General features: G+C 42.7%; 2 protein-coding genes and 1 non-coding gene across 5 annotated transcripts in view; 1 reads left to right on the forward strand and 2 right to left on the reverse strand.

Moving 5' to 3' along the window:
• Window positions 1–3910, reverse strand: part of LOC147902898 (uncharacterized) — a 4498-nt gene extending 588 nt beyond the window's left edge. Inside the window, exons 1-8 of the mRNA XM_087373959.1 lie at window positions 3634–3910; window positions 1662–1894; window positions 1333–1470; window positions 1143–1232; window positions 944–1027; window positions 525–587; window positions 312–347; window positions 172–246 (exon numbers count right to left, since the gene is read on the reverse strand). Of these exons, the coding sequence (XP_087230085.1) occupies window positions 172–246; window positions 312–347; window positions 525–587; window positions 944–1027; window positions 1143–1232; window positions 1333–1470; window positions 1662–1894; window positions 3634–3910 (996 nt within the window). The remainder of the gene's footprint in view (window positions 1–171; window positions 247–311; window positions 348–524; window positions 588–943; window positions 1028–1142; window positions 1233–1332; window positions 1471–1661; window positions 1895–3633) is intronic.
• A 27101-nt stretch (window positions 3911–31011) lies between these two features.
• On the forward strand, window positions 31012–77323 carry LOC147902899 (transthyretin-like protein). 3 transcript variants are annotated; one of them, XM_087374011.1, is made up of 6 exons: window positions 31012–31312; window positions 34806–34894; window positions 35112–35169; window positions 69155–69256; window positions 75712–75892; window positions 76293–77321. In XM_087374011.1, exons 1-6 carry the CDS (start codon window positions 31169–31171, stop codon window positions 76799–76801), a joined length of 1083 nt encoding a protein of 360 aa, XP_087230137.1. In that variant the 5' UTR covers window positions 31012–31168; the 3' UTR covers window positions 76802–77321. The 3 variants fall into 3 exon arrangements, with proteins under 3 accessions (XP_087230137.1, XP_087230138.1, XP_087230139.1); XM_087374012.1 differs by having other exon boundaries at window positions 76308–77321; XM_087374013.1 differs by lacking the exon at window positions 69155–69256 and having other exon boundaries at window positions 76293–77323.
• A 59918-nt stretch (window positions 77324–137241) lies between these two features.
• Window positions 137242–137344, reverse strand: LOC147902900 (U6 spliceosomal RNA). Its single transcript, XR_015540932.1, has one exon. It is a non-coding gene; the product is annotated as a U6 spliceosomal RNA (small nuclear RNA).
• Window positions 137345–144179: the final 6835 nt, after the last annotated feature.

A 144179-nucleotide genomic window follows, 5' to 3' on the forward strand; every position in this document is an offset into this window, starting at 1 on the left:
TTGAATGAAAATCAGCACCTACTGCTTTGTGCAGATTTGTAAAGAAATTTCTTAGGATCATATGCAACTTATGACCATTGAATAAAAATCGGCACCTACTGCTTTGTGCAGATTTGTAAAGAAGTTTTAGGCAGGCAAGACAAAAAACATAGAATCCTAGAGGAAAGATACCTTGTTACAGCCATTATCTTTCAATAGCTGAGCTTTGCATGAGGGACACTGTCTTATCAAAGCTTTTGACATGACCTGTCAAAGCAAAGCAAGATTAGAAACTCAAAATTCATAAGCAAGGGCAAACTAACACATTTTACCTCTTCAATTTGCCTGCGAATGCATGTTTCAGAAGGCTGCACATATAAACCAAAAGTCAGACTCAATACATTCGCCACAGTTCCTGTAGCATGTATATATAGAACATTTGTTCCCATTGACAATTTATACAAGACTCCAAAATATTATACGAGATTATATGAGACTCCAAAATATGAATTATGAATACAAAACTGATTTGAGCGCCACAATACCTTTTCCACTTGCTCACAACGCAGAGGGAAGTGGGACAGCTCCTTGCATTTTACACAAGATGCCTGAAAAGAACAAACGTGGGCTGTCAAAATATGATAAAGTTTGATGTCGATACCAAAACATTTTCCTTTTGATGATACACATTCAAAAAAACTATTCTCAAGTAAATTTTCCATCTCTTCTATGAATTTTTGAAAAAAATGAGAAAACCCAAAGTGGGCATTCAGTAAAGATGTGCAGCTTTCCAAAACTTGGGTCCATGAAATGCATCCTACTATCATTTGTTTCACAACGATTATGAGTTGAATCAGGATTCAGATTAATACAAGATTCTGAAGCACATATATTTTACAACAATATAATTCATTCAGACAAGGCTCTAAGAGATAAATATACTTGATTCCCTCCATTCAATTACCTTTTGGCAAGATTTATTTGGACACTTGAAGATACTTAAGCCTGGGTCGAGTTCACAAGCAAAACTGCAAAAAGGGCAATAGACCTACAACGCCAAAGCAATCCAAAGGATCCAAGTTTGTATGCATCAAAACTTAAGAGCATTTCTGCAGTGAGAGCTTATATTTTAAGAGAGATATCTAGATTATGGAACCACTAACCAGTCCATGAAGTTTTGCACGAGCCACACTATCGCTAGCTTGACGTTGTTCGAATTTGAGGAGAAGATCACCTTTGATGGCCCGTTGTATCTATGAAAACAAGAATATACTTATCCATGTCACTTAAACACGAAATATGATAATGGCCACGAAGTTGTCAAACCACACCATGCTAACGGTTCCCACTTACCTCTGACCAAGGAATGCAGGCAGTGCAACCAGTCATTTCCATGCATGAAAGGGGTCCACACGCTGGAAGACCTCCAAAAGTGGACTCTTCTACACGGCGCCGCAAACAGGTGAAGCAAAAAAGATGGCCATCTGCACACTGGTTGTAGAATTTGAAGTTATACCTACCTAGCCCATGATAATGAAAGCCAAACGGTTTACTGCCATATAAGAAGAGACGTCCCTAACCTACCACTGGGATATCACCCAATTCACCTTTGCTGGCATGTGAAGTGTGTAGTTTAGGGGGAAAAGGTATTTGTTGCATATCTAAGAGCGAATGTCCAGTACCTGCACCATTTCTTCAAAGGGCAAGTCCAAGCAGCAGCATCCACACTGAATGTCCTGCACTTCCTGACAATGCTTTGCTTCTGAAATGTTTGAGAATGTGCTTTGCAGTAAAGCCCATTCTCCCTCGAAAATTGGGCATAGAGCAGGCAAATCCTCTGGAAAGCACCTTTCATTTTTCATTAGCTTCAAGCCTGTGGAAGGCAGCCACTTTATTCTCTGTACTTTTTTTATGCCTGTAATACACGAGAAATTTCCATTCTTAGGCACTCAACCAGGTAACGGCATTTTAAAGAAACATTAGTAACCAAGACACAATATTTTCTCAATTTGTAGCTGGGTATATACAAATTCCAGGAAGTGGGATACCATAACAAATTGGATTTACATCCTTCACTTATTTCTAGAGCGAGTGTACAGAATGTTGATAGTCCATACGAAATGTGGAGCCCTTAAGACTGTTGAGGACTCCTCTTTTACCGATAAATTTTTAAGAAGGGATTGTGAGTTTTTCTAATAGGTTACAAGTCACCTTTGGAAGTGGGCATGCACTGGAAGTGGCATCCTATTTGCAGGTATTGTTGGGAAGCTCTGTTTCTACTTCTGTGAGAGCTCTTGTCTTACCGTATCTTGTTGCAGTGAGCCTATCAGTAACGATTGGTGTGGGACTACTACTACACCAGCAACTACGACGGCTTTGTAATGGTCATACCTTTATAGACTCTCTTCAACTCAAAAATGGGGTTTTAAGAGGGTTTCCCTCAGGCAGAGGATGGAGAATTTTTGGATATGAGCATCCCATATTCTGGATTTTCCCCACATTGGTCTTCGATGCAAATGGGAAAAAGTCGATGTGAAACAAAAATTTATTTTGTTCGTACTCATTTCTTTAAACTTGTAAAATCAAGTTTCAGAGGCTATGTATTTCAGAGATATTTACTGGAAAACCTATCTTGTATAGGCTCACTTGAGTCTTGAGTATCGATCTTAGTAAGTACGGGAATGTATCAAAAGTCATCCTTTGGTATGATAACTCGCAAATGTTACTCTTTAGTGGATCAATCTGACATCTGCGAAATGGATGTGATCCGTTACTGAAGCAGAGCATGTCAGTGTATCATAAACTTCACAAGAGCAGCTAGCCTGGTCTCAAAAGGTCCAGCAGGCGTCTCTGTCCTCATGACAGGAACACAGTGATCTATAGCAACATATCTCTCCAATTGTGCAAGCACATGTGCACCTGTTCAAAGAACCATTCACAGAGAACAAGAGCAGCTGGTTTTTACGAGACTACTTGGGAATTACGGGATTATTCCAACGCTGTGCGTAATATTTAGCGTATTCCAAATCAGGGAGCGGCGGTATTTCTTGCAAAAAAAAGCACATCCTTACGAATCTGCTCGTGAAACAGCCAACGATCAACTCTTGATGCCATTCTCGAAATTTGAGAAGGCCTTGACGACTTCCGGACGATCGTGAGACCAGGGGGGTTGGTCATGACTCTTAGTGAGCTTTTTTACGCCGAATCTGACCTGGAATGTTTGGTTGCCTCAGACGTGTCCATAAATCCTTCGGTAGAACTGTACTATTACGAGCTGAAGTAGCATGAGTATCAGTGAAAAAAAATTGAATTCAGTCTACGTGAACTTAATTAGATAAGTTTTTGCCAGTTTTTTGTTGAGGATCTTTTCCAAACTAAGCAACATAGGCTGTCGTATCACAACTTATAAATCTCTCTTAGATGAAAAGCAAGAAACTGCGACTGATGCGTCCTGAGAGCGAGACAATCTCCTTGAAAGTGGAATATGAAATTGTCGGCGTATGCAAGACGAGTGTTTTTATCCACCTTCAGCTCGGACACGACGTGACAGAGCCACCACTAGTCCTAAATACATTTCTCTGAGATAACTAAGAATCGATTAGCAGGCCGGCCGACACAAGTGCGTTGATTTGGAGCGACATAGTAAAAGCATACCTGTGCGAGCTTTGACACCACCAGGCGATGGACAGTTTTCCACAGGAAGCTTTTGCTCCTTCCTCAAAGCGATGTCGTAAGCAGCGGCCACTGCTCTGTAAGCAGGAGCGAGACTTCCCTGATGAGCTTTGAGAGCGTTTCTGAGGTCGAGCATCTTGGCTCGGGGGAAGTCGATACTCAAACGATTGAGGCACCAATGGTGATACAAGGCTGAAGCTCCGGCTGGGGGAGGCTGGACAACGAAAAGCTCATCATCCTCAACGAGATGGGCATCCATTGAAAGCTCGAGAAGAGAAGATGAAGAAGATGATGGCTCAAAAATAAATCAAAGCAAGAAGGAGAATCTGCACGGAATCCACACGGAATCTGAGAAGTCGCTTTCTTTGGCAGATGCCAGGAGCAACGGCTACTTTTCAATTTGAAAAAACACCCCTCCCTGACCCCCTCCCCTCCCCGCCCTCTGTTGTGAACAATCTAAGAGGACTTTCCCGCTCTACGCTTACACAGCAAACGTGAGTCTGGGTGAATGTCTGCTCCCACTTGTCTGTAAGCGTGCTGCGACGTTTGGTGCCAACCTGATGAGGGGTCTCTAGCATGTCGAGAATATGTAAAAAGCTCTCAAAGATAATGAATCACCTGATGCTCACCTACAAATAGTCCTGGAAACTTTGAAAAGGCCCAAACAGCAAAGTTTGCTGTTTACCAATCCCCAAAATGCCACATTTTTCCCGTCTCCAATGAGGCATCACAATGTTGTGTTTCGACTCCTAAACTGCTGAAACGTTGAGTGGGAACCATACGGGCCATGGCAGAAAGAGGCATTTTTGTTGTGCAAGCGCCAAGAAAGAACATCCTCTAATTTATATATTCTTGGAATCACGTCTCATGAGTCATTTCAGCTCCTGTTTTGTACCCAACATTAAAAATTTTATTTTTTTCCACATAAGTTTTGTAAAACTCGCTGGTGGTTGAGGCTCTGTTGGGTGTGCATCCTGTTTCAACTCCCCTAACATTAAAAAAACTATCTATCTACATGTATAAGCATCCTTTCCCATTGGCTTTTGTAAAACATGTGTGGATCTTGCTGGTTGAGGCTTTAGTTCATGTTGTTGGCTGTGTGTGTGTTAGATTCCTAGTATCGCATCTCATGAGTCATTTTGGCTCTTGATTTGTATCCTAACAATTAAAAAACAATCTATTTTGTATAATTTTTTGTGGATGAAACCAAGATGTCTATGTAAAGTTAGAATGGGTGCTCTCTTCAAGGATTGTAAGAAGAAGTGGTTACAAACAATCAACTCTTCAACCAAGTAGCAAACTACTCGATCAAACCCATAAGCAACAATTGCACTAAGTAAGCAAAGGTCAGACTCTTTTATATCCTCGTTAAAACCATTTTCTAGGAAATAAACATTACATCTATGCAAAGGACTATAATAAGCATAACATCCAAGTCATCTAGGGCTATCGGATCCCCATAACAATCAATGGTCGAATTTATGCATAGTGGCTAAAGGAGCTCCAAAAGTTCTCCCTAATGCTACCTAATTTTAAAAAAAGAGAGAAAATAATCAAAGTTCTCGATGCAATTATTCGAGGGTAGTAATTTTTATAATCATTGAAATGAAGGCAACCATTGTGAACTAAAATCTAACAAATGAATAATGCCAGATTGAGCGAATTACTGCATAGAGGTGAAGTTGAAATCTCCTTTTGAACCTCTTTGTCACTTTCAATTTGTGATAACTCTATAATGATGAATTAATTGTATCAAGGATGAGAACAAATGATGTGCATGAAATCTTAATGATAGTGTAAGGATTGAGTAATCCAAATGGGTTTCAACCATATTATATTGAATTGTATATTTATGAATCTATGTATGGGAAAGACACTTCAGCTAAATGCCATCTTTTCTCTACCTTTTGAAGTACTTGTGATTCATCCTTTCTATAGCATTTATTCTCTGAATTTATATTTCAATAGAGAACTTACTTGATTTTTGTTTTCTTTAGCACTTAAATCTTTCACCATTGCAACATTATAGGTGTGTATAGAAAAAACAAAAAAACAACCTAGCATTAAGAAATGAAATCATAACATTATCTTTTAAAAATAAAGCCAATCACACATAGAAGTTAATAATTAAAGTCAGATTGAAGTAAAATAAATTTAATAAGTATATGTATACATTGCACTGTAATATGTATGGAAATGCAAAAGATTATAAAAGAATAATATGTACGCATGTCCATAATACTACATCTATATAAGAATATAAATATACAATATGCATGCACACACACACACACACATATAGAGAGAGAGTTACAGTTATAGTTATAGTTGAAAATTCATTCAACGTTTCATTGTTAAGCATTTTAACTTTCAAAATTTGAGAAAATTTGAGTCATTGACTAAATTACCTTTTGCCTTGGAAAGCATAAATTTTGAATAGAGCGCCCCATCAAGGGCTCTCACACCCAATGTTGTAATAGATTAACCACTGCCAAGCAACCAAAATCTAAGGATGACTTATCTCTATGGACGAGCACACTATCCATGTTGATCAACTTAGACCCATCTATATCTCGTGACCTCACAATTACAAAATTCTCAAGACACTCCAAACTAGAAGGTGCCACTTATATGCAGCAAGATCGTAAAAATATGCCAGGCTTGATGATGTTGATTGATTGTTGCCATTGGTACCTTGTGAGAAGCAGCATCACACTAGAACAATTACCTGAGAACACAAGGATCTTGTGTATTCATTTTTGGAAGCTGAGAAAAATGTGTCCCCCAATGAGAAAAATGTCTATTGAAAGAAAATTAAAAGAAATAGTTTGATGAATCACCTAGAGCATCTACTTGATGAGACATGGGTAGTGCCTTTGATGTACTTCTACTATCTCTAGTACTTACAACTCTATCATAGTACTATCTATTGTTCTTACAACTCTATTATGGGTGAAAAATAGTACTCGCCACTCTATTTTGAGTGCTAAATTATACTTGAGAGGAAACAATGGGTGATAACTAGCACTAGCAACACCATCGATTTTTTTTGGGGTATTGCAGTGAAGCAACACTACTATTAAGGCTGGCTACCAGTTACTTCCATGAATAAGAGTGCTATCTAGCAATTACAAGTTTGTTCTTATTGCTGATAGCACTTTAAGCACCACTGTGAGTGCTAAATAACACTTTAAATCTAATGTGAGGGCCAACTAGCACTTTCATTTCTATTGTGAGTGCTAAGTAGCATTTATGACTTCAAAGTGGATAATAATTAGCAATAGCATTAGTATTGTTGTTGTTGACAACCAATTACTTCCTGTATTGAGGCTCTACACTTACAACGCTATTCTTAGTGCTAAATAGCACTAGAATCTCCAATGTGACTAATAAATAGCACTTGCAACTCCATTGTGAGTGAGTGCAAAGTAGTAGTTTCAATTCTATTTTGAGTACTAAGTAGTACTTTTATTTCTATCATAAGTGCCACTTAGCAATTAGAACTCCACTGTGAGTGCCAACTAGCACTTAGGTTTGTTGTGGGTGCTAAATAGTACTAAACACTCTATTTTGAGTGTACTTACTGTGGGTGGTAACTAGTAGTAAAACACTGCTATTATTGCTGGCTTCCAATTCCATTGTTAGCACTACTAAGTTCCATTGTTAATATCAACAATGTTAAGAGCCATTGTTAATAGTAACAATGCTACTAGTAGCACTTGCAATTTCACTGTTAGCAATAAGTTCCAATGTTAGTAATGACACGGTTAACAACAACGTGTTAGGTAGCAACAAAACTATTAACATGTGCACTAGTAACAAGCGCACTAAGACTAGATTTGTGGTATGCATGCTACAACTACTAGTTAGCACTTACACCTCTATATTATCACTTATAGCTAGCGCTATGTCATCAACTCTACTATGGCTGCTAATTAGCACTTACACCTATGTAAAGTGTCACTTATAGCCAACACTTACAACTACTCTATTGCAACTACTAATTAGCACTTTCACCCTTGTTTAGTTGTCAATAGTAGCACTATTACTAAGAACATGTTAGCAATCAACACTATTAATGTGTCCATTAGTAATAAGCACACTAAAATTAATTGTGTGGTGAACAAATATGCAATCAACAAGTCACTACAATTGCTAATTAGCAATTACACCTCTTTATAGTATCACGTACAAGTAGGAGTAATACAACTCTATGTTGATGTTTGGCTTTGGATGGAAATGTTGATTGGATTTTTCTAGGTTGAGTTGTTCTATGATGTAAAATTTAGCTAAAGCCTTTTGAATCGCTGAAGCCTTATTTTTTCTTCAAATGGAAGGATGCTATTGTATAAACCATGTACAAATGTTCTTTTTAAAGATTACTATAACCAGATGCACAGATTTTGATGCTTGAACCCATGTGCATAGCAAAATGAGGACCAAACTAGATTCAAGATTGCATTGTCATTGGCTATGGCAAAACTTAAGGTCTATATATTATTTGATTCAATGACACAAATGTTGGTTGTCAACTATGGCACAGTCTTCCAAGAGGTCAACTCGCAATGTTGATGACCTAATCATAATAGGGGATCATGACTCATGATGAGAAAATTAAAGTGGTGAAGATATGATTGAGGATGGAGTTCGATATGATAAACCTCAATCTAATGTCACTTTACACTATTTTCTTGACATCAAATTTTGGTAGAGCAATGTAGCACATTGTTCTCATAGGAGAAATACTACGTACAGATACTGAATTGATTCTTGCTAGAGTTTTGCCAAGTCACAATCACTCTAGTACAATTCATGATGAAGCTAAGCAAAAGGGTACTACTTAGTCAATAGACTCACCTTATCATCGACAACTGGTTATGAGCGTATTATATTGTTAACATCCACAAAGTACAACCACCAAATGCAGGGTAATCAATGAGTAAAGGTGACCAAGCCGAATGATCTTCTTCAACAGGACAAGCTCAAGGGAGTTTGATACCCAAATACACCAAGGTCAATGATTACAAGCAATGTGCACATGGAAGGAGTATAGCTCAAACTCAAGGAGTTTGATCCCCAAATACCCACAATCTGCTCCAGGTGCATACCAAGAACAAGGAGATGCACACCTTTGGGTCACAGAGTGCATGCGCCTTGCACTTTTTAGCTCCACATCCAAAGGAAATAGCGACGCCAACCAAAATAGCCATGAAAGGAGTACAGCTCAAACTCAAGGAGTTTGTTCCCCAAATATTCCAAAGAAAAGGCTTCCCAGCAACATTCAGGGTTACCTTTGAGTGTCTCGCAAAAGCCCAGTGCCGTCATTCCAGGTTTTGAGCAGCGTTCATGAGGTTTAAACCCCAAACAGGTGAAGGTGTGAGGGTGCTCAGGGAGTTTGAGTCCCAAATCACCCTAGCCTAGGAGTGGCGAGGGTAACATAAGCACTATTTGGGAACCGGTTAGGACCACCTCCTAAAACTAGGTTTATCCCAAGCACTTTAATATGGTTAACACAAGCACTGTTTTTGCTAGTAGAGAGAATCGGTAAGAATAGCAATATGCCTTGGCGCCCTACGAGCCCAAGAGCCCATGGTTGTAAAGTTAGGGAGAGTGCTAAAAAGAAAAAGGGTTGACCCTCCCTTCAAAAGGTGAATTGTATAAAAGGCCAAATGTTTGACTTTCGTCTTCGTTGTTGTTTGCACAAGTTTGAATACAAGCTCCCTCTTCTCTTCCAAGAGAGTGTTTTGGGTGTTCTCTTGTTTCCATTGTAGTGTCTTTGTGGTTGTCACTTTATCCCCCTTCACTCCCTTCTCCTTCTTCCCTTCCTCCTCCTCCCTTCTCCCCCCTTCTCCCTCTCCCCTCCCCTCTTCCTCTTCCCTCTTCCTCATGTGAAACCACATTGCAACAATCCGAAGGCCGCTTGAGTGACACTTGCAGATGTCTCGTGCTATGCATTGCTCCCACAAGGAGTAGTCAAGAGTGGAAGCTCTGTAGGCATATCTTCGACTACCCCACGACACGTGAGTCACCGTTGAGACCCATGACATTTTTGGTGCCGCTACCGAGGAGAAAAGGTATGCTTTTGCATTTGCACTTGTCTCCCTTCGATATATTCCCATTGTAGTCACACATAGTTTCATCGACTGAGATTTGGTGATTTCTGACAATCTTACAGTTTTTGTTCTTGATTTTTTGTGATGGGGGGGTGCTACACTACCTATTCTACCTACTCCATGAAAAAAAACTAGAAAACAAACACTTTTTGAAAGTCAAAATGCAAAAACTCAGAAAAGGAAAGTTCACATGAAACTACTTCAAAACTTGACAAAAATCCTTAGTTTTGTTGTTTTTTGAGGTGATTAGACCACACATACACCTTAGCAATCAAGACTACTAAGTTCCTATCAACTTGAAACACCAAAAAGCATCCAAAACAAGCTTCCCAAGCTCACAAATGGCATTCCTACATGAAAAAACAGATTTTCGTCCCCTCTCTCTCTCTCTCTCTCTCTCTCTCTCTATCTATCTATCTATCTATCTATCTATCTATCTATCTATTTCTCTCTGTCTCTTTGTCTCTGTCTCTGTCTCTCTCTCTTTCCACCTCTCTTATCTCCTACAACTCCACTAACAAGCTCCAAGGTAAGTTTGAAAGCCGTAGCGTATTGCACTGAGCAATTTTCCCGTCGATCGGTGCATTAGCTGGATCCCGCTGGTCAACTTGCATTGACCCGGTGCTGTAACGCTTCCCCATCGACCTAACTTCTGACTACGATTTACCTTGCCGCTCGAAGTTAATGCGTGTCAAAGTTACTTTCGCACCGATTTGACAAGTCGTTGACCGGTGCTGTAGTGGTTCCCCACCAATTGTTGCTATTTTACTATCCCACCATCGGCATGGTGAACCCACCCCTCTGTCTGTAGTCCTAATTGTTCCCCTCTGCTATTGCGTTACTCCATCGCACCGCCCGTTGCTGTGCAATCCCGTCATCCGGTGTTGTCCGCTTACCCCGCCGTCGTTGCTATACTATCCCACCGATCGGTGTCATACCGTATCCCTATACCCATGGGGATATCCCTTTCGACCGATCACAAGGACCACGTGGCAATTAATTTCCCACCAATCATTGTGATACATCTATCACACCGATCAGTGCTATTTCCTTATTTCGTCGCTCGTCATTGAAAGGTCACGTTGCCGCCGGCCGCCAAAATCGTACTACACCACCCGTTGCTATACCTGTAGCCCACCAACTGGTGCTGTAGAGTTACCCTACCGACTGGTGCGATACCTCTAAGGTAGCTAAGGAATTAACAAAAAATTCCAAAACCTCAGTTTAGCTTGGGTGTCCCTAGCCAGAGGCATCCCACATGCACTTGAGGTTTGGAAGGATTTTGCCAAAGGGTCCAGTGCCAAAAGAAAGCACTTCGAGCTACGCTTAGCCCACCCTCCATCCTAGTTGGGGATCCGAAAGCTCGATTCTGAGCCTCCACTCGTTCGTAGGCCACGTCGTCTAGAAACTCCATCTAGTTCAGATGAAATAGAGAGTCTTGAAGGAGTGATGCAAGACCCAACGGGTCCAAGGGCATCAGAAGCCCCCTTCATGAGTGTAGCCTCTCCCAACTCTCCTACACCTTTTGTTGCATCCAAGCTTAGAGGTACATTCTCTAACATGTTCGGCCGCTTAGGAAGAATAGAGTCAGCGGACATGGAGAACCCCTTTGTCGGCATGTCCGCAGGAAGGGAAGGCCAAAAATATACAGTTCCTGAGCCATAGATCGGGACAAAAACTACTTTCATTGATCGAGGTTCCTCCGCTTATGCCAGACCCCCCCCATGGGAGAAATGGACGAGGAAGATCCATGGATGAGGGAACTCCACTGACAGGGCCCAAGTCTAGGGGATACCAGGAACTTCCAAGGTGGAATGCCTTATGACCCTCTAAAAGCCCCGGCCCCACCAGCCTTCATAAACTTCGGGGCATTGCAGTTTCCACCCTACCACCCGTTGCATGGAACCAATGTCTCCATGCTCTAGGACCCACCACCTCTAGGAATCCGCCCCTTCCCGTCTATACTGGTTGCACCAATGAATGCAAGCATGGGTACTTCTGTCCCAATCCCAACACCAGCAACTACATGGACACCACCACCTGGACCAAGGCCAGCCCTATAACCCATCAGGCCCATGACAACAACACCTCTGCTAGCTACTCAAATGGTGTTCACTGACGAGGCAATGCGTATTTTAGTGAATGCCCTAGGAAGGGGGGCAACACCACCACCACCTGCTCTAATGTTCCCTGTAGGGATGGCAAAATCCTCAAGAAGCCGTCCCATAGCCATTTTCAAGCTGATGACCAAGTTCCTCAGAGAAGGAGACCCAGTCTCTCACCTGGAAAGGTTCGAGCAGATTTGTGAAGCCTTATGCACCAGGTGACCTTGAAATGGCCAATGCATTCAGCCTTAGCCTAGACGGCAAGGCAGGTCAATGGTATAGGGCTCTCACCCCGGAGCAAAAGATCAACTGGGAGACATTGATAAAGGCTTTTATTATGGGATTCGCATGCGACAGTGCCGAGTTGGCTACCTTCCTATCTACAAAAGTGAAAATGCGATCGCATCTCTGCTAAGAGGGAATCCCATCCTATGGCATGATCTGTCTAATTGGATGAGCAGGACGTTCCTACCTTTAGCCCCTACTAGAGCCCTAGGCACAACCAATCAATGCTAGATAAGGGGCAGAACCTACCCAAGATTCCCATCAACAAGCTAGGCTAGTATTTCAAGGGCGATGACACGAACGCCTCAATCCCCATAGTCTACCAAAACCAAAAGGTGGAAGCCATCCTAGATGGGAGAGCAGGAGTGAGTGTCTGCACCAAGCAATGGGGAAAAATGGGGAAAACCCGCACTCGAGCGAACCCATCTGGTGGGAAAGCTAGCCAATGGAGGAACCGTTGAACCTCTGGGAGTACTGACTGGCATAAACATTAAGGTGTTTGGATTCACATACCATGTTAGGTTTGTGGTCATGGACTTTACTCAACAGCTCGGATATAAAGCTATCCTAGGCAGACCCTTCTTGCGAATGTTCGGACTCGTGTATGACTGGCGTAATGATAATATCTACTTGCAGCACGAGGAGCAAACCATGAGAGTGGACTTGCATACCTACAATGCCCACACGTTGTTAGGACACCTCTTTGCCACAAAGTCCGACACCACCACTTGAACCACCGTCGTGAAGCTATTCCAACCCTGTGGACAAAAAAGAGGATGAGAAGGAGTCTAACACTTCTGGTATGCACCTCTCCCCAAGCCAGAATTCTTGCAAAACTGGATGCACATCTTAGCCAACATAGATGTCCCAGAAAGAGTAGGGTTTCAGATCACCACCCCAGAGCTCGTGGGTCTGACCATGGTGGTTCCCCTAAGCATGTTCAATATGCTCAAACCATGAGAGGTAAGCAAGGGAACAATAAGGGTTAAATCAAATCTTCACTGGTTGACCTACGTAGGCGCCACGACCACCCACCATGAGTTCTCCTTTAACTGGGGAAACAGGGTGAATAAGGTAACCACCCACATCGGCTCTATAAGTACAAGGGAAGAGCCCCCTTCAGGTCCCAAATCCCTTGCATCTAAAGGCAAGGCTAAGGCTAAAAAGTCCTCTGCCCCGGCACAGAAGGAGAAGGAGATTGAGGATAAAGAAGACCTACGGCAGGTGCCAACCCACTACAAGGCCTATACTATTCAGGATTGCAAGATCTTATACCAACAAGCCAAAAGATCTCGAGAGGACGGTTGTTCTCAAAGATATTATGGTGGACCAGCCCCAGTCAAGGAAGTAAACTTAGCCTTGGAAATCCAGGACCCACAACTCATATTTGTCACCATCGATGACCTCACTCCCAATGAGGAGAATGCCTTAATAGCTCTCCTACGAGAATATAAGGATTGCATGGCCTGGAAGTACACGGACATGAAAGGAGTACCTGTCGCAGTAGTGCAGCATTAGTCCCCATGATGGATGATGCCAAGCCAGTATGGCAACGCCCCTATCCTATGAATCCTAAATATGCACTCATAGTGAGGGATGAAATTCAGAAACTCATAGATGTAGGATTCATCTATGAGATCGAGCATACAGACTGGGTATCACCCATTGTGATAATCCTGAAGAAGAATGGAAAAATCAGAGTATGCGTGGATCTGAAGAAGGTTAACGTGGCCACAAAACGTGACCACTACCCCTTAACATGTTCTAGAAAGGGTAGCCCCCGGAAAGGAAGCTTATAGCTTCCTAGATGGATTTTCGGGTTACAACCAAGTCTCAATCGCCGCCCAAGATCAACATAAGACCGCCTTCGCAACCGAATGGGGAGTATATGCAGCCAGGGTTATGATATTTGGTTTAACAAATGTCCTAGCTAGTTTCCAACGTATGATGATCACGGTATTCAAGGAATACCTGAGGGACTTTGTGGAAGTCTTCTTGGATGATATCTGCGTGAACTTGAAATGGGATGACCACCTAAAGTATCTCAAGGTCCTCAAGACATGCCGCTTATACCGCATATCCCTCAACCCCCTTAAGTGCCAGTTTTGGGTCAAACATGGTGTCATCCTGGGTCACACAGTGTCCCAAAATGGAATCTCTATGGACCACAACAAAATTAAACTCATTTTGGAGTTACCACCCCCCACCAACGCTAAGGGAGTCCAAATGATTTACTGGCCATATTGGCTATTACCAGAGATTTATTTTATTCTACGCCAACATAGCCCGCCTGCTATACAAACTGCTAGTGTCCTTTGAGTGGACCGAAGAATGCCAAACATTCTTTGAAACCCTTAAGCTAGCTCTAGGCACTGCCCCAGTACTGAGGTCTCCCGATTGGAATTTAATATTCCACATCCACATTGATGCCTCTAACTTTGCCATTGGATGTGTGTTAGCCCATCCCGGGGAGCATAATTTGGATTACCCGATATACTTTGCGAGCCGTCAACTAAATGAGGCCGAAGTTAACTACACCACCTTCGAGAGAGAGAGGATCTTGCCATGGTCTATGCAGTCAAGAAGTTCAAGCACTACTTGTCTTCTTCGTGGACCATCAAGCACTGTTGTACTTGCTCAACAAACCCTGCATGACGGGACGCATCACTAGGTGGATGCTGATCTTGCTAGAATTTAACTTTACAATTGTTGTGCGCAAAGGGAAAACCCATGTTCTAGCCGACCACCTATCGAGGATCCCAAACAAATGAAGCTCTAACAGGAGTAGAAGATTATCTCCCCAACGTTGCCCTCTTCTTCCTCAACGTCATTCTAGAATGGGCTACCAAAATCGGCCACTACTTGGCCAACGGACTACCCGTAGACCAGGAGCTAAAGAAGGATAGAGCCCATAAACTCATTAAGGATGCAACGCCATATTAGCTGCAACTCTACCGCATGGGTAAGGATGGCATAAAGATGCGTATGCGAACATTAATACATCGAGGTGCTTGAAGAAGCCCACTCCGGAATCCACTCCGGAATCACAGGTGGCCATTTTGCTGCTGAGGTTACATCATGTAAAGTGCTGCAAGCTGGTCTCTGGTGGCCAACGCTCTTTGGAGATGCGATCGAATTTGTCAAATGATGTGACGACTGCCAATGCATCCAAATCCCACATAGAGCAAAGATGATGCCCCTGACCAGGATCCTGGCCGACAAACCCTTCGAGAAGTGGGGCATTGATTTCATTGGTCCCATAAGCCCAGTCATCGCTAAGGGGACTGGGCTCGATACATCATCCTAGCCACCGACTACTTCACGGAGTGGGTAGAAGGAAGAGCCACAGTAAAGGATGATGCAAGATCCACCGCCAAGTTCTTATACGAACAAGTCATCATGCAGTTTGGATGCCCATTGGAGTTAGTTAGCGATTGAGGAACTCACTTCCTCAACGAAACCATAGCAATCCTGACAATCGAGTTTATGATCATTCATAGGAAGTCAACACCATATTACCCCAGAGCAAATGGCTCGGCCGAAAGCTCTAACAAAACTTGCTATAAGATTATCACATGTACAGTAGAAGCCAATCATACCGACTGGGTGCATAAGCTCATAGTAGTGTTATGGGCCTATAGGACCTCCTACAAGGTGGCAACACATTGTACCCCCTTCAAGTTAGCCTTTGGGGTAGAGGCAGTAATGCCAATGGAGTATGTAGTGCCTAGCCTCCACCTTGCCACATAAGGGAAAGACTCACAAAAAATGCGCTAGCCGAAAGGATAATCGACCTTAAAAAGCTAGAAGAGACAAGGTTGTGACCTACGCTCTCCGAGTAGAAAAGGCTCGACGTAAAAAGTGGTTTGACTGCAACCTCAAGAACGAGGACCTAGCAGAAGGATACTTGGCACTCCTGTATAGTGTCCACAACACCAAATGTAAGCTTAAGTACCAAGGTATGGGTCCTTACCATGTAGTTGACATCACCCCCCAAGGGGCATGCCGAATAGCCACCCTTGATGGAATAGAAATGCTACTAACCTCTGCCCAAAAAATTCGAGAACACTGCAAGTACAAGCTGCAAGTACAAGATGCTATCCTCTATGCCCAATGTCACTTCGATTGGAACCGATGCCCAAAAAACGGTAACGTAGCAACAACAGCAGCTCTGGTCACCTCAAGATCACCTCCCCCACACACAGTCCTGGAGAAAGCTGCACCCAATGCTCATGCCTCATCCATCGCCACCCATCACCAACCATTCGTGCAACACCACCAGCTCGAGCGACCGAGGCAATAAGGACACTTGGATCTAGAAGAGGACATTGCAAACCCCAAAGGCGATGAAGGCAGCACCACAAGAACTTGTGCCCTCTCAGGATACAACACCACAAGAATCTGCCAATGATCCAGAAACAGCAGGCCAACCTCAAGGCACCAAATACGCACTAGTGCCACGGGTAGTTAGACTCAACACAAGCATCGCAACCACCAATCGAGGACCTCTACAGGAACCAAATTCCACCCCACAAAGAGTTACACAAGAACCTCGCCTTGGGGACAGACACTCAACATCGGATCCTACAATAGCAACAAAGCCCGACACAAAGGTGCCTCTGGCATCCAAGCTAAGGAACAAGCTGGACGCATACTCTACATGGCTTCTCATTCATTATGCAGCAGTACGATGCCACTGCATCATCATAATCATCACATCTAGGTCTAGGTGAGTCAGTATGGTAAGCATCTCACCCGACACACCCACAACCCCCACTGGTCCCTATCGACGAACACACTGCACGAGCACACACGATCAGCACTAGGTGATTAGAGTCCGTTCTTGCATTTTTGACAAGTGCTCATGTTCTTGCACGCTGACCTCACTACTATCACGTGGTACCACACAAGTGCACACCGCTCCGTTCGCATTTCCCTCCCACCCCACTCCTCCTTTCTTCTCTTCTCTTTTTTCCCCCTATCACACACAGTCACTACCCCGCCAACCATCGCTAAAGCGTTCACCGTCGACCGTCACCGAAAGGTTCACCGCCGATTGTCATGATCATGATACCCCATCGAGCCATCGCCATCTAAAACAACACTGCCCCATCACCATTTGAGTACCACGCCAATCGCAATCTAAGACACTCCACGTCGACCGTCGCCATCGAGGTTCGCCACTGACCATCGCCATCAAATTTAGCACTGCCCCATTGTCATACCAGTATCCCGCCGGTTGGGGGATAGAAGTCTATAAAAGTAGGCCTACCTCGCCGGGTCGTCGCCATAGTTGTTGCAACAAAATCTGCCAAAATTTATCCAAAAATCTGACAGTTTCCTGCCCACTTCTTCTCCATCCCCACCAGCAAATTGATGTCCTCCTCTTCTTCCTCATCCACCGATTCCCTTGTCATGCAACTTCCACTTCTGTTTGCCATGGAATCCAAACATGACTTTTTTGAATTCGAGGCTCACCTAGGTCTCCACCCTTGCCCTATTCCAAAGGCCACTGGCCCATCAGATTCTCAGAGCACTCCAGCCACAATTTGAATGCCGACCAAAATACCCACGGAGGACTTACAAGATGAAGAAACTGTGGGAGAGGAGAGCACACACAAAGGGATAAGGAGACACTAGAAGTGGTGGAGCAAAAGCTACTCCAGCTTATTCCTCCATCATATATATATGAGTATATACGGGCCCCTATACAAGTGGGTGGGCACACTGCCCTTTACCCCAACAACCTCCCACTTAAAGGCAGTGTGCCTTTTAAGGGAGTATAGCACACGTACAATACAATCAACCATAGGCTGAATCCCTATGCCCATCGACACTCTACAATGTGAAAAGTGCATAGAGGATAAGCTACTAGCAGACTACTAGCAGACATCAGGTCTGTAGGATAGAAAATGACAAGCTGTAGATGCATGTCAACCAAGATCTCATGCCAGATCTCACTGGGAGAGTGAACTCTCACCACCACGTGCTCCTGTGCTAAGTCCATAGCACCTGCACTGTCCTTGTGCAAAGAAAATGTCTCTATAATACCACCTGTGATCGACCATAAGCACATGCCCTACAATAGACCTCTGCTGATCTACCCAACTTGCATCACCTGCATGTTGCTCCTGGAAGCATAAGGACTTGATGTCCACAACTGTTCCCTACTGCCAAAATCTGCCATAATCATGCTACCAACTCCCACTGCAATGGAAGCAAGAACTGGAAGTGTAGCCCCAATGGCAAACATGTGAGAACCAAGTCTCAACCCAATCATGGATGCATGAAGTACTATGGCTGCCATATCAACCATAACCTGCTGCTTGCTCAACTGATATGTGATCGTCAAACTTGCTATGTTTCAAGTATGGATCCAATACAGGCAATAGAGTACTCAATAACTTCCCCCTCTCCATACTGAAACAGCCAAGTATCGGAAGACAAACATCATCACGACCATGCAGCTCCCACTGCAAAGCATCCCCATCCATAAAGGACCATATGGCAAGTAACCTTAGAAGGATAGCAACCTCCTGAATACTAAGACCATAGCCTGTCTCATTGCGCATCACGTCTTGAGCTCTCATAACAGTATCAAACCTATGAAGCCAAGCTCGAGGGGATTGCTTCTAGCCATGGAGGCACTTACAAAACAAACATATCGATGATTCCTACCCATGCGCAATATGACCTGAGTCAATAACTACAGAAACCACATCTGTCCTGGCATAACCAGCCAATGGATCATACCGAGCATCATTAGCCAAGGTATCCTCCTCACCATACATAGCCTCATCCTCATCTGCAAGAGGCACTCCGCATCCTGGGAGCAAACTATAACTATCCATAGAAGATGCATCAACAATCTCCATAGGAGTATAAACCTATGGAATACTCGAGACATCTGATTGCTGTCTCTGACCAAAATCAGGAAGTAATCGTGGCTATCCCAACTTATAACGTGCTCACCATGGGAAAAACCTCCCATTCCAAGGGCTATGGGCTGCCCCTGCAAAGAATTTGGAGGTATCAGTGCACTTACACCCTCCTGGAACACCACTCTCCTGCTATCCATAGTCCTGGGCTATCTAAACATAGCATCCTCTCTGAAATAGACATTATGGCTACGTATCAACTCTCTACCTGAAGAATCCCATAACATGTACTCCCTACTGGACTCACTGTATCCAAGGAAGATACACCTCCTCGATCGGGAACCATGAGCATAAGCCTTGCAGCCAAACACACTCATAACATGGTGCCCTGCCTGTTAAGAAGTCAAATGGCACTCTACCATCCAGAGATCTCTTGGGTGACCTGTTAAGCAAGTATGCAGCTGTCTTACATGCCTCAGCCCAATAGCATTCGGTAAGACCTGCATATTATAGCATGCTACCAATCCTATCCAATAGAATCCGATTTATGCCTTCAGCCAAGGCATCATGAGCAGAAAGATGAGGAGTGGTCAACACCCTCTTGATACCAAGTGTATCACATAGATGCTAAAATCTAGGAGAGGTAAACTTTGCATCACCATCAGTCATCAAGCTAAATAGCTTCTTTCCTGACTGATTTTCACCATTACCCAAGAAGCGCTGAAATGTATCATATACATAATGCTTCTGACGAATCAAATATACCCATATGTACTTTGTAGCAGCATCAATAAATGTCACAAAGTAAGAGGCGCCACTTAGTGAAAATGTAGGCATAGGCCCACAAATTGCACTATGAACCAACTGCAATGGCTCAGCATATCTCTCACTGACAGTCTTGCTCACAAAAGAGGATCCTGACTGCTAACCATCATGACAATCATGACATAAAATTTGAGAGACATCCATAACAAGAATGTATCTCAATGTTGTAAGGGCTTCCATACCTGTAGCAGACATATGTCCAAGTCTGGCATACCATAAACTAACTAATGGTGGCTACTTACTAATCATAAGCATCTAATCCTGGACACCTAACACATGCAATGCATAAGAGAATCCATGATCCCCTAGCCATAACCAAATTGCCTCTAGCAATCTTCCATGCATGATCACCCAAAGAGACATGATAACCTACCTCAACCAACTGTCCAATACTGATCTTGCTCATAGCAAGTCTTGGTATATGTCTAACCCTCTGCAAAACAAGAATAGAGCAACTAGGCATAAGAAGGTGGATATCCCCATAACCATAGACATCCATAGAATGATCAATGCCCATCAAATTGCTCTCCACAATGCATTCCTGATATGCATTGAACCATGACCTATGAGGGGTCATATGACATGAAGCACAACATCCAATCACTAAGAATGGGTACATCAGTGGCCAAGAAGGAGGTGTCAGACATACACAAAAGAATGCCTTCATCATTGCTACTATCAGTGGAAACCCTGGCATCCACGCCTTGAAGCTCAACATGCTTCTTCTCCTTCTTCCTGTCATTCTTAACCTTGCTCTTCTTCTTGCATTTTCTTAGCCATTTCCACCAGTACTTTTTCATGTGGTCATACTTTCCACAATAGAAACATCTAACACAAGTCTGAGAGCTAGACTTGCTCTTGGAATTCCCCCTTAACATGACCTGTTTCTACCAACAATTGATCTACCTGTGGAGTGCATATCAAGGCTATATTTCAGCCCATTAGGGAATTTCAACCCATCATGCTGTAACATAACACTATCATGGTCATACATCTGGCATATATGAGTACAGAACTCATATGCATGGCAGTCTACAACCTGTACACCATCCTGTACCTGTAAGTAGACTGACTTTGAGAGTGATGACTGAATGATAGAGCGTGCTTGCATGTCATCCCAATCACTTTGTTTAATGCTATTAGGCTTGACACCTTTGCATTGAATGGGCTTATGCTGCCTCTTCTGCACTAACACATCATAAATCTGCTCCTTCCAATACTGAAAGTTCGATCCATCCAACCTCTCAATATCAAAGAGGCAACTACCAGCTATAGATGCCATATTTGTGTTACAATAGCTCACAACCAAAGAGCAAAACAGTCCAATAGGTAACCCAAATGACCAAAAAATATAGTATTGTCTAGACCAATCAGGTTTGCAAATAAACTGGCTGATCCAAGGCTCAAAAGCAGTCAGCCATAGGCATAAACAAGAATATATGTAGCCCAATAACTTGCCAATGCCTGGCAATCCAAGTAAGAAATGCACTGAACCAAATGAGCAATGCCTGCTCAACCAATGGCAATAGGAGCCCAGCTCAACTATCCATAAAAATCAGTGTAGCATCCACCAATGTAAATCCATAATGCATTAAAATGGCATTTATTGCATCACCTCAAGTGTGCAACCCTTTGGCATCAAAATCAAGCATTCACCACTTGCCAAATGTGCCAAAGTGACTTGCCAATAATGCCCTTAGACTGAAGTGAGATCCCAATCACTTTCTGTAATTTACTGTGAGTTCCCAATTCACTGTTGTGTAAGAGAAATTCCTACAACAATACCTCACAGCCACTTTGGGCAAGATAACTCGTTGTCCCTATTTCTGAACAATGATATCTTTTCACCGAAAGACCAGATGCCAAAGCTATAAACAGCAAAGTTGTAGCTTGTAGAAAGATCTACAACTTGTCAGTTGACCTCAAGAGCCAAATCCTTGTGGATTCTCAGATATTCTCACCTGAAAACAGCTTCTTGCACATTAGTCACAGATAGTCAGTAGACTGCAACTTTTTCTGGTTTTGCAGAGGCTGTAACTCCTGCAGTGTATACTGGATCAACTTACTTCCAAAAGCAAAGTTGTAGTCTGTTCTGTGAACTACAACTTTCCAGTGCAATTTTGCACCAGGAAAAGATATTCAGTCCTGAAAATGACTATTTTGTCATAAAAATAGCAACAGCAGCTTCCTTGTATGTTTGCTGCCCTTTACAGCACTCATCTACTCTGGCAAAACAACCCCAAAAATGGTCAAAATACATCCAGCACATCACCCCATATGTCAACTGCAACACCAGCAAAATGGCAAGTACAATGCCCAACCAAATCAGCCCCAAGAATGCTCATAGATCAGTGATAAAATAGCCCAAAAGCACTGGCAAAATAGCCCCAAAATGTGCTCCAAACAACGGCAAATCACTGACAATACATCCTCCTTAGCTGCTCAATGAACTGACATAAACACCATCATACATGTAGGTGTAAAGCCGTCAAAATGTCCATTGAATCACTGTCAAAATGACCTCAAAGCATGTGTCCACAGTCAACAAAAGTATCTGTAATGGCCTCTGACAAGAGAACTCCTAAACCGTGAGTGTCAATGTCAGCTTATTGTCGCTCAGGGTGCCTAACTGTACCCTCAAGCTAAGCCAAACTGTCAAAATCTGACCAACTGTAATGGAATGTCCACAAGTATTAAGATGCACTAGAGTATGTCTGTACAAGGACCCAAATGCACTGAATAAACGAACACACATAGCTCAGTAGTGAGCTGCAACCAACTGCTCAGTGCGCAAGCACAAAAATGCCAAAACTCCACTGTGCAAATCTCGTAAAAACACGTAAAATGTCTTACAAACGCCTCAAGATCAGCGTATCCTCAGCTCCAAGAGCACAAATGCAATCACTGGCAATCCCCCAGGCATCCAACTGCATCAACCGGAAGCTTCACAGGCTCCTAGGCTTGTCCACACATGAACTAGCACCAATGGCCATGGAGAATGCCAAAACTGGTTACAAAGGAAAGCCAAAAATGGCTATGTTGCCATTCTTGTACTCCTCCTAGAATACATAGAAGTGCTCCCTGCTTGTGCAAAGCCTCTTAGCAATGCTGAATGGGCTCCAAAAATGATGTTGGTCTTGGCAATGGGCAAGCCAGCAAGTAATGGCAAGCAAAATTGGCTTAATGAGAGCTCCAATGGCGCCTGCAGCAAGCTTGAACGAGTTGCAAAAATGCACTTGTGGGCTTGAAAAAGCCCAATGCAATGCCTCTTCTTGTGTTAAGTTTCTTGTGTTGCTGCTGCGGATGTAGCCCGTGCCTCTATTGTAGTGTCTCATATCCCCCAAGCTTGCCTCCGCATTTAGCATCACCTCTAAAATGCCACAATATTTCACACTAGCCGAGGTCAATCGTGATTCTCAATCCACATTCGACAACCTTCATAGCTCCTTGGTTGACTCACCATTTTCCAACTGCACCAAGCTACTCACCCCAACATCCAAATCCTTACTTTTGCTGCAATGAAATTGCAGATCTACGATGAGAGGACAGAGACGACAGGTTTAAACACTAGGAGGAGGAGACAGACATGGCATCCGATTTTGGCCTCGCTTCACACTCTCTCCAGCTCAAGTTCCATAACTGCAAGCTCCATGGGCCACATCCATGAACCCTAGCCCGAAGCACACAACTAGCTCGAATGCTCCTCCCATGAATCCTAATTGGAATACTCGTGCTCAGGAAAGGGACCAAGCTTCAGACTCCTTGCTCTCCCTTGGATCGAAGCACCACAACTTTGATACTAGTTGTGGGAGAGGAGAGCACACACAAAGGGATAAGGAGACACCAGAAGTGGTGCAGCAAAAGCTACTCCAGCTTATTCCTCTATCATATATATATGAGTATATACAGGCCTTGTACAAGTGGGTGGGCACACTGCCCTTTACCCCAACAAAAACCTCCACCAGAGGCTACTCAAGAAGAGCCAGCCACAACAGGCACGCCTCCCATGAAAACATGAAAGCGCACCCTGGCACCCACCGTAGGTGAGTACAAGATTGTGCATTCACAAGCACACTCGCCATTGGGAGAAGCATGGCTCCAAGAGCTAGATGCTTACGTGATCCACTCGCGCTTCGCTTTCAAGGGTCGAGACTACACCCTCCACTACTACACTGCAGCAGCATATGCCACTCTTTGGGACCCAACAGTCGTGGAAGCCCTCAACTTCGTAGGCTTGGGAAGAGTAGCAGCCCGTTTCCCATGCCACTCGGACATGACGCTACTGGCAGAATTCCTCAAGACATACGATAGCAACACCCACATAGGTGTCCTGTGTGACGCAACCGACAACCCCCACCACTACTAGATCAATCAGAATGTGGTGCGGGAAGCATTCAACCTGCCAGTGGTGGCAAAGAAATATTCCAAGCAAGGAGATGCGCACTTTCCGGTCACAAAGTGCATGCGCCTTGCACTTTTTAGCTCCACATCCACAAGAAATAGTGATGCCAATGAAAATAGCCATGAAAGGAGTACAGCTCAAACTCAAGGAGTTTGTTCCCCAAATATTCCAAAGAAAAGCTTCCCAGCAACATTCAAGGTTACCTTTGGTCACTCTAGGTTTTGCACTGCGTTCATGAGGTTCGAACCCAAACAAGTGAAGGTGTGAGGGCGCTCAAGGAGTTTGAGCCCCAAATCACCCGAGCATAGGAGTGGCGAGGCTAACACAAGCGTTATTTGGAAACCAGTTAGGACCATCTCCTAATACCAAGTTTATCCCAAGCGCTTTAATATGGTTAACACAAGCACTATTTCCACTAGTAGAGAGAGTCGGTAAGAATAGCAATATGCCTTGGCGCCCTATGAGCCCAAGAGCACATGGTTGTAAAGTGAGGGACAGTGCTAAAAAGGAAAAGGGTTGGCCGTCCCTTCAAAACGTGACTTGTATAAAAGGTCAAATGTTTGACTTTGGTCTTCATTGTTGTTTGCACAAGTTTGAATACAAGCTCCTCTTCACTTCCAAGAGAGTGTTTTGGGTGTTCTCTTGTTTCCATTGTAGTGCCTTTGTGGCTGTCACTATATCCCCCTTCACTCCCTTCTCCTTCTTCCCTTCCTCTTCCTCCCTTCTCCCTCCTTCTCCCTCTCCCCTCCCCTCTTCCTCTTCCCTCTTCCTCGCGTGAAACCACATTGCAACAATCCGGAGGTTGCTTGAGTGACACTTGTGGACGGCTCGTGCTATGCATTGCTCCCATAAGGAGTAGGCGGGAGTGGAAGCTCCATCGGCATATCTTCAACTACCCCATGACATGTGAGTCACTGCTGAGACCCACCACATATATCTAGCAAAAACTTGATCGAATTTGCTATATGATTGCTTTGTCGTCTATGTGCGCTCTAGTATTTGAAGTGTACCACAGTATATGGAACCACCTACTGAAGTGAATTGGACTTCCATGGATATTTTGATTTGGGTAGCAATCCACTTTCATTCTAGGAGTTGGGACCATTCAAGGGTCATTGAGAAGCAACTCAGTGTGGCTCTATATTCGAGTACAGATCAACTTGTATGGCATTGTGTGAGTCTTTATGAATCAACCGAATCCTAAAAGACATAGTTATCTAAAGCAACGAAGCTATTGATATCTACTTAGGTAACTAGAGTTAATAGTGTAAGAATTAATTCAAGAACTATAACCTCAAAATGAGATCTCTAGGAGAAACTTTTAGGGATTCCCTTCTTTTCTCTATTTTTTAAAAATATGGTTGTTTTATGAATGAATGTTCAAAAAAGAGTAACATAAACCATGGTTTTTGGGTTGTCTTTATGCAACTAAAATTTCAAAAACTAGCACCAAAACCTTTTCTTAGAATTGGAAAAATATGTCAAATACAACAAAATTTCAAAACCCTTGTAACATGGCCTTGCACATATTAACACAAAAAAAGTATTTCAAAACCAACAAAGCTAGAAATTATATCATTTCACAAATTAAAAATGTCAATTCCTCTTGAAAGAGCAATCATACTCCTTTAAATGTGTAGAATGCTCTATGACATGATAAAATTACAAGACAGAGGACTGGATAGGTAAGTATGAAGAAGCCTTCATCTCAATTCTCAGCCCTTTGATGAGATCATTGATAGGATGAGAGCTAAGGAGAAAGGCTTATTTGCAAAAAAGAAAAAAAAGAGAGTGAGCAAAAAAGATCCCCAGCCTCTCTGTGTGCAATCTCATCAATGATATCATTGATGAGATTGCACATGGTAGGAACTATTTTTTTGCTTCCTCTTTTCTTTTTTGGTGAATTTGGCCCCTTGAGGAATCCATTTGCGAAAATGGGGGAGAGGGAGGGGAGACATAAAATAATGGATGGTGGGGTAGAAAGGGAGGGGTTCGTTCAAGGGGGGGATTCATTTATGAGAGGAGAGGGCTCTTGGTGGCTTCATGAAAGGGGGAGAGAGGAAGTGGGATTAATTCAATAAGCTTGATAGTCTATGGCATTTTGTTTCCTCTTTTCTTTGTTGGTGAATTTGGCCCCTTGAGGAATCCATCTGTGAAAATGGGGGAGATGGAGGGGAGACATTAATTAATGGATGGTGGGGGAGAAAGGGAGGGCTTCATTCAAGGGGGGGGATTCATTTATGAGAGGAGAGGGCTCTTGGTGGCTTCATGAAAGGGGGATAGGGAGTGGGCTTAATTCAATAAGCTTGATATTCTATGGCATTTTGTGAAAAGGGAGAAGGGGCACATCTATAAAGGAAGTTGAGGGCTTCTTTTCTGAGGGGCACAACGAGCATAATTCAATAATCCCATACTGTGGTAGTTTGGGGCTTATTGAGTTGAGCCCCCTTTCACGTGGTTTCTAAGAGCTCCCCCCTTTTTCATCCTCCCCCACCATTCAAAGCAAACACGAAGCCAATATACGAAGCCAATATATGGATGCATAGTTCAATCTTCAGAGTGCAAATGAATTATGAAGCATGAATAGGGTCTGACCAAACATCAAATTGGGTTCAATCAAAGGTAGTTGCCACATCATCAATTCAATGTATTCGATGATCAAGGTTTGAGCAAACATTGAACTTGGTTTGATTGGCATAGTTGCCATTTCATCAATTTGGCATCTTTGACAAACAGGGTTCGAATGAATGTTGTGACTCGAGGATGTATCGATTAGAGGTTGAGAGGATGCTTTGAATTCCAAAATTCTATTTTGGAAGGCGGGAGTCTCAAATTGGATTTGGATGATACGTTGACCTATACGCATTCATCGAAAACCCTAACCACAAGTCAAGAAGTGGCTGAATTGTTGTACCACATTAAGGTCGATGGGAAACAAATCTCACTCTACATATAGTGGCACATATGGAGTTGTAGATGTGAAAAGAAAGAAAACAATGTCGTGCAAGGCTTGAACACACCCAACTACTATAAAATCTAGTTCGAGACTAAGGTATTGGAGAACCTACTCCAAGATGAAGGTTATGGAGAGAACTTAGGGAGTCTCTCACACATTTGCAATGTAAGTCAAATTTTTGGGAGTTTACATTTGAGCACTCTTCTACACAACAAATTTTGGGACTCTATTTCATGAAGTCAATTAGGGATTGGGTAGCAAAGCAAACTTAGGGAGATGCAAGCTATGAGTGCATCATAACAATCACAACTTATAGGGCAAGACAAACCATCCTTTGAGGCACACAAGATTTGCAGCATTTCTTCATTGTCGCAGCCTAAGGTGTTGTTATAAATTTTGCCAATATTTGAACATGATTGAGCTCCTTTATACCCATGTGTAATCAATAAGCATTTCCAATGTCATCTAAATTTGAGAATTTATATGCATCTTTCATTACATTAGGTAATCAATTGAAGTAGGATTGTAATTCAATAATTTTATTATTATTTGTAGTACTTCAAAGTTAAAAAGGAGTTTATATTGTGATTCGATAGGGGGAGTTGGGTTGCTATCGATGTATATATTGCGTCGATGATTTCCAATACATTGCTCACAATACTGGTTGAGACTCATCACTATGATAGATATTATGATGAGCTATATAAAAAAAGAGGTATAACATCAATTCTAGAAACCCAAAATACTCAATGCTTCATCCTCTACTAGTTCTATGGATTGTAATCACTAGTTCTTTGGCATCTATGCATTAGTGTCACTAGTGGCATTCATCTTCTCTTTGGCTAATTGTTTATGCTTATAAAGGAGTTTATGGCATGATAGTTGGTCTCTCTTCTTAGTTCCCCTTCCTTAATAAACTATGGGCCTCAAAATCAAGAAAGCTTCCAGCTGAATTCATGAACTCCATTAATCAGATTCCATAGATAAGTTTTTCGTGCTCCTCATGAGTCACATTCTATGCTCCTATTCTCTTTAGGTATCCTTGGTGAGTTAAGGTCAACATGAACGTGTTGATTGTGATCCAAATGGACACATACCTGTTGTACATATCCCTAGCTTTATGTTGGAAGGATTTATTTTTAAATATTGGACATTTGCTTTGAAAGTAATGCCTCGCACTCTATAGTAATGCACCACTTCTACCTTCGCTTATTTATAGTTAATTACATGCCAAAACATGTTCATGACCAAGGATGAGATTGAAATATGCATCAAAGACATGGGAAAGTGCTAGAACACCTTTCTTATAAGCACTTTGCTAATGCTTTCCATATCCTTTGTGCACTTTGAACAAGTGGCATGATCTCTATAATGACCTTAATGTGAACCTCTATACGATCTCTATAATGACCTCCAAATAAGAGGCAACGAGCATGGTATCTTTTGTAATCATGGACACATGCATGAGATCTTTAGTAAATCAGGTCCCAATGAAGCAAGCATTAAATTGGCTTTGTGTTGATAAAAATATTACCCCTTGGCATTATGTTACTATGTAATAGCATGCAATTAGAGGGGTATGATTTTTTTTTGCTAAACACAAGCACTCCAAAAAATCACTACATGCATACAATATGAAATTTCAATACATAAGAAAGGAGAGGATTTATTTATTTAGAAGCGATAACACTAATGCGTGGCTTTAGTGATGACAAAAGTTGAGCAACATAATACATTGTAGCTTGATAAATTGATGACACTAAAGTGTGGCTCCATCCATGTTTCGTTTCTAAGGGCAAACTTACTTCAGCCATTGGCTTCTTTACTAGATATGGTGGTCCATCACATTCTCATGCATGCCATCACAAAGGTGATTGCCATTGCAATCCTCCCCATCAATTTCATCAAGATTATATATTTTACATGACAATAATGTGTTAAAAAGCATAAAGCTATCAAAGATAAGTGTACCATAATGTAAAATTGGAATATATAGACTAGATAGTCATGGGAGCAATATACTTTAACTTCTTTTATGTTGCAAGGAGAGAGAAAGAATAAGCACAGGATGTAGGGATGATGACAAGGAAAGGAAAGGCGAGGAGTGTTAGGATGAGTGGCACGTATAACAATAATGGCATTCAATGGAGTAAATAATTCATAAATTTTTCCCAATATGCATCTTCTTAATAGGATGGAAAAAAAATACACCACTTCTATCCACCATGTATATTGTAAATTCATGACCCACAAGTAGGACAATAAACATGATCATTCGTTAGTAAAGCCAAAAAATGTGATTAAAGCATTTGTGTACCGCACTATAACATCCTATATACAAAGTCAAAATCATTATTACAAATTCAAAATCATTCATGCAAATGTAGACAACTTTTTTACTTTCTCATTGTACTAGAAGAAGGATCCCGCTCATTGGTGACATGAGCAACTAGGTTACCACTAGACATTTCCTTGCATTGTCAACCATGCATTTGGTCTAGAGGATTTGATAGCATCAGGATCTATCTCACAATTTGTTCGCTCTATATAACCTTTTGAGCTATTTATCAAGCCTACCATGCTACCATATGCAACATCTACATAATAGGGCTCTTCCACACTCACATCTCACATCTATTTTATCAATCTCACATCTATCCTACCAATAATTCAGGGTTGCCAAATTAATGCAAATTTCATATCTCAAAAGTTTTTGCCACTCATCCCAAGTGTACTGAAGACAGGGAAAAGCAATAAGAGTCACTAATGCCCTACAAAAGCAAATGTATCTTGTAATATAAACAATTGATGACCTAAAACTGCGGTCATGGATGGCACTATCATGTATTGCCATGCCAAATAACTAAATTCTTCTCTCTCCTATCCCCATAGGCCAGAGAAATGCTCAAGTGCACGAGGGTTTAAAACTTTTTACGTGTAAAAATGAGGTTAAGAACATAAAAATGACACTAGTTTGATGGCTAGATGGGAAAAAGTTTTGCATTCTAGCCCTTGAATGATATTTCATTTCAGATATGTTTCTTCCTTTGGTAGGCCTATGCATGATCCACTTTTGCTTTAAGCACTAACCTAATGTTATCATTATTCTCTCCTTAGTATATTCTAAGGTTTTTATCACCTACAGTATGTTAGCAGTGTAGTGTAATACATATGCTCACCATGTAACATGCTATCACACATTGATAGTGTTGAGGGAGAATGGACGCTAAGAGCAAGAGTGCACAAGAACAATAGCAAAGTGAACACACATCCCAGAGTGTGTCAAGTGCTTTGCATTATGGGATACTTATACATGAGCCTTGACACATCGGAAGGCCTTAGTGAAGATGTGTGATAAGAAATGAAAAATAGGTAATTTTAAAGACATTTCTTTCTATTTTAAGGTGATTGGTGTTCGTATGCTCTATAGGCTGTTGTAAGGGGCTTTCAATGCATGCATTTAATGACTCCGTCTTCTTTGGCCTGCCCTCTCCCGCTTCCCCCCCCCTCTCCTCCCTCTTCCCCCGCCCCCCTCCTTTCTCTGTCTCTCTCTCTCTCTTCTTCTTCTTCTTCTCTGTGGGTAGGCCACATGAATGAAATTCATCTTGTTTTTCTTTCTCCAGGTTCTAAGCTCCCAGAGTGAATGCCTTAGACGTCTTGCACCACACTGGAATAAATACAACTCAATTTAGAGTATAGAGAGACCAAAAATCTCCCTATGAAAGACCAAGAGTTTAAGCTCACTCATAAAGTGAAAAGACAAACCAATGGAAATTTGGTGTGACAAAAGGAGAGACCCTCAACTATAGGCACTCAGCTACTTTGCATAAAGTGAAAAGAAAGACAGTGGAGCTGGTACGATTGATTGCTTTGCAAACATATATAAACGGGTAGCTCGCGACAGGACCCAAGTCCAAAATCCAACTACGTTGCCAGCCTTTCTATCCAGCACCATGACTCAGTGCTACAATTTCAATGTGCAAGACTTCTTGGCTTGCTGTGGAAGTTCCAAATTTGCTGTGGAGATGGCTAACTTCAGTCCGTTCTCTAGCCTCTCCCAAGCCGTGGATCTGTCTCGCAGCATTTGGTGGAATAAGGTTCTCTTCTTCCAATGCCTGATTGCTTTGATGGCGGGTTACTTGTCTACATAGCTGAATTGGCCATCGTATTTATTGCATGACGAATTGGTTATCGACCAGAATCATAAAAAGACAAAATTCACCGGGGAGGGGCAACTCATCATCATCTAAAGGTAGAACAAAGCATGGTTATAAGGGTCAAATCGTTGTAGACAATCTAGCGACGATGGATACACCCCACGATAAATGTAGACAGTTTTGGTCTTTGTCAGATCGCTGGAGATTTTACGCCTTCTACGTTGTGCACTATCACACAGATATGTACAGAACGAGAGCTTTTGTACTCAATACAATGGGAGGTCAATATCAACTCTTATAGATCATTCATGGACGTCTTTTCTGTTCATCCCATGCAGCTTCTACCTGGTTGTAGCATCTTGCATTATTATGGAGAGGGGACGGTGCTGAATGATTTCAAACCTATCCATTGTTAATGAAATGATTTTGTCGAGTAGAAGACGTGCATCCCTGCAAACAAGCTATCAACCCACCTACAGGCCGCTGATGCTTATTCAGGTTGATATAATCACACGGAAACCTGCAGAAAGTTAGAAACCCGTTCCTTGATCCACACTCAAGAGTAGAAATCTAAAGCTTTTAAGCCCGTTGTAGAGTCATTGGCTCAGATTGATGACTAACTTTCACAAGAGAGTGCAAAATCATGTATAAATTTTAATAGGCCTTGTGGACACCCTAGAACTTATCGTGCATCAAGAACCTCAACGGGCAATCTTTGGCTACTGATTTATCTAATTCAAATCCAAACTTCTAATTTTAAAGTCAAATCACCATATTTACCTTAGAAGAATTGTGTCAATCGATATCTCAAGCTGGAATCTCACATTGGTTCACTCTTCAAGAACTACGCATTATTAATAAAGGAAGTTATCGCTATGCAACCTAGCACAAAGAGTATCGTAGAGTTTGATGCTTCATAGTCTGCATATTATGTGTCTTTTGAAGAGGCGGATGTTATTATTGGGGTATTCATGTCTCCCATAAGTCAGCTGACCCTGTCCCACATTTTGTGCATAGTTTCCTCCATTTTCTCAGGAGGAGGTCCTACTCATGCCTGTTAGTGGGAACATTAACAAGATGATCGATGTGTTGCCATAAAATAGTAGAATCGGGTGGAAGTGTGAACTTTAGCTCTTGGCTCCTTGACCAATCCTCAATGTTTGACATTCTGACAATATCATCGGGGTCCACATATCTAATCTCAGCAGCATTTGAAGTTGCCACCAGGAAACATTCCTCTGTCACTAGCTGACTCCTCTGACTCTGAGCTGGCTTCTTCTTTTTGCAATCTTTAAATGTCCTGGCTTATCGCAGTAGAAGCACTTCATCTCTTTCTTTCTCTTCTTCTTCTTGTTTTCATCTACAGACTGCTCCATTGTCAGATTTGGGCTTGCCTTTTTCAGTCTTACCCTTGCCCTTGCCTTTGCTCGTGTCCTGAGCTATCAGGTATTCGTACCGTCGTACTTCTTTTCCCGAGCTTTTTGCTCCAGAAACAATGGAGCTAGCTCCTCGAAAGTCAGTGGCGCTGCCCTATGCCCTGCAGTGATCGTAGTCACAAAACTACTATAGCTCCAGCAACAGCCTTGCCATCTTGGTCGAGCTTGTCCTTTGACCGCCTGCCGCCAGCTGATCCCGCACCACCTTCAGCTTGGTGATGCGTTCCTGTACCGATTTCGCTTCATCCATCCTCATGCCATACAGCTCTGTCTTAAGGTCCAAGTTTCTCGCCTCATTGTCGAGCTCACACATATCCCTCAATGTCATCCATTCCTCAAAAGAAGTGTTCGCCATCTCTATATGAGGCAGCACCATATCCGCTGTTGTCGTACCCACAATGATAGCCAAGGCTTTTGCCTCTCGGATCTGCCATGCTCTCACTAATATTGGGCCCGCTGGCGCTCACCACTGCTACCGAGGTTGATGTGGCTCGAGTAGTCACGGTGGCCTGAGGTATCAGCTCCGTCCTCGTTGCAATCCCCCACGACTCCCTCAACACTAAGTGGCTCCGAACCTTCATTTTCTACAACGGGTAGTTGGCCCACTTCCCAGAGAACTTCATCAGGGCTCTGATATCACGTTAGAAAATGAAATCACCAGAGGGTATCCGGCAACGGAAGACTGATAGATGGGCTTACATGTAGAAGTGTTTCACTATGGAATCGGGCGTCATCAACATGTGTATACTTCACAACCATTCATTTGTGTGCAGGCCAGCAAATAGACTGTGCATCAAGACAAATATAGAAGCAACATATATATATTGCCGGCTGTCCACAAACTGGACAAGATATAATACCAAAATGTTCTTCTACTAAAAGCCTGGCACCTCTAGATTTCTGAGTCTGCGTGCTCCACTGAGCTTATGTAGACTCTCTGTCCAAAGGATCGCTTCCACCTTACTGTCTGGATAGCAGCCCAGGTGGGCTGTCACTCTAGCTTTGTCTACAGCTTCTTCTGGGTCACCTTCTCGTCAAGAATGTAGGCCCAAGGCTGCCCCTTTGCTGCACCTGTCTGCTGTCCTGAGGGCTGCTCCCAGTGATTGATATGAGGCCAAGAGGCCTCCCTTTTATAGGGCTCTAGCCTCTCCAAAATATCCAACTCGTAGGGGGGGGGAATGGCCGACCCAAAGAGCCCCCCCCACCGACTTTTCTGCTCTGTGACTCTAGCCCTAGGTAAGGCACATATGTAGAGGGCTGCCTGGCCCAGCCTGTGGCCACGTAGCAGGCTGCCACTGGCCCTCTGCCGGGCTCCCCATCCCCGACCTGTTGCAAGGCCTATATGGGCCCCAAAACCTGCTGCAAAAAGTGCGCCTCCAGGCCCTGCTGGTTCTGCCTCTGATCAGGTCTCTTCCGGGCTCCAGAACAGGTCTGTACACAGCTGTACATCCTGCTGACATAATCCGTACCTTTGCTGATGTTATAGCCAGCTCATCGCTCTGTTTTCCGGCTGGAAACCCCGCACAGCTCTGGCCTGTCCAATCGTGGATGGCCATGTGGCCCTTCCATACCAGTTCTGTTCACCAAGGTGGCTTTCCTTTGCAAGGTATTCTCCTAGTCCTGCTGCCCACGTGGTAGCCTATGTGCTGCCCATGTGGCAGCCCATAATTCTGCTGTGTGCATCTTGCCCACATGGCAGTCTAGGTTCTGCCCATGTGGCAGCCATGTCACCCTATGGTCCACCGCCCCTTTGCACTCCTCATTTGGGGGCTCACAAATGGGGAGGTGACTAATCCTAATTCAACAGTGTGTCCTATGCATCAAGATTGAAGTAGATACTCCCAATGTGTTAAAGAATTGGTTCAATGAGAGAGAGAGAGAGAGAGAGAGAGAGAGAGAGAGAGATGTATCATGTGTCAACGTGAAGCCCGTAGTTGTGATTGCTGGGTGAAGCTTTCAAAATGTGATTTAAGAATGGGACATTTTATTTGAAACAGGTAGATATCCCTGGCTGGTTGGAAGCATTTGCTGCACATCCTCGCATTGGGGATGTAGAGGCTTTGAAAAGGAATGCAACAACTGCAGAGTATGGACATACTTATCTTTGAAATTGATAAACGCTATTTGAGGGTTTATAAAGACATTTTGGGCTTGGTGGTGTGATTGGCAATACCAAAGCTCTATGCTGCTGCAATTTTCCTTCACCCTTTGGGCGGGCTTAAATAACGTAATTGTTTATCAAGTTTGATTTCCTGAATGCCTTTATGTTCATCTCTTAGATCATTAACTATTCTGATTTGTAGGTGGAGTAAAGGGGAGCAATCAATGGCATTGAAGAGTGCAAATGATTTGACTGTGCAGGTTCAAATGCAACTCCTGAATCTTGAAATTTCAGAGTTTTGCTTTCAAGATATCTCTTCCCGTTAACATCTTTGTTTACTGCCAAATGTTTACTGTAGTAAAGCAGAAAGAAAGGAGGCAGGTCGAAATATTATGCTGACGGAATAGTCCAATGGGAGCATTAGTTAGGTGTGCACATTCATGCATCGCATGCGCTACTCATAGGGGCAGTCTTTATTTGTGGCTGGTATATGCTGAGGTAACAAGGCTAGTTTACATGCATAGCATGGTTTGCTGTAGGAACGAGTGTTGCATAGTGATGCCTCTGATTGTAATTCAGCAATCCAGTTATCACTAGCAAAGTATTGCATTAATATAGATTCGATGTTGCCATAGGGCCAAGTGTGGAGATAATGATTGGGACTGATGCTGTCGATTTGCTATATATTGTACATGTATTTCAAACCTCCATAAGCGCTCAAGTAGTGCTGTAGTGCTAGTGTGCCCCTCGCGTTGTGCCTTGCTGTCCTGCCAACAAGGGGACACAAACTCCGTAAGAGCTCTTTGGTAGGATTGATGACCTGCATGCACATATAACATGACAACTTTCTTACACCATGCAGACATTCCAGCCTTGCTACTTTCCAGTGCTTGTGTTATCTATTCGACAAAGAATCCAGGAAATACTAGAGCAAGCTCCAACAGGCTGTGCTGTACCTGAAGGGTCAATTTAATCCCGACTTTTTGGCAAGGGAAAAATATTTTCCTTAATGTGGGATTCAAAGTGCTCTCTTTCTGTTTTCTCAAATCTTTATTTTTCTTTCAGGATTCTTGAGTCGCTATAAATGGAGGCATTTTTTGTAATCTATCATGGCAGTCACAGCTCACATATTCCCATGCATTATACCAATTAGTATTTGATTTGATGAAATAATAGCTGAGTCTTATTTAACTTTGGTATCTAACACATGATTAACTTGACCTCAAGTTAGCCAATGCAACTACTCCTGAGGCTCGTTCAACACCTGCTAGGACTCAAACAGCTGGTTCAACCATATATGAGTTAGTTATTACCTTATGTGGTCATGTCTATGCCATTAGATGGTCTGGTCATGTTTTAGTGATAACTTTTTGGTGCATTGTTAGCAATCAATGCTTATTAGTGTATGTATCCTCATGTGCATATGGATTAATTGTGGTTAGTGGCTGATCTTACATTAGCATGTATGAAACCTAATGCTAATCCTATCAAGGCTGTATATATATTCATTGTGGATAACAATAATATAGTGTAGTTATACAATCCTTTCGGTGTGGTCTCTCGCTTCTTTCCAAGTTTTTGCCCAAGGTATCAGAGCTATGGATTCTGTGTTAAGCCAGGCAATCTCCAATTCTCCAGGACAAGATAAACAGGTACAAACACCATTGGTGCCTCTCCAAATCCTGTCAAAGAAACCCCGAATCGGAGGCAAAATCCACAACCAAAGAACTGTCAAAAGCCCCGGTTCAGAGCTTAAACAAAATAAAAAAATTATTAAAAAAAAAGTTTTTTTTCTGGCCTGACCAGATCTGGCCGACCAGATTGACCTGGTCGGTCAAATCTGACCAGGTCGGTCAACCTGTTGGTTGACCGACTTAAAGCCCCTTCCTATTTAAAAGGGGGGGGGCTAAGTATTCATTATCTTCACTCTTCCAGCTCCAGAGGTTCCTGCACACCCTGAGCCACTTCTGCCTCCTGGCTGCCTCCTCTGCTGCCTCAACTTCTGCCTCCTGGCTGCCTCCTCTGCTGTCCTCCTTTCTGCTCCAGATTTGCCCTCTTTTCTGCCCCAGATCTGCCCCTCCTTTCTGCTCCAGATCTGTCCCCCTTTCAGCTCCAGATCTGGCCTCTTTTCTGCTCCAGATCAGCCTTTCTTTCTGCTTCAGTTCTGCCCTCCTTTCTGCATCAGATCTGCTCCAATTTCCGCTCCAGATCTGCCTTCTTTTAGCTTCATATCTGTCCCAACTCCTGCTCCAAGATCTGCCCTCAACTTCTGCTCCAGATCTACCTCCAACTTCCGCTCCAGATTATGTTCTTTCTATTCCAAATCTGCAGCAACCCCTGCATCAGTTTGCTGTCTCAGATTTGGTTCAGTTCCAACTTGTGGAGCTAGTGCAGAAGTCCACTACAGTTGTCAGGACTGACGTTTGTTTCCTCCAGAGCTTCTCTCATATCTTCACTTGTACTGAGTTCCGTTTGTGATATATATATCTTCTTCAGCCATTAATTGTCTTCAATATTGTTTTATTTGTCTCCAAGTATTTTCTTTATATGGTATCAGAGCCAGGTGTGCCACCGACACCTGAGCCTTGATCTGGAAAGCTTGGAAGATAAATCATCACCTGAAGATGTCTTCTCCCTCTTCCCCGAAGCGATCTCAGCCTGAATCAACCTCTATTCAACCATCACCTTCGACATATGTCGAGAGAGAGTCTGCTAGGATTGAAGGTGATGAATACCTCTCCAAACTCTTTAAAGAATTTGCTGAATTCCAGAAATGGAAGGAACTTGAAGCAGGTACCCGCACACCTCGTGCCTCTACCTCTCCACGGTTCTCTCCAATACGTCAACAAGGACCTCTATTCAACTCAGAAGAAGCTGAGCAACATCTCAAGTTCGGTGCCAACGAAGAACAAGTATCCCCTGACGAAAGAGGACAGGCCGGCATGAGAACATTGGATTATTCGGCAGTGCCTATTCCACAAGAATCAGTGCAAGGTATGATGCCCTATTCCCTTAGTGCAACTCCTTCTGTTATGCAAGGCATAGGAACAAGTAATCACGAGGACACAGATCCATACATGCATGTGAACACTCGCAGACGAGAAAGGAGAAATGCGTCTGACAATGAGTTTGCTTTCGGTTCACATTCTTCCCTCCCTCCCATCCCTCTCATCTCTTCCGCTGCCATCTTTCCTCCAGTGGTTTCTCATCCTCCTCCTCCTCCCATACCACTGGATTCCTATAGTTTATTTCCCTCTATCTCTCCCGCTGCCTCTTTTTCACCTCTCATGTCTTATCCCGCCTCTCATATTCATCCCTCCCCCTCAGGACCTTTTCCAAATTCTTTTCTTTCTCTGGTGATGCCACCTCTCCCTTCTTCTCACTCTGCTACTATTCCAAATTCTCTTCTGCCTCCACCGGTTGCTTCTCCCTATCATTCTCTTTCTTCCCCTCACCCTGTCTCTGCAACAGCCAAACATGCTTTCACTGATATGACTCGTTTTAATGGGTCTAATTATACCACATGGTCAAATCTTATGCGCCATGTGCTTGATTCTCAAGACCTATGGGAACTCGTTCAAGGTACCGAATCGCCACCTGATCCTCATGTTTATCCTCCTCAGGTAGTTCGTTCGTGGCGACATCGTAATGCCACTGCCATTGTTGAAATTATGCAAGGTCTTTTACCTGAATTTCACTCTCAATTACAGCATTTTGATCTTGCCTCTGAGCGATGGACACATCTCACTGACCGCTATGCAGCTCGAGATCGTACTCGTCGCATCAATCTTGACCATGATCAACAACAATTCCAGATTCTTGCTGACGATGATCTCAAGGTTAAACTAGCAGATTACCGGCGGTTAGTTGCTGAATTTGCCACAACTGGTCCTCCCAAATCCGAGGATGACCAAGTTACTTTCTTTTTAAATAAACTTCCGCCCAAGTATTTCAGTTTTATGCAACAAATCATTTCTCAACCTTGTCTTCCTACTTTTTATGAGTTTGAATGTCAACTTTTGCGTTATGCTCGTCTTTACTCTCAGGTCCACCAAAAACATAGCATTCCTGCTTCAGAGGGGGCTCTTTTCTCCGGGATTCCAAAAGATCAACCTAGCTCCGGAAAGCCCTCTCCTACTCCTAACCCCTCTAGTAGTAAACCCGCCTGGCACTCCCTTCCCAAAAAGAATAGGTTTTGTCAGCATTGCCAGAGAGTTGGGCATATTGACGATGAATGTCGCTCCAAAGCCAAAGGCCTTCTTCCTCAGCCTCCCACCATGACTCCTCAACCACCCCGTTGGACTCCTCAGCTCCCTACCACGACTCCTCAACCACCCCGTTGGACTCCACAGCCCCCTACCACGACTCCTCAGCCACCTCGTTGGCGTCCTAGGGGTGGTCCTCCTCCTACTCCTTCGAACACTGGTCTCTGGAGACCCCAGGGCCATGTCACTAATCACTTCACTCCATCTCCTCCCTTTATAACTCCTGAAGGTCTTGTGGCAATAACTCTGTTGCTACTATTCATGGTGTTGGTTCAATAACTTTTGATACTGACAAAGGTCCCAATCTTGCTCAATTGGATCAAGTGTTTTATGTCCCCCAATTAGGGGTCACCAAAAACATGGTATCGATTATGAGGAAACCTTTGCCCCTACTGCTCGGTTAACTTCCTTTCGTCTTCTTCTCGCCCTAGCTGCTCATCACTACTGGACTATCTATCAAATGGATGTCAAGAGTGCCTTTCTCAATGGCTACCTTGATGAAGAAGTCTATGTGACTCCCCCACCAGGTTTTTCTCCTCTTGGCCATGAAAATAAGGTTTTCCGCCTCCGCAAAGCTCTTTATGGGCTTAAACAAGCACCTCGATCATGGTTCCACCGGATAGACACCTTCCTCAAAACTAATGGTTTTCATTCTACTCCCTTTGATCCAAATTTATGTATCCATCATTCGTCAGAGGGGGTCTGCTTTATTTTACTCTATGTCGATGATCTTTTGCTTTTAGGCTCCACTCCCACTACACTTCAGTACATTAAAACTCAACTCAGCATCACTTTTGAAATGACTGATCTCGGTCGGCTCTCCTATTTCTTAGGTATGGAAGTTGTACAACATTCTGGTGGTATTTTTGTTTCTCAACAGAAATATGCTCTTCAACTCCTTGATCAAATCATTCCTCATGAGCCTAAGCTGGCTGCCACTCCCTTAGATCCCACCGTAAAGCTCTCAAAAGACTTGGAGTCTCCTCCCTTTGATGAACATCTCTATCGCCAGGTTGTTGGCAAACTCCTCTGGCTCCTTCACACTCGTCCTGATCTTGCTTACTCCGTCTCTATTCTCAGTCAGTATTTTAATGAACCCAAGCTCACTCATTGGCATGCATGTATTCGTATCTTGCGGTTCATTCGTGGTACTTACTCTTATGGTTTACATTTCAGACCAGGACTAACCCTACAGGGATACACTGATTCCGACTGGGCTGGTGACCCGGACAATCGTCGTTCTCATGGCGGCTATATTTTCTCGTTTGGCTCGGCACCTGTTTCTTGGTCTAGCCGTAAACAAGAGACTGTTGCTGGTTCTTCTACTGAGGCTGAATACCGGGCCTTGTATGATTGTACCACAGAGGCCATATATCTCCGACAGTTTTTGGCAGAGCTACACTTTCCTTGTACTGAACCCACGATCCTCTACGTCGACAACAAAAGTGCCATTGCTCTCGCAGGCAATCCCATTTTTTCCAACCGCACCAAACATGTCGGTGTTCACTTTCATTTTACTCGCGAGCAAGTGGAATTAGGTACTATTCGGTTGATCTATGTTCCAGCTGCCGATAATCATGCTGATATTCTTACCAAGCCGGTTAATCGCCCTACTCTTGAGCATCTCTGCCCACGGTTGGGGATTGGTTTACCTCCTTCTTTTTAGCAGTTTTTTTTTCTCTTTGTGTACTTAAGGAAGTGAACAAATCCCCTGCGAGGGCACTCCTTCAAGTCTTTCTTTTTTGTACCATCATCTGGGCATTTAGTGAAGATGAAAACCTACTTTGTAGGCATCTCCATCTAAATGAAAACCCTTTATTTATTTAAAAAAAAAAAAAAAAAAAAAGAGGCTGATGAAGATGATAGATCACTCATGGAACACCTCTTTGCTTCTCCTGTCTACATTGGACATTGAGAGGGGGTGTTAAGCCAGGCAATCTTCAATTCTCCAGGACAAGATAAATAGGTACAAACACCACTGGTGCCTCTCCAAATCCTGTCAAAGAAACCCCGAATCGGAGGCAAAATCCACAACCAAAGAACTGTCAAAAGCCCCGGTTCAGAGCTTAAACAAAATAAAAAAATTATTAAAAAAAAAGTTTTTTTTCTGGCCTGACCAGATCTGGCCGACCAGATTGACCTGGTCGGTCAAATCTGACCAGGTCGGTCAACCTGTTGGTTGACCGACTTAAAGCCCCTTCCTATTTTAAGGGGGGGGGGCTAGGTATTCATTATCTTCACTCTTCCAGCTCCAGAGGTTCCTGCACACCCTGAGCCACTTCTGCCTCCTGGCTGCCTCCTCTGCTGCCTCAACTTCTGCCTCCTGGCTGCCTCCTCTGCTGTCCTCCTTTCTGCTCCAGATTTGCTTTCTTTTCTGCCCCAGATCTGCCCCTCCTTTCTGCTCCAGATCTGTCCTCCTTTCTGCTCCAGATCTGTCCCCCTTTCAGCTCCAGATCTGCCCTCTTTTCTGCTCCAGATCAGCCTTTCTTTCTGCTTCAGTTCTGCCCTCCTTTCTGCATCAGATCTGCTCCAATTTCTGCCCCAGATCTGCCTTCTTTTAGCTTCAGATCTGTCCCAACTCCTGCTCCAAGATCTGCCCTCAACTTCTGCTCCAGATCTACCTCCAACTTCCGCTCCAGATTATGTTCTTTCTATTCCAAATCTGCAGCAACCCCTGCATCAGTTTGCTGTCTCAGATTTGGTTCAGTTCCAACTTGTGGAGCTAGTGCAGAAGTCCACTACAGTTGTCAGGACTGACGTTTGTTTCCTCCAGAGCTTCTCTCATATCTTCACTTGTACTGAGTTCCGTTTGTGATATATATATCTTCTTCAGCCATTAATTGTCTTCAATATTGTTTTATTTGTCTCCAAGTATTTTCTTTATATTCTGTACCTTAGATTCACGAATCAAAGAACGAATTGTGGCAGTGGTTGGTGTTCAAGCTTCAAGCATCTCACGATAGGTTCTTTGGTCAATTGTAAAGCAGAAATAGTCTTATTGGCGTTGAACAGTGCAGAGAACAGAACTTGGAGCTAATTAAAGACCTGGATGTATGGTCCAATGTCTACTATGGATGAGAATCTACATCATGAGTTGGCAAAGCTGGAGGGGCTGCAAATTACTCAATCTAGAGATTCAAGATGCAAAATATCTATAAAGGTAGAGAACTGGTAGAGAAAAATGTGAGACAGAGCAACAAGGCAGGCCTAGCCTCTTTAAGGCAAGAATTCGGGGCCCCAACGTGAACCTTCTTTTAGAAATAAGGGATTTCATATTGCTTGGTGAGAATATATAGACTAACCTCAATTGTCTTGCTGAATCGTACATAGTATTTGTGGCAGGGAGTTCAGCTAGAGAACCTCCCCAACTTTTGACATATTAATAGATCTCCTAATGCGCAATGAGTGAAGGGATGAGAATTTTGACAGCTAGAAGATGCAAAGATTTGGCCAAGCGTTGTTTGCTACAGACAGAGAAGTGGAACAATATATTTGCTCGAAGTGGAGGATTGGATGCAAAACTGACACATGGAAATTGTGCCAAGGATTGTTACAAGAAAAAGTTTGACTAATAGAAAGGTAGGCAAGGGTCAGTCCAATTATGCAGGTGAGAATCCAGAAAGTAAGAAATCCATGAAGTTCAAGGATCAGGTATACTTGCTCTTGCTTCAGTATCCCAATAACACATAGTATGTTGACAGTGGTGCATCAAGCCACATGATATAATATATGGATTGCTTTTCTTATCTGGGGATTATTGAATCCAGGAAAGACATTGAGCAAGTAGTTGGTGAAACTGTAACCTTCAAGCATCTCTAGGTATTCATCTCTTTCAGTACCTATTATAGTCTCATCAAGAAGAATCTCATTTTGTTGGTGAAGACTAGTGCAATCCACCACTTCCTCGTAGATGGTTGAAGATGATTCTCCTTTTGAAGCTCCATTTCCTTGATTGTCCCCCTAATCAACACCAAGGCAAAGACCAAACACCACTCCTTCCACCTCTCCTTCTGAGATGGACTCCTCGGAGGTGCCACTTGTCTCGTGATCGGATGACTCGGACTCTTAGCTCTCAGAAGTTGAAGTTTCCTCCTTTACCACCTTCTTGTGGCGACTCTTCCTATTCCCTCCTTGGAGAATAAGATCACATCTCACTTCTGTATTGCCTTCACTTGAAGGCCTTCCTAAGATCAATGGGTAAGCCCTAGCATCTGGTTTTGTAGGAATAACCTGAAATGTTGTAGGTACATAATTTTTTCTTTTTCAAAAAGAGACTTCTATTAAGTATTTAAGAAAAACCGTTAGAGCAAGCTCCATACAGGATACATCATGCAATGCACGAAAAGCTCAAGAGCCAAAAAGAAAGGATTGAGGCTGATAGTGCCATCTCAATGCGGTAGAAACCTCCGAGAAAAAGGGAGAACCCCTCCAAACTCGAAGAAATATAGTCCTTCTAGAAGAGGCTGCCCGTGAAGGGCCCTGCATACTAGCCCATATGGCTATCAAAGTGTGAACCGTGTCAGTCCAAATACCCGTGAACACCTGTGATGGGTGTATTTGGGTGCCATCCAAGGCCTCAGTACATCTGGCTCTCCAAATGTGCTAAGAGGAAATGCTAGCCAAAATCTCCCAAGAGGTGTCCACTAAAACATGAGAAGCTCTGAAGGGAGTAAGTGGTACATCCTACAGAGAGCAGGGCTCTATCACCTGCTGGCGGACCGAGAGTGCCCAAGAAGAAGGCTCACCCTCATAAAACACCTGGGGCCCGGTAAGGGATAACCATGCGACCGAGCTCCAAGTCATGAAGAAAGGGGAAGTGTGAAAGATTTTGAGTATCCGAGCAACCCCTTTCCAAACAGTCCTCGCCTGACTGTAGTCCCAAAGGCAATGTCGCATTGACTCCTTTGCAGAATGACGTCGAGGACAAGTGGGATCAGCCCCAAATCGTGATCTCCACAAGTTCACTGCAATCCCTCCATGAATAGAAAGCTAAAAGAAAAGAGTGATCTTTCTATTTCTGAGGGATTTCCAGAGCCTCCTCCAGAAATTTCTACGCAAATCTGCGGTGATGAAGAAGCTTTCCCAATGGGGGGCTCTGGAGGGAATCCAACCCCTACTGTTCAGCTGAAATCTCCTGGCATTACCAACCGTGAAACGAAAGAAGGGAATCCCCCTCTCTCGGTGCCCATGATCTATCCACTCCCACTCTCCTGGGTCCCACTGCAAGCACCTGATAGGTGCACCTCCATATAACCACAACCTCTAGGATCCCAAGGCCAAGAGCGGAGGGTCGAGGTCTAAGTACCACTGCAAGCCCGCTCCATGGTCCACAAAACCAGCAATCCTGACAGGCTGAAAGGCAACCTCAAGAAGAATGCCATCCTTGGATGTAGAAAGTAAACCTCCATCCCCAACATCAAAGACCAGTGCATCTTCCCCGAGACCTCGGAGAGCGATCACCTGTAAAGGAACTGATGTCCTCGAAAAAGCCCCCATCCAAGTGGTGGAAGTAATAGGCAACTCAACTATCCATTCCACCGGGATGGCTGCATCTATCTGCTGAATCCTGCGTGTTACCCCTCTGAGGTGACTCACGGACTGCAGTCTCTGATCCTCAGGTAGCTTGATAAAAGATTTCCAAGTGCCTACTATGTAGGCGGGGCCTCTCTCCCATTTAGACCACTGCATGTAATGGGAAGTGCCCAGTGGTCTGGCATGCTCGTCAAGAATACTATCATTCCAAACGATCGGCTGCCTATCAATCTCTTCGACGGTAGAAGGTGGAATCCTTCGAAGAGTGTTCCTGAAGCTCCCCCAAGCTTTCAGGATGGCAGTCATGAGAGGGGAGGCAAGAGATCTGAGAGGGGTGGAAGTGAAAATCCAGCGAGGGCTGTCCACCCAATCATCTCTCAAGGTTGGTGTGCAAGCCTGAATGCGTCCAAAAAAGAAATCCTTCCAAGGTTCCTGCCCAGGCATGAGTCCCCTCACCACCACCTTACAAAGCAATGCCCTGCACTGCAAGTCCGGGTCAATGACATTAAGGCCCCCTTCACATGTAGGGAGAATAATGGTCTCCCAGGTCACCCTTGCTGCAACATCTGCTGTGCCATCAAGTCCACTCCATAAAAAATTCCTAATTGGTCTGATGAGCTGAGTGATGCAATCCCTAGACCGGCACCAGCAAGAACACACAAACCAGGAGGTAGCCAAGAGAACCTGGTTCACTACCACAACTCTAGATGCAAGGTCGAGTTTGGCAGAGCTCTAGAAAAGGAGCTTTTTCCTTATACTTTCTAGTATTGGGGCAAACTGCTGTGCTGGAGAGATGTCCAATCCTACCTAGCATCCCAAATACCTGATAGGAACACCCCTCTGAATCCAGGAAAAACCAATGTCAACTCCCCAGCCTGAAGTGTCCTCATCACTGATCCAAAAGCCAAAGGATTTATGCCAGTTAATGTGTGCCCCTGCAGCTGAGCAAAAAATATCCAAGGCTGTCCGGAAAGAATCAAGTGACTGTGAAGAGGCCTCAATGAAAATAGCAGTGTCATCAGCCAACTCACAGTCAAGAAGCTCCTGCTCTTGTCTCAAGGGCAATCTCAGCCCAAAAAGCTCAGTCTGAGATCTAAGGAAGATACTCATAGCTTCTGCCACAAAAAGAAAGAGGAAGGGGGCTAAAGGGCATCCCTGACGAACTGATCTGGAAATCTGAAACATGTCACCCCTTACCCCTCCAATCAAAACCTGGCTGTGGGCTGATCTGTAAAGGGAGGCCACCCCTCTGATCCAAGCATCTAAAAATCCAAACCGTAGAAGAGTGCCCTCAAGAAAACCCCAATCTACTCTGTCATAGGCTTTCTCGAAGTCCAGGAGTAAAACTGCTAGCCTCTGCCCACTCTGCATAGCCCACTCTGTGGCTTCCCAAAAGAAAAAGATATTATAAAAAATGCTCCTGCCATGCACAAAGCCTGTTTGAGTATCATGGATGAGGTTTGGAAGAAGGGGCTGTAATTGAATGCTGATCGCCTTGGCAAGGATTTTGTAAAGAGTGCCCAAAAGTGTGATGGGTCTCCAATGGGATACAAAATTCCTGTTGCCACCTTTCGGGATAAGGTGAATGAGTCCCTTGGTTAGTGAGTCAGGCATCTCACCTGAGTCCCAAATGCCCTGCAGGGCTGAAGTAATATGATCACCTATCATATCCCAAAAGGCTATAAAAAAAGGAGTAAGACCATCGGAACCAGGACATTTGCCCTTATGAAGGGCAGAGAGAGCAGTCTTGAATTCTGTGTTGGTAAAGCGTGCATCAAGTGAGCATAACATCTCTGGGGTGACCAACACAGGTAAACTTTGCCAAACTTCATCTCTAGCCATCTCTCTGGCCTGTGAGTTCGGATTTGCGGAAAGTAGGGAGGTATAGAAAGCTGTCGCTAAGCGCATGATGGGACTGCAAAACGTCGTCAGAGTCAATAAGCTGCCTGACACTCTCTCTACTATGTCTGGGACCAAGTGTAGAGAAAAAGTGTTTATTGACTCTCCCTCCCATCTGTATCCAAAAGGACTCTCGTGCATGGAAGGCATACTCTGCTCTCTAATCAAGCAAGGTCTGCAAGTGAGCCCTTGCCGCAGCAAGGCGCTCTTGTATCCAAGCAACTGATGGTCGTTTCTGCTGCTCCCTTTGTAGGGCTGCCAACTGCCGGCGGATACCGATCTCTCGCCTGAGTACCTCACCTCGCCGAGCACTAGCAACGGAGTGATAAAAGTCGCTGATACTGGCAAGTGCTGTGGCCACATGTGAAGGACCAGCCACCCCCCTTGCATATGAGAAACCCAGATCTCCAACACTGCCTCTGTGAGAGTCTCATCCGTGTATAAGGCGTCGGGGATCGTGATACTGTGAGACCGTCCTCTCAGATGAGGCTCTGAGATGGACAAAATTACCAGAAAATGGTATGAAGTGGAAACACCAGGTGCAATGCAAACTGTCCCCCCTCTATCAAGAGCCCAGTCAGCCACATAGAGTCCGTCAATCCGAGCATGGATAGGCATCTGCACCCTACGGTTCGACCATGAAAACAAAAGTGACTGAGACTAAACAAGAAATGCATCATCTGACCAAACATCTCTGCCACTGACTCTAAACAAGAAGGCATCCCAGGCTGCTCTCTCAAGGGAGTGGATACCACCTTCTCTGCCCCCTTTCTTATCAGAAGGTGCCTCAACCATGTTGAAGTCACCTCCAACAATCCACGAATCCGCAATGTCAGCCCACGAGAGCACCTCTTTCCAAAACAAAACACGGTCCCCTCTATTGTTCGGAGCATAGAGGTTGAGGAAACCAACCTTACGTTTGTTAATTAGAAGTAAAACCCACTGGGCCTTGGAGGGGGTTATGGTACCGTGTCCAATGACGAGAGGGAGAATAGAGTCTGAAACTGAAATGCATGTACCTCCTCTGGTTCCCAAGGTAGGAAGCCAAAAAGTCCGGCCTGAGAACAGCTTACCTGACTTGGAGCAATCTCTGACATCCAGTTTGTGTTCCTGAAGAAAAAGAATGTCTAGGGAACCACCTGAAACACCTGGATGGAGCTAATTCCTGATCAGCTGTCTGCGACGGCAATGAGGGATGCTGCCCAATCCCTGTATATTCCAACTGGCTATCCTCATCGGCGGGAGGAAGTGGGTTGGAATACCTTACCCGACCTGGTGGCGGAAAAAGAAACCTCTACCGGAGCAGACCTGTCATACACACGAGGTCCAAGGGGAGGAAAGTCCACAGGTAAGAGAGAAGGATCTCTCAAGAGGGATGCTGATAACTGGCTCTCCAAAAGTAGAGGGTACAAAATCATCATTTGGGAGGCTAGAGAGGTCCTCCAAAGCGGAAAATGAGTTCGGCTGAGCTAGTCCTGGGGAGGGGGTATGAAGGATTCCTACCGAAGCAAGAAGAGAATGTAAAACCCCCTTCCCTCTGTCCAAAGAGGGAGGCACCTGTACTGGATCTTGATCAAAAAGTGATGTGGACGAGGTGCCAACAACCTGCGCTGCTGAGGAAGGTACAGCCTGATCCAAGGGTGGAGTGGAACAAGGCTCCTGAACAGTAGTCTCCTCCTAAGGCTCCAAGGGGGTAGCCTCCGAAGAGGTGGAGGAGTGAACTAAAGTAGACGGCCTAGCCGCGACCGGAACCCACTGTGGGCCAGAGGTGGTGCGGGGTGTCGAAGGGACTCGAGTAGCCCTAGGAGAGGGGGGAGCTCGTGTCTGAGGCCGTGTCTGTGGAGCGGTAGGTCTTGCTCCAGCTCTCTATCGTAAGCTAGTACGAGCTGGTTGCTTTGTGGGCCTCTTTTTCTTCTTTGGGCAATCTTTGGCGAAGTGCCCCGAGGATCTGCAAATCTTGCACTGGTCCTGCCGACCTGCAACCTCAAATCTCTGGCGGAAGAAAGACCCATCGGGTCGCTGTAGCATGATGTGGTCATCTGAAATATTGGGGTCCTAGACGATGACCCTAACCTTGGGTACCCGTCCATCCTGACCGCCTCAGCAGCCGAAGAGGGCTCGCCAGGGAGAGGGGGGGGATCTCTGCTACCACACCAAACCTCTCGCCAATAACTGAAAGAAGCCGGTGATAAACTGAGGGAAGACCAGGGAACTTGATGAAAACAGAAACTCCCTGCTTGTGCTCTTCAACTGGGTCAAATCCCAGTTGAAAAGGAAACAAAAAGATCCTCCTATAGCCTAGAAGTAGAAACCCGGCCTATAGCAGGTCTCTTGTGACGCCCGAGGAATCTAGGCACACCTGAAAGAAACCCCGTCCCAACAAACGAACATCCTTGAGGTGGGGGGCAAGGTCCTGAGGAAGCGCCGCCAGCATCCAATCTCTAGCTTGTGACCTGGAGGGGTGTGAGCCATGAATGCGTGCGAAGAGAGTCGTGGAACACTCATGCTCCAAATCCTTTTGCAACTGCTGCAGCTCGTCTTTTGAAAAAGTGACAGTTCTCGCAGCCGGTGTGAGCGGAGACGGATTGACTGAATGGGAACCCATACGGATTGACTGAATGGGAACCCATTCGTCAATCGAGGTGTGTTGGCTGATTCAAACACAAAAAAATAAAACTCCGTCCGCTTTCCTGAAACCCAGGAGACCCCTATAAGAGAATAGGGGTACTCCAGATGAAGGAGTGGATGAAGGAAGAAGGGAGAGAGAAGAAGAAACCAAGGGGAGTCAGCGGCAGCAAGGAGGAGGAGGGGAGAGGAGGGGAGGATAGAGGAGAGGAGGAGAGGGGGAGAAGAGGAGTAGAGGAGAGGGGAAGGAGAGAGGAGAGGAGAAGGGAGGAGAAGCAAGGAAGAGCAGGGGGGGAGAGGAGGGGATAGGCTGCAGCAGGGGGGGAGCAGCAGCAGGTGGGGGGGGGGAGCAGCAGGTTGCAGCGCCGGGGGGGGGGGAGCAGGCTGCAGCAGGTAGGAGGGAGGGGCAGTGCGCAGGGGAGAGGGCAGCGCGGGGGAAGGGGTCAGTGCAGGGGAGAGGGCAGCGTAGGTAGGAGGGGGCAGCGAGGAGGGAGCAGGATGAGCAGTAGGGAGCGGGGAGAGAAGCAGCTGCAGGGAGGAGGAGCAGCAGGAGGGAAGGGAGGGGGCAGCGAGGAGGGGAGCAGGACGAGCGGGGAGAGGAGAGCAGCAGTCGAGCAGGGAGAGGAGGGGAGCAGGAGGAGCGGGGAGCAGCAGCAGTTCCTGTAGGTACAGAAATTCTACACACATCCACTGCCAAATTTTTCACAACTCTAGAGTTTTCACTCTAGTATTATTAGCCAACTTAATGGGATAAGGAGAGTTAAGAGAAGATAACTTCAAATCAGCATCTTCCATTGTCTTTTCACTCATGACATTTATCGATGCATCCCCATCAATGTATGCATTAGAAATAGTCTAGCCATCTATGATAACATCAACAACAGGGACATCATCTCCCACATCTATGTCTACCTTTTGTGCCATAGGTGTCCCATTATCCTTTTTCTTCTTTTTCTTAGACTCCCTAGTGTTGGCCAATTTACTCCATTCCTTCCTAAGTTTTGGAGAGAGTGCCAAAAGCTCCCGAATGTGATTTGTACAGTCTTCTCTCTAAGGTCTATCAATAGATCATAACTAAGAGTCCCTTGTCCAAGAGGAAAATCAGATTGTCCAATCTTTCTTCGGGATGACTTTTTCTTCTTATGTTTCCGTTCTTTCTCTTCCTCCTCTTTCTCGTCACTCCTAGTTTTATGACTTCTTGTCATCAATGGCATCAAAGTTCCTTCCTCCTCTGAACATGTTCTTTCTAAGAGTACTACACTCTTGTCTTCTCTTTTTTTCAATTTTGGATATTCGGGACGATAGTGTCCCTTCTCTTGACATTCATAACAGGTAACATTGCTTTTATCCCTAGGCTTATCCTCAGTTCGTGGAGCCCTAGGTGGCTTGGCATTCACCAAGTGCAACTTCAAATCAGCAAATTCTGCCATCAATTGTGCAATATTATGATCCAGTGAGGGAGCAGATACCTAGGATGTTGAGGCTACCTCTACCCGATGTGCCGGAGTCATGACACTTGTAGATGGCTGAAATGCGGACTCCATTTGATGGGCCGCCTCCTTTTTCAAAGCAATGCGAAGAGCCTCTTTGAAATTACTGGGATTTTTGCTTAGAACCTTTCCACGCAAGGTAGAATCCAAACCATAAATAAATTTGCTCATCTTGAGATGTTCCATTGCCAATGAACCTTTAGAATCTTTTGTAGAAGATGAAGAAGACTCAACCACATGCAAAGCAGCTTGTTGGTACTTGATGAATAAATCCTCATACCTCATAGCAAAGGTCGAAACTGACTCTCCTTCCTTTTGGGAAATCTTCTTCAGCTGCAATAACAAGGAATTTGGTGACTCCAATGTCCCAAATATCTCCTTTATTGCCTCGACCAAGCTTTCCCAATCATCCTTGGTATCTTTTGGCAAGGCCTCGTGCCCTCCAAGAAATCTGGAAGTATCTCAGCACGTTCCTTCATAGACCAACCAGTCAAGCGGCATGCTCGATTGAATTCTTGAAGGTAACTCCTTGGGTCTTCAACTCCTTGGGTCTTCTCCTTCTGATCCACGGAACACTGGAATGCTGTACATCTTGCACAAAAAATGAGCACAAAGAAGAAAGTCCTTGCTTGTAAACAAGCTCAGATCGTGAGGTTATGATAGGAAAATCCTAGGCAAAACCTACCCGACGTCTCCACCAAAAGATGTGACACAGAATTTGGGGGCTTAATTCTAGTCACTTCTTAGCGTCAAAAGAACAAGAGGGAAAGGAAAATAGACGAATCAAAGCAAGATAAAGATATAAACATCAAAGGTGAGATCATAGTTCAACATGGAAAAGAGGAAAGGTTGAGGGGAAGCATTGATTTCTGCTAAGTGTTCGGCGCCAAACGTAAGAGCAAGCCTCTGTTGGAAGAAAATTTTCATACTAAGAACTACATGGATGGAAGTGAAGGGGCTGAATTGGTAGGGCACATTCTGGCATATGGGGTTGTTGGGTCGCATCATCTTAATAAAGCTCAACACAAGAGAACCCATAATTTTGGAAATAAAAATACAGCTATGATAACATGGAAATAGCTCTTCCTTTGATCCTCAAAACCCAAAACAAAGAACGCATGCTTGTAGGGTTTGAAAAGACAAGAATGTTGACATATAGTTCATGAAAAATGGAACAAGAGATGAGAAGTTAGGATCATTTTAGTAACATACTCCAAAACTGTCCCAAATCCAAGTCTACTATGGTATGCACACTGTAACATTTTCTCAGCAAATCAGAAGATGAAAGTAAAGACATAAATGGATAGAGCTCAAAGAGACGAAGATTTTGATATAGGTTTCGACCAAAACGGAGTAGGGAGCAAAAAGTTATGGTCGTTTTACGATCGGGTACCAAAACAGTCCATGAGCGACTTGAGTAATAGGAGAAGGCAACGATTTCTCTTATTGAAGGGGTTGCTTTCACAGTAGGTCGCCCTAAAGGGTAGAGAATCCCCTCAGAACAGATTCCAAAACAAGCCACACATGAGTACAAACGGAGCTTCCGAGCGAAGAGGGAAAAAATATGAGAAAATGGGAAAAGAAGGGAAGATCGTGGTTCTGGAAGCCAGGAAAGCTTCCCAATGGGAGAGAACTACAAAGAAGAGACGGGCTAAGGCTCAAGGGAAAGGAGAGGCATAGACGGAGCTAGATATAAGGCAACGACAAGGCTACAAGGAGAAAATAAGATGCTTGAGAGAGAGGGGAGGGGCTTTTTTTATAGTGCAATTCTCACCTTTCTTCATCCTGTTACATTTGCTGGCAGTAGATTCTTTCACCCCTTTGTGACATAAGGGCATGGGTCACCATCAATTGTCCTTTTAGGAGGATTTTGACAAGTGTCCCATCACAAGATGCTTCTTTATCCTTTTGAGTAGAAAAGTCAATAGTCCTCTCACATGGAGCCCAAGAGGACCCTCCTCTTTTCCACATGTCAACATTCACCACATTCCACATAAGAATTCTAGAAGGATTCTTTTTGACTCCACACTTCTCCACACTTTTCCTCATGCCCTCCACATGCTCTCCATGTGCACTCCCTATTATTTTAGTACATTATTGAGTCCATGTAGGCTTTTGGCCCACTCTAAATATATGGCTCATTTCTATTTCCCAATTACAAAGCAAATAATATATCTCCCAAACCATTCTATCTCTATACCAAGGTATTTATAATTCATACCCGTGCTATTTACAATGATGCACTCCACTCATGATCACATTTGCAATCATTTTTACTAATTATTCTAATTAGTGTCAAACCCACATTAATGATTACATGAAATAAAGTAGTCGACATTAAAAGATTGACAAGCCGCAACGAGAGTAGCCGCAAAGAGCGGTCTCCCGCCACCCACTTCTCCATCACGCTTCTTGGTTCTTTGTCTCCATGGCTAGCTTTTGTCACCTTGCGGGCCCCACAAATCCTCCCATAGGTTTCAAAACAAAATATTATTTTTTGTTGTCACAGTACGCGCACACATGCAGATGGTTTGAGAGATTGGGTTTCCATATTGACAGGCTGCCACCCTTCTAGTACAATATTTGTCCCGTTTCGGAGCAACGAGCTCAACCCGATCATTGGAGAGGATTGCCTATAGTTACACACATTCAGGACCTAGTTGGCACAGACAGAGCTTCATGTGAAGCTCAATTTCTATTGGGGCCACTGCTTGCACATCTCCGAGGAGGGTTTCATTATCCCACCTGGTTACACCCAGATCCATCTCTTGCACTCACTCCGGATTGCCAAATAAGGTTTATTAAGGACCTCTATGAGAGAGAAGGAGAAGACATGAAGAGGGGGCTGAAGAGATTACTAAGGAGAAATAATCATAAGCAGTGACATAGGGGTCAAACAAGGCTGCCCCCTCTCACCAACCCTTTCCGTCTTGTTCATAGATGAATTAGAAGATTGGATGAGAGCATACAGTGGAGAGGGAGTAAATTTTGCCGGATATGCCCTACTTTACTCATTTATGCAAATGATGTAGTACTCTTTGCAAAGGACAAATAGGACATGCAAACGGACATGGATGCGTTAGGCAAATTTTGCAACAATCAAGGATGAGAGGCAATATTGCAAAGACATGGAACAGGAAAACATCCTTTGCATTTGAAGGGGAAACCTGTCGAAGCAGTCATAATCTATAATATTTGAGGCTCAAACAATTATTAGTGGAATGCATGTGTATAGAGAAGAGTTATGGGGGTCTGAAAGCTCTATATAGTTTCCAAAGAAATGCAAAAAAGCACATCTATGTGGCTGGGAAATGAGGAAGTTCCTATACACAACCCTTGTTCAAATGGTGGTCCTTGGCATCCGGACTCTAGAAGAATATAGGAAAAGACTAGAAACAGATCACAAAAGGTTTCTCACAGGTGAGCTGGGGATCAAAGTGCAAACCCTCTATCCTGTCATTTAGCCAAGACAGGGATGATACCGTTTGAAAGGAGAGCTTTTGTGCCAATACATAACATACCTTCACAAGCTGACAAAGATGGATGGTCCAGTATGTTGCAGTTGTTCCAACGTGGCTGCTCATGGTACGAGTGTTTGTCTAAATGTGATCAAGTAATGATATGTAAATTGTGGTTGGTGTTTTATTCATTAGGCATAGGTAATGTTATTCCATGAGATTTGTTGATAGTTGTGTTCTTTATAGGGAACCTTCTAGAATGTCAATGTTTAAATCTCTTATTAAGAATGTTGGATAATTTGTTGGTTTTTTGTTTAGTATTCGTTGCATATGGTGTAAGAATGTGTTGTTGCATGCTTCAGTTTGATGTGTTCTGTTACAAAAATAAATTCCCTTGGGTTTGGCTGAAAATGTGTTGTGATTATTTTAAGCCCGGTTATTATGAATGTTATTTGCGAACTTAACGAAAGTGCAGGTTTATATAGCACCGTTGTGCCTCTTTATCAAGTGCTATGATTGTGGAGAATTTGTTTGTTTTGATGTACATGGTTGGGTTTGATGTTCTTGTCTCATTGAGACAGAAAATGCTACAGAAATCATGGCAAGACTCAGGGACAAAAATGTAATTCTTCAAGTGAGAGATAAACCCGATGGGGAAGTATGAAATGCAGGAGTATCTCAATGTGCAAAAGGCACATAATCTGCAGAATAAGAACCCCTCCCATGATCTAGAGGTAGAAAAAGGTAGATGAGCTAGACCAAGAATCCCCAGGGAGGCAAGAATCCGTAAAATCTGCCCGATAGAAGAGATAGAAAATGAAGAGCATACACTCCTTCACTGCAGAGCATACATGCATGTTAGGGAAGAGTACAAGGAAAGGTACAACAACAATGACCTCAGCCTAACAGTCCAGCCAAGCAACTGGGTGCATACCTTAAGGAAACTCTGGGACATTGAGTAAAATTTTGGATATGGCTGATAGGTTGGCAAGCACATACTATCCACATAGGAGTTACCGGAAAATGTATCGGCTAGATGTAAATGATCCATTATCATTATGAAAGTGTCTTCTAGTCCCAATAGACCCTGTAGGGTCTCAACTGGACTTCAATAGAATCATATCATATCATCTCTCTCTCTCTCTGTGAGATGGCTTTGAGTCCCTTTCTAGACTCCTCTCATACCAGACCAGAGGTGCTGCGTGTCTTTCATCTGTGAGGTGGTCCGACATAGAGAGCGTCTCATCGGCCTCTAATCACTCAGATTGCAGTGTAACTAAACCTTTAATCACTTCAGCACTTATTTACAGCTCACAAAGCATATATCACAACCATTAACCATTGCATGATCACCATTTGGCATTTACCCATTTGTTCACAAACAAAACTACTGAAAAAGGGATGGAGGCCAGAATGCCCTTGCTCAACAAACATAGACGAGTGCACCCGATTGGTCCCAAACACCGTGGCACCCCTTTTGGTATTTCTTTATATTTCATAGTGAAATGATTACAAGTTGCATCTGGGAGACCTTCCCTGCAACTGAGCACGCAGCCCCAATTCACTAAGCCTTCGCAAGGCTTTCAAGCATAGAACACCATCACATAAGTGCACTTAACCCATAGGCTCAATCCAAAGGCATTCTCTTTTCCGAGTGCAATTCCATTGGTTGTCCAGATGCAATCACATTGCACCCCAGCTGCACTCTCTTTGAGTGGTTTCCAGATGGCATCCACAAAGCTTTTCAAAGCTCCAAAATAAAATCAGCAAAGCACCCAACCAAAGAATGACTCATGTAGCACTGCCTGGGCACCTGTGAACCAAGAAAGAGGCGGCACACGAGACCAACCAATAGCTTATGGCAAAAAGAAATTGCAGCAGCAAAATCACAACCCACCAAGCCGTGAAAACTCGAACCAAGTCCTGAATCACCAAGAGGACATAGTAGCCAATGTCCAATTGCATTCTCAGCCAAAAAAGAGTGCAAAGGCATGAAGAAAGAGCATTTACAAGAGACGATCAGTAAGAATTCCACTGAAAAATGCGAAAAGAAGCACTTCTGTCGCGAAGAAGTGGGAGTTCTTGGGCTCAAAAGAAGCGTGCTTCAGAGAGGAATGCATTGAGAAGGTTTTGGAGAAGTTTCATGGCCGAAAGTCCTCCAAAACTGAGAAAAACCAGTCAACCAGTGCGTGGGACCACTTGAAATTCAATAGAAAGCTGTAGCTTTGCAAGAGGAGAGGTCCAGGAGGCTGTAGAAGCAAAAAGGTCCAGAAAAAGCCACTTTTGCAAATTTGACCAGCAAAAGAAGTGCTTAGCTCTGCCCATTCTACCAAACGCACAGAGGGAAAAGCATATCACTGTGAAGGGGAGGTAGAGGGGAAGTCGAGGAATCCAAACGGGTGAGGAGTTATGAAGAAAAACGGAATTCAGTTGAAGGCGGCTGAAAAACCAGTCCAAAATCTCAACAAAGGGAGAAGATGAGAGATAAAACCACACATGTGAAGTTTAGAAGGCCCAGGAAGGTCCAAGAATGGCAAAGGAGCATGTAGAAGGCACTAGAGCCACTTGGAACTCTAGGGGGGCCACTGAAGGTACATGGCCCTCTAGGGGGCCCATTAAAAATGCCACGTCATCATTTCCCAACAACCACTCTTTTAATTCCTTGGAATGCCTTTGGGCCTAGGGATTAATTACGCTTATGTGCTTGGCATCATGCCGCGTTTGATTACACATTATTAAGCCCATGCTGGGACTTTTAAAACCAAAGTTGTCATAGTCTTGTAGTACATTAAAGTACTTAGAATGTCACGCCCCGATGACATCAGATCACAAAAACAACGAGAGACCTTATCAGACCCATCTCAGAGTATGATCACTGAGTTCTTCCACCCAGAGCACACTGTCCCCATGATCACATAGGTGCAAGAAAGTTTGCAAGTGACTATAAGGGTCTTCATCATTAGTGCCCTTAAAGTTTTGCAATTTTACCTTGATGTTGGTGTTAGACTTAGATTTCTTCACTCGTTCTAGAGGTGGTTCCATCCTTGCTCCATAGCCCAGGTAGGCAAGTCTTCCACGAGTCACTGGTTCTCTACCTATCATACCTGCCTTCATGCGTTTGGGATTGCTGTCGACTATCTCTCATTACACTATCTTCAGGCCTTAGGGATGCGAGTCATTGTACGTCCTTAGGCCGAGCAGAACTTCTATCCATGGTAAGAGGAACTCGGGCAAATTGCCTAAGCTGCTCCACGTTCACATTAGGTATTCGGTGGCGTCTCTCTCCATCAGAAGCACGCCGCACTTGGCGATTGATTTTTTGGCCGTCTGCTATAGCTGGTCTTCTTTCTTCATATTTGTCTCTACATAATTTCTCTAGAATACTACCCGAGTATTGTCGAAGTCGTTCTCTTCACTCCCTAGTGTGGTCCTCACGTTCATTTTGATGTTCCACAGAGGAAATGGCCAATCGCTCGATATCTAAGCTCCCCGTAGATGAATGCTCAGACTCCACCTGCCATGGCGGACCTTCATCTGTCAATCTTCTGGGATGCCTCAGCCCAAGACTAGTGTCTCGTCCTTTTGACTCTGCATAGTAATCAACTTCCACCCCCTAGTTGTAGTGTGGCCGAGTCTCTCTCCTCGTGACAGTTGGTGCTTCTACCAGTCTCCTTCGGGCATGGATCTCCGTTTCTGAGACCGCTCCATGTCTCATGGTAGGATGTAGCCAATTCCTTTGGCTCAAGAACTCTTCGCACCTAGCCGTGGATCTTTGTCTTCTTTGCGAGCGTGTGTTAGCCATTGGCTAAGGTAGAAAGTATCCAAGTAGCTATCTGAATACTTTGTGTATCCCACACGCCAATCTTCAAGCACACTACCGAATTGCACCACTCGTCTGGAGTTACTTGGAGAAATTTCTCGTAATAGCCCACACTTTCTAGTAACTGTTTCACTTCGACACTGGTCAACATGAATCTCACTGGTCAACATGAATCTCACTGATCCCTCAACCCTAGGCTTACTACCTCGGTTCTCTAAATCTCTTGGACTAACAACTCATCAACTTGCAATTCAATTAACCCTTCCCCAGCAAGATTGCTAAAATGTTGGCACTCTGGTTCACTCACCCGTGACTAACTTAAGGTGCTCGGTGCTAACTTGACCCTGTGTAGTGCTCGGTGAAGATGCTCGCTCTTGCAATCCCTATAGTGTGCTCGGGTGATAGAACATATGACAACATTAAACACTCAGAGTTAGGGGTTAGGTCTTGCAGGAAGAACCATATGGTGACGGGAGAATCCGAGTTAACACACAAGGAAAACAATACTGAGTGCACGACACCATAAATGAATAGACAATGTATAGACAAAGGAAGTCAACTTATATTGATCTGCTGCTTACAACTATCCACCTCGGTTTGCAATGAACACTCAATGTAAGCTTCCTAACCTAGCAAGCTTAGGTGAGAGGGAGAGAACTCGGCACACTGCGTCTTGTTCTCTGCTCTTCCCAAAGCTTTCTACTAACTACACAAATATTGCCTTCCAAAAGTCATCGTGCTCAGTGCGCCGCACCGTTACGTGCTACTGGTCAAATCGCCGCAATCACTTGCACCTCCAACTATAAACAGTGCTTGGTCTAGAATGTTCTTACCGCTTTCGAGCAAGTCCACACTTGGTAACCACACTTCTACCCATGTTGGCCTGACCCAAGGGCCAACAACAGGTGTTCACTCGTAGACAGCAAATGGATTGGGTGCTTGACATGCCTAAGAAGAAACTAGAATATTGGAACTTGGAAACCTGGCCATTACATGTCCACTATCGTATTGTTCAATCGATTCTGGTTGCATATATTCCGTTTTATATGCCCTTGATGATGTTTGCCAAGTAGATATCTTTCTTATGTCCAATATGATGGAGCTTTTCTTGTGGTCACGCTTTTGTTGGAAAGCTCTTAGGTTGCTTTATATAGATCACCTTTTTCACCGAAAATGCATGGGGGATTGAATATTCTTAATATTCACATGCTATCCTTGCTCATAACGATGTTGCAATTCATGCAATGTGATCTGCCATGGATCTTTATGATGCAACACTTGATTTTACACTTGTCCAATACAGCTTTTGGCAGTTGGCAGCCCTCTCAAGGATTTTCTTTTGGGACACATTGGTGGCAAAGTAAAGGGACGCCCTTTTGTTTCTCGTATGCTTTCTGATTGGAAACATGTGAAATGGAATGGTAGGGATAATCACTTCTTGTGTGTTGAGAGTCTTCATTGGTCGATACTCCATCTTGAGATAATGGACTGCCTTACAATCGAGTGATCATGTTTGCCGTCAACTGCTGTTGGCAATATCACGGTTGCATTTGTATACAAGGTCTTGCTGCCTCCCCCTTGGGTTTCTCTTCATGCCAATTGCATTTGTTCAATCACATGCTCCTTTCCGTGGTGGTGCCAAAGATTGCAATATATATGGGCTTTCAAACTGCCTTTCTGGCAAAAGTTCCTCTTGTGGCGAATTTTACTTGGTGTTCTTCCATTCGTACTGCTTCCGGCTCGTTGCCATATTACTCCTGTCACTTGTTGACGATGTCGTCTTCGCCGGAGTCTGTGCCTCATATCTTTGGGCATTGCTAGGAATCTTATGATTTCTTGTTGTTGCCGAGGCAAAGACTTCCGGCTCGTTTTTCGTAGTGTATTTTGACAAGTGTTTCTCACTGTTTGGTTTTCATCCAGTAAGGCATCTTCACTTTTACTAGGCTCATTATTGGGCATTATGGACTCTATGGAGGGACCGTAATCATTGAGTCTTTGGTGATCCCTCTTAAGCTAAGTATCCGTTCTTCTAAGGCAATCTTTTTATGATTTTCTACATGTGCAGGATTTAGATTATCCTGCCTTCTTGTCAATAATGATATCTTCTGATGGTTTGTAACTGGCTGTCCCTTTTTATGGGACTGTTCTATGTAATTTAGTGACAAATGGATTTCATCCAAAAAAAAAGTGTGTGTGTGTGTACGCGCGCACTTACGATTAGCCATTATGTGTGTGTGTGGGGGGGGGGTGGATGGGTAAGTGTGTGCGCTTACGGTTAGCCATTATTGTTTGGAGAGAACATATTAACCTCCATGTGTGTGTGTGTGTTTTATACACACACACACACTTTTTTTTTGTGAAAGCAATATTTGTTCACATGGATAGACTACCTCCCTTCCAGTACAGCATGGATGCTTCGTTCTCTCCCCTTCGATCACACGAGGTCAACCAAGTTATTCGTGAGGATCTACTACAGCTACAAACATTTCGGACCTGGTTGGGACCGAGTGAACTCCTAGTGAAGCTTAGCTTCTACAGAGATTACTTCTTACATATCACAGCGTAGGGTTTCATTGACCCACCAGGATACACGCAGATCCACCTACCCCACTCGCTAAGGGTCTCTCTTGGGCAGTTCTGGGTCTCTTCACACAGACTTCGCATCGAGAGCGGTAGAGCAGAGCGACTACCCAGGGAGAGGCGCATATGCACACTGTGTGACATACAAGAGGTTGAGACAGAGGAGCGTTTCATCTTCAGGTGTCATGTTTACTATGAGATCCGAGGGCGTTTCCACTGCCTCTTCAGGGATAGCTATGGGATTTTGGCCCGTTTCCTCTCCTACCCGGACTAGCGGTGTTTGGCAGGTTTCATTCACGAGGCTAGACACCGCGAGAGGATACTCCGAGCGTGGAGACAGGTGCAGACTTCTTCCTCGGCTGATCCCTCTCAGAGCTCTATCACGGAGTTCTTTTAGCTAGATCACATGAAACCCCACGAGACAAGGCCTCGACATGATCGTGACCCGAAGCCTGTGACCCGACAGCTCAGACAGAGGGTCGACACAGAGATCACACTTGGGGACATCCCCTCCTTGTTTCGAGTCGGAGCCTGATTGGCAGGGTTCACAGTAGCCTTGGTCAGACGCAGAGCTACGACCAGGAGACGTGCCAGGACCGCACATTTGAGTGGCCGACAGCACTCTATTAGCGACTTCATGCCTCCATTGCCTCATCCATCCTGATATCTTGCTACTGCTGATGATGATGATGTTGAGATCGATATATAGTTGACCATGGACATGACTATGTTGTACTTAGGACTTAGTACTGCCATCCTGCATTTTTGCATTTTGCATTGGTATGGATGCTCATTTAGTAGCTCCACTACCACAGCTTGTTGTATTAGGATTTTCACAGACTCATAGACCCATCGGTCTTCCGAAGACTTTAATAAACTTTCTTTCTTTCTTTCTATGTATGTATGCATGTAGCTTGCAGTTCTAAATCCAAAGGGATGGATATTACTGCTCTTGCGAATGCCTCCTCCCCTCCCTCGCTCCCGTCTACCCCCCCCTCGTGCTGCGCGGCCTCCTCTCCCCTCCCCCTCCTCTTTCTCCGCCGCCTCCCGCCGCGCCCCCCGTCCCCCTCTCTTCCTTCTCCGCCCGCCATCCCCCCCCCCCCCTCCTTCCCTCTCCGCCCCTCCGTCCTCTCCCCGCCTCCCCCCCTCGCGTTGCGCTGCCACCCCCCCGCCCCTTCCTCCCCCTCCCCGCTGTTGCGCAACGCTGCCCCCCTCCCTTCCCCTCCCTCCTCGCCTTTCTTCCCCGCCCCCTCTCTCGTTGCACTGCCACACCCCCCCCTTTCCTTCCTCCTCTTCCCCGCCCTGCACTGCGCTGCCCCCCCCCCCCCTCCCTCCTCCTTTCCTTCCCCCTCCGCCATCTGCTCCCTCTCCACCACCTCTCCTCCCTCCGCTTCCCCGTACTTCTTCATCCCTCCCTCCTTCCTCCCCCGCCTCCGTACCACTCCCCCCTCCCTCGTCTCTGCCATTTCCTTCCCCTGCCTTTTGGAGCGTTCGCAGTTTGTCGGTGCGGTATGGCGGCCGTGAGCCAGGAACCGGTGGCCCAGATGGACCCCCCCCCTCCATCAGCCTACCGCATAACACTGACAGAGCATCAGGTCTCCTTGGTGAAGCAAGCCGCCACGGACTTCTCCCAGACTTTCGTTTACGGGAGTGTCATTGGCTACGCCCCTTCACGAGCAGACATCAGGGACTGGTTGCAGTCCACCCTCTACCTTGAGGACAGCCACATTGAGGAGGTTGCACTCATGGGACGTGGTATCTTCTGGCTCAAGCTCTCCTCAACACAGGCTGCGAGCGATATGGTCAGACGGTCCCCTACTTCTGTGGGTGGAAAGATCATTCTTATGGTCCCATGGTATAGGGGTTTCAGTGTAGCGGACTTCGATGCCCGCTTCCGCATTCCTCGCCATCCAGTTACTCTCATTTTCCCAGGCCTCGCAACTGAGCTTCGCCCGATCATCAAGGACCTGGGGGCGCACTTTGGCTGGCTCATGCAGGACACCTTCGTTGATGCGACGGCAGCCCAAGGGGTGCCATGTGTCAAAGTGGCAGTCCTAGATCTGCAGAGTATCCCCTTGGAGTTCAAGATTGAGACGGACACAGGTGTGGTGACGCAGCGCATTATGGTCACTGGTCGCCCAGATCAATGTCTAAGATGCCACGGCTTCGGGCACCAGGCGCGCTCCTGCCCTCACTTCACGAGGACAGAACCTCAGATGGCCCCCACCCAGGCAACTCAGGATCCCCCCCGCCAGGCATTGACACCCCCTCCCGAAGGGGAAGGCTGGACTGAGGTCAAAAGAAAACGGAAAGGAAACAAACAGGACCAAAAAAGCCTTCCCATCTACAGCAAGAGACCCCTGTGGTCACCAATTAGCAGCAGCCCGGTAAGGGGAAGGAGAAAGGGAAGGAGAAGATCAGCCAGCCTCCCCCTCATCCTTCAACCCCCCCCCCTCCCTCCTCTTCGGTCCCCCTACCTCCCCCCCCTCCAGGATCCCCCCCAGCACCTTTGGTTTCAGTCCCCCTCTCTCCCCCCCTCGAGCATGATCCCGAGGGAACCCCCCCTTCCGCCTGCGCCGCCTGTGGTCCCGAAGCCAGCACAGACCTCCTCCGCGCCTATCCCTCTTGGCCTGGTGGAGGGGAGAGGCCCTTCCCCACAGATGGCTAGCACCACTCTAGCTTGTTCGACAGCCAGCACCCCTCTTTCTGGTTCAGACTCCTCATCCTCGTCCCCACACCGAAGGGCAGTTCCTAGAGCTCTACCTTTGGAGTTTTACCGAGCAGGACCTTGGGATTATTTGGATGCAGCGGGTATTGGCTCCTTCCCTACATGCCTAGACATCAGCATCTTCTTCCTTCGAAAGGGGGCGGAGGGTAAGGTGTCCGTCCTTGCCCCCCATGATGGTCCTAGCTATTCCTTCACTATCACCAGTGATGGGAATGAGCAATGGATGAATGAAAATGTTTGGGAGACGATTCGAGATCAGTCCCAGGAGCAGGTGCAGGACTGGATCGGTAGCAGAGCAGCGGAGCTTCTTCAGCAGTAGTGGAAGGAGGGTGACGTTCGTCTGAGATGGCGCCACAGCACCAAATGATTCCAACTTTTGGTCATCATTCGACCGCCTCTGGAGTGGATCTACGTGGAAGGGCTCCGCCTGTGGAGGATCTCAGAGGGGTAGCGGGCTTCTACAGTATTTCCCTGGCGGAGGCTTCGAGTTGGTTAGAGAGAGCTTACCACCATGGGACGAAGGGCCTCTCCCCTCTGTTGAAGGTTTTAGAGGGCGCCTTCGTCTGCACACTGGACATCCTCCGGCCACCTCGACATCGACCGCAAGCAGACGACTGTTTGTGGCCCATCTCCCCTCTTCATGAGTATACGCATTATCTCTTGGAACGTCAACGGGTTCCACTCATCAGGAACCTGCGGCCCCAGGAAGATGGTGCTCAGACAGAAGCTCTAGCCAGCCTTGGTGGGAAGGGTAGATGTGCTCCTGTTGCAGGAACACAAGCTTTCGGCTTCTCAGACTAGTAAGTGTGGGAAGGTCCTCACAGGACGCTCCCACACCTACTGGGAACCTTCGATTGGCGAGCAGGGGAGGAGTGAGGGTGTCTGTACCTCCATCGACGCTTCTCTAGTTCAGCATGTGTGCGGTTTTGGCACCCTGATCCCAGGACGAGCGCTTTGGGTGGGCTTGAATATTGAGGGATCCCGCATCGGCATCCTCAATATCTATGCCCCGACCGACCTCAGACGGAGAGCCGCTTTTTGGAGCTCTTTGACAGACTTATTGCCAGAGATGGATTCTTGGATTGTAGGAGGGGACTTCAATAACCTTGAGACTTTAGAGGATCAGCAGGGACGGGGCCCAGAGTTTCTCGGTATAGCTCAGGCAGAGCAGGCAGATTGGGACTCCTCCTTGTTCGCTGTGGGAGGTCGGGACAATTGGAGGGAGCCTTCCTTTTGCAGATGGATAGGGAGTTTGGAATTCTCTTGGGGTTACAGGAGGGAGGGAGGCAGACTTCTGGAGCGGTTGGACCGTTTCTATGTTAGCGATTGGGCGCTAGGCAAAGGTGGAGAGTCAGGAGTGGTTCCAGGGACGACCCTCTTTGACCATGCCCCAGTCATCCTAGTCATGGACTCAGCCTCTCACTCCTTACCTCCACGCTCGTGCCGGATCCCAGACTCCATCTACTCGAGAGCAGCGGTTCGCAGCAGGATAGTGGACCTGTGGGAGCAGGATTGGGACCCCATGGGAGATATGGCAGCTCAGGTAGCTCAGGCTCTTACCGAGTCTAGTCTCATCTGTCAGCAGGAGGCGATTCAGGTCAGGCAGCAGTGGTGGGCGAAGGAGAGGGGTCTCAGACGAGATCTTGCCTCAATACAACGGATGTAGCAGTCTTCTTCTGGCTCTGAGGAGCTCAGACGACAGGAGGTTAGAGCCCGAGCCATGCTAGAGGAGATCACCCAGCGATGCTCAGAGTTCTCGTTTCATGCTTCCAAGTCCTTTTGGGCTAGGAAAGGCAACAGGATGTGTAGAGAGTTCTTCAGGACTCATGGCTAGAGGTCAGTAGGGGAACAGCTCCAATCTCTTAGAGCGCAGGATGGTAGTGTCAGGACAGATCCAGACGAGGTCCGGGACTTTGCGACAGATTTCTACAGATCCCTGTTCCAGCAGGAGCCCCTAGACCCTCGTGCTCGCCGTTGCAGGGAGGAGGTGTGGAGGTATACATCGTCGCTTGTGCAGCCTAGCATGAGTGAAACCCTTCTCACCCCTTTCACCGTGGCAGAGATGCAGGATGCAGTGAGCGCTATTGATGGGCAGAAATGCCCAGGTGAGGATGGGCTCTCTAGAGCTTTCTTCACCACCTTTTGGGAGCAGGTCCACCAGCCCTTGCTCGCAGCCTTCCAGCATATCTTCTCCAACGGGCAGATGCTAGAGAGCCTTGCGACAGGCTTGATCTGCCTCATCCCCAAAGGGGGGGACCGTCGGGAGATTAGACAGTGGCGCCCTATCACCCTCCTCCCGACTGCCTACAAAATCCTCGCCAAGATGATCAGTAGCCGCATCCGCCCCCTGCTACATGACTTGATCCATGACACCCAGACTGGTTTTGTCCAAGATCGCAGCATTTTGGACAACATTTTCACATTCTTAGAGGCGACGGAGTGGGCCCAACACAATGGCCAGCACCTTGCCATACTCCTTGACTTTGAGAAGGCGTACGATAGGGTAGACTGGTCCTTCTTGGAAGGTACACTCTCTCGGTTCGGTTTTCCGGACGAGTGGATCAGAGGTATTGCTAGTCTCTACAGGTCGGCCTCCAGCCGGGTTATCATCAGCGGCAGAATGGGGGAGAGATTCACCCTCAAGTGCTCGGTGCGTCAGGGCTGCCCGCTTGTGCCCTACCTCTTCCTATTTTTTGCGAAGGCCATGACTCACTTCCTACGAGCCCATACCACTGGTCTTCGAGGGACGCGCCTCCCTATTCGGGACGATGCAGAACTTTTGGTTTCCGAGTATGTAGACGACACGGCCTTGTATGTGCAGGATGATATCGAGTCACTGGAGCGAGTGAGACTGTCTTTAGAGGTTTTTTGCCTAGCCGTTGGGGCGAAAATCAACTGGCATAAGTCAGTTGGTTTTCTTACGGATCCGGGAGCCAGCTCACAGTGGGGCATTTTCCTGGGGTTTCGCTGGATCCCTAGAGGATAGACGACACGTTACTTGGGATTCTAGGTAGGTTGGATATCACGTTGGCTTAGCAGCTCTTACCGGTCCTAGTCTCCATACGACGGAAGCTAGCCTTCTGGAGCACGGCTCGGCTATCTTTGGCAGGCAGGGCCCTTGTGGTCAACCAGGTCCTTCTTGCCACCGCTTGGTACGTGGCATCTTGCTGGTGTTTCTCGAGATTGTGTGTAGCCCAGCTGAGGAGACTGGTGCGGAACTTTCTTTGGTCTGGCTTAGATGGTTTCGGCACCACCAGAGCCCGGGTCGCTTGGCAGAAGGTCATTCTCCCCCAGACAGAGGGCGGTCTTGGCATCATAGATCCAGAACTGCAGAGTCAGGCATTACTCGGCAAGTTAGTCATCCGCGGTCTAACCCCAGGAGGGCAGACGTGGAAGCTCTTGCTTCAGCATGGTCTCAGTGCATGTACCCCCCAGAGAAGGGGTGATTGGCAGCCGTCTATTTGGTGGATTTTCACTTCTGCCCCACTGACTCAGCCCCGCTCCCCCTTCCTCCGTAGCCTCGTCTCGGTCTGGAGGAAGTTGCGGCACAGCCTCTCTCAGGTTCCCCCCAGCTGCCGAGAGGAGATAGACAGACAGCCCCTGATCTGGAGCAGCCAGGTGACAGATGAATCAGGTCGCCAGCTTGGAGAGAGATCCCATATCCCTTGGGCGCTTTGGGCGCATGGGCCTGCGCGCTCGCTCCGGGCTTGGAGGGACGTCTATAGCCAGTTGAGCCCAGGCGAGCTGGCAGCAGCAGTAGGTATGGCACGTGGGATCCAGGCTCGGCGAGCGGAGATCGATGCTGCCATTTCTGCAGGTTGGAGAATTCCCATGATCACCAGACAGCTCCTCTCGGGAGATGAGAGGTGGCTAGGGCAGTTCACACCCCGTGGCATTCCCTTCGTGGTTGCAGCCTTTTCTCGGACTTCTCGATTCACTTCTTCTCCGTCGTCGAGGATAGCCGTCTCCAGAGCAGAGAGGCTGTGATCGACCCCCAGCTTCCCTGGCAGCACCTTCGCATCATAGGGCTGCAAGGGAAAACCTGGAGACTCTGGATTTGGGAGGGCCGCTCCTTGACAGAGGTGGAGTGGGACCCAGGGTAGTGGCGCTGGCCACCACTGGAGACCTCAGAGAACGCTACCCCCTTCTTCTCATACAGTGCGCGTACTGGTAGGCGTGCTCCTGGGGCTCTCCAGCGCAGGCTACCCACACAGGCACATAGTTGGCATGCCCAAGGGATATCTCTGGTCTTTCTTCGCACATTCTGGAAGACCCTTTGGGCAAGCTGGCGGCCGAGGAAGATCTCCTACTTTCTTTGGATGGTGGTCCACAAGGGGCTACCAGTTGGCAGCTAGCTGAGGCAGATGGGGCAGGTTGGGCACTGCCAGATGTGTTTTCAGGAGGAGTCGTCCCTGAAGCACTGCCTTTGGAGCTGCTCACATGCTCAGACAGTGTGGAAGGGAGTAATGGGGATCTTAGCGAGGGCTGCACCCGAGCTAGGACCGGTCACTTGGGGAGCCGTTTGCTGGTGCAGCACCAAGATGGGACATCACTTGGCTTATGAGTTCTCTAGGCAGGATCTAGTTTTCTTCATCACGCAGGCCACCTGGGCATACATGGACAGCTTTCCTTGGCATCTGACAGAGACAGATGCAGGAGCGATGACTCGGCACCCAGTTTGGGAGATCATAGGGAGTATTGTAGGCTGGCATATCTGGACTTCCAGATGCGCACAGACCTTACGAGATCAGGCTTCTTTTGCTACCCAGACCCTAGCGGACATTTGGAGCACGATCATTCACACGCTCAAGGGTCAGTGGGATCAGATTCAGGGGGAGTTCCGGGCAAGGAAGGAGAAGAGACGGCGCTTCCTTCGCGACTGGGACCATTGAGGGCTGTTTTTCCAGCACTCTGCTCAGAGTCTTCAGTGGCATTACTCCCCCCCACCGTGGCTGTTTATCCACACTCCGATGATTATGCCGTGAGAGGCTTGTAATTAGTATTTTGTTACCACGGGCTGTATCCATTTTGTGATTGCAGCCCGCTGGCCTTTAGGCCCTCTTGTACTCTCGTTTTCAAGCAATATAACTAGCACTACTTTTCGCGAAAAAAAAAATGTATGTATGCATGTATAATTCAACATTCTCTTGACCAAAATCTCCATTGTCTCTGAACTCCAGTGATTTACATGTACTAGCCCTTGGATGCTTGCCTTTGCTTGGTGTAGCACCCTTTGATAGATTACTCCGTGATTCCCCCACAATTTAGTATTTTTATCAAATATGTACTAGCCTTTTTGGCCAACTAATTCAGCAATGTGGACAGAGTGTTGTGCTTGGCTAGAATCTGGCTTTGCTTTAATATAGCTATCATATGCGATCATTTTGAACTTCTTTGCTGCGTATCTTTCAATGCTTTCCTTATGTGTATACAAGTGCTTATACCCAAATCATTGGATTTGACTCTTGTTTTGCAGAATTTTGTCTTGTCACAATTGAAAGCTGCCACAATCTTGTGTGGCATGCGTGATCATATGATTATATCCTCCTAGGAAATGTGCATTCAAAAAACATGAAATCCCCTGCCCCTTGCATCCAAGCATGAAATCCTCTTCTCCTTCCTCATCATTCCCCCCCCCGTCCCCCCCAACCAAAAAAAACAAGCAAACAAACTCTCTCTGCTTGAGTAGGCCCCAGGCTGCATGAAGTTAAAGATCTGAAGTTTGGATGAGGAGCACATGTGACAAGGTTAAATGTACTCCTGGTGGATCTTCTGTTTGGTTCTTTCTTCTTTGCACTACAAACTTGATTCATTTTGTGCTTCTTTGTTTATGTTTGCATTTGCACAGGAGCTTGCAGAGTGGAACCGGCAGTATGAAGCAAAGTTTGGGTTTACATTCTTAATATGTGCGTCTGGCAAAAGCAGCTCTGAAATAATTGACAGTCTGAAGGCATGCACTAACTCATTTTCTTGAAAGGTCATGTGTATAAGCAGCCATCGCCTATAATTATTGCACAAAAGGAAGGCATATTTTAGTCCTTCTAATCCTATTTATGGAACTTCGGAGAAAGGTACAGTGGAGCATTTGCATGCTTCATGAAGTGAGTCTCAAAGAAATCAAAATTGGGATAATACTTGCCCAGTTTTTGACCTATAACTGAGATCAAGGATGTGTACGGCCTCTAAAGGAAAAGTGGTAAAGTTGTGAAAATGAACCGATAATAATATGATAGGCAGATCTCAAAACAATAGCCATCTCTTAATAGAGGTCTATTTCAGGGGGGAGAAAAAACAATAGCCATCTCAGAAGCACAAGCTCTTATTGCTGTTGCAATATTTAACGTATAAGGCACCTATAAAGTAGCCCCTGTTGTCTATAATTGGATATTGGGAAGAATGCCATGTTTTATGTAGTCACAGTTTAGAGTCTGAAGCCCAATGTAGGAATTCAAGATGGGCCAACAGTCCATAGGGGAATGAATAAATTGTGATTAGATTGAAGTTATAGTAGCTTGGTAAAAACATTAAAGTGCATGTGTAGTGTCAAAGCATGCTTTGAAAGCTGGTGAATTATGTACCGCTAGGGTGGACACCTTTCCTTATGATAAATGCTTGTAACTATTCTCAAAATTTGGATCTCCATTACATGTCATGCACTTTGGGGGCTTGGTTTGTGCATTTGGCACCTGAATTGTCAAGTTGAAGTTAGAGTCAATCTCACATAGGAAACATTTTACCATTGAGCCAAGGACAGAAGGTCCATCTTGGTGGGCTATTAAACTCGAATGCACACTTTCTTTGCCACCAGCAAGGGGCTGGCCATTTCCCATAATGAGAGTAGACATTCCTCTATCTCTTTTCCCGCATCTTGGAGAATTGTCCCAACCAGTGAGCCATTGGGTGTCCTCATCCTCACACATCAGGCTCTCTCTCTAAGCCTATCGAGTGGCTATGTCTAGCTCCTCGATCCATCATCTCGTCCCCCTAAAATCTACCATGGTACTAAGGCGTCCTTAGGGCGCCATGGGCTTTAAGCCCCCATGGAGCGGATTGGGATACTATCCCACTGTACACAACCAATGTACTTCCTGGCCCCTAGCATAAAATTCTTCCAACCTTGAACTTCCACATGCCAAGTGCGTGCCTGGCACTAGATCTCCCCTGGACACTGCAGATTGGCCCCACTAAATCTTGCCAAAAGATGCCTCCATACCCTCAACAAAGTTTGCATCATTGAGGAGCTCTTCTTGGTGAGGGGGGCTTCTTAAAAGATCCACTTGGAGAAGGCTGCCACTTCACTACCATCTTCGGGATTCTTTGGAGTAGGTCCTCCTGTAGAGGGACCTTCCATCACGGTGTTTGATTTTTAGTAGTTTGGTGTTTCCTTGGGACACTTCTTCCTCCAGTTAGAAGATTTTTACCTATAGGGTTAGCTTTCTTTGTAGAGGATATTTTCCTCATGTTGGCCATTCTTTGTAACACAACTCTTGCATTCTCGATACATTTCCACTTTTTGGTGTTCTCCTCTCACCTCCATCTAGCAAAGCTTTCAAAGAAAAATGCTTTGATAAGTGAAGCCGATTGGGTAAGGGTGGGAGTACCTGCTTCTTGTTGATACAATCATTTATTCGGTTTTGGTAGAAAATACAGAAACACATACATGAGCCTCGGTTTGTCACCTCTCCAACCTCATGTCCTCTGTTCGTCTTCTAGGAATTGTGTGCCGTTGCTTTGTTCGTGTGTTGCACAGCCAGTCTAGTCTTGTGAGCTGCTATTTCCTGTTTCATCTTCGTGTCTCATGTGCTGTCATCTCAGTATTGTGCAAGACTTGCTTTTCTTCACAGTACAAAACACATATACAATCATTCGTTCGGGTTCGATAGAAAAGACATAAACAGATAGCTGCACCTCAGTTTTTGAGCTCTGTGACCTCGCGTCTTCTATTTGTCTTTTGGGAGTCATGTGTCATCACTTTGTTCGTCATGCCTCACAGCTTGCCTCATCGCGAACTGCTACCTCTTGTTTCGTCCTTGCAATCTGTGTGCTGCCACCTCAGTATTCGAGATACGCTTTCTGTCCCTTAACCTGCCACCACCTCGGTATTGTGTGCGACCTGCTTCGTCACCATATCTTGGTACAACCGTTGCACAAGCCATTCATACAACCACTCTAGCTCACAACCTATTCATTGTACATGATTGTTGTCTGCTTTTGTATTTTGCAGATTAGTACATTGGAGTATTGTGCCTTGTTGACATCATAGATTTTGGAGCTTTTGCAGATTTCAAACAAATTTAAGATAATGGGATGAGCTAGATATTGCACTTGTGGATAGTTAAGCTGCTGGACAACAAATTGTAGGACCTTTAGCTCTCACTCAAGATCAGAGGAGGTGGGATTCACATGATGCTGAGGCCCTAGCTGGTCAGTCAAGAGATCCATCATTCCTTCATTCGTTCATGCAAGACTTCGCAGCGTGCATGAGATATTCTTGAGACCATGTATCAGGTCAAAATAATGCAAGGTTTCTTTCATCAAGAAGAGTCCCTGCATAAGCTGTCTTAACTGAAAGAACCCCCCCTGCGTGTCTTACTGCACTACGACTTCTGCCAAGCAATGGGACCTCAAGCCTACTCTCCCTGAGAGTCCGTAGAACCAATTCGGGACTGTTTTGGCTTCGTGTATCTCTTGAATCTCTTGCCTGACAACTTCATCCACACCCAAAGCGGGGAATGTGGATCGGGAGGAGGTTGCTGTAAATTCTGATTTTCAGCGGGGGAACCAAATGCTATAGGGAGCATCCCCTCAAACATATCATCTGAAGAAGCTAGATTTTGAAATTCAGCAAGTGTATGTGCTGAATTTTCAGAGAATATAACATCTCTACGAACAAAAATCTTGCGTGTACCAGGATTGTAGAGACGATAGACTTTGCTTTGTGAACTATATCCCACAAAAATGCATTTTTGAGGATATGGTATGATAGGAAACCCAAATGGACTACTTCAAGGTGTTTGGATGCTTATTCTATGCACATGTGTTTCAACAGATGAAAGGCAAATTGGATGATGAAGTTGTCAAGTGCATTTTTATTGGCTATAGCAATGAGTGAATAAAGGGAAAAGATATGCTTCCAATCAAATAACATTTTGGAATCCGGCCAAGTTGCTAATTTTCAGTATTCAAGTTATTTCTTCAATTTTGCAAGGACCCAATCAGTTGTTAACCAAGATGGCGGACCAACTAAGAAGGCGGGACAATTTCCCCCGGCCAGAAGGACTATGCCAATCTTTAGAATACAATGGTAACAACTTAGACTTCTGAAAATTCACACGTAGACCAGCAGCCAGGCCATATAATGATAGAGCATGCATGAGTGGAGAAAGATCCCTCTCAGTATTTTTTGGAGTAAAAAAAGAATCATCAGCATATGGTTGAGCAACCATAGTGCAACTTCCATGAATTTCCAATCCATGCAACACCTCTGTAGCCACAAGATGATCCATGTATTGAAGCATTGGATGCGTGGCTATCGCATATAACAGCGCACTAAGCGGACATTCCTGGCAAACCGAACAACAGAGAGTCCGATTTTTAGAGTCCCGAGACAATATACAGGCAGCTTTATTGTCATTGTACAGCTAGTGAATAACATGCTGCATTTTGGTGCCAAATCCCAAAGCATGCATGGTCTGCGAGATGAAATCCCATTGAACAGTGTCAAAGGCCTTGGCAGTGTCAACTTGCAACAATAGCACATCTTGCTCCGTGTATTTTGCATATTCTATCCCAACATAGGCATTTGCAATATTATTAATTATATGCATGCGAGAAACAAACCCATACTGAGCAGGATGGAGGCCATCATGTAAGTATCCTTTGATGCGATCAACCATCATTTTGGTTACGATCTTATAAATAACTGGCATGAGAGTGATAGGTCTCCAATCAGCCAATGATCCACATATTTGCTTCTTTGGAAGAAGCTTGACAAGCCCTTTCTTCCACCATGAATCTGGCATTTGTTGGTTTTGCCATGCACTATTGATCATTTGCAGTAAACTATGCAATGAAAAATTCAGCAGTGAGACCATACCATCCTAGAGATTTCCATTTGCCGCAGGATTTTATCACATCAGATAACTCCCTTTCAGTAAAAGGTTCCTCTAGCTCAAAGCCTGTGCATGAGAAACAATGGGAAAGACATATTGCAAAAGCTGTTGTCTTGCAGATAGAACTTCTTGCAAAGGGAGATCTGCATGCCCAAACTGTCGAGCAAAGTGAGTGACACAAGCTGTAGCAAGTTGTGATCGGGAGGTAGTCCAAACGCGGATTAACCCTGTACCAACGATTCAGGCGAGCTTGATAAGAGGACTGTGCATTATGTTGGAAAGTATAGCCTGGCAACATGGGCCGTAATTCCTTCCAAATATCGACGAGGCTGAGCTGAGGCAATAAATGAGACCAATGGTGTCGCTCAGAGGCCAACATATGAGTATTACCAGAAGTATTGTCTCCTTGCTGTGGGGCATTATTAAAATCTCCACAAATGAAGGCATGATGTCTCCAGGGATATCTTTGCATAGCGTCCCAAATCAAACCTCTACTGCGAGATGATTGAGGTGCATAGGTGAAAGCAAATTCAAATCTCTCTCCTTGGATAAGACACTGTATAACAATCCATCTGCCTTGGTTATCATTAAGAGCAATAGTTGGCTGAAGATCCTACTTCACCAAAAATACTGGACTCGAGAAAGAGTGCTCTCACACATAAAAGATATCATACACAACAAAATGACCTAGGCATCCCGCATACATACGCTGGTTATGTTCTTGCAAGGCCACTATATGTGGCTGCATTTGATTGAGATACACACATATAAGTTTCCATTTCTTTGCATCACATAAACCCTATACATTAAGTGTCAAGCATTTGATTTGTGACAGCATATTTACAGTTTATGTACATGTCTGACCATCCAAAAAACAAGAAAATCAGGCCTGCATAGCCTCCTCTGGATCTGTGATGAGATCCTAACGAGGAGGTGCAGCCTGATAGCCAGGCATCAAACAACAATTTCTTCTTCAGGAAATAAAGTACGGCTTGCTGTCATAGCAGCCCATGTCATGCCAATTCTTGAATTTTCCGCAGGAGTCTGACCATTTGAAGATGAGGCATTCCAACTCCTAGGAGGTAGAGGTCTCCTAGCTGAGACCATCCATCTCGTAGTCTGCAAGGACTCATTAGTATTTTTATCCTTGAGCTTCAGCTGAGGTGGAGAAGGCAAAACACCAGATGCATTTTCATTGGAAATAAGTTGTGCCTTTGCCTTGTCTTGTGCAGTAGGAGGTGGTTTAACACCTTTATTTTTGGACACCGAAGGGCCAAGGGCATCCTTATTCTACATACGAGGAGGCATGGCATCCGGGGGCATTTTATGCAACACCAATGGACATTGTGAAGCCATATGCCCAAACTTTTTACACTCAAAGCATGTTCCTGCAAAAAGACCCCATTTTAGCTTATAAAAGACACTTCCCATAGCCACATTATTAACCGTGACAGAGTCACCTTCCCCAAGGATGCTGCAATTTTAGGCAAGAGTGAAGCCAAGCATTGAGGGATATCCACCACTTCAACCCAGACCGGGCAACGATGCTTGATCAATGCTTGGTAATCCAGAGTAGGTGACCAAGGCAAGATATGCACCATTTATTGCTTATAAAAAAGAGGGAAATTTTCCAAAAGCATTTGTTTGTGCTGTTCATCTGCCATGATAACCTTAAAAAAGCCCTTAGCTGCATAATGCACCTTGTGTACAAAACAACCTCCCAAAGTTCTTATTAACCAATTGTCCACATCAGTTGCAACAAGCATACGACCCAGGAAGAAGATAATGAGAGTGTGCTTGGCATATTCCCGTACTGGGTCTACTATTTCATCAACCTCCACCATAATTCCTACAGTGGGAGGTTGGAGAGTCCTTTTGAGGCTCAAATTGTGGCTTGATTCAGCTCCCTATATTTGTTCCTGCCCCCCCGCCCCCCCCGTTCTGATAGACAGTTTGGTCTTTCAAAGACGTTTAATACACTTTTTTTCTCTTTCTTTCTGTAAAAAGAGCTCTGAAAGTCTTATTTGAGGATTTATTATTCATCCAACTCTATTCTTGAAATGCGCATACTAAAAGCATGTGATGAAATGTTGATTTAGAGTCACTGCATTTTGCATACTTCTTTCTGCCATTGGTTTTTTATACATTTCAACTGATGTGACCCTGTCCTTACGATCACTTGCATGTACATTGTGTGTCGGGGAAAGGGGCGGTGCTTGTGCATGTGTGTGTGTGTGTAAGTGGGAGAGAGAGAGAGAGAGGGAGAGAGAGAATATAACTCTGTTTTATGCAGGCTCGCTTCCCTAGTAGACCTATAGATGAGATCCAGGTTGCTGCAGGTGAGCAACAAAAGATCACTGAGATACGACTTGGCAAGCTGTTTGATAAACAGGATACAATCAACAGGGCGCCAGTGAATGCATCAAAATTGAGTGCTTCTTTGCCTCACAATTCTGATTTCCAAGGTTCTAGTGGTACAGTTACAATCCTTCGTTCCCTTGAACATGTCTTAAATAATGAGCTTTGCCCTTCATTGTAGTCTATACGCTTAGCCCCAAACTTGTATGCAATCTGTCTTGTAACTGAGTGAAATGCGCAGGTAACTTCAAATGGGCATCCACATTCACATAGAACATGCTTCATTGCCTTGAAGCATGTCTTATGTGATGAGCTTCTACCTTCATTATAGTCTATATGTGTCTAAAACTTGAGTGAAAAGCGCAGATACTTCAAATGGGCATCCGCATTCACATGGGACTGTCAAATTTTTTGGAAGGAGGGCATGCTTGTTGCATTGATTAATAGTTAGGTATTTGATAGCTCTTCCTAGTTTTCACTTGATTTTTTTCAAATATGTTCTTTGATCTGTAACAGGGTCTTTGATTGCAGATCGAAGGGTTGGTCAGATTGGAGCACATTTCAATAGTGTTGATGTGGGAAAAAAACTTGACTCATCTTTACAGCCTGTGCACAGCCAGGAACCTTCCACACGCCCACCTATAACTACCCATGTCTTGGATGTGTCACGTGGAAGGCCAGCTGCAGGCATTGATGTCGTTCTTGAATTTTCAAAAAGCTTCTCCCAGAGAGAGGATTCTACGGAATGGGTTAAGGTTGGATCATCTATCACTGATAGTGATGGTCGTTCTGGTCCATTGATGCCTCCTTCCAATAGTGTCAGCGCAGGGAAGTACAAGCTGACATTCATTACTGAGAAGTATTTTTTGAAATCAAGCAGCAGTGGTGATAGGAGCGAGATGATGGAGGGCTTTTATCCATATATATCTGTTGTTTTTGAGATAAAGCCCTCTCAGGTGTTTGAGCATTTTCATGTTCCAGTCCTATTGTCCCCTTTTTCTTACACCACCTATCGTGGTAGTTGAGGTTCCTTGTGTATCCACATGATAGGGTGTACATCTGTGCTTTTCTGATATCATCACAGAAGTGGGACTCAGACATATAAAAAATCGCAGTAATTTGGGGTTGACTCTAAGCAAAAAGAGAGCTTTATTAGTTCATGTGCTGACACGAGTTTTGAATGTGGATCAGATTGTACCTAGCCATGGAAACAAGAAATTCAGCTCCACTTTGAACGTCTGCAGCTTATGATTTGATGAGGATGAAAGCATAATAATGTGCTCTGTTGCTTCTGTCTTGTAAATATTGATATACATTCTCCTTGGCATAAACTTGAAAAACTCTCCATGATGCCTAGTGAATGAGAATTTCCATAGTGAATGAGAATTTCACATTCCAAAGTCAAAAAGAGAGTTTCTGGCTGGATTGCTTTGGGATGCAAGGCACATAACTTTTTCCAAATCAAGAATATGTTCTCACCTTTGAGAGGGAATTGAGAGCTGATTTGTGTTCCTGAAGTCACATTCTGGAGGAATAATATTTAAGGAAGAATCGAGTTTTTGCTTGCTCTTACTTATCATTCTTATCATTCTTTCATGTGAGCCCTTATTTTGATGATGCCAATTTTAATAAAGGTTATAAAGTCAAGGCATATATGGCCAGCTTGATTATTGTGTTGGGCAATTACTATCCATCAATAGTTTATGTTGATGTGCGAGAGGAAGGCACTTTTTGAAAATCACCTTGTACAGGAATGGGATTCCCCTTTTTGTTTCGAGAGCAGTTTGCAAGCTCTCATGCTTGTTTGTCCAATGTTAAGGCCATTGTGGCAATGGATATTAACTGGTCCATGTAAGAATCCACATCTATGGAAAGGCGAGGATTGATAAATGGGTATGTATGGTAAATTGATTGAGAAAGAGATTTTATTCATGTTTGAGAAATTCAATTGATTTCTTGGGTTGGAGTCTTCCTTGCCCACTCAAAGGATTCTTACTACTAGGCCATATAAAGTGATTGTTATAAAAAGGATTACAAGAAACAGGGACCCCGTAGAGAATTACTAAATTAACAGAGGACTAGATAAGGCAATGTGGGATTTAGGCATGTGGAGACCTTTATAACAAAGGCTTATTAATTCTAGGGCAAGTTAGGTGGATTCAAAAAAATCCTTGAAGAATCTCATTGGTCCCCTTACAAGTTTGGTCTTGCCTTCTTGTTTTCTTCACGCCCATACCATCCATTAATAGAAGTATTCTCATGCCTTCATTCTAGTTGGGCCAGTTGGCTTATAACTTTGTATCCAACCAAGTCTCTGTGAGTTTTCCTCAAGTTTAAGTTGTTTCATCCCGATGCATGTTCCCTCCTTCCTCGAAATCATTCATTCCATGTTTGGATTCATATATTTCTTTTTTTCTTTACGCTTTTATCCCTTACATAGATCGAATGCATTTCTTCATTGTCACTTTGCAACCCCTTTTGAAGTTGCATTACTCTACTTTTGATTCATGCATTTCTCTTCTTTCTACATTTCTCTTCCTTTTTTGAAAATCTTTGGAAAAAAATTGTGTATCCTTCTCTCTTTTAAGGTATTGCCTCTATATATTCTTATATATCTCTCTATGTTAAAGACTAGAAGTGTGACTCATCCTTTTTTCATATACCAAAAAGAAGTGCACACAATCAACAATAGAGGTCTAAGGATTTTCAATTGATCTTTACCATATTGGAGTGGACATTATGGAAAAAGTTAGGAGGATTTCTAGGTGAAATTTTACTTGGACTTGTTTCTTTGCAAGCTATAGTAGGGCTATTATCTTCACATATGCATGGGTGTGCACAAAATCACAACCAACATAGGATCGATTCTTTTGATAAGCTAAGAAGAGAGAGAGAGAGAGAGAGAGAGAGAGAGGGGGGGGGTGGGGAGACAAATGTAGCTCTTGTACTCATTTAGCTTTGAACTTTTTCTTGGTCTCTTAGCACATTTTTCAAAAGAGTGCATAAAATCACACTTTATGAAACATTTTAGCTTTAAAATTTGGACTTTAGAGCAAGAAGAAATTTGAATTTGTACGATTAGATATCTTTTAGTCTTACAAGGGTATATCTTGTTGAATCATAGTTTTAATACTTGCTTTAAGCTAATATGACGCTTTTGCTTTGGCTTTTCATGCTTGAGAGGTGCATATGATCACCATTACAAAGCAATAGTGTTTTCCCACACGTTTGGTGGATTAATGCTCCTAGTTTTTTTGCCATTTCAATATATTTTTTTTCTTTAAAGTTGTAGGTTCAATTTGGTTTAACATGTACATGGGTTTAAAAATGCCTTTAGCAAACTTATACTCAATTACAAATTTGCAATTCAAAAAAAATATAATTGATAAAATATGACTTAACTTTATCTTAAATCCTCATTTTTATCATTGATGCTAAGGTTGTATGGCAAAACAATAAGGAGACTAGTATATAGGTATCAAATTAGGAAAAAATAACGTCCTAGTAAAGCTATTACTCTTTCACACAAATATGCATGCATACTAAGAGAGTTAAAAGACTTATCAACTACACACAAAAAGAGCACAATAGTTGCACATAAAAATGCTTGTATATAGTATTAACTAGAAAAGAAATCAAGGCATGTGGCTAGACACTAGGCATGGTGATGCTCGAGGGTCATGGGGGAAAAGGAACTTGAGGGAAGAAGCGTTAACATGGGTGGGGAAAAGGGATTAAGAGGGGTGGGAATGAAAAGGGAGACTATGGCACAAGGGGAAAGGGAGAAGGGGAAGAGGAGCATGTATATGATAACATCAAGGGAAGAGAGTCATGCTTTATTTGAAAGGAAGGATGTGAGAAATCAAAGTACTAGCATGGTGGCTTTACAAGAATGAACGTGTCACATCAAGGAATAGCCCTCTCCTTTTATAGCCAAGAGAGGGGGTCTCTCCCAATAAATGCATCCTTCCACATGCATGGTGTGTGTGGAGGAATCTCCCATGTGGGCTAGGTGGGTACATACTCTCAACACATGGGCCTATCCTACATGGAGGGAATAATCTAATATAATATCCATCTCCACCTATTTTATAGTACTTCTCCCATGGTCCTTGGGCCATGTCTCACTAAATGTAGGCATGGGACCACCTAGGTGGAGGGGTGGCACATAGAGGAACCATGCCACCTTAACATTTTATAATATTACTACCATTGTACAACACACCTATGGGTTCTCTTACGTGGAAGGGTGGCACATGGTCATGTCGTGCCACCTCAACCCTGGGCCCTATGCACACCATATTTCATTATACTATTGTCACACATACAAGCACACACACATATTTATGCCTTTTACCTTGGTCAAATTTATCCATAATAGTTCCTCCCCCCAGGCAAGGAATGCACAACATTTTCATGCCTGGGACCATCACGCACAAAGAAGGGCTTGAGGTAACACTTGTTGATCACCTTCTTGCCATATGGCTCATGCAGCTCCTGAACTTGTACAGACCCATTGCTACGTTCCTTGATGACTTTGTATGGACCGATCCACAGTAGAAGGAGCTTTTTATCCATTTGGTGGTCCAATCTGTTATCAAATCATAGCACAACATCTCCCTCAGCAAAGTTTCTTTTCCATCCCTTGCGAATCTTAGCATTCAAGTGAGTCTTTTGTCGATTCTTTTAGATCTCTATTTGATGTAGTGCAAGGCATCGGGTTTCATTCAACTTCTCAAGTTGTACGAACCTGGCCTCTACATGTTCATCTTCTGTCATCCTTTGTTCTTGTGCCAATCTCAAGGCCGGAATCTCTATCTCTAGGTAAAACCGCCTCAGTACCGTACACAACTCAAAAGGAGTGTGACTTGTAGACGTTTTATGGGTGATGTTGTAAGCCCACATGGCTTTAGTGACCTTCTGATCCTACTAGCTCCTGTACCCTGTCGTCATTTTTCCCATGGATTTACAAAGGAGGCCATTGGTCCACTCCGTTTGTCCCATGGATGCTGGATAATAGATGCTAGAAGTGCGATGATCAATACCCATGCAATCCATGAGTAACTCCACTGCTTTATTTAAGAATGGACTCCCATGGTTAGATACTATTTCCATGGGTGTCCCAAACCTTGTGCAGATACGTTCAAATATGAAATTTGAAACTGCCTTACCATTTGCAGCAGGGAGGGCGATAGCTTCAGCCCACTTAGTGATACTGAGTGGCTACCAAAAGATACATCTTTTTGTGGGCAGTCATGGGTAGGGGCCCGACAAAACCTATTCCCTACTTTTGAAACGGATGGATGGACATGACTGGATGATGTTGCCCAGGACACAAATCCTTCCTACCAAAGAATTGGCATGGTTCACAAGTTTTGCAATACATAGTGACATCCTTGAACAAGGTCGTCCAATAGTACCTTGCATGTAACATCTTCTTAGTTGTATAGTCACCGGCATAGTGGCCTCCACAAAATCCATCATGATAATGCTTGAATACCTTAGGTACTTCATCTACATTAATGGCCCATCTTAGTACCCCATCCATGCACCTTGACGGTACAACACCCCATCAAAGAGAGTGTAGCGCTTACTATCTCTACGGATCTTCTTTCTCTCATAGCTAGTACTTTCCGGAGGAAAGGAGAAAGCAGTCAGAAACTTGTAGATACCACCATACCATGGATCCCCAACTTCTATGGCCTCTACAAGGGTTACATCGAGGCACTCCTCTAAATTCTTGTAGAATTGCCAACCATTTCGCCAATCGGACCATGGGATTTGTTGGTGATTGAAGAACCTGCTTTGCAAGACCATTGCTAGAGATTATAATGAAGGACTTTCTAGCCACATAATGCTTAAATTTCTCAATGCAAAACACCAAAGACAAGGCATGCTTGTCAGCCTCAGAATAGCGTTGTTCAGTTTCGAGCAATTATCGCGAAGCAAATCGAACGAGATACATGAACTGATCCTCCCCTTGCTGGAGAAGAATACCCGCCAGAGTGTGCTTACCAAACCCAAGATTGATATAAAAAGTCTTTGACCAATCAGGATTGCGTAGAATGGGTTATGAAGCTAGAGCACTCTTGATTTGTACAAACCCATGATCACAATCCTCATCCCAAGAGAAATCAACCCCATCTTTTAATAGCGTAGTCATGGGTTGTGTCAAGGCAGCATATTGATCAATGAAGTAGCGATAGTATCTTGCAAGATTGACAAATGAACGTACCTGACGTTTGGTGGTTGGTGGGGAGAGCTTGAGGATAGCTTCTACCTTCTCAGGGTCAGGCTTGACACCCTCAGATGAGACAATATGTCCAAGTAACCTCCCTTGAGTGGCTCCAATGGTGCATTTGTCAGGATTGAGACTACCATTCGCATCATTGACCCTTTGGAAGGCCATCTTAACCTTCATGACGTGCTCCTTACATGCTGAGAATATACAAAAATCATCAAAAAACCACCTCCAAGAAAACCCCCAAATAAGGAGCAAACACCATCAGCATAAATCTTTGAAAGGTAGCAGGAGCATTGGTGAGGCCAAATGGCATTACTTTGGATGCAAACATCCCCCAGGGTGTGGCAAATGTGGTTTTGAACACATCCTCCTCGATAATTCTGATTTGATAAAACCCAGAGTAACCATCGCAAAAAGTATACATCTAATGACCACTTACCTTCTTAAGAACGAGGTCTTGAAAGGGAAGAGGTTGACTTGGTGGCCGCATTGAGTTTCTTATAATCAATGCAGACCCGCCACTTGTTGTTTTTCTTTGGGGTGACTACCACTGGTGAAACCCATTCAGTATTGTGACGGAACAATAAACCTAGCTTTTACAAGCTTCTGCAACTCTGAGTGCAAAGCGTCAGTCTATGGGGGCCCTACAAAGAAGAGTTCGTAAACAACTCTTATAGCTAACTGTTGACTCTGTGCCAACATGGACTTAGGTAGAACAGAATGTGTGTAGAGTAGCGGCAAAGCTCCGCTTGTATTTGCATAAGGCTAGAAATAATCCCTCTTAGAAATCCAACTTGCATGTTCTACATGCAAGTTCTACATGCAACTCCTATATGCGAGTTGTACATGTGAGTTCTACATACAAGTTCTACATACAACTCCTACGTGCAACTCCTACATGCGAGTTGTACATGTGAGTTGTACATACGAGTTCTACATGCAAGTTCTACATGCGAGTTGTACATGCGAGTTCTACATGCAAGTTCTACATATGACTTCTACATACAACTCCTACATGCAACTCCTATATGCGAGTTCTACATGCAAGTTCTACATGCGAGTCCTACATACAACTCCTACATGCAACTCCTACATGCGAGTTGTACATGCAAGTTCTACATGCAAGTTCTACATACGACTTCTACATACAATTCCTACATGCAACTCCTACATGCGAGTTGTACATGCGAGTTGTACATGCAAGTTCTACATGCGAGTTGTACCTGTGAGTTCTACATGCAAGTTCTACATACGACTTCTACATGCAACTTCTATATGCAAGTTCTACATGTAGAGAGAGAATGTATTACAATTCCTACATGCAGAGAGAGAAGCTTTCCAACTTGTATAAATACCCCATAATGGAATGAATCCCACACTCTTTGGGACATTGTGTTGAGTTCTACTTTGGTATTCCAAGCAATTGTCTCAAGTATCCATGCTTCCTTGCACTCCATGTCCAAAAGCATGTCCTAACCTTGCAACTCCTCCTCCCCTCTCCTCCAACTTTGCAACCCATCCTCTCCCTCTCCCCCTCCCTCCTCCTCCTCCCTCCTCCTCCTCCTCCTCTCTCCTCCTCCCTTCTCCTCCTCCTCCTCCTCCTCCCTCCTCCTCCTCTTTCCTCTTTCCCCCATGCTCTTACACCTTCTTCCTCTCCCACTCCTATACTCCCCCTAAACCCTTAGTTCCTCAACCCTTAAACTCCATGATCTACGACGGAGATGAGTTCTCTACTATGTACTCTACCCTAAACCTTGGAAGCTCCTTCTAAACCTTGGAACTCCTTCTAACCCTAGAACCTCCTGCTAAACCTTGGAACCTCCTTCTAAACCTTGGAACTCCTTCTAACCTTGGAACCTCCTTCTAAACCTTGGAACCTCCTTCTAACCCTGGAACCTCCTTCTAACCCTTAAACTCCTCCTAAACCCTACAACTCCCAAGCCTTTATTGCCTCAATCATGATGAAACACGTTCCTTTTACACATGCATGCACTTTGTTTGCTTACCACACTTAAGCCGAGCTACAGTTTGAGAGTTATGACCCATTTTTTACGTTCATTACATATCTATGGACCCTTTCACTAGAGAAAGGGTCCTAGAAGTATGCAAAAACTTAATTTTGATTGTAGGGTTAGATAGAGAAAAAAATTAAATCACTTTTCCTTTTTACATCTCATCATTCCAAGATATGGTTTGAAAGTTATGAACATTTTTTCATTGCCTCATGTCTACATGGACCCTTTTGCTAGCAGTCTTGAAGAAATATTATATTTGATTGCATTGTTAGATGGATCACAAAATTAATCACTTTTTCTTTTTATATCTCACCAAATTCGAGCTACGATTTGAGGCTTGTCACATATCCACGGACCCTTTCATTGGCAAAAGGGTCCTAGAAGAATGCAAGATACTACTTTTAACTACATCTTGGCTAAGAAAAAATATCTCCTAGGATCTTTCAAAAAAATTTGTTGCCCAAAGAGTGAATAAACAAAAATTTCATGAGTTTTTAGGCTCTTTAGTAAAAAATAAGCCCATAGGACCCTTTTGCTAGCAAAACGGTTATTTGAGCTTATTTTGGATGCATTCAAATTGAAAATAAATAAATGAATTTCGGTCTTTAAAAAGTCCATGAGATTGGATGAAAGGGTCCTATGAGCATTTTTTTGTTGCATTCAAATAAAAAATAAGTCAATAAATTTATTTCTTAAAATGGTCCAAGTGAAGTTTTAGCCACTGGAAGGGTCCCATGAGCAATTCCTTTTTAATTATTCGAGGCATAATGCAGTAAAAAAAGGCCAAAGGACACTTTTGCTGACCAAATGGTCCTATGGTCTTTTTCCAAACCATTTTTGATTTAATTTCTTGAGGTTCAATACAACAAAGAAAAAGTCCAGGAGACCCTTTGGCCAACAAAATGGTCCTATGGGTATTTTTAAGACCTTAATTTAAGATCAAAGCTCTATGTATTACTAGTAAGCCCTTATCCATTGCAACTTGCGTCGCTTCTTTTTTGGAGCATCCACATCACCCCCCCTTGTGACCTTCACCTCATCATCTCCCCTCCATTAAGGGGAGATATGATAAATGGAGGCGACCTTTCAAAAATCATGGAAAGTTATCATGATGATGGTGGTTAACAAAAGTGCTCATAACTCTCTAACCGTAGCTTGGATTGATGAGATGTGAGAATAAAATGTGATGTAATTTTTGTGTATCTGAACGTGTACTCAAAAAATAAAATTTGGCAACTTTCTAGGATTCTTTCACTAGCAAAATGGTTCATGGAGACATGATATTACATCTTTGGTATATGCTTAAAGGAATGTAATTGTGGTATGACAAGAATAACACCATATCTGTAGTGTTTTGTGGTTTGGGTGCACATTCTATGTTTGTGTTGTATTTCTGGTACTACATGGTTCGTAAGTATTTGTGTGGACCTTGAAGACAAACCTAGAGGGTATGGGGTGGAAGCATCCAAAGGGTGCACAACACCATTTCTCTAGAAAAGAGTATATCATGAAAGGTCATTGGAATCAAGCTCGGAACTATGAGCTCATGGGGGTTTGAACTTGAGAAAAAGTGATACTAAAAAAGGGACTGGTGCAACCATTACTAAGGAGAGCCACCAACTGAGCCTTGAAAACACCATCTAAGATGAGAAGAACCATATCCTACATAGAGCTCTAAAGGTTGAGAAAAGTACACAAGGCAGCTCAAGGGTTGCACTAGGTACTCCCATAGCTAAAATAGCTATAAAATGACTAACCCAAGTAGAGAAGGGGCTCTAGGGATCACCTGTCCTACAAAGTGTCTTAGAACAATGCATCAGGGTAGAGAAACCAGTCCAAAGGGACCCAAAATTGGCACAAGAATGTGTAGGATCCTTGTGAGTTTCTCCAACCAACATGTATATTCAAAGCCAAACATTAACATAGTCATTACAATGAATTTTATCACTCCTAGTTTTAAGTGATACTTTATAGAGGTGTAATTTCTAATTAGCACTCATTGTAGAGTTGTTATCAGCACATTTTTAAACCACATAGCTAATTTTAGTGCGCTTGTTACCAATGTGCATGTTAATAGGGTTATTGCTAGCATATTGTTATTAGTAGTGTTAGTGCTAGCATGTTGTTATTAATAGTGCTTCTCTATTGACCACTATATAGAGATGAAGTGCTAATTAGCCGTACTAGTAGAGTTTTTATAAGTGTTGGCTATTCCTAACATGTTGTTTTGATGTTGCTATTGTTGAAATCGGAGCTTATTGCCAATAATGGAACTGCAAGTGCTGCTAGTGACATTGCTACTATTAATAGTGGATCTTAACATTGGTGGTGTTAACAATGGAACTTAGTAGTGCAAACAATGGAACTATACGCTGACAATAATAGTAGTATTTCTATTGCTACTCATCACCCACTCTAAAGTCTCAAGTGTAAACTTAGCACTCGCAATAGAGTGTGAAGTACTATTTAGCACCACAACAGAGTTAACACTATGTAGCACTGTTAGCTCTTTCCTACGACTTCTGTAGAAAGAGCAAGGTATTCTCACTATGCAGGGTTCCGAGGCTTTTTGTCACCTACAAATATATTGGGGTTGTCATTTGTAGGATACGTGTAGCTTAGGACCTCGAGTCGTGTTCCGGTGAGAGACATAGGCTTAAGTGTGGCAATCAAACATAGTGCATGCATGTGTAAAAGGAATGTGTATCATCATGGTTGAGGTAATGAAGGCTTTCAACTTCATTAGGGGTTGCAGGGTTTAGGAGGAGTTTAAGGGTTAGAAGGAGGTTCCAAGTGGAGAACTCGTCTCCCTTGTAGATCATGGAGATTAAGGGTTGAGGAATTAAGGGTTTAGGGGGAGCATAGGAGTGGGAGAGGAAGAAGGTGTAAGAGCATGGGGGAAAGAAGAGAGAGGAGGGAGGAGGAGGAGGAGGAGGAGGGAGGAGGAGAAGGGAGGAGGAGGAGGAAGAGTTGCAAGGTTAGGACATGCTTTTGGACGTGGAGTCCAAGGAAGCATGGACACTTGAGACAATTGCTTGGAAGTAGAACGCAACACAATGCCCCAAAGAGTGTGGGATTCATTCCATTATGGGGTATTTATACAAGTTGGAGAGCTTCTCTCTTTGCATGTAGGAATTGTAAGACATTCTCTCTCTACATGTAGAAGTTGCATGTAGGAGTTGCATGTAGAAGTTGCATGTAGGAGTTGCATGTAGACCTTGCAGGTAGGAGTTGCATGTAGAAGTTGCATGTAGAACTTGCATGTAGAACATGCAAGTTGGATTTCTAAGAGGGAATATTTCTAGCCTTATGCAAGTACAAGCAAAGCTTTGCCGCTACTCTACACACACATTCTGTTCTACCTAAGTCTATGGCATAGAGACAACATACTCCTGGATCCATTTTATTACCCATCCTCGGGTTATGGCTTATCTTTCGAAACTTCTTTTCGCTGGTGCAATGGGATCATCAGCTGCATGGGTGGGGTGTCCGTTCTATCGTGCCTTGCAAATAATAGTGATGGCCTTTATAGCAATAGCAACAAAGCTGCAATAACCCTAAGGGGAGGACTACCCATGAGGCATACATATGCAATGAAAGCATCCGTCTTGAGTGCTAGAAACCCGGCATGTGTAGAGAGATTCTCTCTCTGCATGTAGGAATTGTAAGACATTCTCTCTCTACATGTAAAAGTTGCATGTAGGAGTTGCATGTAGAAGTTGCATGTAGAACTCGCATAAAGTAGTTGCATGTAGAACTCGCATGTAGGAGCTGCATGTAGGAGTTGCATGTAGAACTCGCATCATGTAGGAGTTACATGTAGAACTTATATGTAGAACTTGCATGTAGAACTCGCATGTAGCAGTTGCATGTAGAACTCGCATGTAGGAGTTGCATGTAGAACTTGCATGTAGAACTTGCATGTAGAACATACAAGTTGAATTTCTAAGAGGGATTATTTCTAACCTTATGCAAGTACAAGCAGAGCTTTGCCGCTACTCTACACACACATTCTGTTCTACCTAAGTCCATGGCACAGAGACAACATACTCCTGGATCCATGTTATTACGTGTCCTCGGGTTATGGCTTATCTTCCAACACTTCTTTTGCTGGTGCGATGGGATCATCAAGTGCATGGGTGGGGTGTCGGTTATGTCGTGCCTTGCAAATAATAGTAATGGCCTTTATAGCAATAGCAACAAAGCTGCAATAACCCTGAGGGGAGGACTACCCATGAGGCATACATATGCAATGAAAGCATCCGTCCTGAGTGCTATAAACCCGGCATGTGTAGACACCCAGAAGATATTTTTCTCATCTTCAGATAAGTCTTGGCAAATTATGCGCAGGGTTTTGGTCCCTATGGAATGTTCCCATTTGATTGTTGGATGAGCAGATATGATCCTGATTTGGAGTTGCTTCCATTGGATAAGCACGCGTGCGTTGAGGTGATCTTCCACTTGTAGAGTAGCCACAAGCTCTTGGTACACCACCATTGTGCATTGTAGTGGGGCTTCATTGGTGTTGTCTTCCAATGCCTCATTGTTATGCATTAGCAATTGGAGTTCAAGCTTGGAGATGATTATCTTTTGGGAGTGCATCTCATTCATTTTTTCTTTGTATTGCTGGTAGATGGCTGTATATGCCTCCTTAAGCTTTCTCATTTGCAAGGTGACCTTTGGTTGTTGAGGAATGTCTTCAGTGGTATTGGACCATTGGTTCAAGACTTGTGCTTGTGAAGTGCTAGTCTCTTGAGTGGTAGCAAGTTGGTCCTTTAAGATTTTGCATTCCCTTGTAAGCTCGTCAATGCTGAAGGCACGTACTACCAAAGATTGTTTCATGTCTTCAAGCTTGTCTTTGCAATCCTGGAGCTCTTCTTCTTTGTGAATTAGAATGAGTCGATTTTGTGCCACTACCTCCGTCTGTTGAACATGTGCGGATGTTAAGGAGTTATAGTAGGTTTTTAGGATTGCCGTTGCTTGTACTGCTGCTATCAGCTGTGTTTGACTTTGGTGGAGGTTGGAGGTCACATCCCTCACTGCCTTCTCCTGAGCTTGGAGAGCTTGGTTCATGTGCAATTCTTCTACCTCCTTTTCATCTATCTGCGCTCAAAGTGCCTTGACCTCTATGGCGATTGCCTAGAATTGGTCTTTGATTTTTGTTGCAATCTATCTGTCCAATTCTCTTGCATATTCTTCCTTGGCCAAGCTAGTGAATAGTTCTGACATTTGGATCATTTGGCTAGCTTGATGTTGGAGAATGACAGACGGTGATGAGGTCTGGTGATATTGCTGATCAAGTGGTGCCCATGTAGCCATCCCGATGATTCTGTAGTACTTGGGGGAGGTTGTTCCAATGGTATTTCAGTTCCTTGTGTACAATAGTCATACTGTTAATCTGGCACTAGCTCCCCTTGTGGCTCATTGATGACTAGCATGGTGTCGATGGGCGGTTCTAGTGATAATGTAGCTTCGGGCTCTAGTGCTGATCTTTCCTCAAGTTCTAGTGTCGATCTTGCTTGTGGCTCTGGTAGCTGCTGTTGTTGGAGATATATTGCTTGCAATTTGCATCGACATGTGGCATCTTGCGGGGCAATTCCTGAATCACGACCTCTAGAATAGGTATTTCTTCTAAGACATTTGCACTTATCAATGTGATAGTAGGAGAAGTTGGTGACGGCTCCCATATTGGTGAGAAGGGTATGTCCAACTCCTCAATTGGTTTTGGTGATTGGGGCAAAGTCATTTCTCTTTCTTGTAGTACTTTTTTGATGATTATAGCTAATAAGTGTGGAATTTTACATTTTTGGCTTGAAGAACCATCTAGTTTCTTTGTAAAGAAGATGACTAAGTGCTAGACCCAGTCTTGTTTTAGTTTCCTACTTAGCAAAACAAATGTGCAGAGTCAAACGGATCGAGTCTTGCCGCACTTAACCCCCAGGATTGTGGATAGGAATTGTGCTGCTTCCTTGAGGTGATGGTTAAGGATTGTGTGAAGCAATATGCCGTCCCTATGGAACAGTGTACGCTTGGTGAGGAGAGACGGTACTTTGAGAAACTTTGCATCAGTAGGCCATTTAGGGTATTTAGCACCTTGTGTTGGCAGTGAGAAAGCCCTTTGAATGACTGTACTATCGAGGATAATGTTTAGTGGGCTCTGATGTACAGTTTTTGTACCGTACTTGCCAACATTTTGCATAGTTGGAGTGGTAAGAATGGAGAAAGTCCTTGATGTATATGGTCATTGTAGGACTGTCCTTCAAAGATTTTAGGCTCTCATGCAAACTTCCTAGACCCCTTTGCTCTAAGTAAGATATTGCTTCTTGGGAAAGAGCATATGTCGATGTGGGTGGCCAAACAAGTTCCAGTGACTGGCCCTCGTCAATGGCTGTGTAGGCTGGTGGTGACTGGGGTGGCATTTGTTCTTCTTGGTCATGCACTGAATCCTCTTTGGAGATATTGCTCTAGACCACAAATGCATGTGGTCGCCATAGTTGAGAGGATGTAGATGGCTGTGAACTCTGGAGGGGGTCTCGTGGTTGAGGCGGTGGGCTCTTTTTGCGCATCCTCTTTAGTGGTGGCATCTTTTCTGAACCTGCATCCATGTGCATGTGGTGTACCATTGATCATTAGATTGGTTGGCATGCCAGTATGACCTTTTTGTGTGTGTGAGAGAGATCTTATATTTATACATGCTTTGAGAGTGTGGAATGAAAGTGAGTGGTACAATTATTCATGCAATCATCTATGTGTCTAAGCGAAAGCGTGTGAGTGCACATGACATAGTAGCTAGGTAGGGACTAACTATATGCTTTTTTTGTTGCTGGGATTTTCATAGGGCAGTTAGAACTCAAGCATCACTTCTGAGCCCTAGGTTAAAATCGATTGATGCTACCTATATGTGCGAAGACGTACATATGCAAGTGAGTGTTCGTGATACAATCGAAGACTTGGTCTCCCAAATCTTCGTTTTTGTGGGGGATGGCTTGCATGTTGATGTAGTAGTGCTTCAGTTGGCTCCCATTTATTATTGTGTTGAATTGGACTCCATCCAATGTTTCTAGCAGTTTCGCTCCGATGGGATTCATCTTTTGTACTCGGTATGGTCCTTGACCTAGATACTTTAGTTTCCCCTTGTGTACTTTGGCATTGTATAACATGACTAAGTCGCCTTCCTTGATGTCCTTAGCTTTAAGATTTCTATTAAACCATGCCTTCCTTTTGCGTTTTTCTATTGTCATGGCATGGTAGGCAACTAGTCTTGTCTCCGTATGCTTCTCCAACTAATAGAGCTTTTCTTTCAAGGATTCATGGTCTCCCATGCATTCCTATACTCCTATGTCTTTGTGGTTGTTGAAGGACATAGGGATCGACTAGTTTGTGTCGTCAAAATATCAGCCAAGTTTGTTGATGGGGACCTTCGGAAGGTTTCGGCCCTCTTGCTGGGTTGGGGCTAGCTCTTCAAGGCTAGGTGGCTCAGGAGTAGGAATCTGGCTACTCATCTAGTCTGTAAGGTCTCTCCAAAGGATTGGGTTGCCTTGAAACAAGGCACCTATGGGCATCTTGACCTCAGTGGATAGGAAGGCTGCAAGTCCTGCTATATCTCACGGAGCACTGGAAGGTGAACAACCTACCAACATAGACTCTTCAAGGCCATAAAAGGTAGAACCATCATCCTCCTACAGTCTTTGCAAGGTGGGGTCCTCCTCAAACATTTTTTGAATTAGGTCCGGACCCTCCGTTCTTATAGGGCTTAGTGGCTCTTCTTCGTCCACCCTCTCGAGCACCTGAAGTTCCCTAGACCCCACTTGAGCAGGTAGCATGTTGGGGTGGATGGAATCCCTTCCCTTGCTAGCTTGAAGTTTTTGCTCAAACTTCTCTTGGCAGTCGCACACCAATTGTTGGGCCTCCAATAGGCATTGTTTTTCGAGGCTAGGATTTGAATATGCTCCTTTATAAGTAGATGGAGATGCAAGGCCTTGGGCCCTGACCGATTTGTTCACCTTGGGGTAAGTAGGTGCTCTAGGACTAGCTAGTGAGGGGGTCCTTCCTGAAGCTGACGAGGTGGCAAGTATTACCGTCTCCTTATCCAACCCATCTTGTATAAGGACTTGATTTGACCCTCCTCCTAGTCGAGTGGCCCTTCCTGGTGTTGATTTTTGCATCCGGTGCGACTTAGGAAGCCAGGAGGTGGAGGCTTGGTCCTTCCCTTGCTTCTTGAATTCTTTATTTAGGGATTCTGCTTGCATCCTCATGATTACCTTTAATTGTACCGATGCCACTCGACCTTGCTCTATACTGAGAAGCCTAATGCTTTTGGGTGGCATGGTTGACGGGCGTGGTTTCCTAAGAGGACAATCCTTGAAAAGGCTGCTCATGGCTCGATCCCTATGGGGTACGGGGCTGCCTTGTAGATGGGGATGTAATGATCCTCTTGTAGAATATAGTGGCTGCAATTGCCACTTGCTTCATCATACTCACGATGCTCGAGGAGACCTTGGGTCAAGACCATCTCCTCCCATTCATTTGTCACATCCTCCACTAATAATTGGTGTACTGGTGTTATGCGTGGTGGAGGAGGTTGAGGTCCTAAGACTGGAGGGGGTAAAGGGGGACTTTACACCCTATACTGGCCTGTATGGGCCGGCATCATTCCTTGAATCCCTAACTATGCCTATTGGTTTGGAATTGGCAACGCAATCAAGGCTAATTGGGGGTGTGGTTGGAACATGCCTTGCAGCAACACACGGGGTACCCACGTTGAGACGTGTCATGGTTGCCCCATCTTATGCAGTGCACACAATAGAGTGCCTACTACCTTGCCGTCAAGTGTGCACACTCGTTGGAAGGATGGTTTCCATTACATACCCCACACCACACATTGTCTCATCTTGGAAACAAATGGGGGTTGCTAGGGGCTTCCTTGGATGGGCTTGCCTTCCACTACTAGCCGAGGTGGCTTAATAAGCTTGCTGCCAACTCACCCATGTCTAGGCCCTTTGTGCCTTTTCCCTCTTCCTTGGTTGGTTTAGAAACTATAGACCTTGCTAAAGAAGAAACTTCCAGTGGGGCCACTGATTTGTCCTTCGGGGCCTTTTCCATCTTGTTGTCACTAAGGTGGATGGCCATCTTGCTTCCCAACTCGAACGAGGTCGGGTTCAAAAGTATTAAATTGTTGTGTAGATCAGCATCTACCAGACCATTGAGGAAGAGGAGCAAGAGCCACTCATGACTCATTCATTCGTGGGGTTCGCATTGTGAGTTCAGGTGCTTAATCTTGGCAATGTAGTCCCTGAGGAACATAGCCTCTTGCTTCATGCTGTATAGCTAGTTGATGGGGCCCCTCTTGTGGCCACTGGGAGCAAAGCCTATGATAAATGATTTGTGAGTCATATAAAGAGGTGGGTCTCATGTCCATGTGTTCCAATAATGTAAGAGATATCACATGCCAAGCGTATGGAAGGCATGTGGAGGAGTGTGGAAGAGTGTGGAGCCAAGAGGAATCCTTCTAGAATTCCTATGTGGAATAAGGGGGATGTGGACATATGGAAGAGACAGAGAGACTCTTGACTTTATCAATATTTTAAGAGTCTTGAGCATCTTTTGATGGGACACATCTTAAGAGTAGCCAAAAAGGACATGGATGGTGACATAAGTGCTTATGTGATTGATGGGAAAAGGAATCTACAGGCAACAATTGTAAATGGGTGAAGGAGGGTGACAAAAACTCTATAAAAGGTTCCCTTCTCTCCCTTGTTCAACATCTCTTTTGCGCACTCTTGATGGGGGTCTTGCCAATTGTGAACCTCCTTTGTAACTCCCTTTTCTCCTCCTGTAGCTCCCTCTTTAACCATACTAGGCCCCCAATCACTCCTTCCTCATCCTCCCTCTTGTCCTCCTCTATTTGTGCATCATTCTTTTCTCCATTGCTATTTGATCAAGAGGGCCAATGCAGCTAGCAGTTTTAGAGAGGGGATCTCTTTGAAGAGTGAAAGAAAGCTGATCAATATAGATCATCGCACTAGGGATGTGTCAACAAAGGAGATTAGTAGTACTGTTGGAAGAAGAAGGCAATAAGGTGGCATCAACCCATGGATGGTAGACCTTCATCCTAATGATAAGGTTGATCAAGAAAACCCATGAGAATTCATTGGTGAAGTGGAATGATCAGGGGAGCCACTCTACATCCAAAAGCAACGAGATGTTGAGATACAGATACAATGATGAGAAAGGTGGCTTCGGATGTGCCAAAGCAATCTCTTATTTTTGGCAAATCAAGGCTAGTCATGTGATCCTCAATTCCTACAACAATTGGTTCTAAGGATTAGGGTAGCATTAAAAATGCATCCTCCCATGAGAAAGGGAAGGAAGTTAAAACAACTCCCCTCCAGTCAGAGGTGTAGAAGGTGGTGGGCACTAGAGCCAGTGCACACAAGCATGTAATGTGCAATTGATGCTTTCTATTGATTTCATTCACACACTCTAATAGCTGAAGTAGTTTGTTGCATTTATTACAAGTCTGAATGTTTGTAGAGAGCTCTTCATATGGGAGCTGGCAACCTTTTGTTGTTTGACCCATCAAGCTTTGTACTTCTATGAGAGCATTGAAGGAACTTCCACTTGCTTTGAGTGCCACACGCTAGCTTTTGATTGGATGGAGCAAAATTTGAGTGCTGGTGCTCAAAAATGCAACCTCCAAAATGGTAGGGGAGCTTCATTCTACCTTGTTTTTTGTGCAACTCACCACCAATGCCGCACTTTTGTGTGCATGTGCACTATGCCTTATAGAGGACAAGGAGTTGATTGTAGAATGCAATTTAGGAGAAAAAATTACAGATTGGGATAGAATTCTATATTGGAGAGTGTGAGTGCAAGGGTGCCTTTTCTGGCAATAACATGGGTTTTGCAAAGCAACGCTATTTTTTGCAATCGTGAGAAGAAGGCCATGGCCAAGCAACCTTTGAGCAGACATGGAGGTGGAATTAGGTAGTGCTTCATGTCAACAGTAGTAGGTATGAAAGTTTTAGCATACTCAAGGTTGCCAAAGATGAGAGTGGGTTGAGTCCCCAGCTAGGAGATGAAAGTGTTACTTGACATAGGCAGGGATTACCAAAATTTGAGTGACTACATTTGAATGAGGTGCTGGTTCGAGCAAGGACATTGATTCTGTAATGCATGACTGATTTGTGTTACAAAACCAGCAAGCATTCTTTTTTATTACAGAGAACACCAATGAAGATAAAGAACATGTGTTTACACAGAATATACATCCCTTTCTTTGCATCTCATTGCATGAAGTCTTTGCAAGAGCAACATGGGAACTCTGATATTGTCACTGTGTATGTTAGGCTCTTTGCAATAGAACTTTCAATATGCACATGAAAAAGATGCATTTCATTCGCACTTATTATTTTCTTATGGACCACTTCTGCATTCTGACACTGGGCCTTATGAATCCTATCTTGAAAGTCTTTGCTCAATCTAGATCTCCACTTCACTATTTTGTTATGTCTTCGACCAGGTTAAACATGACTCATAACTACAATATTCCTCTACACGTTTGGTCTCCAGACATGTAAACTTTCATGCCCCTCAAGCCACTTTGCATCATTCCTGTCTACCATAATTATAGATTGATCGAATTGCAAGCCAATTTTCACTTGGCCTGTCTGCCATAAAGCCTCTGAGTTCTGGTAAGGGGAATCCATTCTTTAACATTTGGTCATTAATGCACTCCCAAAACTTTATCTATGCACCAATGTCTTTGAGCTTCAATTCACAAGTAGCAATTGTTAGTAGCTCTCTGATGAAAGGGTCATACACATGGGCACCCATGGTAGTCCACCCTTTAACCCAGTGGACATGGTCAAAGTGCATCCATTGTTCAGCCAAGATTCATCATCCTATTCACTAAGTCAAGCCCCAAACTTGAACCAACAGTAGACATCTTACAAACATGAGCTTGTTGATCATCAAAGAGTTGTCTTGGAAAAATATGTTTTGATCAAATGGATATTTGCACTTGCGTTTCAAATCTAGTAAGAATCAATTCCATTGTCCAGCCCATCCAATCCATGCCTAGCCAATTGCATAGCTCTCTAAATCCTCCTTTCTGATAATGGTGTCACTATCTCAAGAACGTTGAAAACCAAGATCATCTAGCTCTTCTATGGGCTCCCCTTTGCTAGCAATCAACATATCTATAACGATGTCTTTTGCAACATTAACTTCAATGGTTTTGCATGACACATGAGTATTCTCTCTAGCAGGCTATAAAACCATTTCATCAACTTGTTTATTTTTACCTCGACAAGTTTTCTCTTCAAGTGGATGCTCATGAACTCCAACATGTATATCACATCTTGTACTATATTCACGTTCATGCATTGCACTGTGCAACATAGACAGGCACCTCGCCACAATGGATGTAGACAAGGGTTCCATTGTCTCTTTCACTTGGACCCACCAAACATACTTTTCTCAGTTTTCCTTTCCATTTCATTTCATTGTTTAGTCTTGTGCATTCAAAGTAAGGACACTCTAAATTACAACAACTCAAGCAGCTTGCACATCTACTTATTTGAACCATTCGACTAAAAGAGTCCTGAGAGCTTGTTGAATACAAAGTCCATACATGACCATCATATTGTTAATCCATCCCAAACATTCGAGACCCTTGAGGAGTTCAAACAAAATGTAACCATTATACTATCATGGAAACTTTGGAATTTGCTATATAGTTTCTACTCTCAAGAAAGCAACATGCAAAGCACTATTGATCGAGATCTTTTCAAGCATGCTGATCACACTCACAATGTTTGATATTCTTTTAGAACTTGTAGTCCTTTGTTTCATGACTATCGAGAACACAAAACTTGACGTTGGCTCTAATATCTTGAATTCGAGATCTTCTCTGTCCTGCTCCAAGGGCCGATGAACAATGCCAACATCCAGAAGTCAAGCCCCCTCATGGAGAACAATGTCATCATTTTGCAAGCCAAAGAAATCAGTGAGTTGTACAAGAGAAACCTCACAAAAAAGGAGTATCATATCTAATATCTAATGACTTTGAATCATGCATAATGACAAGGAAGGATGGCATTGTGAGAGGAAAAATGAGCTCTACAGTAAGGATGAAGTAGTAGAAAGGTGAGGAATGCAACAAGAAAGATTTGTGGAATGGCAATGGTGGAGGAGAAAATAATGAGAAATAATGATAGAAAGGCATTGGTGGAAGAGGAAGAGAAAGGCTATTGCAAAGAAAGGGAAGCAAAGCAATTGAAAGTAGGGGATGGCAAAGTAGTGTCGTATCTGATATCTAAATACTGAGCACCATGCTTGATCATAATGAAGGACAACATTATCATCATGAGCAGACAAGGAATGGGAAGAAGAGAAACAAAAGGGCAAGGGTGGCAAGGAGAAATAGGAACAAAAAGGCAATGGAGAAAAGAAAAGGTACTATTATGGTAACATCTCACAATTATGTTGCATTCTATGATGGCAACCCAATTGATATGGTGACCAAATTGAAGGAATTATGTTTTATTAAGGCACCAATCAATGCTTTTATGGTGCAGCAAAGATCAAGCAGCATAGTGTTTTGTGACTGTGCTCTTTTAGTGGACATCGATAGTCAATTTCACTGCTTATCATAACATAACAAAGGGTAGCTCTACCAAATGAATCAATATATCATCAATGACACTCCTTACCATTGCAACTAAGCTCATGAGGAATATTGCTAGGTAGGCATTCCTAAGTAGGTGGGTAGGAGTACTTAGTTATTACTCTCCCCTCTCCACTACTTAACTACTTTGTTACTTGAGTCACTTAGTACTTAGTTAAGCAGTAAGTTACTTTAGTCCACCTCTTAGTACTTAGTTAGTTAGCTAGTTACTTTAGTCCACTATAGAGTACTTAGTTAGTTAGTTACTTTAGTCACTAAGTTAGTACATAGACACTAGTCAGAACTAGTTAGTGGTTGTCTAAACTTAGAGACTTAAGTCAATCTCTCAACCACTACTCTCTCCACTACTCGGCTACTCGACTCCACACTCTCAACTACTTCACTACTCCATTGCTCTCCTTGAATCCCTCTACTCAACTCCCTTGACTCCCTCTCTCAACTCTATTTGCCTCACTCCCTCGACTCCCTCTCTTGACTCACGAACCCACAAGACCAGGTCAAAGTGGCAATAACTCCCATCGCAACACAAACTCCTTCTCTTGGCACCTGACAACAGCTCCAATCCATCATTTCTCAAGTAAGTTAGTCAAGTACCCTAACTCACAAGCTTTTGAAAGGCCTAAAAAATGAGAGAAAGTGTCTCCTAAGAGCCCATGATATTGCGGTCTCAAGGGAGACACTTTCTCCCATTTTTTTACGCTTCACGAGGCTCTTGTTTTATGTGCATTCCATAGCTATCTTGAAGTGGCCTCTCCATATATAGAGTCGTCCTACACAGCTCCAATACATTCTTGGTCCTTTGAAGGGAAGAGCAGGTCCTTGAAGTGGGCATTGATTGTGATTCATGAAAGACAAAAAAATAGGGCCGAGGGGGCTCATAGGAAGCCATGATATCGTGGCCTCCTTTGAGCCCCCTCGGCCTTATTTTTTTGTCTTCTATATGGCCAATGGTTTGCCCCTAAAATGGTTCAAGTGATACAGGATCATGACTCTCCAAAAGATCTTGAACGATCAACAACTAGAGACAATAGCTTCCCAGTAGGAGCATTACCATTACGTAGAGCCAAAACCATATTGTTGTTTATCACCATAGGAACCTTGTGCATGACAATACAAGATATTTGCTGTAGTAACCTTGTGTTGTGACCATAGGAATCTTGTTGTTTCTCATCGTAGGACCCTCTCATGACCTAGCAACTGAGACTTGCAGCCAATATTGCAAGGAAAAAAAAGGGAGCAGATGGGCCTCACAAGAGGTTGCGATGTCGTGGCCTCTTGTGAGGCCCATCTACGCTTTTTTTTTTGCCTTCCAACATTTTTTTTAGTCCCAAAATTCTTGCTTTCAAGGAACGTGTGATCATTAATGATCTATGAAAGCTCAGAAATGAATTTGGCATCATGTATGGCATTATTATAAATTTGGAACACAACCAAGCTCACATTGTGAATCGAGATATGGCCATGTAAGGAGCATTGAACCTTTTGGTCTCTGAAAAGGGATACATGACTGTGACAACGAGTGCCACGATAGTTGTGCCAACCCAGACATAGATTAGCAAATGGTGAGGATAAAGACATGGACTTGGGAGGGAAGATGCACAAAGGGAGTGTGGAAACTTATTTTATTTTACTATTGTGGGCGCTTGAAGTGGATAGAAAAGGGTTTAGGCAAAGCCCTAAATATGGGGTGAATGGATCTTCAAGGATGCCGCAATATCACGGCCTCTTAAATGGGGCTTCTACAACCAACCAAGCTCTCTTTAGTAGGCAAAAGTATCATGTTGGAAAGCCAAGAAAATGGCCAAAGGAGGCACTAAGGAAGATGCAAAATTGCGGCCTCCTTTGGCCCTTTTTTTGTTCATGTTTTTAGACAAAAGGAGCTCCAAAATAAGCCAAAAAATGGGGAAATAGGTTTCCTTGGAGTCTATGATATCGCGGCATCCTTTGCGGGCTAGATCAAAGGCTTTAGTTCCCATTGCTGAATCGTTAAGGCCATTTGATGCACCATCTTGAAGGTTCAAAAAAATATAACAAAGGAGGCTTGAAAGGGAGTGCAATATCATGGCCTCCTTTGAGGGCTAGATCAAAAGCTTTAGTGCCCATTGCCGAATCATTAAGGCCATTTGATGCACCATCTTGTAGGTTCAAGAAAATATAAAAAATGAGGCTTGAAAGGGACCGTGATATCACGACCTAAGAGTCTCCTTTGCTCGAGTTAGGGGCCTTTGTAAGGCTTACAAAGCTTTTTCTTGATTTTAAACAAAGATAAGTATTTTAAACAAAACTTTCTTAAGTTGTAGAATTTTCACACTCTATCATGCAAAATGGCTTCATTCATATCATTCCAATCATTTTGACTACAAGCATGACCATATTTGAAGTCATATCATGAGGTTATGGCCGAGTCAAAATCGGTAGGAGGAGGCTCCCAAGAGGCTGTGACATCGCAGTCTCCTTGGAGCCCCCTTTTCCTTTTTTTTTGGCCCTTATGAGGGCTCCCTTTAGTGCCCGTAACTTATCTATTTTGCCTTATAAAATTCTTTGGCCAAGGACCCACAAATTCTATATGAGAAGAATCCATGGTCATAAGAAAATATAGAGTTTGATTTGGTCTAGCTCTCATGAAACAAAGATAAGTATTTTAAACAGAAATTTCTAAACTTGTAGAATTTTCACACTATAACATGCAAAATTGCTTCATTCATACCATTCCAATCATTTTGACTACAAACATGACCCTATTTGAAGTCCTATCGACAAAGTTATGGCTGACTTAAAATTGGCAGGGAGAAGCCTCCTTGGAGGCCACGATATTGCGGCCTCCTTGGAGCGCCCTTTGCCTTTTTTTTTTGCCCTTATGAGGGCTCCCTTCAATGCTCATAGCTTATCTATCCTTGGGTGGGATACTTCATTCAAATATGAAAACGCCCTTTGAAGAGAAATCCTAAGGCCCTTTGAATGCCAAAACAAGGTCGCGCAAAAGACAAAAAAAAGGTTCGAGGGGCCTCACAGGAGGGTGCGATATCGTAGCCTCCAATGAAGACCCTTTGCCCTTTTTTTAATTTTTCAGACAGGCCCCAGCAATCACCTTAGAACCCACTTCTGCAGCCTTGTAGGACATATCTAAATGAAGCTCATGTCTAAAAGCATAAAATATTTTTTCTTGACCAAACCTCTTCGGCATGCATTTGGCCCTTTAAAGGGCAAAACGTGGGTCTCTTGAAGGCCAAGAAAAAATGGGCTGAGGGGTTTCCAGAAGGCCGCGATGTCACGGCCTTTTGGGAGCCCTCTTGGCCCATTTTTTTGGCCTTCAAGAGACAAGATTTGCCTAGATATAGCTGGAATTTTGCATCATGAGCATCTTAAGCTAATTGTAACGATCAGTTTCTCATCACTGAATGGCTGCATACTTAGTGTGCGTCTAATACGTCATGATGCAAATCAAGCTATGAGTGCAATTCTTAGATAAAGCCCATTGCTAGAGTATGATCAAATACTATGTGCCCACTTCTAGATTGGAGGCTATTTGAGTGACTATCATGGTGACCATCTGGAAAATCCTAAATTAAGAAGGCGGCAGACTCTTTACATTCCACAAGGTGAGCCCCAAGTTGCTTTTTATTTCTTGCAAGAGATCAAAATCCCTTCTTTGCCATCTATCGCAAGCTGAGTAATGTCCATCTCTTGTGAGGAACCCAAGTGGGGGTGGTGGAATGAGGAAGTTACCTAGAAGGACGATAAACAACGCACCACAATTCATGGATCTCTCTAGCAAGCTAGTAGGCTAAAATGTATAAGAACACAAATTTTCTTACACTACGTATCATGACTAGATCATGGGACTATGCATTACTTTGTCCGCAAAGAGATAGAGAGAGAGAGAGAGAGAGAGAGAGAGAGAGAGAGAGAGAGAGAGAGAGAGAGAGAGAGAGAGAGAGAGAGAGAGAGAGAGAGGGAGGGGCTTACCTTTACATGAAAGTGCTATTGATCAAGCATATGAGAAGGAGAGAAGAAGTAAGTGCTAAAACTATGAACTTTGATATTCATGTGTAAAGAAGGAGCATATGCCTATAACTAGATGAAAGGAAAAGCAATCAATCAACAATAGTGTTACAAGGATTTATAAATATTTATTTTGAATCAATGATACAATCAAATCCAATGCTAAGGCAATGCACATGTTTGCCATAGCAATGCATGTCGGCTTGAGTGGCCATATTAGCACAAAATGCCAGCAACACAAAAACCAATAGGGAAGAAGAGCCAGAGAGGTAGGAAAGTCTGTAATAGCATATTGTATCCATTTTAGGTAGGGGGTGAGGGAAGGGAGGGGTAGGAAGCTTAAGAAGCGTCTGGCTATGCTGGAAGCAGACAAACAGTAGGAGGCTAGGGGTTCCCATTCTTGACAAAATTATGTTCTTCGTTGTGAAGCTCTCGGGCTAGGTCTTGGCTCTTAGTAACCAGCATAGTTAGATGTTCGAGATTCTATTTTTGTGCAATTGAAGTTGGTTAAAAGTAGAGGCAATGCTACACCAAGGGCTTCTTTGTGGGTCAAAAATAGAGCTTTATTTGTGTCTAGCATCGCTTCTAGGTGCACAAGTTTGCCCAAAAAAGTTGGGGATGGGAAACGAGCTTGAGTTGCCAAGAAGATATCACCCCTCCTTCCATAAAGCAGGTTGTCAAGGATTGTTGCATATGTTGGAGACCCCATACCCAACACCTAGGAAGAGCTAGGAGCTTTACCATTGCCTCCAAGAATTACTCAAAGAATGATGCTACAAAGGCAGAGAACATTGCTAAAGGGCAACCAATTGATGCGTGGTTTATGTGTGCAAAACATGGAGTCGGGGGGAGAGAGCTCTTTGCAAAATGCAACAAGTAGAGGACCCCCACACACACACACACACAAACATGTGCGCGCACATAGAGAGAGAGAGAGAGAGAGAGAGAGAGAGAGAGAGAGAGGATCTTATAGTGCAAGATGGACTAAGAAGATAGAGACTAAGTGTATGGTGGGTTCTTTTCCAATTGCAGCAAGGGGAGGCCTTGTAGTCAATCCTCTCTCTAATAGGGGCATAATCAATTATCTCTCTTTCTAGGGCATAAACAATGATTTCTTACAATAAATGGAAGCACCAAGAGATGGGAATTCAAGAACTAAGAGGCTACCCATGAAGGTATGGTGGAGGTAGGAAAGTCAAAAATGGAAGGTAGCAAGGGGCTAACATGATAGGTCAGGAGTGTGAAGATCGAATTTCAATAGTGGTGAAGGTAATGGAGATGGTAGAGTAGGAGCAAAGAAGGTTTTCAAGAAAGGCTTTTAGGAGGAGAAGTCTTGCAAGGATTTCAAGAGGAGATGGAATTGTGGAAGGAAGGTGATCTATGATATTGAAAGCACAGCTATGGGAATTCAAAGAATAAGGACCTTCCTTTAAAAAAAGAGCAAGATTCAATAGGACTAAGGAAAGGTGTTTGATATTTTTCACACAAAGTTCTTGCTTGACTAGAAAATCAAAAGATGCAAGCATTATTACTGCTGCTAACCAATTCATACGAATGCTCAACTCAGAGGCCCTATCATACCACACATAAAAAAGAGGATGGAGGAAGAGGGGCATTAGAAAACCTTAATGAGTCCACTGGACCATCTTTGGGCTCAAGTCTTGAGGACATGTGCCCAAGGATACAAAGGGATAGACAAGTAAAAATGTAAAAGCATATCCACTCTAGGGAAGGATAAGAAACTATGAGGTAAAGCCTTGTGAATCTTGAACTTTGATTACAAAATGCATATCCACTCTAGGGATGAGGTAACGCCTTGTGAATCTTGAACTCTGATTACAAAATGCACACATTGCATAGACTTAAAAGGTTTAGAGTGTTTGGAAATTCGAAGAGGTGGAGAAGCAAACCTCAAATCTAAAGAATGTGAAAAAATCACTTGACATATATATATTGATACTTTTATGGATTTGTGTATATAGATAAATATTTATGCATAGGAGTGTCATTGTATGTTCATTCAAACTTGCTTTGTTGCATTTGATGCCAGAGTTTGCATGGGAAGAAATATCAAAACCTACAGAACCTTTTGCTTTAAAATTATACCATAGACATATTGATTGAGAGGTGCTTTGTTGTACGTTTTGGAAGATGCTATGCCTATTTCCATTTAAACCTAGAAAGGGGTAGAAAGTGTTTAGTGATAGTCTTGACACAATTTTGAATGATGTGAAGCGGTTGCATGGGAAGAAATCTCAAAACCTATAGAACTTTTGGCTTAAAAATTATACCATAGACATATTGATTGAGAGCTGCTTTGTTGTACGTTTTGGAAGATGCTATGTCTATTTCCATTTAAACCTAGAAAGGGGTAGAAAGTGTTTAGTGATAGTGTTAACACAATTTAGCATGCTGTGAAGTGGCTCAATGGTTCTCAATTTTGAAAAGTAGGCTACTCCTTGAGGTTACTAATCCATGAACACTTCATGAAGCACCATGCTAAAATGATTTAAGATATTGAAAGTAGCATTATAGTTACAATGCATCCGTGTTTTTCATCATGGTGGGAGAAAATGTTGAGACTCAAATGTGCTTGACTTGGAATCTTTTCTCCCTCTCTTTCTCTCTCTAACATGGCTTCCTCCTCTCTCCTTTTATGTGAATATCCTTTATGTCCTTGGAGAAAATGTGATGTATGGATTAAAGCTAACAATACGATCAAGATATTGATTGAAACCAATTTACTAGAGTTTGTAAAGTTTGGAAGCAATGTTACCATCATAGGTGGATATATCAGAGGAAGAATTGGTGTCATCAATGTTTGCAAGAAGAATAAGGAATAATTCATGTGCAAGACACAACTAGACAACAGGCTATTCCCACCAAATACATTTTAGAATAACATTGTCAACAATCGCACAAGAAATTTAGAAAGTGAACTTTACATTTGTAATTGCAATGTTCTTATGTCTCATGTAGTGGTAGTGAATGTTTATAGGAAAAAGAATCATGTCTCTTTGTAAAATTTCAAGTTTCATTCTTTCTAAGTCGCTTATAAATTGATGTTGGCATCTACATAATATGTTGCTAGAGAAAAACTTACTTCACCAGTTTTAAGACTTTATGAAAAACTTACTTCACCAGTTTTAAGACTTTATCAAAAAATTGATGGCAAGGAAAACAAAAGGGTTAGTCATGATTGCACTTAACGTTATGTGGTTTGTTCAGCAATTCATACATGATGCAAAAGCTATTAAGAGAAGCCTATATTTTTAGGTTGGGCCGTAAGTTGCGACATAATGTTGGAACTTGACTGTAAATCCCCATGAATGTGCTTTAAGCTCATGCAAGTTTCTAAATCCTATCATGTTTGGAGATTTTCCATTGATCATGCATAAGTTGATGGATATTGCATGCTTGCATTTTCAAAGGAGAAGAGAACAAAGGTCCAACATCGAACAAATTTCTTGGGTTTTGGACTATGAAGTGCAATGTCGGAGAGCCCATGACACATCTATTCATGTGGACAAAATATTGCCATGTCACTCAATTTTTTTTAAAGATCCACTGCACCAGAGTAAGAACATCAAGGCGCAACATAATAAATACATCTCATACTTGCTATGAGCTGTCTCAAAACTTGGAAGCTGTGTGCAGAGATAAGACTTAATAGATTCCAAACAAAACATGCACGAAACCAGCAATTGGGATGCAATGAGTTTTCCAAGCCAATGAGGTTTCCTCCACCAACCTACTAACAAAAGATTAGAGAACTCTTATTGGGTTTCTTCCCTCTTTTCACCCATGGCTTTGCCATGGTTTATCACACTACCATGGAATTTAATTTTGGCTCAAAAAATGGTTCCTTTAGGGGAAAATCAACAACCTCTCTTGCCTCACAAAAGGATAAATTTAGCTCTCCCTTCTCTAATAGTTTGAGTAGCTCCATACCACCTTCTTTGGATAGGAAAATGGACATTCTTAAAGCAAGGGCATGCAATCATCATTCATTTTAAACCACTAAGGTATGGATCTGAATGATATATCAATTTGTGGATCTCAATGCTTTGCCAAAGCACTCATTGTAAAGGCTTGATCACTAATAGTGAAAGCTTAAAAGGATGCTTGGTTGCAAAATAATAATCACCCATTGATACTTTGTCGACATTCTTGGCACAATCAAATGTTTGAGAGATTACAATGCACGCATGGTCACAAAAAAAAAATGGGTTTTTTTAAATATTAAGCGATTATAAAAAGTAGATGTGATCAAATGCAAGTATGTTGGATTGGGACAATCGGTTGTTCCTAATGTAGTTCACAGGAGTTTTAAAAAGGGAATGATGCAGCCTTGTATGCCGACAAATATCGTTTGGAGTGAGTATAATCCACAAATGGCATATGCAATTGTTAAGTTGACAAAAGTCATATCAAGGCCATGCAGGAATTGATTTGGCACTATGTGAAGGTAATGTGGGTTGAAAGAGTAGCTCTAGGGGGAGGGGGTGGTGCATGGAGGTGAAGGGCTAAGGGAGAAATCATAACAAGAGTGGAGGTGGAGTGATGATGAGGGGGGTTGAGAGAGAGTTTTAAGGGAAAGGATGGTGAGCAGAGGTGAGGGGGCTGAGGGAGCATCCATGAGGAAGGGGGAGAGGGAGGTAGAGTGAAGGTGAAGAGGGAAGAGATTGTAGCCCATGAGGAGGGGATGGTGAGCAAAGATAAGGGGTCGATTGAGGAGATGGGAGGGAGAGATGGAGCAAAGGTGAGGGGGAGGTGGAGCAAAGTTGGGGGGGTTGAGAGAGCACTTGCACAAGGAGGGGTCGTGGGGGGTTGAGGGAGGTGACACACTGAGAGCATGTGAGTGAGTAACCACAATAAGAGAGGAGGTGAGGGGTTGATGAGGGACCAGCCACAAGGACAGGGAAGGTGTGGGAGAAGCTACAAGGAGAGTGGAGGTGAGGGGCTTGAGGAAGTAGCTACAAGGAGAGGGGAGGGCAAGGTGGAGCAAAGATGAGGGGGCTAAGAGAGAAACTGCTACAAGAAGGGGGTGAAGGTCATGAAGGGAGAAAGATTACATGGAAAGTAAGGGGACACAGAGCTATGAGGGGAATGAGAGAGGTTTAGATGAGGGAGTGGTGAGATAGCTAGGAAGAGACAAGAGAAACTAGAGAGGGAACAAAGCAACTTAAGTACCATTGTGTAAAGGGAAAAACAAGAAATTTGGGGGACTGAGAGAGAAATTGTGCAAGGAAGGGGGTTGAGGGAGGTGCCACAAGAGAGGATGGAGAGTAGCCAGAAGGAGAGGGGAGGTGAGGGGTTGAGGATTAGCCCCACGAGGAGGGGGGAGGTGTGGGAGAATGGGTTTTTGAAATTCGAGGAGGAACGAAGTGGTATTGATGTTGTTGTACATGCACCTTAGCCCTTGCTTTCCTCACAAGTCTTGCCCAACAAATTGTCCCGTCACCCAAGAGACTTGCCCAACATGCCTTGATGCTACCCATGTCCAAACAAAAGAAGCAACATAGCAAAACACTATGAAGGATGCATGGCAAGGATGGAAGGCACCATAGCCAGAGCTAGGGAGCTCAAGTGAGAGAAGACACATTGGGGATGCTTCAAGGAGAGGGATTCCATATCCACAACAACATGTAGTGAAGGTAAGCTTTTTAACCACACTCAAAGGTTTAGACTTTACGAGAGGAAGAGAAGCATGCACTATATACATACAACCCAAAAAGATTGTATTCATGCCTCCATTCAAGGTCTACAATAGCACGATGATCTCATTTTAATACTTCTCTAGCTTGTTGATGTGGTGGGGAGCATGGCGAAAGCTGGTGGCTATGGAAACTTTATAGATGACAAAATGCCTTTCTTGATCACTAAATCCTTGGATGTTCCACATAGTATCAAAATGCTCTGTTACTATGCAGGCTGACATGTTGAAAAGCAGCTCTCGAGTAGGATTCTCTCTGAGATGGCTCTACAGAAGAGATCGAGTTTATGGAAGTCTTGGTGATTGAGAATTTTGTAGCTTATTGTTTGTCAAAATACATCAGGTAAAAAGCCCTTCCTAAATTTTTTTCTTTGGTCTTGCACTTGATTCTCACATTCATGTGCATGGATGAACATATTCCAACAATGTGCATGCACATGCATATGATGCACTTTCACATGCACCTCACTTGCACGGACACATGCACACACATGTACATGAGTACACTATCATATTCAACTGCACATAAAAAATGCATACATGTACTCGCACATTCCCACATATAGACATGCACACTCATCCACAATGCACACATAAAGCGCATACACACTCCTAAGTGCATGTACAAACATTATCATCACACACACACATTCAACAAAATAATATTGTGAGCCATCTTTATTAAGACTTCAATACATGAGGTTGCATGCATTCACACACAACTCTTCTTGAAAACAAGTTCTCCAAAATTGCATTTCTTCAATTGTAGAAGTTCGCTTGAATTAAATGCATTTTAATTTTGTTCAAATTAAAATTCTTGAAAATACATACATATAATATTTATACCTTCAAATGAAAAATCAATTTAGGTGATTGATTATGGTTGATGAATTTAATTCAATTAATTAAGATCACATTATGAATAAGGGCACTACTAGGGTTTCATTGGGATTTGATTAAATTTTTAATTAAAAAGCATACAATTGTTGAGATTTGTAATATAGCCAATCGTTTTCATAGAAGAGAGAGAGAGAGAGAGAGAGAGAGCTCATCTTGCTAGTGGCTTGTAGGTGGATTGCAATGCCTTTTTCATGTAGTGCTTGAGAAAGTGGCTCTCCTAGTCATAGCTTTGTGTTTTGAATATTTTGTATCCATCTATATTGTAGACTTTGTTGCATCACACTTGGGAGTTCTTCAAAGGTTCATGGGTATTGTGGTTTGTTCATGTGTTGGTGGTCGTGCATTATTTACCATTGTTTAGAAGCACGAGGTGTAGATCTGTTGCTGAACGTCTTGCCTTCATTGGCCATGGCATAAAAGTAGCTTCAAGTAGTTTTGGTTACTAAAGTAGGAGTTGTTGGTAGTCATATAAGCTCCAAAGCATTTGAAGTTTAAGGCATAGGAAGATGATGATGGAAATTTCTCCTTTAAATGCTAACAGTCAAGAGGAATTTCTAGCCTCAACTTTCTTATCATTACGTGATCCAAAAGACCAATCACCTAATAGGATCCTAGTTTCATATCAAATATCTTCATTTCAAGATAAAGCTTTGATTGCAATGTATTTTTTTAGCCAAGAGTTCTATGATATTGCTATTGCCTCTAGGTTTGTAGACAATTCAAGTGTGGATAGTGATTTCATGACGACTTATTGTTATTGATGGTCATTGTGTTTTTGTTGCTTTTAGCTCAATGCATGCTACATTGCCACTTTCAAAAAATTACATGGTTCTATGTTGATAGTGCAAGTCAATTCAATGGTCTCTTAACATAGAATTCATCATCCCTATCCCATATCTAGTTTCCCTACAAGGGTTGTCCACATTTTTCTCCACAAAGAGTCCAAGCTACATTCTCACTCCTATTGCATGAAACTAGAATGCCAATGAGTAGTATACCATGGCAAGCTGTGTGCATGTATGATTTGCTTTCAACCCTCAAGAGATTTTTTTTCTGATTTGATGCTCTTAGATGGTGATTTTCCCTGTGCCACCTATTCCGTCGACTTCCGTTTTGCGTCCACCGAGTGGGTTGCATTAGGAAAACCACCGTTTAGGAGCCTGGCGAACTCTTGTGTTCCGCAAAATTATGAGAGCCATGAAGCGTCCAGTCAGCTGTGGAATTGTAGGTGTACTTGCGTGGAGTTGTTCTGTCATGCCAAACGTGAATCAGGCTCCTTTTATTACAGTTAGTGGGCTTTGCAAAAGTCGTTAAAGACCTCAGTCTCTTGTGGTTCCAAATTTCTACCGAGATTGTGCCCGCTTGGCTTAAGTCTACATGTGAGTGATGCAAGAAAACGTTCCACAATTTGAATTGGCTTTATTATTGGAAGAAGTTTATAAGAGTCTTTTGATGTTGAGCCTAGCTCAGGGTAACTCGCAGCAGAACCTTTGGAGTCTACGTTTCTGAAACTTGCGTCAAAGTTGAAGTATCCATTACAGAATTCAAATTAGCATCTTTCCTTCCACGGGCTTTCTGATGACTATCAAGAGCTTACCCATTTTCAACAAGGCTCACCAGGAATTTTGGGATCCCTGATGCTTCTGCCATTGGTATGATGCTTGAGCTTTGGAAATGTGCTTTTGGATTGTCCTAAAGAAATAATAAAGTTGGCCTATGTTCTACATGAACTGAATATGTCCCTCGAGCGAATATGTTCTAGATGAACTGAATTATATCCTCTGAGAGACAAATAACTCAGAAATAGGATTATCGAGAGCATTATATTAGTTGGAAAGATGGGTAATATGAAGATTCAGCTTGGGAGATGGTGGGTGATTTAAATGGAATCTTCCCTAGCTTTATTTTTGAGACGTAAATATCGAAAGGGGGTGCATTTCCCTCCCCTCGGCACCTGTTTCCGGTCTGTTTTCAAGCAGCTCTACATGCTGTTTTTGGAGTTCGCACCTGCTTCTGGAGGCTCCCTCACTGCACTGGTTTGGGAGCTTTTTGGCAGGCAGCCCTTGGCTTCCTTTTGATCCCCAGCGGCCCCTACTTGCTTGCACCTGCTTCGGGAATTCTTTTAATGGCTGTTTTGCTTGTTTCTGATGCTCCAGATAGTTCGCTTTCGCCCATGGGATTCCTTGCTGGCTCGAGAGCGGACCTGGGTGTTTTAGCCCTTTCTTGTGCTGTTCTATTGATCTGAGAGCAGCCCTCACTGCCTCGAGCTTTCCTGAGCGGGGCTGTGGGTTTTCTTCAGCTCATTGGGCAGTGGTTTGAAGGCCCATGCCTTCTTTTCTCTGCTGTGAGCTCCTTTTCACGTTACTGGGCCCCTTTCCACCAAGCTTGTCAGCTGGTGACGGACCTTGAGCAATTTCTCGTGTCTGAGTTGGCTGGCCTTTGTGAGAAAGAATCTTGGTGTGATTGGAAAGAGCCACTCACATGGCAGCTCCCTCGACTCCCCTAGCTGTTAACGTTCTACTTTCTTCAGAAGACAAACAACGATTGAAGATAGCAGTTCAGTCACTTCAAGACAGAGCTTTGGTGGGAGGATTATTGGACTCACTCGCACGAGGAGTCAAGTGTGGGATTGGATCTGTGCTTTCTGCTCTGAAGACTTGAGGCTTGTTGGCTTTGCACTCCTTCCCCTACGTCTTGGTCCATAGCGCTCTAGAGGAAATTCTTTTGAAGAGCTCGGTGATAGGCTAGGAGAGCGCCTCCAACTCACTTCCTTGGAGGAGTGATTGAAACATGTTTAGACACTTTCTCAGAATGAGCCATGGTGTTCTCCAAGTAGAATCAATGTTGGTCACAAATTGCAAACAGATTCATTGGATCTAGGAAACCAAGCAATACTTGATCGCCATTTTGGACAGCTCCAAATCCCATACAATTCTGCCTCAACTAAGAGGGGCTTGGAGTATTTTGCTGGTTTGTGTACTGGATAGCTAACTTGGGACACAAATCGATGCTCTTCTCCACACAATCACCGCCAACATATCAGAATATGCCTGTTGAGCAAAGGTTTTTTCCAGCAATAAAGGGGCTTTTGCAGAAATCACTTGCAGTTCTTTCGTGTTTCCTTCTCTCCCTCTCAGTGTGGTGTGTGTCAGGTTTGCTCTCTCTCTCTCTCTCTCTCTCTCTCTCTCTCTCTCTCTCTTAGTGCTTACTTCACCTACCACGATGTACGCTTTGAGTGGGATCACTCACCTTCTTACTATGGCCGTCTGTACATACTTCTCGCTTATATTGACTTCATACCCCTTTTAGAGGATCGTGTTGCCCTTGTCACCCGCTCACTACATGAGGCTACCATTCACGCTTTTCCCCACACCACCCTCTTCACTCGCCCACCACCCCCTAGACTCATACCCTGTAATAGTTGATACGATGATGAGTGTAAGGCCTTACGTCGTTAACTCAGATTCAAAACCAAAAACAGTCTTCCAAGCGCACCAGATACGCTACGCGAATACCTTAGACTCGTATAGAGGAAGAAACTAGACTTCGTTCGTCGAAACGAGGAGGAGCTATTGAACATTTTGTTTAGTAATAACTCTAAGGACTTCTGGCGGAGATTTCTAGAAGAACGGTCCCTTTCGTCACTCACTGACACCCAGATCTGGTTTGATTATGCACGCACACTTTATGACATCCCAAATCAGCCAGTCCCTAACCTCTCACACATGCCTCGTCCCACATCCTGCACCCTCTTTACTAGAGGAGGGGTAAAGGATGCCGTAATGAAACTTCATAATGGTGGAGCGAAGGATCATGAGGGGCTATGCACTGAGTTCATTGCATAGCCCCTTAACCTCCTAGCCCCGATCTTAGCAAAGCTTTTTAATGAAGCGGTTTGTTTGGGATTTCCACACACTTGGACCATTAACACTATCTCACCCATCCACAAGGTTGGGGATCCCATGAGCTCGGAGAACTACAGGACTATTATGATTGCACATGTCATGTCCAAGATCTATGCATCAGTACTTGACTCCGAGATTAGCAGACTTGCAGAGTGTCGAGGACTTAGAGCAGTAGGACAGGCCGGATTTTTGCACAATCATGGAACCATGGACCACACTCTCACGCTCAGATGTATCATCGAGGAGGCGAGGTCACAAAAACAGAGGGTTTATTGTTGCTTTGTGGATTTTCGCAAGGCATTTGACACGATCCCAAGAGCCCGCCTCATACGGCGCCTACATGACTTAGGTTATGACCAGGAGATCATTTGGGATGTCATGGCACTTTACGAGAGAGTTTCTGGCTGAGTTTGCCGGGTGGACAGACGAGATCATGAGTACCATCGGGATCAAACAAGGGTGTCCTTTGTCGCCTACCTTGTTTTGCCTCTACATTGACGAGCTTGAGACAGTGATGCAGACACAGGGGCTTGTAGGTTGCTCTCTTGTGGGCACGTTGATCCAGATTTTGCTCATGCAGATGATGTGGCTCTCTTGTCTTTCTCAGTAGAGGGGCTTCAGAGACACCTAGACGCACACCTAGACGCACTACAGTCTTTTTGTGAGTCTCATGATTTGAAGGTCAACCTGGGTAAAACCAAGGTCATGATCTTCAATACATCTCGAGCCATCATGCATCAGGAGCAGTTCATATTTGCGGGGTCATCTGTTGAGATAGTTTCATCATACACTTATCTTGGGGTTATCTTCTCTGGACCCGAGCTTCACTATGAGACCCGCGATGCAGACACGCTTGAGTGGAGGGTATGCCTCATTGGCCAGGCTAGAGAGGCAGTGCTTCCACTCACACTTTCAGGATCCACGCACCAAGGGGTTGCTTTTTGACTCCTTGGCTCGCCCAGCGGGGATGTACGACGGCAGCCCTTGTTGGGGGCCAGACTTGTCGGATACAAAGTGGGCCCGTGTGGAGCGACTACAGGTTCTCATGTTATTACGGATGATTCGTGGTAAGTCATCCGTTCCTCACCAGATCATTCAGGCTGAGTTTGGGTCACCTCCTTTATAGCTAGATGCTGCATTTCAGGTCATCACATATCTATACCGAGTTAGGGAATATGGGGATTATACCTCGGGGCGTAGTAGGCTACCATGGATAGCTCTATCCTCTTCTATGGCACTTGCAGCAGGAGGAGATCAGAGGTGCTGGTATGCACGTATAGAGAGATGGTTTGAGCGACTGGGGCTCCACATGGATAGACTACCTCCCTTCCAGTGTAGCATGGATGCTCCGTTCTCTCCCCTCTTATCACACGAGGTCAACCAGGTTATCCGTGAGGAACTACTACAGCTACACACTTTTCGGACCTAGTTGGAACTGAGTGAACTCCCAGTGAAGCTTAGCTTCTACAGAGATCACTTCTTACATATCACAGCGGAGGGTTTCATTGACCCACCAGGATACACACAGATTCACCTACCCCACTCGGTGAGGATCTCTCTTGGGCAGTTCCGAGTCCCTTCACGCAGACTTCGTCGCATCGAGAGCGACAGAGCAGAGCGACTACCCAGGGAGTGGCGCATATGCACACTGTGTGGCATACAGGAGGTTGAGACAGAGGAGCATTTCATCTTCAGGTGTTCTATGTACTATGAGATCCGAGGACGTTTCCACTGCCTCTTTAGGGATAGTTATGGGATTTTAGCCCGTTTCCTCTCCTACCTAGACCAGCGGTGTTTGGCAAGTTTCATTCATAAGGCACTTAGACACCGCGAGAGGATACTCCGAGCACGGAGACAGGATCAGACTTCTTCCTCAGTTGATCCCTCTCAGAGCTCTATCACGAAGTTCTTTCAGCTAGATCACATGGACCCCAACGAGACGAGGCCTCAACATAATCGTGACCCGCGACAGCTCAGACAGAGGATCGACACACAGATCACACTTGGAGACATCCCCTCCTTGTTTAGAGTGGGAGCCCGATCGACGGGGGTCACAGTAGCCCTGGTTAGATGCAAAGCTACGACCAGGAGACGTGCCAGGATCGCACCTCTGAGTGGCCGGCAGCACTCTATTGCCGACTTCATGCCTCCACTACCTCATCCATCCTGATATCTTGATGTTGCTAGGGATGATGATGATGTTGAGATTGATATATAGTTGAACATCGACATGACTATGTTGTACTTAGGACTTAGTACTGCTATTCTGCATTTTTGCATTTTTTGCATTTTGCATTGGTATGGATGCTCGTTTAGTAGCTCCACTACCACAGCTCGTTGTATCAGGATTTTCACAGTCTCATAGACCCATCGGTCTTCCGAAGACTTTAATAAACTTTCTTTCTTTTCTTTTTCTTTCTCTCTCCATTTCTGTTCATTTCCTTTGCACTTCTCATAGCCTTTTGGTCCCACAAATGCACCAACCACCTTCAATCAGATGATAGATCTGATTTTCAAACCTCACAGGCACTATACAATTACTTTCTTTGATGATATTTTTGTACGTCCAAGGTTGGAAGAAGAGCATAGAAAGCACTTGGCCATAATATTCTAGGAATTGCACAACAAGAAGTTCTACATCAATTTAAAGAATCATGAATTTTTCCTAGATACAATCCACATGTAATTTTTGAAGAAGGTGTACAGATGAATCTTGCTAAAATCAAAGCCATCCAAGAATGGCCTAGTTTGAAAACTGTGCATGAAGTACAACGCTTGTTGGTTCTTTGCTCATCTTGCAGGACTTTCATAATATTGCTTGTCCCCTTCATGATCAGGCCAAGAAGTATGCAGTTTTCAAATAGGGAGAGTGGCAAAAGACAACTTTCAACACTCTGAAATAAAAGTGAGTTAACCACAGACCCAATTCTCATTATTCTCGACTTGCATAAATCCTTTGATGTGGATTGTGATGCTTGTGGAGAATGTGTTGGAGTTGTTCTGCAATAGGATGGACCTCTGGTAGCTTACAAGAGCCGCAGCTACTTGATGTGGAGAGGAATTTACAAGTGTATGAGAAAGAATTATGCTTTGTCCATATAGGAAGACTACTTTTTGGGCGTTGATTTGGTGGTCAATACTGATCATCAAAGCCTCAGGTATTTCTTGACCTAAACTAAGCTTTCTAAGAAGCATATGAGATTGGCAAATTTTCAGTCCATGTTTCATTTTCAGATTTTGCATATAGCATGAGCACAGAATAGAGGGGCTAATGCACTATCAAGGGGGTCCCAAGTCAATAATGTCTCCATTGCATAGCATCCCTTATCGAGTCTTCTACAATTCCTAAACACACTAGAGCAATCGTATTTTGCATATAGCTCTTTTGGAAACAACAAAATTAAACTGACTATATGAATAAATCTCCATACCATAGAAGTTATAGTGCAACATGGGATCCTGAAGAGTCAAATTGCTTCCTCCACCTAAAGATATGCTTAAAGTGGGAAGCGCATTAATGTCAAGGTACACCTTGAAAAGGGGTAGATGGTGTAAGTTAGAAATAGCATACAAATGCAAGAAATAAAATATAACGATGGACAGACCTTTTACTCCAACAATATTCAAATGTACTATTAAGTTGACTTGTTGATAAATTGATTTTGTTGTTGAACCACACCATTACAAATCTAACTATACTACCTACTTGTAGCACTCTTTCAACATAATACATTATAAACATCCATTAAATTTTTACTCACGAGACCACCAAGAGCTTGATAGATAGATGTTGGTAGGCCAATGATCAAAGTTCTTATGTAAAAAATAATGTTATTAGAAGAGGATAAAGTCTGACCTTCAACAACTATATTTGTTATTTCGTAACATAGTATAGGCTATCTTAAATAAGATATCTTGGTGATTGTTTTGTATGTGTTTCAATATCAAATAATAATCAATAAATTTTCAAAATAATACCTTGAACAAGATTGGTTTATTTGCATTCTGAAATTATAGAAGGTTAGCACACCAATATATTTTGGGTATGATCTCATTTGAATTTTGTGTGTTAGTAGTAAAACAAAATAGCATGAATTAGTATGAGCGATATATCAAGGATAAAGGTAGTTTAATAAAATAGCATGAATTAGTATGAGCGATTTACTTTGTATTGCATGAATTTAGCCCAAGATAATGATTCTCTATGTAAATTAGAAGCCTACAAAGTGTCGCTTATGAATGCACATTGAATTACTATTAACATTTTTCCTACAATTATATTACACAGATTTAATGTTTTGCCATGTTCTTTTTTGTAAATGTATAGATGTAGTGAAGTACAAAGATGGAATCTTTTTGATGGTGTTGCTTAGAACAATCTTCTTGACTTTAGACCATTGGACATGAGGAACATGCTCAAATTCGTTCTCAATATGCTTTTCACTTTTAGACACAATTGGAAGACTTGTCTTGGTATGGAAAATGCAAGCCTTCAAAGTGTAGCCCTTGTTCCCATCATCCCAAGGTATACTTCTTTACTTTAATTGTTGTTTTTGAGGTTGAAGTATTTTCCAAAAGATAGGTCACATTATAATTGTAGCTTTGATTTACATTATCGCAAACACTTGAAGATGTGTTTGAGCATATTTCATTACTACATGAAACAAACTACTACTGCATAGAGATCATACCCAAAACATATCAATGTGCTAATGGCTTCACCTGTTGTATTATTCAGAGTTCAAAATAAATCAAATTTTGTACAAGTGAAGTATTTGCCAAATGATAAGGTCACATTATAATTCTAACTTTGACTCACATTTATTGCAAATGCACTTGAGCATATTTCATTGCTAAATGAAACAAATTTGCTCCCACTAGATGTTGATGGATTGTACACCAAAAAGGTATATAGGAGCACCTCTACCCATGAAATTTATGAACATATCCATCATCAAAATTAGAGTGCTTGTAGCTCTCAAAGCCTAAGATAACCCTTGGTTGCCTCCTCTACAAAGAATAGCCAAAAGTTAGTAGAGAGCCCAACCCTTTATGGATCAAAGGTCTATATGCTCATCATAAAAGTGATGAATATGCTCAAGTGTCCAAGCAAGAAATGGTTATGTTGTAGGGATATATCTCATAAGATAGGTATCTGACAAGGGTAGGAAGGTCAGGGAGATGGTAGTTTAAAGGAGAAAATTTGGTGAGGTGAAGCTATTGTAAAAAGAGGGTAGGTTGTTATCCCTAATAGGCCTACCAAGAGGAAGAGTCTTAAAGGAACAACATTTGATATTTGAGAGTAATTGTGGGAATGGACGGTTATGAGTAAGGTCTTTACCATACCAACATACACTCATCATATTGCCACTCAAGTTATTGAGCACATCGTTGCAACTAGTCTTCTATGGTACTGAGAGAAAAGACACAGAGAGTGTTTCTTTAAATGCGGATGAAAATGGGTCAATGGTCAATGGTCAGGAGAATATAGCCAACGTGGTCAATGGTTAATGGTCCATGGTGAGGAGAATATAGCCAACGTGTTTGCTGTTCATCTTTCCAAAGTTGCTGGCAGTGAGCCAAGGTTCCTTTTAACCTTGACACTTTAAAGGCCATTTTTAGAAGCTGCATTAACATTCACGATGATGCAGATGGCCAAAGAAAAGACACCAGGCCTGGATGGATTTTTTGTCGAGTTTTTCCAACATTACTAGTGCACTTGCAAAGAGTGGTTGATGCGCTTAATTAATCGGTGGCTCCCAAGCAATGTCATCACAAGGGTAAAATGCATTGCATTACATCTAAACAACCTAAAAGGGCCTGCCACAAAAATGAAGTAAATCTATTCCTTCTTTACATTTAAGTATCCAAAAGAACCATAGTGTATTCATATATTACTCATACGCATTCTCTTTAGAGCTTTGCAAGTGCATTATGGAGGGACATCACAGGTGACACTTACATAGAGGACTCAAGATATATATAAGGGTGTATTCAAAAATCATCTAAGATATTAACTTTTCTTTTTGGTCTCACTTGATCTTAAAGCCCTACTTCGACCTGAACGTTTTTGACACACGATCAATAACCATCGAATAGCCAAAGCTCTTCCTTCTAAAAGTACTACCAACGGGGACTCGATAAGTCAATCCACCTATATTTTATTCCGAGTGATAAAGACAAGTTCTCCAAACTGATCGGCGAACGACGAGGATTGAACCCGTGCCTTTCTCTTCGTTGAGAAAAAGATTCAACAAATCGCAATCTATACCCATGTTGACACAAAATGAGGTAAGATCTAGCTCATTTTCTAATATGTTGATGAGAGATATCAAAACTACTTGGCTAACATAGTACCTAACATGGTGTGCAGGTATGTGCATATGCACATGGGTGAATCCTTAAAATCTCTAGCTCAAAAACATTGCAAAGATCGTGTAGCAAGCCTCAAAATTATAAATCTATATCAATGGGAAGCTCATGTATAAGTTTGCTTGAGAGCATATTTAAATAGATGAAAGAGCAAAGGCTTGAAATTACTACTCTATTTGCAAACATATTCTCCATCTATCAAAGACATGTTTATTCCTAGTACCTAGAGGACATCTTAACTTATGATTTAGAAATATAACTCATACAATATTTATCTCACGATAATAACTAAAAACGTTCACAGCACTCCCTCACATAGAGCAAAGACTACTACTATGAGATCCCACAATCTTCATGAGCACTCACTTGTGTTTGTAGACCAAAGCAATAACTCTCCCACATACAACTCAACACACTTAAGCATTCATCTTCATGAAGGCTTTAATACTTGATTTTTGTCAACACTCCAAAGGTGATAGCCACACTCCACCATGAATGGGTGTGGACCATAGTATTAACATAAGCTCTCCAAATACTTGAGGATCACAAAGGTCTTGCCACGCTTCACCATGAATGGGTATGGACCATAGTATAAACATAAGCTTTCCAAATACTCGAGGATCACAAAGGTCTTCATACCAAGTTTCTATCAACATTCCACCCACCATTAAAAACAAGGTGGCGATACCACTCTCGCCATGCTTGGAACCTTCGCATTCATTATTCACCATCTACTTCGCCTTCATCACTCACGATCTACTATTGTTGATATTGCTACTCTTCTACTACTTGTTGTGCAAGGCTAAGGGGGTAGGCACTAAGTACTTTCAATAATGAAGCAAATCTATTCTTCCTTTACATTTTAAGTATCCAAAAGAACCATAGTGTATTCATATATTACTCATACAAATTCTCTTTAGAGCTTTGCAAGTGCATTACGGAGGGACATCATAGGTGACACTTACATGGAGGACTCAAGATATATATAAGGATGTATTTAAAAATCATCTAAGATATTAACTTTTCTTTTTGGTCTCACTCGATCTTAAAGCCCTACTTCAACCTCAACATTTTCGACAAGCGATCAATAACCATTGAATAGCCAAAGCTCTTCCGGCTACAGGTACTACTTCAACGGGAACTCGATAAGTCAATCCACGTATATTCTATTCCGAGTGATAAAGATGAGTTCTCCAAACTGATGGGCGAGTGACGAGGATTGAACCCATGCCTTTCTCTTCGTTGAGAAAAAGATTCAACAAATAGCAATCTATACCCATGTGGACACAAAATGAGGTAAGATGTAGCTCATTTTCTAATACGTTGATGAGAGATATCAAAACTACTTGGCTAACATAGTACCTAACATGGTCTACGGGCATGTGCATATGCACATGGGTGAATCCTTAAAATCTCTAGCTCAAAAACATTGCAAAGATCGTGTAGCAAGCCTCAAAATTATAACTCTATATCAATGGGAAGCTCATGTATAAGTTTGCTTGAGAGCATATTTAAATAGATGAAAGACAAAAGGCTTGAAAATACTACTCTATTTGCAAACATATTCTCCATCTATCAAAGACATGTTTATTCCTAGTACCTAGAGGACATCTTAACTTATGATTTAGAAATATAACTCATACAAAATTTATCTCATGATAATAACTAAAAACGTTGACATCACTGCCTCACATAGAGAAGCAAGACTACTACTGTGAGATCCCACAATCTTCATGAGCACCCACTTGTGTTTGTAGAGCAAAGCATTAACTCTCCCACATACAACTCAACACACTTAAGCATCCATCTTCGCGAAGGCTTTAATACTTGATTTTTGTCAACACTCCAAAGGTGATAGCCACACTCCACCATGAATGGGTGTGGACCATAGTATTAACATAAGCTCTCCAAATACTTGAGGATCACAAAGGTCTTGCCACGCTTTGCTATGAATGGGGATGGACCATAGTATAAACATAAGCTCTCCAAATACTCGAGGATCACAAAGGTCTTCATACCAAGTTTCTATCAACATTCCACCCACCATTAAAAACAAGGTGTGGCGATACCACTCTGGCCGTGCTTGGAACCTTCGCATTCATCATTCACCATCTACTTCGCCTTCATCACTCACCATCTACTATTTTTGATATTGCTGCTCTTCTACTACTTGTTGTGTAAGGCTAAGGGGGTAGGTACTAAGTACTTTCAATAATCAAGCAAATCTATTTTTCCTTTACATTTTAGGTATCCAAAAGAACCATAGTGTATTCATATATTACTCATACAAATTCTCTTTAGAGATTTGCAAGTGCATTACGGAGGGACATCATAGGTGACACTTACATAGACCCAAGATATATATAAGGGTGTATTTAAAAATCATCTAAGATATTAACTTTTCTTTTTGGTCTCACTCGATCTTAAAGCCCTACTTGGACCTCAATGTTTTCGACACACGATCAATAACCATCGAATAGCCAAAGCTCTTCCTTCTACAGGTACTACCAATGGGGACTCGATAAGTCAATCCACCTATATTTTATTTTGAGTGATAAAGACGAGTTCTCCAAACTGATGGGTGAACGGCGAGGATTGAACCCGTGCCTTCCTCTTCGTTGAGAAAAAGATTCAACAAATCGCAATCTATACCCATGTTGACACAAAATGAGGTAAGATCCTGCTCATTTTCTAATATGTTGATGAGAGATATCAAAACTACTTGGCTAACATAGTACCTAACATGGTATGCGGGTATGTGCATATGCACATGGGTGAATCGTTAAAATCTCTAGCTCAAAAACATTGCAAAGATTGTGTAGGAAGCCTCAAAATTATAACTCTATATCAATGGGAAGCTCATGTATAAGTTTGCTTGAGAGCAGATTTAAATAGATGAAAGAGCAAAGGCTTGAAAATACTACTCTATTTGCAAACATATTCTCCATCTATCAAAGACATGTTTATTCCTAGTACCGAGAGGACCTCTTAACTTATGATTTAGAAATATAACTCATACAATATTTATCTCATGATAATAGCTAAAAACGTTGACACCACTCCCTTACATAGAGCAAAGACTACTACTATGAGATCCCACAATCTTCATGAGCACCCACTTGTGTTTGTAGACCAAAGCTTTAACTCTCCCACATACAACTCAACACACTTAAGCATCCATCTTCGCGAAGGCTTTAATACTTGATTTTTGTCAACACTCCAAAGGTGACAGCCACACTCCACTATGAATGGGTGTGGACCATATTATTAACATAAGCTCTCCAAATACTTGAGGATCACAAAGGTCTTGCCATGCTTCACCATGAATGGGTGTGGACCATAGTATCAACATAAGCTCTCCAAATACACGAGGGTCACAAAGCTCTTCATACCAAGTTTCTATCAACATTCCACCCACCATTAAAAACAAGGTGGCGATACAACTCTAGTCGTGCTTGGAACCTTCGCCTTCATCATTCACCATCTACTTCACCTTCATCACTCACCATCTACTATTGTTGATATTGCTACTCTTCTACTGCTTGTTGTGCAAGGCTAAGGGGGTAGGTATTGAGTACTTTCAATAATGAAGCAAATCTATTCTTTCTTTACATTTAAGTATCCAAAAGGACCATAGTGTATTCATATATTACTCATACACATTCTCTTGAGAGCTTTGCAAGTGCATTACGGAGGGACATCATAAGTGACACTTACATAGAGGACTCAAGATATATATAAGGGTGTATTTAAAAATCATCTAAGATATTAACTTTTCTTTTTTGTCTCACTCAATCTTAAAGCCCTACTTCGACCTCAAGGTTTTAGACATGCGATCAATTACCACTGAATAGCCAAAGCTCTTCCTTCTACATGTACTACTTCAACGGGGACTCGATAAGTCAATCCACCTATATTCTATTCTGAGTGATAAAGTCAAGTTCTCCAAACTGATGGGCGAATGACGAGGATTGAACCCGTGCCTTTCTCTTCATTGAGAAAAAGATTCAACAAATCGCAATATGAGAGATATCAAAACTACTTGGCTAACATAGTACCTAACATGGTGTGTGGGTATGTGCATATGCACATGGGTGAATCCTTAAAATCTCTAGCTCAAAAGCATTGCAAAGATCGTGCAGCAAGCCTCAAAATTATAACTCTATATCAATGGGAAGCTCATGTATAAGTTTGCTTGAGAGCATATTTATATAGATGAAAGAGAAAAGGCTTGAAAATACTACTCCATTTGTAAACATATTCTCCATCTATCAAAGGCATGTTTATTCCTAGTACCTAGAGGACATCTTATGATTTAGAATATAACTTACAATATTTATCTCATGATAATAACTTAAAACGTTGACACCACTCCCTCACATAGAGCAAAGACTACCACTATGAGATCCCACAATCTTCATGAGCACCCACTTGTGTTTGTAGACGAGAGCATTAACTCTTCCACATACAACTCAACACACTTAAGCATCCATCTTCGCGAAGGCTTTAATACTTGATTTTTGTCAACACTCCAAGGGTGATAGCCACACTCCACCATGAATGGGTGTGGACCATAGTATTAACATAAGCTCTCCAAATACTTGAGGATCACAAAGGTCTTGCCATGCTTCACCATGAATGGGTGTGGACCATAGTATCAACATAAGCTCTCCAAATACATGAGGGTCACAAAGGTCTTCATACCAAGTTTCTATCAACATTCCACCCAACATTAAAAACAAGGTGGTGATACCACTCTAGTCGTGCTTGGAACCTTCACCTTCATCATTCACCATCTACTTCGCCTTCATCACTCACCATCTACTATTGTTGATATTGCTGCTCTTCTACTACTTGTTGTGCAAGGCTAAGGGGGTAGGTACTAAGTACTTCCAATAGTGAAGCAAATCCATTCTTTCTTTACATTTAAGTATCCAAAAGAACCATTCTTTCTTTACATTTAAGTATCCAAAAGAACCATAGTGTATTCATATATTATTGATGTGCATTCTCTTTAGAGCTTTGCAAGTGCATTACGGAGGGAGATCACATGTAACACTTACATAGAGGACTCAAGATATATATATAAGGGTGTCTTGAAAAGTCATCTAAGATGTTAACTTTTCTTTTTGGTCTCACTCGATCTTAAAGCCCTACTTCAACCTCAACATTTTCGACACGTGATCAATAACCATCGAATAACCAAAGCTATTCCTTCTACAGGTACTACTTCAATGGGGACTCAATGAGTCAATCCACCTATATTCTAATCTGAGTGATAAAGACGAGTTCTCCAAACTGATGGGTGAACGATGAGGATTGAACCCGTGCCTTTCTCTTCGTTGAGAAAAAGATTCAACAAATCACAATCTATACCCATGTTTGGAGCATTAGTTAGCCCAAAAGGCATAACTAGGAATTCATAATGTCCCGTTTGATTTCTAAAGTCACTCTTGTATATATCCTCTTCTACCATACGAACTTGATGATAGTGGGATTTGAGATCTATCTTATTGAAGCCCTTGGCCCCTTTCAATTTGTCCAAAAGATCATCAATCCTAGGGATTGGGTATTTGTTCTGTACTGTGATTTTGTTTAGTGCACAATACTCTCGATAGGTTCCATTTTTCTTTTTGACTAATAAGACAGGTACTCCATAAGAAGAGCTACTAGGTCTTATCAATCCTCTCTCTATTAATTCCTCTCCTTGCTTTTGAATTTCTTTTTGCTCTAGCTGATTGACTCTATAAGGAGCTTTGCAAGGTGGAGAATTGCCTGGTAGGATTTCTATCCTATGATCTTCAAGTTGAGAACTAGGTAATCCAGGCAGTAAATCCTCTAAGAAACAATCAAAAATTTGAGAAAGAAACTTTTGGTGTGTAGGCTAAGTGTTTGGCTGAGTAGCCGTTACCGTATTCACCAAAATCAGATATGTCTTCTCATGTTTCCTAATTGTTCTCTTGGCTTGTGTATGGTTGAGTAAAGGACTATCTCAGATTTCATAGAACTTTTCAGACATATTTCCTATTTGTCATTCTCAATCCACATCTAATGTGAATCATAATCTATCTTAGGATTATATTGATGTCTCCATGGCATTCCTAAGATGATATCAACTCCTTGTAGAGGTGCCACTAGAAAGTCTCGTCTATCCTTGTAAGGTTTAATTAATATTTCAAGATTCTTGACTTCTCTAGTGCAATTATACTTTGTCTTGGTAAAAGCTACCATCGTCATGTAGAATAACAACCTCTTTACCATTAATGAAACCTTTCATTTTCAGAAGAGCATGACAATTATACTTACCTCCCTCTTGCTTGGTTGCTTTGTCGTTGATCATGTGCACTTTTGCCATCAGGGTCTTCTTTCTTTTGGGACATTCAATTGCTATATGGCCCACCTTGTTGCACCTGAAACATTTTATTTCTTTCTTTGACAAATTTCCACCGTTCAACTTCGAAGAAGAATCTATCTTTTGTGGAACAAAACCAGTTTTGGACTTAGAGAAGGGCTTTTTATCAAACCTGCTTTTCTTATGGAAGGGTACAGGTCGTTCCAAATCTTTCCCTTCCTTTGGGATCCCATTCTTCCTCTCACAATTCATTGCAAGAGAAATCGCAGAGTTTAGTGAGCGAGGACGAAACATGTTAATCTCGACTCTCAACTTAGATTTTAGACCTGGCACATACTTTCTTCATTGATCTCGCTCACTCACTTTCTCTAAGGACTCTAGTTGGATCAATATTTGCCAAAACATATCAGTGTATGTGGAGATTGTTTCTTTATCGAATTGCCCGAAAGTATCCCACTGTTGTCTAGTTTTTGCTTTAAAATGTGAGGGAAGGAAATCTCTCTTGATGAGCTTTTGAAAAGACTTCCAAGATTTTGGTCGCCTTTTACTGTGCTTAGTGATGTTCCACCAAAGTGCAACACTCTCAACTAAATGATTTGCAACACATTTAATCTTATCTTTTTCAGAGAATTTCTTCCCTGAAAATTCTTCCCTGAAAAATAATCATCTAGCTGACTGATCCAAGACAAGATAGTGCGATCTTCTTTCTTTCCATCAAAATTTTGAAATGAGAGCTTTTCTACTTATCTTACTTCCCTTTCTCAAATTATGTGCTCTCAGTGTGGCTTTGACTATCCTGATAATAGGATCATCTTCGGAATCATCGTCAGATGAATGCCTCTTCCATTTCTTATGAGCAGAGCAAAAAAAAGATACTAAGTGTGGGAGAAATTAAACAAAAGAAGAAGTGTGATTTGAGTGTATGGAAAGAGACAGATGGTGGATGATACTAAGTGTATGAAATATAAAGCAAAAGAAATCACTTATCTCGCTCTTTGATCGAACATAGAAAAGACTAGAGTGGAAGATATGTGATTAATGATGTCGCTTGTAGTCGTCTTTGTGCTCAACCGCTCTCCAATTAATTGCATGGTGATTTTGTGGTTCCAAATTGCCTTGTTGATCTGAGCTTCCTCAGATTTTGCTTTGCTCTTTTTTTGTACACCTTTGCTGGTTAGTGGAGTGGCCTTGCACTTCTGTTGCAGATCGCCAAAATAAAAACATCTTCTTTTTTAGAACTTTAGAGCTCCCTTTTTTTTTTTTGGGAGTAAAATATGGACCTTGGGGTCTTTTTCTCTGAACCTTTTATATGACCAAATAAATATTCAACTTGGCAATTTAGCAGCATAATGATATTTTTGAGGGTAGTGACGACTGTTCCCGAAGTCAAAGAGACCATGGCTAGGTGCACAGGCCAAAATACTGCAAGGAAGTTTGCAGTCTTGCATAATGCTCAATGGCAAAGGTGACTACTACTCGATGGGCAGGCTCGATAGAGATCCACAGAGGTTGAGGCATGCGTAGAGGGAGTCTCCCAAGGTAGTGGTTGGCGGCACGACAACTGGCTGCACTCAATGCACTATTTTTTTTAATAAAATAAATGCAAGACTGAGTACTTAGAGGTAGAGCCACAGAGGAATTTCCTTAATAGATGCATTCTATAGGAGGTGGTGCTATTTATTGCATGGGCAGCATGGTGATGGCCCCCTTAGACTTCTAGAGTCCTTTGCACAAGTGACGATGGCTACTGCAGGCTGTGTTGAGCATGCGGACAGAGGAGAAAGACACGCAGGCCAAGACAGTCCCATGGGTAGCCTTCTCTTCTTCGTCCTTCACAAAAACTTCTCCTTAACTTTCCACATGTCCCATGAGGTAGCCTTTTTCTTTCACAAGCCCTGAAGCATACCCTGAGCTCTGATACCACTGAAACCAAAAGATAAACTCTTCCACACAAAATTCACCACTTAATCAATTGGAGAAGAAGAACACAAATCACACCATGAAAGCGACAATAGACTAGGTACAATCTTCCCCCCTAGATGAGTGTTCCTCATCTAGAGTATTTATGATATTTCATAAAAGCACCAAGAGCCAAAATTATCCCTCCCTTCCAAAATGAGGGATTTGCTTTACATAGCCATATTTGGGCCCAAAATTGAATTATGTCCACTCCAAAATATATTGCTCAAACTTGCAATAATAAAGAAATACAAAATTGGCCCATGGCCATAAATGATGCATTGTGCGACACCTCAAGCTATACCCTCACCCTAACTCCAATCCTCGTTGTGAGTTCCATCACCTGTACTCAAGCCACTAATTACATTAGTTATTAACAATCGATTGAACAAATCACTGAATGAACCGATCCCAACATAAACGTGCATAAAACCAATAACACTAGCGACATCAGTATTAACATGGAATCACCCACAATACCAAACATCTAGCATGGCAAAACACAAGCTAGTCAAGCATCCCTAACTAACTACACAAAGTATCCACTAGGATCCCCACTGTGTCTGGTGTGCTCCTATGGAGTACTTTGACATATTCACACTTGACTAAAATAATAATGTCCAAAGCAAGATATAGCAGAAATATAATCTTTGTAACACACACACGGAGAAGGGGGGGGGAGGGCGGGGGTGCATTCAAGAAGTATTTTATATAACCGACCTAGATGTGGGCAATTCAAATCTAGACATGCGAGGCAAAAGTGAAACAAGATCATGCTCGCCAAAGGTTTATGTGATTGAACTTGTCATGGAGGAAATCGCAAAATACATAAAGGGATTGCTAACAAAACTACACTTCTTTGCAATGTCCATGGACATATTATTATGTACCATGTTAATGAATTTAAACCCATAAGTATTCTATTATTCTTCCTTATGCCCATTGCCTGTGGAATTCAATAATTGAAGGCTTAGAGTGAAAAATAGCCATCTTGACATAAAGAGATTTCATGGGGCTCTCTAATCAAAATTTTTGCTTTCCAAAATAGAAGGTAATTTTAGACAATCACTAAAAATTCCTTAAATGATGAAAGTCAAAATACTCAACAATAAAAAATTGAATGCATTTTCATTTATATATGTATATATAATGCATATATGTGCATATTATATCTATCTATACTTATATAGATATAGCTATTATGCATAAGTGTATTATATGTTTCTTCTATATTCCTTTGCATTTCTATTCATATTATAGCTCAATGTGTATAGTTACTAAATTTGTCTATATGGCTTCAACTATATATTTATTTATGTATTTACATTTATATCTTATGCATATATGCATATATTATATCTATATATTTTTATATAGTTGTAGCTATTATGCACATGTGTATATATTATTCTTCTATATTCTTGTGTATTTTTGTACATATTATATTGCAATGTATGTATACTTACTAAATTTATTTACTTCTATAAGACTTTAATTTATTTACATCCATGTGTAATTGACTTTATTTTTAAAAATCTAATCTTATTATTTCATTTCATAATGTGAGGTTTCTTTTTTTTCCCTATACACACATACAATGTTGCCAATGTTGAGATGGCTGAAGGGCTAGAGAGAACAAGTTACAAAAGTAAAGTAAGTTCTCTATTGGGATGCAGCTTAAGAAACTAAACTACTATAGCAAATAGGAATCACACAAACTTCAAAAGGTAGAGAAAAGATGGCATTTAGCTTAAAATAAACATTTCATTAATTTTGGATTGTGCAATCTCCAAAATCATTTTTGTAAGTACTTTTGGAAATTGTAGTCTCCAAAATCATTTGTATACATATTTTGGAGTACTTTAAGATGTAATCTTTTAAAATAAACTCTAAAAAAAACAAATTAAAACAACAAAGTAAGATAGTTTTATAAGTTTTTGGAAGTGCAAAAAATAAAAATTGTAAAATTTAATGTAACATCTTAACTTTTTCTTAATTTATTAATAATATAAAATAATTTAAATGCATGGAAAAATTATATGTATGTATGGCCCATGCATGACATTAATTTACCATAAGAGTCCTTTAAAATCTTCAAGATATCATCACGGTATTGATAAACACCCCAACTTGCCATGTGCACCTCACAATGGGACACCAAGCGAGTCCGAAAGGACCTCTCCTACTCTACCCTCAAAAAACTCTAAAATTTGGAATATATGGTGTCACAGGACTTTGCTCATGCACGCATGGCATGGACATGCCCTTGGTTCAACATAAGAGATGGCCAAACATTAGAACATATGGTAGGACCGGTGCACTACACTTGCCCATGTGGCACGGACATGCCCACGAGGCTTTTAGTTCACTTTGACAACAAGAGTTTTTTTAACTCGTAGCTTCATTAAAGTGAATATTACTGATAGAGTGGCTATTTTGAGGACCTCATTGGCTGCTAAATCTTTTGCTCCTTCTAGTGAATGATGAAATAATACCAACTTCCTAAGGAATATGCTGCTCTCAACACCTCCTGGTAAACCGACAGATCATAAGAGATTTTGCTACTTGGTTGCTTTCAACCAAGTTTTTGGAGAACTCAATGAGTTCAAACCTCAACAATTTGAGGAAAATGCATGATGCACAATAGAATAGAGATGCACCCAAAAAAAAGAAAAGGCAACTATTAGACCTTAGAGATACCAAGCAATCTTAGAGACGCTTCACTGGGCACATAATAAAATATGCTTTTAAAAAAATCATTAACCAGAAGACACAATAACCTTCTGGCTATTAAAGCACACAGATGAGTTCCTTTTGAAATTAACAAAACGGCTAGTATATAGTCCCTTTGGCAACTAACAATAATCTTTTAGCAGGTCTGATACAACTCCTTCAATAGAAGGACCTTTAGTAGCAAGATTCAAATGAAAGTTGACAAGATCAAGGGTGAGATGGAAGAGGGCTAGTCCAAAGAGCTCAAAGAAGAGGTCTTAAAAAGTGATACTCTATGATGTTGCTGAATTTGAAGAGGAGCTTCCTCCCCACACTAGTGTTGAGAAAAATGTTGTTGTCAAAGATAAAGCTCTAGCTCTGCTTCAATAAAAAAGGAGGCTCTCCCATGCTAAAGACCCTTCTGTCTTAACCAAGAGCCCCAACCCCAGGGCTAGGAAGGGGCAAAAGAAACATGGAAGTAAACCCATTTCCCTCCTCACCCTAAATGTGTGTGGATTGATAGATCCCTATAGATGGGGGATTTTGGCTAGGTGGTTGAGAGAAAATTCCCTTTCTCCCACTTTTATTACACTTCAAGAAGTCAAATGTACAAATAATACTCTTGAGGTAATCTCAAGGTGATTGATAAGAGAAGGACTTGGTTCTTTATGGAGCATGATGAAGGCAAAGGTGGAACTCCTATTAGTGTGCTCTCACATTATGAGCAAGGGGTTACCAAGGTTGTAACAGATGACAACCACAAATGGATTGCTATGCACTATAACATGAAAGGGATGCAATTTTGTGCTGTTTTGGTTTATGCACCTACCAATAATCAAGACAAAATGAGAACTTGGTAGTCTTTGGATGCGTTAGATGTCCATGCCTTTTTACTGTGTGACTTTAATATGGTCAAAAGTAGATGAGACATATGGATGGGTAAGGGCACAATGCTTAAGGGAGTAGAACTTTAGGCCAAGAAGGATGTAGTAGCTCATAGAACTTGACACCTCTAGAGAGTTTACTTGGTCTAACGGGCAGATTGGGGAGTCCACGCGTGAAGCAAGACTAGGCAGAATATACTATCACCTCCAAGGTAAGGATGTAGACTTTCTACACCCTTTCTCTTTTAGACCCCACAAGCCAGTAATGTTGGGCTGAAAACCTCATCTTGGTTCAAGGTTGTGACCCTACCTTTTCCATTTTACGTTAGTACAACATGAGATAATTGAGGTCTGAGATAAGCTAGATGTAGGCCAAGATGTCTCCTCTTTTTGGTAGAATGCAGTCAACGACACCCAACAAATTATGATAGAGGAGATTAATGAATTGAGACCCTTTCTACAAGGCTGCTAGCAGAACATATAAAATATGCTGATGGGATGTAAACAGTGCTCAAGGACCATCCTCCTACCAGCCAAGTTGTCTTGAAAACCCTTCCATTTCTCTAGTTTGGCCCCAAACCTGTCAAGCACCCAATCCCATCTATCCTTCATGGTAACCCCAAATCCCATGGGGATTCCTAGAAGTCTTAAAACCTTGCCATGAGGTAGGGAGTGAATCCAAGAGCATCAAGAAAGGGTTGGTGCTGGCCACTAAGAGTAGCATACCCTATTTTGTTATGACTAATAAGGGACCTATAGGCTATGCAAAAAATATCAAAACAATCCATTACTACCTAACATCCTGCAGTGTGTTCCTGGGAGTCAAATTTGTGTCATCAGCAAAAATTTTTAGCTAATGAATGGCTTCCCTGATGGTAGCTCAATGCCCCTAATGGCCCCTTGTTGAATCCTATTAGTAAGGAGCCACCCTAAAAAATCAACAACTATGGCAAACAAGAGTGGAGCAATAGGGAAACCTTGCCTAATGGATCTTTTGAGGGAAGGAGACACAACTCCATTCACACACACCTTTGTAGAGATGTTAGAGAGAAGGAGTTTAATGTAAGAGATGTAGTTTGGGCCAAGTCCCATGTCCTGGCGTGATGGAATAAGAAAATCCCAATCTAGCCTATCGTATGCTTTATTAAAATCAACCTTGATGATGCAAACATCCTATTCCCACAAATTGAGAATGGCTTCTAGGAGATGTCGATGCTTAATAAAAACTTTCCATTGCTAGAGAATCCACCTGTCCATTTTAGACTGTATTCTTAAGGCTAAAGCCTTGGACAAAATCTTGTAGCTACAATTCAGCACCATTAAAGGTCTCCAATTCTTGAGAATGTCCTTCCTACCCCCTTTAGGGATAAGCTTAATGACTCTCAAGTGAGCAGCAAGTTGGTGGTAATGAAGGCTCTCCTACCATACAGCAAGAAGCTTAGGGCCTACAACTTCCTAAAAGGGTTTGTAGAACTCTATGGACAACCCATATTCACCCAGGGTCTTGCCATCCTTCATTGTTTCCCACCTCTTTATGCTCTCTTAACAAGAGGGGAGATTCAAGATAGGCCTGATCAAAGGGCTGAAACAAAGTCTTCCTGTTGACCCTCCTACACTTCTCTCTAGCTTGATAAATCTCAAGGGAGAGAGGGAGAAAGTAAATTTTCAAAATGTCTAGATATCAAATTGCAAGAGATACCTGGAGAGAGGGAGAAACTAAAATTTCAAAACATCAAGATATGAATTCATGATTTTCTTCCTCACTCTTGGCCCATTAATTATCATCAATTTCCAATGGAGGGATGTCTTCACTAGATATGTTCCTTTTGATAATTTCAAAACTTATTTAGTTGGCGTGTCCATTTTACCTAACCACCAATTCTTGAGATAGACCCTGGCCTCTCTGAGCTTAGCTCTTTCTACCCTCAAGAGGTCATTCTTAGCATTCAAAAGATATGCTTGAGCACTGGCATTTCCTTATCTATATGCCAAACACTTTAATCCCTCTTACCTACAGCCATGCTATTAAATATGACTAATCTTCTAACAATAGTTATCAAGGTCCATTAACCACTTAATTCATGGTAGAAGCATTGAAAATCCCCCTCGCACCAAGCTAGCACTAACAAAAATACCTCTACTGATAGCCAAACACAACCAAGTAACCAATCAATTATTAAAACCCTCAACCACTAAGGGGCAAAACCACCTTTTCCAAGAGAGATTCGAAAGTTAGGAATAAAGTCTAGGGGTAAAGAAGGCTAAATGGTGTTGAGACAATCTAAAAGAAGAGGATGAAAGTAAGGATGGAGAAACTTAACATTGGCAACATGATGGAGGAAGAGGCTAGGGGGGAGATCCAAAAGATAAGCATTCTCATAAAGGAAAGGCCCATATTAAGGGTTGAATGTTGGCATGAGAGGAATCCATTAGCTTTTATTTTAGAATCTCTTGTGATAATGCCATGCTAATAAATTCCCCCTTTTTCTCCACCATGAGCCCTCCACTCTTCCTTCATATTCCCCTTCCCGCTACCACCATGCCTCAAGCCTATCTTTTGTGTAATACTCTTACCCTCTCCTTCTCTCATCTAGTCACTCTCTTATGGCACCAAGGAAACTCATATAATTACTATGGCTGCTAGGATCAAGAGTCTACTCATATGCATGTCCCCCCCCTTTAATTTTATCCCATTTTTGTGTTGAGTTTATTTAGTTTTGTTGTAAATTCCCTTGTTAATTTGTTTTTGAAGGAGCATTACATCCCTTCTCCACTTCTTTCTCTAAACATCGGTCCAATGAAAGAAAACCAAAATATACACCACCACATGGATCAACATCCGTCATACCTACAAACAACCACAAAGCATATGCAACAAAGAAACACTGAACACACAAACAAACACAAAGAAAATAGCACAAACATACCTCTAGAATCACAAAAACCCTCATCCTCTCCACATGCAACACTACCCAAGCCCAGAGACATGCAATTATCACCAAAAAAATCATCTTGATTACCTAAATAGACCACCAAATCACCACAAAAAAAAAGCAAACCCAAAACATTTTCCTGACCACCAAGACAATAGAGACAACCTTGACATCAAGGCTGCTAAGGCCTAGCATCAGACACAAACTCTATCAAGAACAAAGATAAGAAGCCTCATAGCACAAGCCTAAAGAGAAAGAAGGAGCAACAGACATGGATTCCATCAAGAACAAATGCAATGCCCTCCTCATGCAACATTGCCGGAGCTCCAAGACACACAATTCTTACTAAAACGTCATCCTTCTTGCCTAAACAGACTACCAAATTACCACAAAAAATATGCACACCCGCACAATTCAACTAACCACTAGGATAATACCAACAACCTTGACATCAAGATCACTAAAACCTAGTGAGAAAGAAGAGAATCAGACATAGTGTCCATCAAGAACAAAAATAAGAAGCCTCACAACATGCAACCCAACAAGAAAGAAGGAGGGTTAGACATGGATTCCATCAAGAACAAAGACACAAAGCCTCATAGCATGCAACCCATAAAAAATGGAGCCATGAAGCCTCACACACAAAAGTCAAAAGCCTCACACCAACAAAAACCAAGAGCCCTCATAATGAAAAGACAACACACACCACAAGACTAAAGCCATGCACGTCAACACAACTAGACATTCAACACATAGCAAACCCACACATTGCACAACTCTCACAAAAAACTAATAAAAACACCCACACATGCAACCACTCGCCCACTCCCACGGAGACACAATCAACACATCCAACATCCAAAATCCACACATCCCTAACTCCAACATGCACTAGCCAAAATGACCACTAAATCACAAAACTAAAACACAAACTAACTTGATGATTGACATGTGTCAATCCCACTATCATGCGCTATCATTTTCAACCTCCCTTAGAGACTTGATGCTCAAGAAATGACTATGGCTGGCATTTCTTAGTCAAGAAGTGGCCCAAAATTAGCTCTCTATTGGATGCTTTCCGATTTTTGGCCACTTCTCGACCGAGAAATGCCTCCCTTGATCAATTACCTCAAAGCACTAGTCCCTCCCCCAGATGGTGTACTTCACCTCACCCTTATCTCTCACCCATGCCCCCACCTCAACCTCACTACCTAGACCTTAGCTACACAAACAACCCTAAGAACTAACAAGTGAACCGTCCCTAAGAATGTGAACCCTTCCTCATAGTACATTTAAGAAAAAAAAATGGAGAGGAAGTATCAAAAGGGCATATCTTATGAAATTTTGATATTCTGTCAAAAGGTAAAGTGTTCAATTTTTCAAGCTATTCAACTCTACCATTGCAAATCTTGCAATTAGAGCTTATTTGAGACTTTGTCAGATCAAAATCAACTTCTTAAAGACTTGCATGTTGTTGAATGGCACAACTTTGAAATTTATTCCCTAACTAGGTCTATAATTTTCCTCTAATTGGAAAGACCTATGTCTAGACATAGGTGCCTCTAGTTGGTGGGAGATTCTAGAGCTACCAATTAGCCTACAACAAAGGGTTATCAATCATCTTCAATGAGTAAATGATAGATGGGGTCTTACTATATGGTAGGCCTACCTCATAGTAGTTTTGATCCTCACCAAGGTAAAATTTTTTTGTATAGTGATCCTGCGCTTCCTCTCTTAGTTTCCTGCTCTCTAACACAAAGTCTACGCCTAGATTTGTAACATATTCTTCAAGCATCACGCCCATGATCCATCAAGTTGAAACGTCCATGTCAGCTATCTCTGTTACTATCACCATCTCTACAAAGTCCATGGTATCAACATCTTTAACCAACAAGCAAAAAAGCTCCCAATGATTCTTCCATGAGAAGTCCCCCTTTGTATATTTTAAATACTTTCCCATTGTAGCCAAAGCATGGAACCCTTGGCCTTTTTGAGTAACCAGTGTTACAGATCCCCTAGATTCATACCTTTTATTACTATTACAATGAGTCTGCTTGATTTGTGGTCTTTCTCTATACTCCTTTGGTAATCTCTCATATGTTTTGTGTAATTTTTGATATCAGTTGGTCTTGAATATTTGCACCTTGACAAAATTTGGAATCAGCATGCAGGAGTCCATTGTTACACTATGAGAACTACTTTAAACAAGGTTTTGATTCAACATAGCACACTAATCTCTTATGATATTTGAAGTGCCCTTCTTTTTTTAGTTGTTAAAATTGATGTGTTGGCAAGAGTAGTATTCCTGCCAATATATTTCTGAGTGTATCACCACTTATATCTTCTTTCTTTATCTGAAATGGCTAAGATACCAATTTTTTGTGGGAGGATTGATGGAAACCCCCATGATTATTTGATTTCTTCAAGAAATGTTATGTGGCCTTGAACTTTCTATCTAAACATAAGTTGTTGGTGGTCGTACCCATGTTCCTTGAGGGTCATGCCAAGGTGTGGTATTGGATTTCATAATGCAAAGGAGTTGGCCATTGTTGGCTACGTTGCTAAAGGAGAATTTTGGAAAGAGTGAAGACCTTGTCAATGTGAATTTGGAGGTGGCTAAGTTTAGGTAGGAAGAGGGTAAATTGGTGTGCCTAATACGTGGATTGGGTGGCCACACTCCTTGATCCACCCACCTCCCCATTATAACCCCCCTTCCACATGCATGGGATTGACAACCTCTTATATCTATGTGACCTCATCAATATTCCCCCCTCAAGCCTCCTCAATAAAGGACCCTCTTGTCATGAACACCCCCTAATCCATACTCATAATTGCCCAAAAATCTTCCATTAAGGGCATAGCAATGGCTCTCAAAGATGGGGATTTTGTCAGTGTATTCATGTTTTCATTAAAACATCATTTTCAGCTCAAAATATCATGGAAACAACAATAATATCATGTTGGTAACTTAGAAAAATAACCAACGAATCATATAATTATACCACTTGATCATAGCCATGATATTGACAAAATTAGTCATGCTATTGACTTGATCATAGCCATGATATTGATGGTAATAGTCATGCTAACGGCAATAATATCTATGACCATTGAATATTATCGGTAGTAATAATCTATATATCACCGATACTATGAAAAATATTTGTTGTATAATGGCATTATCATTGGCATTAATATATACTAGGTTTCTTACCTATTTTTTAATTAACAAAAGCTTGTGAGAGTCATGAGCGCTCTTCATTTGGTAAGATTATATCCATGGCTCATGCACCTAGCATGTTGAGGTAAGATGGACCACAATTGAGTCATGAGAGGAAGAGGGTGAGGGAGAGAGTGTTCAATTGTGGTTGTGAAAGTGGTCAATTACTCCAATATCTAGCATATTGGGGGAAGGGTTTGCTACAACTACAAGCCAATGAATGTGATAGAGACTATGGTAGGAGAGAAACATTTCAAAGAGATCATTTTTTCCCTTGTTTTTGAATTTAAATCTTGGTGCAACTTGCATACACCACACTTTATATTCATGTGAGTGCCAATTGTGGTTGATGAGGAAAAAACAACCCACCATGTGGGCCTTTCCATGCTAGCACTGGTATACTAGACAGCTTACTATAGACTAAACTATTTGAAATGATCATTAAACAATAGCATGCTCATCTACTACTTTAAAAAGTCCTTTGAGTACCCATTGTTGGCACCTACTCCTAGGACACTCTAGGGGGAAGATGGCTTTCAGAATAAAGGGTCTATGATAATAAAAATTATGAACCATTTCTCAAATTTTGTGTCATCCTTGTGCAAGGCCCATGCTTATCTTCACACTATTTCAATTCTGTCATAGCCTTTTTGTTTACTATATGTGGTCAATGCAAGGGAGCAACAATGAGGCTATATCTCTAATGCTTTTGTCATCATTATTAGTAATGTGAATTATCTCATTAGGCCTTAGGGATTAGTCTAATAAGTTTTCAGATTTGGAGATTACTCCCACTCACCATGCTCCAGAATTGCTTGATGAGGTAATTCACATCCCTATAGTGATTTTTAGAGACTACTTTTATTATGTATCAACTACAATCAACTTGAGCTAGATGAGGTTACTAAAGAATTACAACACCTTTGGATTCAATTTGCACATGGCATCTACACAATTCATCTATAGGACATTAAGTAAAAAGATACATCTACAAAATGCATTACGTGACAAGATAGTAAGATACTTACAAACTAGGCTAGCTCCACCTTTATGAAGCACCAATCCTCAAAGTGATACATTAAATGATAGAGATAGAAAAGGGAACAAATAGTTATGAAAAAGGAAATGCATCAAACAAAATTCATTAACTAATAATCTAGTAAGCAATAGATATACTTACAAAATACACTGCTTGCACACTTTAGGGTCTCTATTGATCTCTTCATACTTCCATCTCCTCCTTTGCTGATCCAAGCAAGTGGAGCAGTGTCCTATGGCTTGATTGTGATGCTTTTAAGATTGATTTGATACATTTGTCCAAAATTTTTGGTACTCCCAGAAGATACAATCAAGTATGAGGGTTGCATACTTACATGATGCATAATTGAGAGAAACATGGAACTAATTGAGAGATTTGTGGATCTAGATGCTCTACTGAGCTCACATGTGATGTCATTATTGGATGTAACTGGAGCCTATATATTGGGTCTGTCTCTCTTGAATAGACCCTCTTTAACCTCACTTGCTAAATCCTTTTTACAACTCCAACATGTGGTATCAGAGCCTTGTTCACTCTCCTTGAGACCTCCTTGAGTGCCATGTCATCATCTTCTCCCTCACACTCTCTTCTTCTCCATTTTCTCCTCTTTTGAGCAAAAGTTCCAAGCGCTTGTTCTCCCAATGTAGGCTACCATTCTCCAAACCCTTTTAGCCATAGATTCTCCTCATATAGCTACACTTCCACTGTAGAGAGTTTCTAGAAATTGTCCTTCTATAGCCCGTACTAATACTCATTTCATCCTACACCATTTTTGTTGATACAGCTTGCTGGAGCCACCATTTTAAAAACGGTCTGAGGTGCACTTAGGCGACACATTCTATAGTAGTGGTTTCCCCCGAATGATATTTTGCTATGTTTAATTGTGTGTCATATTATTTTTGTTGGTTCTAATTAGGTGAAGTTCGTGCTATCTCGTCCATATATATTAAATGAGGGAGGGGTGTATTGAATATATATTGGCATTCCACTTTGTTTGATTGTGTGTTGTATTATTTTTGTTGGTTTGATTCAGGTGAAGTCTGCGCTATCTCATCCATATATATTAAATAAGGGAGGGGTGTATTGAATGAGGTTTTGTAGAAGGGGTGGGTCACATTTTTATTCTCATCATGCTTGCTAGTCCTTTCATTGTCATAGCATCTTTGTCTCCAATCAAACCCTTGCTCCATCGAGCCTCTACGTATTATAAATTCATAGGTTATGCCTTTTTTTTCACAACTTGCACCTTGTAAACTTGCCTCTTTATCAAATTGGTTATCTCTCTTCATTACCTCTCCCCTTATCGTAAAGGAAAAGGCTCGTCTTAATATGTATTTGTCTCCTTATTCACTACTTTATAGACTTTATTCTTCCCAATGGTGGTAGTTCATAAGGCATCAAGATTGGACAACTCGCCATTAAGAATCATACCTTGGGCAACCTTCATGTAGAAACTTAGATGGAACCACTCATTTGTGACATGTCACCACCAAAGTCTCGGAGCGGAGATTGAGTTAGGCTCCCTCCATCATGATTTAGAACTTGTATCTGAGAAAATTCAAGATTCAATCGTAGTGACCTAGCTCATTTTTCAATTGAAGACCATCATGAGCCATTCTGTCAAAAAAGGACGTAGGCAAAAGCCCCACTTGTGTTGGATAAAATCCACAAAGAGTGATCATTAGAGAAAACACACAACACTTGGGAAACAATACCTCCATGGTGCAAGCCACAAAAACAATCAGACACGTTAATATTGAGATCCTCATTGACGTCTGTAGATGACTTGCCTCTTCATAAGAAGAGGGTCAAATCTATTGATTTGTACATTGCAAATTACTAGACTTATGACCAAAACAAGCATGATGGATGGATCCATTCTTATGCACTTTGCATAAGCATGGAAAAGATTTGTTGGATCCTTTATGTCTAGACTAATGCCTTTGCATTTTATCATCGATTGATTACAATATTGACTCTCAGGCCTTGTTATGGTTTCTTTATGATATTTGCCTCCTATAGATGAAACTTGTAAGTGTCCATTCTTCTCAATTGTCCCTTTTACATTTTGCAAATCTTACAACTTTGTGTGGATCCCAACTTTCAATCTGAATATCACTGGTCTTGAAAGAATCTCATCTCAGATCTAATGGGAGTACACATTACGATGGAGATATTTTCTTAAAATGATAGATTTTTGGATTCTTCTATGCAATCTTTTGTTTTCAACTCTTAAATCTATAATGAGTGATTTATGGGCCTTGTTTGTGACTCCAAAATAGTTAAGCACTTGGCTTGATCTAAACATGAATTATGATTAAGGTAAATAGTTAAGCACTTGGCTTGATCTAAACATGAATTATGATTAAGGTAATCATAAAATCAACAATTTCTATAAAGTTTTTCTTTACAAGCAAAGCGACTAACTAAAAATTGATTCCTAAAACTTCATTATCTGGGATGAAGAAATCCATAATGACGTGTCATGGCAACAACAACAAGCGACAAGTTAACACTTTTACAAAAAAAGAATTTCCATTTAATGCATCTCAAGCATAGTGGGGTTTGTGGCTAGTGTACTTCCACTAGTTACCAAAGAAGATGACAATACGTTCTCTTTGGTCAAGCTCTCCACCTTTAAAGTCAGCATCAATGAGCTTGATTCTAGCTTTCTTTGCTTTCAATTTGTTTTCATACAGCAAAAGGAGTAACTCTACAATGTTCTCTATCCAATACGATGAAAAGCCATGGTTGATGAGTTTGAAAGAAGCCCCAAGTCTCGAAAGCTGCAATGATCTATTCAACTTAGTCTGCTTACTAGCACTTGAGAAAAGGTAGCAATTTCAATTGGGGAACAAAGGACTAATGTCAAGTATTGGTATGGAATTAGCATAGGTGGCAAGGCAAAAGTGGTTGTGGAGATGGTCATGATCGTTGGGCATATGATGAGGGGCAACCTACAAATATGCAGATCTCTCCCCTCCGAATATACCCCAAAAACAAGGCCAGTGAGAACTACAGACTCACAATTCTTTTTAAGAGAGAGAAGAAGTGGTTGGTTTAACTTTCTGTTAGCTATGAAAAAGCAAGATCTTGCCTCTAATGTGAATATGTTCATGATAGAGTAGAACTATTGGTTAGCAACAACGAGGCTCATTAGCCACCAAATGGTCCATTATTACACTTTTCAAAATAGGTAAGATGGTGATTTTTGAGGTAGGTGAACTTTTATTTATCAAAGTTGTTATGCTTTAAGAAGCTTGGTGAGGTGACTATTTGTAGTGGTGAAAAACTATTATGCATTAGATGTCATGAGCAATGGGCATGGTTTTATTTATCATTGTGTAAATTTATAAGATTGGTCATGAAAGTCATCGATATCAATATTTGCCACTTTATTTCATAAAACAGTACTGGTACATGTGAATCACATTATTAGACTATCAAATAGGTGGTGCTTGCATTGATTGAGAAAGAGAAAGTTAGTACCTCTTACAGAAGATTTTGATTCTCCTTATGTTACATGTGTACCCAAAATATAACATAGCACGTCTAAAATGCATAAGGATACAATTAAATATATTCCAAGCATTACATAATGTGGGAAAAGAAGAAGATCCATCATGTGAGACAAATGAGAAAAATGAGAAAAAGCACTTCTAAGTAAAAATATTGAATTGTTTGACATAACTAGTATGCATAGACAACCTGGCAATATTGCAAGAAGATGCAAAGTATCATTGGCAAGTTGTAGAGTTCTAGTCTAAGTTGATTTATATAACTTTTCTCAAGAAAAACCCTTTTGTATTTAAAAATGTATAAAGTTTAGAAATTTTCGAAATTGAAAAACTATTTGGTGAACACACTTGCATGCATAGATCCACATATAGTTGAGTGAACCCCTTGATTCAACAAGAGCAACGTTGGGGGCTTGAACCTTATGATCATGGGTCTTTAAAGACAATATGAGTATTTTTGTGTGATTGTGTAGGAGTTTGAAAGCCCTTGATCCCTTTGCTTTGATAGACCAGGCCAAGGCAAAAGAGGAGATTGTCTACCTACATGCCATTATACTTACATAAGTGATGCAACTACGAGAGCGAAATGCACATAGCCTACATAGACATAGCCTGACTACCCACTGTAGTTAGATTAGGGGTCACAAGGTGCCACTCTTTTTCAAGTGGCCAACAATGTTTAGACCAAGCGGCTAAAATGTGTGTGTGTGTGTGTTGAGTTGAGTTCAAGCCCGAGAGGCTGCTAAGGATTCCTGCTATGTGAGCAAGCCCTAATTTTGCCCTAATTTTGTGCAAACCCTAAAATAAATTTGTCAAGAGTCGCTTTAGAATGGCTTAAGGTTTTTTGCCCTGGTTCTCATGAGCTCTGATTCGCAGTAAGATTTTGAATTGCAGATTTTTTTTTGACATTGTTCGCTTGAAGTCGTTGATTGTGCCAAGATGATTTGTAGGAAGCTTTGGCATTTTTCATCTTATTCCCCGATTTCTGTTGTTATCGTTTCGTGAGGCTCCGGATTCCGTGCGAGGATGATTTTCATAGGAAGAGTTGAAAATCTGCATCTCATTTGCAGATTTCTGTTGATACCTTTCGCTTCTGATGCACGCCCGCTTCGAAAATTTCAAGGCGATCTCTTTCTTTACCCTCCGGTTTCTCTGTTGATAGCCATTTCAATTTCGTCTAAAGTGCTTCACCCTCAATTAGCTTTGAGCCGTATTCCGCGATTATTTCACAGTGGACCTGCGTCTTAGGTATGTCTTGTCGCTTGCTGTGCCTGCAGATGATGATTTTTATCGATGATTCGCCAGAAGCACTTCTTAAGTGCCGTGTTGCTCTACTTCCATGACTCTGATGCATGCACAGGCCTTGTTGTCCTTTGTCACGGTCATTAGTCTTCTGGCTTTTCTCTGCGTACGGAGGACTATTTAAGCGGATATGAGTATTTTTTCTATGAGCTGGGTGGATCATTTGTATGCTGATTGACTTCTATTCTCGTAAGAGTGACTATACTTCAGGACCTGCCTAGCCACTTGAGGAACTCTTGCTGCATGTCTTGTAAGCTACGGTGATGCAGCTTGTCTTAAGAGGTCGAAACTAGGCCTAGATCTCCTGAACATCAGCGTTGGTATAATTTGAGCGTGTCATCCACCACAATGTTGGTGGATTCTCTGGAGGAAACAGGGTTTTATTTTTGAGGTTTAGTGTGTCGCTGATCTACAAGAGCTTGCTTGTAAAGAAGGTTATTAACTTCGTATTTATCTTTGTTACTTTAAAATTAATCATGCAGGGGTGGTCTTGGCACTATTCCAGAAATTATCAGCTGTACTTTGGGTCACAAGCCCAGACAGAATATGTATTGTCGTTAAGACTTGGTCATGTACATATGCTTTTTGATGAGGGTTGTTTGGTTTTGGGTTTCTGTAAGTCGTCGAACAGTTGATTTTCTACCGTTGGACCCTTATTAGGAGTTTGAGAGTGAATAATTATGGCTCAAGTGTTGTATCTGGTTGATGGACATAGCACCTCTGTAATGTATGCTCTCTCATGGGAAGTGTTACTTTGAGTATTTCTTTTGAGATAAGCTGTGACCTGTAACTATGTCCAATCAACTACTTCTAGGCCTTAATTTATCGAATAGAGCAATGGGTTTGGGTGGACTTTACAACAATGAGTAGTCTATATTGATGTGGATGGAATTGGGAAGTTTAATAAATACCAAGACTCAAAGAAAGTGGTACCAGTTTGTCTTGAAGATTATATGTGCTAAATGTGGACCCAACTCTAGGAAATGATTTATATTATCCTCATACGCAGCCTCTTCAAGGAGTGTACGTTGAAAGTGTAAACGTGTGTAGATGCTTTGTGATTGATTCTATCCCTGTGACACAAATGGAGACTAGACAAGAGTGGTAGAAGAGTTTGGGAGTGTTCTTTGAACTATCTAGTAAAATATCTTGATAAATTATGCAAATTTCTTCTTGTAAGTTATCTAGTACTGGAGCGTGTCTATAATATAATGTATTCTTTTACCAGTACTACAGCTTGTCTACATAAAATATGTTTCGGTTTTAGAGGATAAGTTTGGGCATGGTCTTTGGATTCATGAAGATGTGTCCAGAATTTTATCCATTGTGCCTTGTTTGAATTGTAATAAATGTTTGGTCAAATGATGTATTGCTTTATTGAGTATATTATCCTTACGTTTTTTGCTTAGAAATGGCTATGAAATAAGTGTCACAAGTTCTTGCAGGTTGGATGAAGTAAATGTGGTCTTTGCAATATGAGAAATTTGTTAAAGCTTGTCTTAATTCTTAAGTGAAATCATAATATATACGTAAGCACTGGTAGCTTGAACGACTAAAATTTGGACATTTGCTTGAGAAGCCTTTATTGGCCTTTCAAAGAGTCATAAAATAGTGACTATGTTTTGCAAATTTCTTGTAAG

Source organism: Dipteris shenzhenensis, chromosome 4 (assembly GCF_047967505.1).
Source record: "Dipteris shenzhenensis isolate YYH24624 ecotype China chromosome 4, Dip_SZ_1.0, whole genome shotgun sequence".
Classification (NCBI taxonomy): Eukaryota; Viridiplantae; Streptophyta; class Polypodiopsida; order Gleicheniales; family Dipteridaceae; genus Dipteris; species Dipteris shenzhenensis.

Bases quoted from the DNA above. Each gene is read 5' to 3' on its own strand.
- LOC147902899 (XM_087374011.1), top strand. From the start codon at position 31,169: ATGACTCAGTGCTACAATTTCAATGTGCAAGACTTCTTGGCTTGCTGT. The intron at 31,313-34,805 runs GTTCTCTTCTTC...TATTTGAAACAG, and splicing joins GCAGCATTTGGTGGAATAAG to GTAGATATCCCTGGCTGGTT. The intron at 34,895-35,111 runs GTATGGACATAC...TCTGATTTGTAG, and splicing joins AGGAATGCAACAACTGCAGA to GTGGAGTAAAGGGGAGCAAT.